Source organism: Tamandua tetradactyla, chromosome 11 (genome assembly GCF_023851605.1).
Source record: "Tamandua tetradactyla isolate mTamTet1 chromosome 11, mTamTet1.pri, whole genome shotgun sequence".
NCBI classification, from domain to species: domain Eukaryota; kingdom Metazoa; phylum Chordata; class Mammalia; order Pilosa; family Myrmecophagidae; genus Tamandua; species Tamandua tetradactyla.
The window spans coordinates 81164824-81302440 of record NC_135337.1 but is presented as its reverse complement, the minus strand read 5'-3'; the positions used below and the strand labels follow the sequence as shown (position 1 = coordinate 81302440).

The 137617-nt window shown below is 57.1% G+C and overlaps 5 protein-coding genes and 1 long non-coding RNA gene across 21 annotated transcripts; 2 read left to right on the top strand and 4 right to left on the bottom strand.

The window, feature by feature from the left end:
* The first annotated feature begins 16088 nt into the window (after window positions 1–16088).
* Window positions 16089–38155, top strand: ONECUT3 (one cut homeobox 3). Its single transcript, XM_077121292.1, has 2 exons — window positions 16089–17271; window positions 37866–38155. Exons 1-2 carry the CDS (start codon window positions 16089–16091, stop codon window positions 38153–38155), a joined length of 1473 nt encoding a protein of 490 aa, XP_076977407.1.
* A 5100-nt stretch (window positions 38156–43255) lies between these two features.
* On the bottom strand, window positions 43256–67331 carry ATP8B3 (ATPase phospholipid transporting 8B3). 5 transcript variants are annotated; one of them, XM_077121286.1, is made up of 29 exons: window positions 67237–67331; window positions 66068–66123; window positions 65367–65458; window positions 64373–64486; window positions 63371–63469; window positions 62264–62325; window positions 61705–61777; window positions 61476–61546; window positions 60995–61077; window positions 59944–60102; window positions 58933–59021; window positions 57998–58188; window positions 57669–57877; window positions 56434–56499; window positions 55847–55881; window positions 55598–55754; window positions 55086–55274; window positions 54872–54984; window positions 53680–53844; window positions 53445–53556; window positions 52417–52492; window positions 52111–52228; window positions 51239–51623; window positions 50739–50962; window positions 46486–46569; window positions 45680–45919; window positions 45312–45450; window positions 44880–45010; window positions 43256–44164 (listed from the first exon to the last, which is right to left on the bottom strand). In XM_077121286.1, exons 2-29 carry the CDS (start codon window positions 66111–66113, stop codon window positions 43355–43357), a joined length of 4332 nt encoding a protein of 1443 aa, XP_076977401.1. In that variant the 5' UTR covers window positions 66114–66123; window positions 67237–67331; the 3' UTR covers window positions 43256–43354. The 5 variants fall into 5 exon arrangements, with proteins under 5 accessions (XP_076977401.1, XP_076977402.1, XP_076977404.1 ...); XM_077121287.1 differs by having other exon boundaries at window positions 67161–67242; XM_077121289.1 differs by lacking the exon at window positions 67237–67331 and adding an exon at window positions 67149–67195.
* A 1177-nt stretch (window positions 67332–68508) lies between these two features.
* On the bottom strand, window positions 68509–94777 carry REXO1 (RNA exonuclease 1 homolog). 3 transcript variants are annotated; one of them, XM_077121283.1, is made up of 16 exons: window positions 94511–94777; window positions 78268–80024; window positions 77570–77674; window positions 76574–76793; window positions 74442–74605; window positions 74093–74224; window positions 73620–73743; window positions 72721–72834; window positions 72378–72515; window positions 72115–72228; window positions 71463–71536; window positions 70871–70981; window positions 70537–70652; window positions 70229–70367; window positions 69840–69960; window positions 68509–69465 (listed from the first exon to the last, which is right to left on the bottom strand). In XM_077121283.1, the coding sequence occupies exons 1-16, from the start codon at window positions 94665–94667 to the stop codon at window positions 69377–69379; spliced, it is 3675 nt and encodes a 1224-aa protein (XP_076977398.1). In that variant the 5' UTR covers window positions 94668–94777; the 3' UTR covers window positions 68509–69376. The 3 variants fall into 3 exon arrangements, with proteins under 3 accessions (XP_076977398.1, XP_076977400.1, XP_076977399.1); XM_077121285.1 differs by lacking the exon at window positions 94511–94777 and adding an exon at window positions 83999–84791 and having other exon boundaries at window positions 72115–72174; XM_077121284.1 differs by lacking the exon at window positions 94511–94777 and adding an exon at window positions 83999–84781.
* LOC143650478 (uncharacterized) lies at window positions 75017–81624 on the top strand. 6 transcript variants are annotated; one of them, XR_013159571.1, is made up of 7 exons: window positions 75017–75159; window positions 76015–76193; window positions 76834–76981; window positions 77540–80221; window positions 80352–80468; window positions 80680–80830; window positions 80949–81620. It is a non-coding gene; the product is annotated as an uncharacterized LOC143650478 (long non-coding RNA). The 6 variants fall into 6 exon arrangements; XR_013159572.1 differs by having other exon boundaries at window positions 76857–76981; window positions 77540–80468; window positions 80949–81624; XR_013159569.1 differs by having other exon boundaries at window positions 77540–80468; window positions 80949–81621.
* A 2335-nt stretch (window positions 94778–97112) lies between the features above and the next one.
* KLF16 (KLF transcription factor 16) lies at window positions 97113–107352 on the bottom strand. The gene is made up of 2 exons (XM_077121282.1): window positions 106896–107352; window positions 97113–99227 (listed from the first exon to the last, which is right to left on the bottom strand). Exons 1-2 carry the CDS (start codon window positions 107350–107352, stop codon window positions 98926–98928), a joined length of 759 nt encoding a protein of 252 aa, XP_076977397.1. The 3' UTR covers window positions 97113–98925.
* Window positions 107353–116843: 9491 nt separating this feature from the next.
* ABHD17A (abhydrolase domain containing 17A, depalmitoylase) lies at window positions 116844–125040 on the bottom strand. 5 transcript variants are annotated; one of them, XM_077121281.1, is made up of 5 exons: window positions 124930–125040; window positions 120776–121318; window positions 119517–119711; window positions 117415–117594; window positions 116844–117282 (listed from the first exon to the last, which is right to left on the bottom strand). In XM_077121281.1, the coding sequence occupies exons 2-5, from the start codon at window positions 121078–121080 to the stop codon at window positions 117057–117059; spliced, it is 906 nt and encodes a 301-aa protein (XP_076977396.1). In that variant the 5' UTR covers window positions 121081–121318; window positions 124930–125040; the 3' UTR covers window positions 116844–117056. The 5 variants fall into 5 exon arrangements, with proteins under 5 accessions (XP_076977396.1, XP_076977391.1, XP_076977393.1 ...); XM_077121276.1 differs by having other exon boundaries at window positions 120749–121318; window positions 124930–125036; XM_077121278.1 differs by lacking the exon at window positions 124930–125040 and adding an exon at window positions 124150–124859 and having other exon boundaries at window positions 120749–121318.
* Window positions 125041–137617: the final 12577 nt, after the last annotated feature.

Genomic DNA, 137617 nt, shown 5'->3' with positions numbered 1-137617 from the left:
AATAATGTCAATGCCCCAGAATAGGACATCTGTTAAGGAACTACCCAGCAGGACCTAAGGGAAACCCTCCTTAAGTAGTGACATGAAAATATTTCTAAGATAGTCCACGAAAAGGCTGGTTGTCCCGATTGAGTTGAAAGAGTGACACCCGTGCAAAAATAACGTAAAATAAAACCTGCACACGAATTTATATTTGTGGCAGCTTTGTTCAGAATTGACTCAATCTGGATGCCACTAGGTGAAGAGATAAACTAACTGTGGTGCATGCATACAATGAAAAAGTATACGGCAAGGAAAATAAATGAGCCCTCAAGCCATGAAAGACAGAGAGAAAGCGTAAATGCGCCCTGCTCAGTGAAAGGAGCTGGTCTGAAAAAGCTGCATGCTGGGTCCTTCCAACCAGGGAGGAAAAGCAAAACTAGAGGGATAGTGAAAAGAGCAGGGGCTGCCAGTACAGGAGGAGAGGGACAGAAGGGGGGGGGGGGCTCATTTTTAGGACAGCAAAACTATTCCATGTGATTCTGTCAAGAGGGACCCAGGAACCCATGCATTTGTCAAAACCCACAGACCTGTGCACCCCCAGACCATGATGGAAATGCCTGACTTGAAATACTAAAAATGTATCAATCCTGGGTCTTCATTCAGAAACGGGTCTCCCAGGCATGCAAGTGATAATTATGGTAGAAACTGTGTCTGGGATGGGGAGACAGGAATTCGCTGTACTTTCTGCACAGTTTTTCTGTAAATCTAAAACTGACCTCAATAGCAAAGTCTATTTTAATGTCAAAGAAAGGCTAAGTCCGCACAATGAGCAAAGAATGCTGACATTTGGGTTTACATGAGGCTATGGGATGTTTAATCATCTTTACAATATGTAAAGAGACCCTGGGAACAGATAATAGTGGCTGCTCTGTGCTAGGGAACAGGGTGGTGGCAGGGAGCAGGGTGAGATGGATGTTGATTTTTCATCGCATAGCTGTTGTTGTTTGGAGCCTCATGCCTATCTTACTTGCTCAAAAACAGATTGACCAAATTAATAGAATACAGGAAAAAAAATCCATGGTCATTTTATTTACTGTAGAAAAATAGCAAATTGAGCATCTCACTGGCCCTGTGGCCCTCTGGAGTCTGGCCCCTCTCCCAACTCCCTTTGGCCCCACTTAACCTCTGATCACCAAGCCTTTGCATATGCTGTTCCCACTGCCTGGAATGCTGTTCCTGCTTCTTAACTTGGTTTACTCCTGCTCCACCTTCAGCTTTCAGCACAAATGTCACCTCCTCAGGGAAGCCTTCCATGCCCCCCAGGACCCCTCTCAGGCTCCCATGACTCCTTCCAACTTCACTCTGTTTCCCAGTTAAGTGTGGTCATTGCCCATGGCCCAGGTCATAGTTTAAAGCCGGTCACTCCTGAACTGAGAGGTCCCCCCGCCTGCCTCAGTCCCTGCTGTGCCCCCTACGCCTGGCTACAGTCCTGGCACACGGCAGGGGCTGGTGGAGGTCTGTTGAGGGGTTGCACGGCAGCGATACAGCTCGTAAAATTAAAATAAATGGAGGCTCTGCAAATGCAGTCACCACTTGAAGGGTTATTAGCAGATGCGGCAGTGCCCCTGGAGCCCCCCAAGGCGTTGGATGGCAGAAGCTCCTTGAAGGGTGCAGCGCCACCTTCTTTTCTCGGCCCGGGCATCCTCCCGCCTGAATGAGGCTCGAGAAGCCCATTAAGTGATTTTTTCCCTCCACTTACAGCTAGCGGCATCGACAAGGAGACTCAATATCTGACGAGGTGCTGGCCTTGGCAGAGAGAGCGCAGCCGCCCCGATAAAATATTCCCTCTTGTCAGCGCCCACCCCTTCCCCCAGCCCGGAGCTCCGTGTTTGATCCCTCCCCTAATGAGCTCTGTTCTCGCCCCTCCGGTGTGGGGGGAGATGCTACACCGCCACCCCCCACACCCCCAGCCTTTCAAGTCCAGTCAGGCTGGGGACCAGGGGAGGGGAGGGAGGGGAGCTGTTTCCACCTCCTGTTCCAGCAGGTGTGAAGGAGCCCCCTCGCAGGGAAGCCCTCCCAGACTTCAGCTCAGGCTTCCTGCACTGGGTGGGGAGTGGCAGGGGCCCGAGGGGGCCCAGGACCTATATGGGGTGGGGTCACCCAGAAGGGTCCACGTGCTGGGCTACCCACCTGCCTATTTGTTCCAAAAAAGAGGAGAGGCGGAGCTGGGCTCAGCTTCTGAGTGGAATTGAGTGGGGGGCACAGGAGGTGTTGGGGGGTGGGAGAGCCCACTTGGGATGCGATGGTGGCAAAATGGAAGGTGGGCTAGGTTCCAAGCAGCCTGCTCGGATTGGGGGTGGGGGGGGATAGGATATGATGACGACAGGGGTTCAGGGCCAGGGGCGCTGGGGGTCGGGGAAGCCTTACTGGTCCAGGAACCCTCAGGTTCTGGCTTCTGTCCCCAGCTCCTCTCTGAAACTCTGGAGGGAGCCCCCCATTTGTCAGAGCACCCAGGACCTGGGACACAGATCCTCTGTGTTGCCCCCTTTTCCTCCCGATTGTGTCTTGGGACCTCCCTGTGCCTCCGTGTCCTCAGTAAAGTGGTAATACTGCCCTGCCCACCGGACATTGGGGCAGGGGTTACAGACTCATGTCAGCACTGCTTGTAAACTGAGTTACCAGCTACCAGCCAGCAATTTTTCTCAGTGTCTAGAACACTGCAAAGTCTGCACTCAAAAGGCACTCAGTAAGTGTGCCAGGGAATGAATGAAGTGCAGATGGATCTGAAATTGTAAAAGCTGAGCCAAATCTCTTGTGCTATAAAAAAGAAAGAAAAGAAAAAAAAAAAAAAAAAAGGAAAGCTGAATCCAGAGAATATGGATTCACCCTGCCCCCAGCCAGATTTTGGAATCTTCTCTCCAGACCTGAGGGTCTGAGGGGAGGGGAGGGCTGCTGCCCACAAAACCCAGCTCTATTCATTATTCAAATCCTGAGCCACCAAGCAGGTTGGTGCTAGGGGTCTGGAGGTGTCCCAGGCTGGGCCAGAGGGAAGAGAGTACATGGAGCAGGGGCACCAGAGTTGGGCTTTGCAGGTAGAATAGGAGTTTCCTGGGGGAGAACAGTGGGGTAGGGGGGATCAGCGAAAACAAAGGCAGAGTTGTGGGAGAGGCTTGGCCCCTTTGGGGAGAGCCAGGTGGCTCTCCTCATAGGGAAGGTGAGGGGCTCAGCTGTTGGCACAAGGTTGGCTGGGGCCCCTGCCAGTTGCTGAAGCAGGTGAAGGCAAGTGAGGGGTGGGCTGGTAGGGAACGGGGAGGAAAGGAGCTGGGCCGGCTCAAAAGGATGCAGGTACCCATGGAGCGGGGAGAATGAAGCCTCACCTCACTCCCCACTCACCAGACATCAAACCCAGCTCTTCCCCTTCAGGTTGTTAATTCTTCAGAGAAGAAAATGCTTTTTGTATTTTTTTTTCCAGGCAAAATATTGATAATGGCCTTAATGTGTCGTCCCTGCTTTTGTGTATAAAGAGGGCTTTTCTGTCCTTGTGGCCAAGGGGGCCCCCCTCCCGCCCTGACAACCCCCCATCGGCAGATCCTGCTTGGCTACGGGGATGAGAGTGGGGGGGGTCACCGCCGAGTAGGTAGGCGCGGCCCCCTCCCCAGCAGACGCTCACCCGCCCCACCTCGGGTCGATGCCCGTGGCAGGGGAGCTGGGCTCTCTCTCCAGCGGCTCCGGGCTGAGCTACATCTCCGAGTTATTGGAGATTTTGTTTCCTTTCTTTCCCGGTGCTCCCAAGCCGGCAGTTTGGTTCATTCATTCGCTGGTTCGCTCACCTCCTGAAGCACCCGCCCCCCACCCCCACCCCACCCCGGGGGGAACTGGGTTCACAGTTACAGATGGAGCAGATTGGGCCCCTGCTTCCTCCTCAGAGACTCACAGGCCAGTGGGAGACAAGGACATTAAGCAAAAAGTGTCGGGGTGGGGGTGGGGGGCGGGACTAGATGTCGTTACAAATAGCAAGAGGGACTCAAATCGGCAAGAGACCGTAAAACAGGGGAGGGGGTCAAGGGGTGTTCCCTGAGGCAGTGATGCCAGCCGAGACCTGAAGCTAAGGAGTGGACAGAGGGGAGCATGTCCAGTCTCTAGGGGAACAGCCTGTGCAAAGGCCCAGAGGCTCAAAATATCAGAATCTACAGCCCAGGAAACTGGAACGGGCATCAGAATTCTCAGGGTGTTAGTGGGGGGGGGTGTGTGTGCTAAAACACAATTGCCAGGCCCTCATATCTGCAGTTCTGGTGGTGGCCTGAGAATTTGCATTTCTAACAAATCCCCAGGTCCTGCTGAGGCTGCTTCAGGGGCCTCACTTTAAAGAGAGAACCCCATAGCTTAGTGAGATGAGGACATGAGCCAAAACCAGACATTAAGGGGCAGGTGAGAAGGGCAGGCTCACTCCAGGCCTCAGTTTCCCCACCTGGAAAACAGGCCTTTTCCTAATCCTGTTTTCCTGCAAGTGATGAGGGATGAATTGACATGACCCAGGTCGAATGCTTCCTGGAGAGCCCGGTATACAGTAGGCACTCAATAAATGTGAGTGCTGGTGGTGACCGTGGGTAGGATGGGTTAAGGAGCAGGAGGCCTTTTCCAAGCTGGTGGCAGATTAAAATGCAGAAAGCCAGGTGCTTCTTAACAAATATCCCAAATTTAGTGGCTCGAAATGACAAACGTTTATTAGCTCACTGATTCCGTAGGCCAGGGTCTCACAGAGCCGCAGAGAAGGGGTTAGCCTGGCTGCCTTCCCTTCTGCAGCTCGGGGTCCCCTTCCAAGCTCATGGGACTGTTGGCAGCATTCGGTTCTTTGTGGCCGTCTCTGGGGCTGTCTGTCAGCTGTTATCCAGGGGCTGTGCTCAGCTCAGAGAGGCTGCGCGATGTCCCCTGCCAAACGGTTCCCTCCACGGACCCTCTAACAATGTGGCAGCTCTCTCACCCCAGTGGGCTAGGATGGAGGCTTATGTAACAATGTAACCGTGGATGTGACATCCCATCACCTTTGCTGTATTCCGGTGCCATAAGCAAGTCACGTCACCATCTTGCACAAGTGCAGGTAGGGGTTGTCACACCATGGGAGGCAGGGGGACTGGGGGGGAACCCTTCGAATTTGTCCAACCACATTCTGCTGAGGCATGTCCAGAAATGCTCACAGGCCACCTTTGAAGGACCACCAAATTGTGCAAGACCACAGACAACGTATATATCACAAGTGTGTCTCTTTTTGCCAATTGTCTGCTGGAGCACTCAGAGCCAAAACGGGGACATACACGTAAGCAAGGGTTTAGAGCCATGTGACATAGATTTTGTCTACTAATTTTTCTTCCAGCTACTTCTTCTCTCTACCTCATTTCTAATTTATTTTCTCCAGATGCCTTGCTTCTTTGCAATAACCCCCCTCCCCAACACACACACACAATCGTTCAGGGCCCCAGACAGGCTGGTGGTGAGAATGGCTTCCACCTGCTTAGAGTTTGGGAACTGCTCTAAGGGTTCTACGTGGAGTCTCTCATTTCCTCGCCTCAGGAGAACCCCACAGTCACCCCCCACCCCCTAGAGCCCAGAGGGGGGGAGCAGTGCCGCACAGAGGGGTTAAAAGAGGGGGGCCCACCCCAGTCTTGGAGTTTGTTCATATGAAACTTAACCCCAAAAAGGATATGTCAAGCCTACTTAAAATTAGGCCTAAGAGTCACCCCCAAGAGAGCCTCTTTTGTTGCTCAGATGTGGCCTCTCTCTCCAGCCAACACAACGAGCAGTCTCACCACCCTCCCCCTGTCTACGTGGGACATGACTCCCAGGGGTGTGGACCTTCCTGGCAACGTGGGACAGAGATCTTGGAATGAGCAGAGACTCAGCATCAAGGGATTGAGAAAAACCCTAGAATGAGCTGAGACTCCACATTAAGGGATTGAGAAAAACCCTAGAATGAGCTGAGAATTAACATCAAGGGATTGAGAGAACCTTCTCAACCAAAAGGGGGAAGAGTGAAATGAGACAAAGTGTCAATGGCTGAGAGATTCCAAACAGAGTCAAGAGGTTATCCTGGAGGTTATTCTTATGCATTAAGTAGGTATCACCTTGTTAGTCAAGCTGTAGTGGAGAGGCTGGAGGGAACTGCCTGAAAATGTAGAGCTGTGTTCCAGTAGCCATGTTTCTTGAGGATGATCGAATAATGATATAGCTTTCACAATGTGACTGTGTGATTGTGAAAACCTAGTGTCTGATGCTCCTTTTATCTACCTTGTCAACAAACGAGTAGAACATATGGAATAAAAATAAGTAATAGGGGGAAAAATGCTAAAAAATTTAGTTTTAAATGCTAGTGATCAATGAAAGCGAGGGGTAAGGGGTATGGTAGGTATAATCTTTTTTTCTTTTCTGTGTTCATTTTATTTCTTTTTCTATTGTCTTTTTCTTTCTTTTTCTGAATTAGTGCAAATGTTCTAAGAAATGATGAATATGCAACTAAGTGATAATATTGTGAATTACAGATTATATATGTTGATGTTTCATTTGGTTTGTTAATTTTTTAAATTAATAAATAAATTTTTTTAAAAAGTAGCCAGAGGCTCGTTACGTTCTAAAATCAAATAACCTACTTCCCAATTTTGCAGAGGGCCCACCTTGGAAATAATTTCTAAATACTTCTTAAATGCTTAAGTTTATCACAGAATACCAGAAAGACAATGCTTCTAAAACACTGTTCAACTGAACCAACCTTGAGAATATATTTGAGATTTATAAGAGGATTTGAAGAATTTAATAAAACAGTTATTTCATTAAAAAAAAAAAAAGAGGGGGGCCCAGGACCCTGGCTAAGCCATGGGGGAACCTGGGATCCACCCGGGTTTCATCCCACACAATCAAGCTGGTGATAGCTGCCGTCCATGCCTTAAATTAAAACCCACACAAAGAGGCACAGAGACAAACCAGCTAGTGAGCGAGTGAAATCCACCAGCAGAGGGGCGGGGGGTGGGGGGCAAGGCACGGGGACTTGCTCTCCTGGTTCCAAGCTTCTCACCAGCATAAATAATCATTTGGAAACCCGCCTCCATCTGCACATTGATCTGTGGGCAGGACTGAAAGTGCTGCTTCCGGGAACCCCTGATCCTCAAGGGGCACCCAGGGACCCGACTTGAATGAGGTCCGCATGCCAGGCCTGCTCAGGGTCCCCCACTCCCTCGCCACCAGCCCGCCCCCCAAAGGGAAGGGTAGGGCCTGGCGAGGGGTGGGGTGCACTGCTCAAAGCCCTCTGCAGGTTACTTAGGCTATTGGCATGGACGTGGCGGCCCCCGGGTACATCCCTACTGGGTGCCTGGGTGCGGCGCTGGGGACACCGGGCCCCCCCCCAAACCCAGTATGTACCTTCCAGGGACCCCAGGCCGGGGAGCCCATAGGGGCCCACCCTGCTTACCTTCCCTCTTTGTAGCTTTTCTCAGCCCCAAATACTCCCCTGCTCTCCTAGCCGCACCCCAAATCTGCGGAGGTGGCCAGGGGAGTGGAACCTTGGACTGTGGGAGTCGCTGCCCTCACCTTGCCCACTTGGCAGGATATGGGGCCAGGGCTACTGAGTCTGCCACTCTGGGGATCCTTAATGACTTTGAATCCCCGCCGCCCCCCAAGTGCCTTTGCCTCAGTACCCCATTCGCCACTATCTTCCAGATCCATCATTTCCCCCTCCCCCCCCATTGAGAGGTGTCAGGAAATAGACCCAGCTCCAGGAAGGTCTAAGGAACAGAAATTCAGGCAGCTGGTGTGCAGAGGCAGATGGTGGGGGAGGGGGTGCTCTGGAAAGAACGCATAAAACCCAGGCCTGCTTAACCCAAGGCCGCCTGTGCTGCCCCTCCCAGACTTAGTGACCCTGGCCTCAGTTTCCCCACCTGTGGGGTCTGGGGAAGCAGCGGGGCCTGATGAGAGGGACAGCCTTGTCCCCCCTTCTCCCTTGTGCCCCCTCCTCCTTCTCCCTCTCCTCTCCTGCCTCTTCCAGGCCCTGCTGGCCCAGAATCCAGGCCACTGATCAACCCAGGCTGGTCTCCTCTGAGATGCCCCCCACACACACATGTTCTAGAAACTTCTGCTTCACTGTCCTCTTAGCCTCAGCTCAGGGCCTCTGAGCCCCTCTTCCCCAGCTCCTTTTGGGGGTGGCGCAAAACCTGGTGGGAGCATTGGCTCCACCATTCCCAGGCCAGGCTTTTCTGAGCATCTTCAGAGCACCCACCAATCTGCCCTGGGTGTGTGTAGGGGAGTAATCACCATTCCACAGATGGGAAACTGAGGCTTGGAAAGGGTCAGTGACTTGGGCAAAGGAGAGCTGGGACTTCATCTGGAATTTACTCTTGACCTCGTGGGATCAAAGCCCAGCACCTCCCCTGCCTGCAGGGCCTCAGTCTCCCCACCTGGAAGATGGGCAGAGGTAGGGCTGCACCCCTACACGCGGTGAGAAGGCCTTGGCACTGCTCTGCAGGGGGCCCACGCTGCCCCCCTCTGTCTTCATTCTGCTCCTGAAACCTGGAGAGCCCTGGCTTTCGGAGGTAGCTGGGGGAAGCAGGGGCCTGGAGCCTGCCTCAGTTTCCCCATCTGCAAAGCAAGCAAAGGGTCAATCAGCTGAGCCTCAGGCCCCTCCAAGGCTCCCCAGGCCCGGCAGCCTTCCCAGGGCCCTTTGCAGGAGGGGCCCTGTCCCTGGGTCTCTGGGCGGAGGGCTGTGGAGGTTCTGCCGCCCAGGGTGGGGGGGTGGGGCAGTGTCTTCTCACCTCCCAGACGTGGCACAGTGAGTTCAATAATCACAGAAATGGCTGGGGGGCAGAAAAAAGCAAGGTGGAGGAAGAGGTAAGCTGAGCGGTTCACACGCAGCCGAGAGCGGATTTATTATCGAGGCAATTACAGAGCGAGGCCATCCAGGGACTGCTTGGAGGGGCCTGGGTGCTTGTTAGGGAGGTGGGCTAAACAGCAATTACAGCTGTTAGCACCGGAGGGGAGGGCAGGGGGGAGGAGGGGTGGGGAGGGAGGGGAGGATGGGGTGGGAGGGGGGGAAGATGGAGAGAGAGACAGGATTGCAAGGAGGGGAGAGGGGAGGAAAGAGGGGGGAGGAGTGAGAAGAGGAGAAGAGGGGGGAGAGGGGAGAGGGGACAGGAGGGGAAGGAAGGAGAGAGGAAGAGGGGAGGAGAGGGGAGAGAGAGGGGAGGGGAAAGGAGAGGAGGGAGGGAGCGGGGGAGGGGGGAGGGAGGGAGGTCCCAGGAGATTCCCAGCTCTGCCATCCCCTTAGCACCAAGTCTGTTTCCTCCACTGCGAGGGGAAACTGAGGTAGAGGGAGAAGTCATAGCTCGGACATCTGGCAACCGGCCCTAGTGGACAACAGGAACCCTGGGGGTCCTCTCCAGGTCCCCCAGCCCCCACCCAGACACCGCAGTGCTGCCCCTGCCCCTTCCGGAACCTGTTGGACCTGTCCCCTCCCTGCTTCTCTAAGGGAGGGCACAGTCGCTGCTGCCCCTGGTCCCCACCCACTCACTCCCCCCCACCCACCCACGCCATCTCCCAGGGCCCCACTTTAGATGCAGGCGGGGCTGCCCCTTCTGGCCTCCTTGCCATGGCCCTCCACCCCCATGGCCCTCCACCCCCATGCCAGGCTGGGAGTCCCAGGGTTGTCGCAGGCCTGGTGGCACTGTGCCATGGAACTGCCATGGGCACTGCTGGCTGTCTGCAGTTTGGGACCCCTCCCCCCGCCCCACACAGTGCCTGGTGAGTGGGGCGCACACGGCTCTCCCGTATTAGGTACAGTGCGAGGCTCCCCCATCCCGCAGACCGGGGGTCAGCTTGCAGGCTGCTGGAAGCTCCTGGAACCTCAGTTTCTTCATCTGAACAGTGGGCGCACCAGAAGCGCTCCATCACTTCCGAGCAAAGTAGGTGCCCGTAAATGGGGGTGGGGAGGATGGGCACACTGGGGCTCTGCTGCGTGCATCAGTCCCCTGGGGAAACTGGGGAAACCCTCAGCCCCCCTCCCCTGGAGTGAGCAATAAGGAGGCTGAGGGCTGAACAAAGGAGAAAACCAGTTTCCTTTCTGTACACAGTGACTCACCTGCCTGGCTCAGGAACAAAGAGGGCCCATTTCCCCCACCCTGGCCCCTCAGTTTCGGGGAGGGGGAGATTGAAGCACTTTGCCCCCACTCATGTCGGTGATGATGCCCATGTATGCAGACCAAGGCTTGGTGGTGGGGTTCCTTCTAAGGCCACCTGGGGCCCTCCCCTGCTGGCTCCCAGCCAGAGAGAAAGCCCAAGCCCCTCTGAGCCCAGCATTGGAGGCCTGACTGTATTCCCTCACAAACCTCCCTCCCCAGCTTTATCACATGGAAGCCTTCAACAAATACTTCCTCAGTGAAGGTCCTGGGGTGCCTTGGCCTGGGCTAATACCAGCCTTCTGTCCCCACCATACTCCCTTCTTCCTCAAATTAGGAGAAGTCTTTTTACCCCTTGCCCTTACCTACTTGACCCGAACTCCTACACATCCTACAAAACCCAACCTCAAATTCCCTTCTTTCAGAAAATTTCCCACCTCCACACACAGTCTTGAGTTCACAGGGATGGGGGTGAATGTGTGGTCTTTATCTCCTCCTTCCCAAGCTTGGGAGCTCCAGAAGGTCCCCTGGCTCTGGGGGTGGGTGGGGGTGTTGCACAGGGAAATTTGTTAAATCAAATGAATGGTCCAGCCACCACCACCCTCAGCCCCCATGCACTGCATGCAGATTCTGGCAGGTGCAGCCATCTCAACACCTCAACGTCCTTGGAAGATTGCTTGGGCCCCCTCTCCCCAAAAGAGTGGGCTGGGGCGTGGTCTGCCTCAAGAGGAAGCTCTGTCCTGGCTCAGGGCTTCCAGGCCCAGCTGAAAGGACAGAGCGCGGGTGTGTCCTGATAAATGGTGCATTAATGGGACTCCAGCCCAGTCCCGGTTGTACTTGGCTTCCCAGCCGGATGCAGCCCCCAGGGGGCCCCTAGGGCGGAGGCTCGTTCAAACCTCCAGGCTACAGCAGAGGTCTGAGGTCTCCACTCCCTGCTGGGGCCTTAGGCCTCGCCAGCCGCAAATGGGCTCCGGCCCAGGCCTGTGCACCGGCTGCTGGCACGCAGGTCCTGGAATCTGGGGAGCCAGGGTGGCACCCCTTGGGGAGGTGGACGCCTAGAGATGGGCTTCCCCTGCCCCGCAGCTTCACTGGGCTCCCCCAGGCTGGGGCCTCTACTAGCAGACGGGGACACACGCGGGGATCTCAGGGTCAGGCGCATTTCTGCAGGGAGAGGTTGGGAGGACATCTACATAGAGAGAGATTTACATTTCTGTCGGAGGGAGCCTCTTTGCTGGGAAGGGCACGCAGGGCGCTGGGGGGGGGTGTTAACCGAGGGTCTGCCCCCACCCCCCCGAGGGAGGCGGGAGTCTCGCTCAGCTGTGACGGGAGGCGGGAATCCCACGGGGTGGGGGGCGGCGGTTGGGGGCCCCTAGGAGAGCCGCGTCCGATGCGGGTTTCGTTGCGTCCGGGAAGCGCGGGCACTCGAGTGGCCCGGCCCCGCGCGGCCGGCGCGAGCGTGCGTGTGTGCCGTGTGTGCGTGTGTGCGCGTGTGAGTGTGTGTGTGTGGCGTCCTCCAGTTCCCCCAACGCGCCCCTTGCACTTCTCCGCCAGGAAGCTGCAGCCCCCGCACCCTGCCTGGCCTCAGTTTCCCTGACTGCCAACTGCCGGGCCGACTCCTACTTTCCTCCTGGGCGCAAGGAGTAGTGGGCGGGAGTGGAGGGGTCCCGACGCGGGAGGCGGTGAGCATTCGTGTCCCCGCTTATCCACGGCGGGCGGCACCCGGGACCCGGAGCCACCGATCGTCTGCTCGTTTTTACGGTCTCGGCGGCCGAGGCTCCCGCCTCCCTGCTGGTCTCCGGAAGCCCCGCGGCCCGGCCGGGCGCAGAAGCAGCGAAAGCAGGCGGAGGGATGGGAGGAGAGTGCACAGACCTCGGGCGTGAGCCCGGGCCTCCCCCACCCCTACCCCCGTTCTCCCTGCTCATCCGTTGCAGCCTCCAGATGGGGAAAATCGCGTTTCCGGCAGGGCGGTCCGTGCGCCCCAGCCCCTGGGGCCACCCACCCCGGAGCTGTCCGGGAAGGAACTCCCCTGGACCCCCTGTTCGAACTCGGAGCTGGCGAAGGGAGGCGGGGGGGGCAGGACCAGGACTGGAGGCCTCAGGGAGGACTCGCCAGCCCCTACCTTCGCTCCCCTCCCGCCGAGGACGCCGGGCCCCGGGTGCCCCCCGCGCAAACAAGCTCGGTGTTTGCGGAGAGCGCGGCGGGCGGCGCGGCCCGGAGCGATGAGGATTCGATGGAGCCGCGCGCGGCTGAGGGGCGCCCGGGCCGGGCCGGGCGCGGGGATCGATAGGGCGCAGCTGTCGCCTGCGCGCCCGCGGGACCGTCCACCCCGCGGGCCAGTGCGGCCCGGGACGCCCGCCAGCCGCTGCCAGAGACCCGGGACGTCCCGCCGGCCGGGGGCCGAAACCCCAACGTCGCGGCGGCCGGGCTTGGCGCCTGGGAGGTCCCCGCGCCCGACGCACCCAGGGGTGGCACCTTCTCCTGCGGCGCGCGCGCCCGCTGGGGACCCCCCTCCCCGTGGGAGAAACTCACCCCCCCCCCCCCGGACCGGTTGTGAAGCAAGTCCCCTGACCCCGCCCGAACGAAGGGCCGGAGAAAGTGGGCGCGGGTCGCGCCTGGGGGTGTCAGAGGGTTTGGGGGCTGTGGGGGAGGGGCCGCAGCGGATTCTCAGGATCCGGCGGGACCGAGGGGACGGTTAATTGGCACCGTTTATTAAAACCCCGTTCCAATAAAAGGGGGGGGTGCAGTGCGCAGCGCCCGGTGTGGTTCATTTCCGCGGAAGACAACTCCAATCAGCCACTTGGCCGCGGCGCAGCGCCCTGGGGAGGCCCGGAAAAGGGGACACTTTGGCTGTCCACAGCCCTCCCCCCCAATATTTTCGGCTGCAACGGGGGAGCCAAAAACAAAGAGGGGAGAACGGAGGCTGGGGCTGGAGGGCTGAGCGACTCCAGCTTTCCGCGGTGGGGAGCATCTGGAGGTTCGCTCGGCGCTAGCGGGGCCTGAGGCCGCCCTTCTTGGCTTCTGCTTTGCCGGGGATGGACACAGAGAGGGTGGGCCTCGGCCCGGGGAGGTCCAGCACTTCGGTAGGAACCCCGAGGTGCGGGCACGCGGCTCCAAAGCTGGGCGCGCCGCCGGGAGGCCCCGTGGGTCAAGTCCCTATTTTCCAAGAGGGCATACTGAGGCCCGAGGGCTTCCGCTTGGTGGGCAAGGTCCCAGCGGGGGGGTGGGGATGGGCGCCCAGCCCCCAGCCAGCTCGCGTCTCCTCCGCCCGCAATTTGCCTAATGAGCCCGGATCGATCCCGGCCCGAGCCGTCGGCCTGCCCCACGCCGGCTCAATTCTACTTTCCTAATTACTAAAAAGCCGCTGGTGGGGAGAAGCCCGTTCTGGGGTCCCAGGGGGCCACGCCTCCCCTCTGGGGGCTGCTACATTTTTGCTCAGTCTCCCAGGCTGAGCGCAGCCTCCGCGGGAAGCGAGATCCCCGTTCCTGGTGGAGTCCAAATCTCAGGGGTGGCAACGCTGCGCATCTAGACATGACGTGTTCAGGCGGGCAGGGGGCCCCTGGCCGACAGCTGGAGCCACTTTCAGGGGATCCTGAGGCAGCAGAGGGGAGGGCAAACCGGGAGCCCCTTCCTCTCTGAATCACTGATCCATCTCTTTTCTTTCAAAATGGATGCTCTCCCCCATTCCAGGAAGCCACATGTGCTTGTTATAAACGTGAAAATGATAATTGAGCAGTAAGAAAGATATAAAAAAGAAGGAAGCAAAAGCTGGCATAATCCTGCCCCCCATGGAACCCCAGTGGCTGCGGAGGTACTTCCCTCCCACAGAGCCTGCTCCCTCCCCACCACCCAGCCTAGCTCCCCAGCCCACCTCCCCAGCCCCCGCCTGGGCGGCATTTTCTTGAGTCCAGGATGCTGTCATTTTATGACCATTGATTGATTTTTAGATCCCATGATTATTTTTAATGATCTGTGATTGTTGGAGGGTGGGAATGGGGAGTCCTGGCCACCCCACCCCCCAGCCTCAGACTCTGCCTCGGGGAAAGTTTCCTAGTTCCCTGGATGTGCCCCCTCCCCTCTGCTTTCCCACCTGGAAGATGGGTGTGATTACATATTATGTACAACCCGCAAACCTTGCAAAAGACATCGAAGGGGAGCGGAAAGGTCTGTGAACCCAGGTGCGGGTGCAGTTAGCGCTAGCAAAGAACATAGGAGGGCGGGTGGACAGCTCTGCCACAATGCTCCCCCCCACACACACACACCCCTTAGACCTGAGGCAGATGGAAAATGGGGGTGTGATTCTCCCCCTCTGAGGCTGGAGGTGGTAAACAGTAGGTGCTTACTAAGTGCTGAGTCCAAAGCACCATGCACTAATAGGGGTCCCCCTGGTCCTATCCCATCCCCGGATGTGAATCAGGCCATTCTACTATCAGAGCCCTAAAGCCGGGGATCATCCAGTGTCCCCCAATGCCCTCCCCACACAGACAGGTCCCCTCCCTCTGCCTCTAAGTGTTCCGTATGGATGCACCTGGTGCCCTGAGTGGGGTGCCCTGACTGGTGCACCCTGGAAGGCACCTGGACCAATCCAGGGCAGCTTACACAGCACAAGAAGGGAAACTGAGGCACAAGAGGAGAAACTGAGGCACAGAGGGCCCTGGAGGCAAATCTCCAAGGCTCACCGAGTCATAAGAGAGATTCCAGGTGGGGGAAGGCTGCCCAAATGGTAGGGGGTGGAGTAGGGGATTAACACTCTGAGTGGGGTCTCCCCTTCCTCCTTGGTTCCTTTTCTGGAAAATGCTGAGGGGCCCCACCTGAGGGCAGAGGTGATGGGGAAGGAGGAAGGGGGTGGGCTGGGTTTTGGGTTTGGCTCTGGCTCCAAGCTGAGGGCCCCTCTGAGGTCTGGCCTGGCAACTCTGATGCCCCCCCATCTATATCTTATCCCACTGGGGGGACATCTCCCCATTTACATCCCAGCTCCCAGCAGTACTTGGGCCTCACCTGTCTCCCGGTGGAGGAGAGAAGGAACACAGACCCCCAGACTCCTCCGCCCCCGTAAAAGCCCCAGGACCGGGGCGAGTTTGTAGCGGCGGCATCTGCAGACGCAAAGGTGGGGGGCCTGCCTGGGCGGGAGGGGGCACAGGGGCTCTTTGAAGGTCACCCCAGGTTCCTGCTGCACTGGGGCTGGAGGGAAGACATTGGTGGGAAAGGCCTTTGGCACTCTGAGGCCAGGCTTTCTGTTCTACAAAGAGGGAAACTGAGGCTCAGGTGCCCACCGGGGAGCCGGAGCCACATACCACGGGCAAATACAGGCCTAGATCCAGTTTTAGGAACCCCATCTCTCTCTCCCACCAAAAAGTGTGCGGGAGGGGCTAAGCCCGCAGAAGGGACCCACCTCTGGGAGTCTGTGTCTGGGGCGTCTGAGGAGGGGTGGGGACGGGGCCACCTTCCCACGCTCTCCCTGGAGATGGGCTCCAGGGCCCCAGGTAGGAAACAGACATTTGTGGCTGGGGAGAGCGACAGACAGAGAGAGACGGAATCACAACCGCAAAGGCGAAGCCCCCAGTCTCAACTCGGCGGGGGGGTTCCGTCCTCGGGGACCCCCGCCCCATTATCCCCGACCGAGGTTGGTGGGCAGAGAGCGGGAGACCTCCGGAAGCCACGAGTCTCGCCGACTCGGGCCAGCCTGACGCTCGAGGGGGCCGGGGCGGGAGCAGAGCGAGGCGGCGGGAGGCGGCGGCGAGGGGGCGGTGGGCGGGGGCGTTGACGTCAGGCCGGGGCCCGGGCGCAGGCGGTCGCTCCCCCGCCACATCCTGGTGGCCGCGCTCGCAGCCGGGCCGCGCCGTGCGCCGCGCAGCCGGGCAGCCTCGCGCGCAGCCAGCGGGGAGCGGGCGGGGGGCCATGCGGCGGCCCTGAGCGCGCCGGGCCGGCGCCGGGGAGCGGGCGGGCGGGCGGCCGAGCATGGAGCTGAGCCTGGAGAGCCTGGGGGGCCTGCACGGCGTGGCCCACGCGCCGGCGGGCGAGCTGCTGAGCCCGGGCCACGCGCGCTCGGCGGCGGCGCAGCACCGCGGCCTGGTGGCGCCCGGGCGCCCGGGCCTGGTGGCGGGCATGGCGAGCCTGCTGGACGGCGGCGGCGGCGGCGGTGCGGGCGCCGGGACCGCGGGCGGCGCGGGCGGCGCGGGCGGCGGTGCCGACTTCCGCGGGGAGCTGGCGGGCCCGCTGCACCCGGCCATGGGCATGGCCTGCGAGGCGCCGGGCCTGGGCGGCACCTACACGACGCTCACGCCCCTGCAGCACCTGCCGCCGCTCGCGGCCGTGGCCGACAAGTTCCACCAGCACGCGGCCGCCGCGGCCGTGGCCGGGGCGCACGGCGGCCACCCCCACGCGCACCCGCATTCGGCGGCTGCGCCGCCCCCGCCGCCCCCACCGCAGCGCCTGGCGGCCAGCGTGAGCGGCAGCTTCACCCTCATGCGCGACGAGCGCGCTGCGCTCGCCTCCGTGGGCCACCTCTATGGGCCCTACGGCAAGGAGCTTCCCGCCATGGGGTCGCCGCTGTCGCCGCTGCCCAACGCGCTGCCCCCGGCGCTGCACGGCGCCCCGCCGCCCCCGCCGCCGCCGCCTCCGCCTCCCCCGCCGCTGGCCGCCTACGGCGCTCCGGGCCACCTGGCCGGGGACAAGCTGCTGCCGCCCGCAGCCTTCGAGCCGCACGCCGCGCTGCTGGGGCGCGCCGAGGACGCGCTGGCCCGCGGGCTTCCCGGAGGCGGCGGGGGTGGCGCGGGCGGCGGGGGCGCCGCGGGGCTGCTGGCGCCGCTGGGCGGGCTGGCAGCGGCCGGGGCGCACGGACCGCACGCTGGCGGCGGTGGCCCCGGCGCGGGAGGAGGCGGCCCCGGCGCGGGCGCGGCGGCCGAGGAAATCAACACCAAGGAGGTGGCGCAGCGCATCACCGCGGAGCTGAAGCGCTACAGCATCCCACAGGCCATCTTCGCGCAGCGCATCCTGTGCCGCTCGCAGGGCACGCTCTCCGACCTGCTGCGCAACCCCAAGCCGTGGAGCAAGCTCAAGTCCGGCCGGGAGACCTTCCGCAGAATGTGGAAGTGGCTGCAGGAGCCCGAGTTCCAGCGCATGTCGGCGCTGCGCCTGGCAGGTAGGAGCTCGGCGCGCACTGCCCACCCCCGGGGGCGCTGGCGCGGGGTTCCCCAGCGCCGAGTACGGCGGTGGCGGTGCGGCCCGGGGCGCCCCTCCACTCTTCCTTCGCGCGCCCGGCGAACCCCGAAGCCTGCTCCGGAGGGGAGAGCGTGACCTGCGTCTCCGCCGGTGCTGGTACCGACGCCAAAAGGGGAGAAGAAGGTTGGGGCCTCTCTCCCCTATGGCTGCCACCCGTGTCGCGCCCGTAAGGGGTCGCGGGTCCCCAGGCCTCTAGATGCTGCTGGGAGGGGCCTGGCCGCTCCACGAAGCAGCCGCCAGGGTAGGCTCATTGTGTGCGTGCTCGCGCGCGCGTTGGGGAGGGGTCGGCTGTGTCCCGGGTCGGGGTGCCACACCCCTCTAAGCTAAAGGCCCTTGGAGAGGGCCCCCCACCCAGACAGCGCCGGGACAGAGCACCGGGAGCCCGCGCGCCGCGGCGGCCCGGGCCAGGCCCGCGCTCAGTCCCCGGCCCGGGCGCGCTTTCTTGTAGCTCGGCCCCCGCGATCGATCGCTGCCTCCTCCCGAGCTCAGGCCGCTGGCAAAGGTCACCCGAGAACGGGCGGGGAAGGGGCGGCCCGGGGGACCCTGGGCTTACAGAGCCCGGAGGCCTTCACACCCGGCGCCTGCCGCCCGCCCCGCGCCTTCGCTCCCTGCCTGGGTGAGCGCGGTCCTGCCGGCTTTTCCGTTTTGTCTTTTTCTCATCTCTACCTCTCTCCTCTCTCTGGCAGGACGAAGTGGAATCTAGCTGTTTTTTTTTTTTTTTTTCCTCTCTTGCTCTCGTTTTACTTGCTGTTTCTCCTCAATTTTTCTCCTTCTCTCTAATCGTTCTTTCTGCTTTTCTCTGCCTCTGTCTCTCTGTCTTTCTCACACGCACAGACACTCCCGCGGCCCCCTGGGGCACCCGCTGCTTCCGCCTCCCAGCTGACAACAGCTGGGCCCTCATGTGCCCACGGCGAGGCCGCCCAGCCAGGCCCCGATTTCCTGGGTGGGTGGGTGAGCATGATATGCAGGACAGCCTGGCCTGGGTGTGTGTGTGGGGGGGGGGGGAGGAGCGGTGTTTGGTTCTTACCCTGGTCGCAATGGGGATGGGACGTGTGCCCCGACCACGGGGACAATAGCCGCGGCGGGCGCCCAATCGATCGCTTCTCTTTGCACAGGGGCGAGCAGAGCGGGGTGGCTGGTGGTGCGCCCCACAAGGCGCACGCCTGGCAGGGAAGTGGGGGAGGGGGTTGGCCGCACCCCAGCCCGCCCAGACAGGCAGGAGGGCCGGGGAAGAAGGGGCACGGGGGAGGTCTGGAAAAGGTTTGCTTATTTGTTCCTCCATGACTGAACCATTTCCGTCACCTGGGCTGGCACCAACTGGACAGCTTGACCCCTACCTATATGTGAGCCTCAGTTTCCCCCTTCTGCAGAGCCTCCTCTGACCTTACATTCTCCACTTCGGGCGCCAGGAAATCAATTCTCTGTCGTATATGGCAGGTGACATGCGTGGAGGGAGGTCATGGTGACATGTTAGAACGGAGTCTGGAAACCGAACGGCTGAGCGCAAGGGGCGACCTGCTCTGTCCTGCTCCTGGTGACACGTGCAAGGACAGGCTTGCGTGGACACACGGATATGTCAGTACACTGCATTATGGGGACCTCTGTTGCCAAAGGGCAGGCCCCTTACACTGCGCCTAAAGACTGTGACCCGGCACGGCTAAGTGACAGGGCAATACCTACCTGCTTTACAATCACCTTACAGGCCACCTTCCGCGTATATTTCGGGGGACATTATGTGTGCCCTGTGTGTACCCCAGATAACACACACCGCTCTCCATTCCTTTCACTCTGACTGGCTGTGCCACTAGCATGTCCAATTAGCGGGGTTGGAAGCGCACATTTCCAGCGGTTGCTACGCAAAAGATCGGCCAGAGCGTGGCCGAAGGGCAAACCAGAGGTGGCCCCATGGTACCCGCCGTTTATGTTCTCTTGGGTCCCCCCAGCGTGTCCCAGCCTCAGCGTTTCCTTTGCCACCGTGGGGGCAGTCACAGAAGCCAAACGTGACTCCCCTCCTCCTGCGCCCGTGGCCAGCACCTTCACCGGTCTGAGCCTCAGTTTCCCTTTTGGGGAAATGGGATTCAGAGTGGGGAAATGGCCTGTCGGGAGCTTGGAGAGCGCAGGGTCTGGCTCGGGGCTCAGCAGGGCACTGGGTGAGGGTGATCCCCGGCTGCGGACGCTAGCAGGGCGCCTCTGGCGTGCTGGGGGCGGCGTCTACACGGGCCGGGGCGGCGTCTACACGGACCGGCTCGGCCTCGAGTGTCAGAGGTGGCAGGGCGGAGGCCGCGGGGTAATTAGGCGCCGGCTGGCCGAGGCCTTTAGTTCCGGTTGCTGCGCAAATGAAAAGTGCTTAAGTGGCGGCAAATCGCCTCGCTTAGGGGGAGGTGGCGCAGCGCGTTCCCACTCGCCAGCACCCCCACCCCCACCCCAGCGGTGACGGTCCAAAGCCCCTCCAGGGACCGGGACCCACTCAGGCTCAGAGAAATGTCCCCACCCAACAGGCTGGGACGCACCGGGCTTCCTTCCCCCCGCCACTCGGCATCCCGGGCCCAGCGAAATCCACGGGCTTCCTGCCGCCGCCCTCCCCCTCCCCCTCCCCCTTCCCCTCCCTGTCCCCCGGCCACTCGCCACCGTGTCCCCAGCGCACTGGCTCTGGTCTCATCCCTCGGCCCACGCCGCTCCGGCCAGCCCCGGGCCTTCTGCGGCATCAAGAGGCAGAGACAGACAGAGGGGTGGCAGAGAGAGACACAGAAACAGAGAGAAACAAAATAGGGAACAGCAGAGAAGGACAGACAGAAAAAGAGAGAGACACTTAGAGGGAAGCACAGAAAGGAGGTGAGAAGAGGAAGGGAAACCAAAGCAGAAAGAAACAGAGAACAAGAAAGACAAGAGGAGAATCAGAGAGACAAAGAGAGGCAGCGAAAGGGAGAGACTGAAAGTGAGGAGTGAGTGGAGAGAGCTCCGGGTTGGGGGACCCCAATCCACCCCCAACCCAGGCCCCCGCCTCCCACCTGCTCCCATCGTCTCCTCCTTTCTGGATCCCAGGGGCAGGGTGGGGGTGGGGGTGCAGGGTGGAAAGGGAGGGGGCCTTTTTTGTTTCTCCGAAGCACAGGAGAAATTGGGGCTGCAAGATATTTGGGTTTCTAGCCCCACCGCCCTGCACCTGCCTGCTCTGTCTGCCTCAGTTTACCCATCTGTAAAATGTGTGTGCGGTGTGTGTGTGTGTGTGTGTGTGTGTGTGTGTGTGTGGAGTGTTAGGGCTCGCTCTTGGGTCTGACATTCAGAGGTTCCGGGCCCACCGGTCCAGTCACCACTGGTCCCCCGCCCCCACCCTCACCCCCACCCCAGGGTCCTCCAAGCCCAACTCCTCCCGGCCTCGTCTCAAACAGTAATTATGGGAGAGGGGCTGGGGGAGGGGCGGGGGCGGTCGATGAATTCGAATTACCGTCTCTAATTCATCACCCACACTCGGTCGATAGCTTTGGCTGTGTTCGAATATTGTTTAAATTGCAACTCCGGAGGAAAAGTATTTTTTGTAACTGATCAGAAAAACATACATATATATGTATATATATAATGACATATAATAAAATATAAGATGCAGGAGGTTGGCTCCTCTTCCCCTTACTGAGGCAGGAGCGAATGGGGAGGACAAAGATGCGGGAAACAGAGACAAGGAGGGATCTGGTGGATGGAACACTTCGCCCTTAAATGGAGCAAATTGGCCCAGAGACAAAAATCTGGGGGTGTTTTGGGAACCCCCAAAGTCATGTCTGACGTCCAGGGTGGCAGCTGGAGGAGGGCAAAGCAGTGGTCGACCAACACCCACCCACCCCTGGCTGACACCCTCCCCCCACCTCTTCCCCTGCTCTGCCACCTCCATCTGGGACAAGAGGAATGGGGGGGAGCCCGCAAGACACCAATTCCGGGGTCTGATACGGAGGGGCAGCCTTCCACCCCATCCCCCCCCACCTCCCTTCTGTAGAGTCCGTACCCCTTCTGGGAAAACCTCCCGCCCACTGCACCAGAGACCCCCACCCCCCACGGACATGCCCAGAGAAGACCCCCCCAGCCCCACCAGGCAGCAGAGAGCTGACATCAGGGGACCCGGAGACCTGAGCCCCACCTGGATCCCATTCTAGCCTCAGTTTCCCCGTCTGAGAAATGGGGAGAATTCAGGGACCCCCTAGTAGGTGCTTTGTAAGATGATTCTTCTTCAGCTTCCCACCCCCACTCCCAGTACAGAGACCCCCGAGTCACGGCCCCCCCACTTCCAGTCCCAGTGACCAGGCTCCCCACTCCCCTGCTGGAGGGGTGTGGTGGGGAGAGGAGAGGGGCAGGCTGTGAGCTGGGGAGGGGGCAGGCAGGGTTCCTCACCGCCCTCCCCTCCTCTCCAACGCCCCCACAGGGAGTGGAATATGGAATCATCCAGAAATGACCTTTTCAGTCGGATGCAGTTATTGCCCCACTTTACAGACCAGCACACTGAGGCCGAGAGAAAGGGAGGTGCTTGCCAGGGCCACAGCCACTTCCGAGAGGAGCCTGGGCTTCGTGGCAGTAAATGGAAGGTGGGAGCGTCTGGGGCCCCCCCTAAGTGGCCGGGTCTGTTGGGGCTGAAGGCCGGGTCTGAGATCCCTAGGCCCCCTGACGTCCTGCAGAGGTGGTGGGGCCCGCCAGGCAGGTGGCACTGCGGAGACCGACGGAGGCTCAGCCAGCGACAGCAGGGCGGCTGCTGGGCAGGAAGTGGTGGGAGGTTCAGGACACTTTCCAGTTTACAGGAGGTTTGGGTGCCCCTCAGTGGGTGGACATTGACCCACTCCAGCTTACAGGAGCAGCGCCTTGTAGGGGCCGGTTCAGTATTATGTGCATATGTGAGCCCCCACCCAGGGGTCACCTAGGACCCCTCAGGGACGGTGGCCAGGCCCCAGCTCCTGCCCCTCCTGCTCAGAGCTGCCTGGGAAGCCCACCTCTCTCCCTGATGTCCACCCACCACCCAGCTCTGCCTGTCATCATATAGGTACCTGAGCGACAGGGATAGTCACCCCTCTTCATGGCTAAGCACGCGGACAAGCCTGGGGACGCCGCTTGCAGGGCAGAGAGCTGGCAGCACATTGGGTCACAACTGGCCCAGCCCTGTGCGTTCTCATCCTGAAATGAACCCCCAGTTTCTGGCATCTCCCCTAGCAGCCATCACTACGCTAATCTGAGCCCCCTGCCCCTGGCTGTCTCCTCCTCTTCCTTTCTGGTCTCCCATCCTGCTACCCTCTGTCCCCACAGCCAGTGCGAGCCTTTTCATGGGGCCACACCGGAGACCACCCCTTCCCTGCGAAGTCCCTGCGGGGCCTCCCAGCCCCCAGCCGTAGGTCCTGAGTCTTGGGCTCCCCTGCGTGGAGGGCAGCTGGGGAACGGCTGGCTGGTGGGAGGCCCCGAGCAGCTCGGAGGACAGGGCCCTGGGGACTGTCCTCATACGTAGCCTCCCCAGTAGCCCGGCTTAACTAGGGGAGCTCATACTGGTTTGCATCTAGTTTTTAATTAAATATGGACCCCGATCAATATGCAAGGCAGGGGTAGAGAGGAAGGGAAGGGGGGAGGCTGGGCGGGGAGCCAGGGGTAGTCTGGGAGACCCACATGACCTTGGCCAGTCTTGAGACCCCTGCTGCCTCGGTTTCCCCTTCGCTTAATCAGTATAGATCCATGGGTGGGGGCCAGGAAGGGGACTCTCCCTCCCGGCCTCCTCGGCTCCGCGCAACCCAGACAATGCTGCCCGATCCCACCCCCAGGTCGTTGGGGGGATTGCTCAAGGGTCGCGCCCGCCTGGAGTGACTGGGGTGGCAGGGAGGGCGGGCCACTTGTCGCCGCGACAGTAGGAGTTCGCGCATCTCCCTTGCGCTCTTGCAGGCGGATTGGAAGCTATCTGTGCCTCAGTTTCCCTTTCCCGGAGAACGCGCCCCTCAGTGCTGGGGAAACTGCAAGGCCAGCCGCTCGGCCTGTGCGTCCTGGCGGATGCGGGTAACCGGTAGAACCTGCCAGCAGCCGGGGCACAGCCGCCTTTCGCAGTCGGGCGGGACGTGGGCGCACGCGGTCCTGAGTCAGGAGACCTCGGCGCCGGGGACCCCCGAGCGGGCTGGACCGGAGAGCGCAGCCCCAACAGGCGCCCGCGGGGCCGCTGCGCCCTCCCGCATCCCCCCACCCCACCCCGCCCGGAATTCCGTCCTTCCCCGCCGTGCGTCCCCGGGACCGCGCCTTTGGAGAACTTAGCTGCGCTTTGCTGCGCTATGCGGGGCGCGTGGGGACGTCGAGATCTCAGCCCCTGGAGTGCGAACGGCCGGGAGTGGATGGGAGGCTCCCGCCCGGTTTCTCCGCCTCCGTCGGGCCGACCCCGGCCGGCGCTTGGGGAAAGGTAGGCGGGCAGCGCAGCACTGGGGGGTCTGCACCGGCGGGCGACTCAGGCTCGAGGGTCCCTGCCAAGTGACTTTGCTTGGACAAGTCCCTCTCCCTTCCACACACCACACCGCACCCACTCTTCCCCCAGATGGCAAAAGCAGACGGGACTCCCCGAGTGGAAACCCCATTTGAAAAAAGGGAAAGAATCCAGCCAGCAGTAGGACCCTACAACAGCATTTTTCTCTTCCTCAATTCCCCTGTTTATTTGCCTTTCCAGTTCTTAAATGATGCACACTTGCCATTTTAATCATTCTTAAGTGTACAATTCAGTGGCATTATTATATTCCCAGTGCTACTGTCACCATCATCTATTACCAAAACCTTTTCATCATTCTAGACAGAAACTCTTGTACGTGACGCAATAACTCTCCATTCCCCACTCCCAGCCACCCCCGGCCCCTGGTAACCTTAAACCATTTTCTATGAATCTGCTTAGTCCCTGGTACTTCCTATAAGTGGAATCATGTTTGTCCTTTGATATCCGGCTTCTTTCATTCAGTACCACTTTTTCGAGGTCTATCCATGTTGTAGACTGTCAGGACTTCATTCCTTTTTTCTGGCTAAATAATATTCGATCTTTTTTTCCAAGTAGGTGACAATTCACTGTAGATCCCAGGTTCAAACAGAACACACCAGTCCCGTCCTTTCTACAAACCGTGTTTTTATTTCTCCTTCTACAGAGAGGCTACACTTGATCCAGTGAATTCAAATTATTTTTCTTTTCCTGTTTCTTTTCTTTTGAATGCAAATGAGAGCCTGCCTCCAATTCACTCTGTTGTGCTTTGGGGAACACCTCGGAGTCAATCCACTCAGTAGAGAGCCCACCGCTGGGTTTTCCACCCTTTTAAACATCATTTCCCTGTTAGTGGACATTTGGGATGTTTCACGTCATTTGCATCCAGTCCCGAGCTGCGCCTGGGTGCACGCATTTTTGCACCTGTGTGAGTTGATCTGTGGATTATTTTCCCGGACTCTGGGTTGAAGCTCCCCACCCCACCCCTCCCCGCACTTCCCTGGAGCGGCCGGGACAGAGAGTCCTTTTTCTTATCACTGGTTCCTTTCCTGTCATCTTTTATCGAACCCACTTCCAACCACCTGCTGCCACCGTGGCTCTTTAACTTGGGTTTTTAAATAAAAGCACCGAGTGGGCGCGCGTGCGCTCCTGTGTTCGCCCTGTCCGGTTTGTCGCTGTGCGGGGTGCCTGAATGGGGTCTCGGTGACATGGGGTCCAGGTGGGTGACTGGTCCCCCACCCCAGGCCCTGGCGAACACCCTCCAGATGGAGTGAGGAGGGAAAGTCACGTGGAAATGCTCATTTCCCTGATAAGTCTTTGAAAGGCTCAGAACTAATTTGAAAATGCGGCCATTAAAATCCCATCAGGGACGCAGAGGCGGGTACAGAGGCCGGAGCTGAGGGTGGGGCGGCCCAGCTGAGGGAGGGGGGGTGGGTAAGGGGCGCCTGTGGGGAGGGTAGGGGACCCAGGGCTCTCCACATCTGCAGCCAGGCCGCTGGTGGCCTGGGGCTGGGGGTCTGCATCACCAAGGAGCCCGTGGCCTCCCCCACCCCCCACCCCTGGCTGGAGCCCTGCGCACTAGTGGATTGTCCTCTCGTGGAGCCCAAGTGAGACCCAGGCACGGGGACAGCCGGGCTCCAGCTTGGTGGCCCGACAGTCCAGCAGGCCAGGGGGGCTCAGCACAGGAGAGACAGACAGACAGACAGAAGATGGTTACGCGGCACTGAATCCCGGGGCCACCCAGCTCTGGTCCTGATGTCATACAGCCGTCGGGCAGCCTCACCCTCCCGGCCTCCGCCGTCGGCTGTCCTGTCCGTCCTCCCGGTCTCACTGACTCCCCCCGGTCCATCTCCACTTCCGTCCCCCCAGATCCTCCACTCTCACGACTCAGGGCCAAGCGAGTCGGCAGCATCTCTCCATTTCACGTTCATCTGCCGACAGCCTCCACTGTCACACCAGCTGTCCCCAGCGCGGCTCCACACTCAGGAGGGGTTGCAGGGTTCTGTCTTGGCATTCATTCATTCATTCATTCACTCATTCACTGCTTCCTTTGTGAAACGCCCCCTCCCACCCGTCCACATGGGGGTGACAGCGTCCTGTGCCTTTGCATCCACCTGGCAGGTGGGGACTCTGCATCCAGAGAGCCTGGGGGGGGCCAGATGGACTCACCTGCCCCCACGCACTCAGCGGCAGCAGCTGGCTCCCACATGCAGCCCTCAGCTGTCATGCTACCCCGAGCCACTCTCCCACTGCATGATGTCCACGTGTGTCCCCTGGGCTCCCCCCACGGTGGCCAGTGCAGAGGGATGTCACGCTGTGGTCTGCTGGCCCCTTGGGTCTTTCCCCAGCGCCCGCTGACACTGCCACGCCCAGTCCGGCGGCCACCCCCGCCCCTTGGCCCCTCGGGGCCTCAGGCCACTGTCTGGGCCGTGCTGACCATGTCATGGTAGGTCTGGCTACATGAGGGTCTCCACGGTCTCCTCAACATGCAGGGATCGTGGATGGCCCAGTGTCCACTTGCTCGGCCACCATCCTGCCACCAGACCCAGGCCACCCGCGGGCGCCACCAGTTACACTCAGGGCGACACACAACCCGGCCACACCAGGGGCCTCTGGGGGAGGGGATGGGAGGAGGGGGAGGGGAAAAGAATAAAAAGGAGCAGGAAGGGGTGGAAGGGGGAAAAGGAGAGGGAGGAGGAAGAGCTGGGAGAGGAGGAGATGGGGAAGGAGGATGAGAACAGGGAGCAGGAGGAGACAGAGTGGGGAGAAGGAAGAGGGTCACATACCCATGTCCCCCCTGTTAGTCACTTGACAAACATTTTGTGCTGGGCCATGGAGGGGTCTCAGGTCCGGGGGTCAGGGCTGCCCCAGGGGAAGGGAAAGCAGCTCGGGCTCCCAGAGGAAGGATCCAGGCTTCTGCTGGGAGCAGAAGTAAGGTCCTCCTGGGGCAGGGCCTTTGCAGCTGGGCCTTGAAGGATGTGTAGGAGCTCTCTGTCTGGGGCCACTCAGCTCCCTCCTCCTGACCTCAGTTTCTCCATCCTTCTCATCTCTCCTGGCTTGGGGGCTCTCCTGAGAGGAGGGACAATTTCACAGTCTGGCAGCAAGTTGAGTCCAAAGCCCGGCTCTTCCCAGGAACCCCCAACTTCCCCAAGCGGTCTCAGGGTTTTCTGGCTAAATCTCTTCCCATGCTCGGCCAGCCAGCCTGGGACATGATTATTTCCATTTTACAGTTGAAGAAACTGAGGTTCAGAGTGGCCAACCACATGCGGTCATCGGCTGGTGGGTGGGACTGACCACCCTCTTGGGGCCCTGGAGGGGTCCTGGTTTGGGGAAGGGGCTGTGTGCAACCCCAGCAATTTTCTAGAAAGGCTGGGAGTAGGAGGGAGAGAAGGTGGGAACTGGGGTTCTGAAGTGAAAGTGCTTTCAATGGAGGCCAAAGTTTCCCCCCAATTCATCTCCCTCCCTCAAAGACCAAAGGGCGCCCTCCCCCTTCTCCCCCCACCCCCTTCCACCTTGAGCATTGCCCCCACTGGGGAGGGGGCACCTGCCCTCTGCCGGACATAGCTGGAACTGCGGGAGAAAGGGGCAGCCCCGCTTCCCTTGAGTGCTTCTTGAGATTCGCCGAACTAGCCCATACCACAGTGAGAGGGAAATTAAATGATCTGCTTTGTTGGTGCTGGAGATTGCAGAACAGGCTGGGGGGCTTCCAGAGGAAGGATTCAGAGCTTTGCTGGGAGCAGGAGGAAGGTCTATCTGGGGCAGGGGCCATTGCCACTGGGCCTTGAAGGATGTGTAGGAGTTCTCTGGCTGGGACAGCTCAATTCCCTCCTCCTGACATCAGTTCAGAGAATTTCTCCATCCCGTATCTGCTGGGCTGCCCTGGGAAGGCTCAGATTTGGGGGTAGACTCTCAGTCTGGCTTCTGGATTTTAGAGGGCTCCTCCTGGGCCCCCTGGGGCCCCAGGAGCCCTGATCCTCTCATCCCTGGAAGGATGGGACCTGGTCGGAGCTGCCTGAGGTGCTGAGATCAGAGCATCACAGGACCATGTGCATTTAGAACCAGGTTCTCAGCCCCAGGGTCAGAGAGGAGAAGAAGGGGCATCTTTATCAGGACCAAACCCACATTCTCTGGGGTCCCTGGGTAGGCTGGGTTAGTTGGTATAAGTGTGTGGAGAAATAAAAACAGAAGGCAGAGGAAGCGGTGGCATTAAGTAAGGCGCTTCAGGGGAAGGAGGGACTTGAGCACAGACCAGAAAGAAGTAAGGGAAGGGGGCTGTGAAGAAAGGAGGGAGGGAGAGCCTTCTGGCAGATGGGACCCAGGAGAGGGGCGAGGGCTTCAGGGTTCACTCTGCAAGAAGTGGGAGCCCTGGGCAAGCCTGAAGGAGGCTTTTATTGTCCCAGTTTTACAGCTGAAGGGACAGAGACTCTGCCTGGGAATGTCCCGCCCGGGCCCCAGGGGCCACTCTGATGACCTTCTTCTGGTGGTCCCACCAACCAGGCCGGCTCTCACGGCAGCCGGGGTTGGCGTGAGTGTCCGAGGGCTCCTGTTGGTGGGGCCCAGGGCTGAGTCCCCTCTGAGGCCACAGCGTCGCTGAACTGGGCCCATGGAAGTGGACTCCATGACGGGATTCAGGGGAGCCAACGAGGGCATCAGGGGAAGGGAGTTTGAGATGAAGGAAACAGGAGGTGGAGGGGGTGAGGAGAGGAGAGGTAGGGGCAGGTGATGAGAACGGGAGGTGATGTTGATGTGGTGATGGACACAAGGGTGATGGAGGTGATGGTGGGAAAGCTGATGGTAGGGGCGGAGGAGGTGATGGTGGTAGAATTGATGCAGGCGATGGAGGCAATGAAAGAGGTGATGGTAGTCAAAATGGTATGGGTGGTGGAGGCAGATGGAGCTAGGTTGGAGGTGATACTGGTAGAAAAAGTGATAAGAAGGAGGTGGAGAAACTTGAGGAGGTAGAAGTGATGTTGATGGAAGAGATGGAGGTGATGGAGGAGGCTTGGTGGAAGGTCTTGGTGGAAGAGGCTGCTGTTGGTGTCTGGGGTAAGTCGAGGCTCCTGCCTGGGCTCCTGCTCTCCAGCTCGGAGCCGGGTCTCTCTGGGCCTCTGTCTTCACTTCCATGAAATGGGCTTGGAACCTGGCCCCGCCTGGGCTGGCCCACTGTACCTGGCGCCCCAGGGGCTGGGAAGGGCGGGGTATGCAGCCTGGGCGGGGCTGGACTGGTGGGGGCTGCCAGCAGCTGTGATTAGATGGAAAGGCCTGGGCTGGCGCGTGGGGAGTGGGGCCCTGGGGCGTGAGGGCATCTTTTTGCTGCGATCGACAAAACACGAAGTAGCCCCCCCCACTCTTGTTCACCCTCCCTCTGCCTCTGCCTCCAGGGCCCTCATTAGTGAGGGGTGGGGAGGCCCTGGATTGGAGAGGGAACTGGGGGGCGACCTTCATCTCCCCTGCCTCCCTGACTCCCTGTTCGCTGTGTGTCATTGGGTGAGTGGCTCAACTTCTCTGAGTAGGTCTCGAGGAGCCCCCCACCCGCTGGAGTTATCCTAAGTGTCACATGACAGGACATGCCAGCGGCTCCTGGCCTGAGGTGCTCTTAGCTTCCTGGGAGGGGGGGAGGTGCGATGGGGGGGAGATTGGGACCCCTAGTTCTGGCATAAGCGAAGGACCTCCCCAGAAAGCACTAAATGATCTTATGTGCTGGAGAGATGGGCAGGCAGGTGATTTAAATTCAAATTCTGTTGGAATTTCGAGGCCTGGTGCAGACGCTTGGGTTTCCTTTTGGGAGAATGGCAGATGCGTCCCCTCCTGTCCTCTCCCCAACCCCCGCAGGGTGACCAGCTGTCCCAGCGGCGGGGGAGGGGGGGAAGCGGACTCTGTCCCCTTCTGGGGTGCTGTAACCGACGACCAGAAACCAGGCCCCTTAAAACAGCAGCCGCCCGTGGCCTCACAGTTCTGGAGCCCAGAAGCTGTCCGTTGAGGTGTCGGCGGGGCGGGGGGTGGGAGGCACCATCCGAAATCTGTAGGGGAGACCCCTCCCTGGCCTCTTCCTGGTCCCCGATGGTGGCTAAATGTCCTGGCTCCTGGATGCATCCCCCCCAGCTCCGCCTGCATCTTCCTGCGTCTCTATCCAAATCCCCCAACCACCTGGACCAGGACCCACCTCAATGAAGTCTTTTAATTCTGCAAAGGTCCTGTTTCCCAAGGGAGACCATGCACACAGGGACTGGGGAATGTGTCTTTTGGGGATACGCAGTTCACCCCAGTTCAGAGGTCGAGGGCTCTCCACGGAGCCTGCCCCCAGCCCGCCCCACCCCCCAGCTCCCCAGTATATTACAAATGCAGCCTTGTGTCTGCATCAAAATAGTCAAGGCTAACATTATGTGTTTGTCAACATCGTCCGCAGTGGAGCCACGTAAGGGACAAGGGCTACATTTCTTCTCTGGTGCAACCCTTTGTCTTGCCAAACACAAATTCCCTTACACACACACACTCCCTGGACAAAATGCAAAGCCAACACCATAGGGTTTTCCTCGCATCCTGCTCTGCCCTCCCCATCCTTTTACCTGGCTGTATAATATTCCACTTGCTATACCACTCAATGGGCCCTTGGGGTTGTTTCCAGCTTTTGGCTGTTGCTAATCAGGCTGCAGTGTTTTCTAGGTGTGTGGTTTTGTCCATGGGATAAATTCCAGCAGAGGGATAGCAGGGCCAAATGGAAAATGCAAATGCAATGTTGCCAGCCTCCCCACAGAGGGGTGGACCATTTTGCCCTCCCAACCGTGGGGGTGGAACCCCCTGAGTGCCCACGGCCTCACCCCAGGGTGCTGTCAGAGGTTTGGGGTTTGGCTGATCTGATGGGTGAGAAATTATCTCTGTGTAGTTTTTCGTTTTCTTTAATTTTCAAGAGCTTCCCTAACTCCTCCATTTCTTTTTCAATTAGAGAATTGTAGGTTTACAGAAAAATTATGCAGAAAATACAGAGTTGCCATTATCCCATGTTGCATTTTTTTCAATTTTCAAAATATTTTTATTGTAAACAACAAACAAACATATAAACATTCTTGACATACAAGCATTCTTAACATGGTTACAATCAATGGCTCACAATATCATCACATAGATGTGTATTCATCACCATGATCATTTTTTTGAACATTTGCATCTCTCCAAAAAAAAGAAAGAAACTCATGCTTGCCATAACCCTTACCCCTCTCTCTCATAGACCACTAGTATTTCAATCTACTCAATTTATTTTAACCTTTCTTCCCCCATTATTTATTTTTTATCCATAGTTTTTACTCATCTGACCATACCATAGATAAAAGGATCATCAGACATAGGGTTTTCACAATCACACAGTCACATTGCAAAGCTATATCATTATACAATCATCTTCAAGAAACGCGGCTACTGGAACACAGCTCTACAGTTTGAGGCACTTCCCTCTAGTCTCTCTAATACACCTTAAACTAAAAAGGGGACAGCTATAAAATGTGTAAGAAAAACCTCCAGGATAACCTCTCGACTCTGTTTGGAATCTCTCAGCCATTGACACTTTGTCTCATTTCTCTCTTCCTCCTTTTGGTTGAGAAGGTTTTCTCAATCCCTTGATGCTGAGTCCCAGCTCATTCTAGGATTTCTGTCCCATGTTGTCAGGGAGGTTTATACCTCTGGGAATCATGTCCCACGAAGAGAGGGGACAGCAGTGAGTTCACTTGCTGTGTCAGCTGAGAGAGAGAGAGGCTACATCTGAGCAAAAACAGAGGTTCTCTGTGGGTGATTCTTAGGCCTTATTTTAAGTAGGCTTACTATCCTTTGCGGAAATAAGTTTCATAGGGGCAACCCCCAAGATTGAGGGCACAGCGTATTGATTTGGTTGTCCCCACTGCTCGCAAGAATGTCAGGAATTCTCTAAATGGGGAAGTTGAATTTCTCCCCCTTTCTCCCTATTCCTCCAAAGAGACTTTGCAAATACTTCTTTAGTCACTGTTCAAATCGCTCAGGGATTTATTGGGGTATTACACTAACCTGGACAAACCAACAAAATCTCATGCCCTATTCAAGGTTCCCAGTAGTTATGGTGTTCCATTAAACTGTCCATATAAATTAGATTAGGAAATGCATTAGTCAAAATATAAATCTTGTACCAAATGAACATTTCTTGCTTTAGTCGCACACAGAAGTTGAAGTTTTAAAATAGGAATGGCCATCTATTTTCCTTTTTTTATTTAATTTATTTTGTATTATCAAACCAAACAACATGCAAACATGAACATTCTTAACATACAAACTTCCATCCCACGTTGCATTTTGTGCAGTGCTTCTGTTACAATGATGAGAGAATAGTATCATAATTGTACTACTAACTACAGTCCATGCTCTCAGCATGATTTTCATTGCATTTCTCTTGTTTTGAGTGAGGTCAGGTATAGTTTTTAACGTGTTACTGTAACGGTCATTTGTATTTCCTTCTCTGTAAAGCTTCACTTAGTGTTCTCTGCCCATTTTTCCATTTGGTGGCTGCAAGTCCTTTTTCTTTATAATGAAAGAAAAACCCAGCGCTCACGATACACCAGCGTGCTGCCACCTTCCCCAGAGGCAAGCCCCCTGCTAGCTGTTTCTTTGAGTATCTGCCTTGGGATTTTTAAACCACACACCTCTACGGCTATTTTAAAAAATACCTTGTAGCGCTCACCTCTTGACTTCCTGCAATGGAAGGAGGAGACTTAGCTGTCACCCAGCCACCCACACTGTCTTTCTCCCTTATCACCTTCTCAGAATAGTTCCAAATGTAGTCTTTGGTGGAAAGCAGTATTCAGGGTTATTGTTATTTTATCAGCGAACATCATCTATAGCTGAGCTATGGACTTCACTTGCATTTCCTTTCTTATCTTTTTCCAGGAGTTGATAGCTGCCAATCACAAATTCTTTCCATGCACCCCAACAAAATGCAAAGCCAACACACATCTTAGGGAACCATCTGGAAGCTCCCTTTTCCCTTTCTTCTTGGTTGGATCGCATTTCCTGGATTTCACCCTGTCCTCTTTTTTTTTTTTTTTACCTCCTTGTTTTGATGGAACACATCCTTCAGTAGCTTTCTGAGAAACAGTGCATGGGAGGTCAATTTGTGGCAATCTCAAATGTCTGACTGTATCTTTTTTTTTTCACTTTTAAAATTGTAATATCTGATTGTATATGTAGAATGGAATGATATCTTAATGTTTTGTTTGTTAATTTTTTTAATTAATAAAAGAAGTCTAAAAAAAATTGTAATATCTAACATGTATACGAAGCAAAGAAAGAAGAAAAGCAATGATTTTCTAAGCACCCTTCAACAAGTAGTTACAAAATAGATCCCAGAGTTTGTCATGGGCTACCGATTCACCATCTCAGATTTTTTCCTACTAGCTGCTCCAAAACACTGGAGGCTAGAAGGAATATTAATATAGTGATTCAGCAGCCATGCTCATCTGTTAAATCCCATTTTCTCTGTTATACCTCCTCCTCCTTTGATCCTTCTCCCAGTCTATGGGGATCTTTGAGCAAAGCCTATTCTGACTTTTCATGTTGAGAAGGGGTGTCCGCACTAACAGATTGGGGGATGTAATTAATTGATCATCTTGGAGAGGCTGGTCCCTCTGAGTTTCAGGATTTAGTTGACCTAGGAATCCTCCGGGAATTATATGTCCCAGGAAGGCAAACCTAGTTCATGAAACCGTTATAGAGTCTCAGTCTGAGCCCTAGGTGTTCTCAAGAATCAACAGAGGAATGCTGACTGGGGTTTAGCAAACCATGGCAATTAGCACTATCCAACCGAAGCTTGCATAAGAGTAGCTTCCAGAACAGCCTCTTGACTCCCATTTGATCTCTCTCAGCCACTGATGCCTTATTTTATTACAGTTCTTTTCCCCCTTCTGGTCAGGAAGGCACTGTTGATCCCATAGTGCCAGGGTCAGACTCATCCCTGGGGGTCACACCCCATGGTGTCAGGGACATTCTCACCCCTGAACGGTTGTGCCACATGGTGGGGAGGGTAACGGTTATCCTTGCAGAGCTGGGCTTAGAGAGAGAGGCCACATCTGCGCGACAAAGAGGCTTCCTGAAAGCAACTCCTAGGACTTGTTATGGGTAGTCCTAGTTTCTCTCCTACAGAAATAAATTTCATACGGGCAAACCTCACACTCCGGGGCTTGACCTATTTTCTTGGGAGTCCCCAGTGGTTGAGAGGGTACCTGGGGTTTCCCAGATGGGAGAGTTTAATAGTTCCATATATATATATACATATTCCACCCCCCCCCCCTTTGGATCCTGAATTGAATGTCTGACTGTATTTTCATTTTATCTTTATGCTTGATGTTTGGCTGGTTATAAATTCCAATTGACTGTAATTTTCCTTCATATTTTTGAAGGTATCGCTTCTCTGTCTTGTAGGGTTTTTTTTAGCAACCTAAAGCCACTCTTTTGCTTGATTTTTCGTATGATTCCTGGATTCCTCTCTGGAAGCCTCTGGCATTTTCTTCTTATTCCTTGTGCTCCGAAGATTCGCAAGGAATTTGGCAAAAGCTGAGAACTTGGTGTGCCCTTTAAAACTGGAAATTCATGTTCTTCAACCCTTGATTTTATTTTTCACTATTTAAAAAAAATAATTTGTCCTTCTTATTTCATCTGTTTTTGGATCACCTCTTGATCAGGTGTCACTTCATTATCATCTTTCTCTCATTTTCCATCTTTGCCTCTACTTAGTTCTATTTTCTGGGATGTCTGCTTAACTTTATCTTCCAGTTCTTACATTGAATTATTTTCTTCCAGATACTATATATTTGTTATGTAATTTAAATTCTAATTTAAGTACATTTAAATTCTATGTTTGTACACTTCGATTTTTCTTTTTTCACAGCATCCTGTTCCTATTTCATGGAAGTGATATCCTTCACTTACCACTCTGAGACTATTAATCAGTCTTTTGGAAGTTTTCTTCTACTCTCTGCTTTGCTTGGGTCTTCTGAGTTCAGTTGCCTCTCTCCACCACTTTCCTCTTTTGTTCCCACTCTTAAATGTTAGAGGCCATCCTAAAATATCTGGGGCTTCTCGGCTATCACTCTTATAAAAATCAGTTATATTGAGATATATATACACACCATACAATTCATCCAAAGGGCACAATCTGTGGCTTTTAGTATACTTACAGAGTTGTCCATTCATCACCACGATGATTTTGGGACAGTTTTGTAACTCCGGACCTCTTAGCATCCCCTCTCAGTCCCTCTGTCCTACATAACTCTCATCTATTTCTGTCTCTGTAGATCTATTTATATTTATATTTCCTGTAAGTGGAATCATACGATATGGAGTACTTTGGGTCTGGCTTCTTTCACTTAGCCTAATGTTTTTTAAAAGTTACTCTTCTTTTTTAACTAGAGAAGGTGTAGGTTTACAGAAAAGTCATGTAAAAAATATAGGGGGCGGGCCACGGTGGCTCAGCAGGTAAGAATGCTTGCCTGCCATGCCCGAGGACCCGGGTTCGATTCCCGGTGCCTGCCCATGTAAAAAAAAAAAAGAAGAAGAAGAAAAAAGAAAAATATAGGGCTCCTATATAACCCCTGACTGTTGACACTTTGTATTAGTGTGGGACCTTTGTTATACTTGATAAAAGGACATTAGAGGAGGACGGTTAAGTCTAGTCCACAGTTTATGTTAGGTATCGTTTTGCCATATAGCACCCTATTTTAACACCTTGCATTTGTGGCGTATATTTGTTACACTTCCTGAGAGAACACTGTTATACTCTTACTGGTCTTACTACTAACCCCAGTCATTCATTCATAACAGGGTTTGCTGTGTTTTACAATCCCATGTTTTAGCTTCTGACTTTCATTCGAATGACATACATGGTCTAAAACTTCCCCTTTCAACCACGCTCACGTCCATAGAAAAAGTTCAGCTCACAATAACGTGCCACCATCCGTTTCCAAACATTTACAGTCAACCTAAATAGAAATTCCGCACAAATGAAGCATCAGTTTCCCATTCCTCACTCCCCCTCTATCTCCTGGTAACCTACATCCTAGTTTCTAACTCTATGGTCTGCTTATTGTAATTAGTCCCTTATCAGTGAAATCATACAGTATCTGTCCATTTGTGCCTGGCTCATTTCATTCGGCATTACGTCCTCCGGGTTCATCCACATTGTTGCACGTATCGGGCCATCATTCCTTTTTACAGCTGAATAATATTCCATTGTGTAGCTTATACACCCCATTTTGTTTATCCATTCCTCAGCTGATGGACACGCGTTGATGCCATCTTTTTTTTTTTTTTTTTGCGATTGTGAAAAATGCTGCTATGAACATTAGTACGCAAAGGTCTGTCCAAGTCCTTGCTTTCAGTTCTTCTGGATTTACTTATTTATTTATTTTTACATGGGCAGGCACCGGGAACCGAACCCGTGTCCTCTGGCATGGCAGGCGAGCACTCTTGCCTGCTGAGCCACCATGGCCCGTTCTTCTGGATTTAATGAGTAATGGGATTGCTGGGTCATATGGTAATTCTATACTTAGCTTCCTGACGAACCACCAAGCTGTCACCCCCAGCACCATTTTACATTCCCACCAGCAATGAATGAGTGTTCCTATTTCTCCACATCCTTGCCAACACTTGTGGGTTTTTTCTCTCTCTCTCTCTCTCTTTTTTTTTTAATAGTAGCTACTTTAGGAGGTGTGAAATATTTCATTGTGGTTTTGACTTGCATTTCCCTCATGGTTAGTGAATGGAGCATCTTTTCCTCTGCTTTTTAGCCATCTGTATATCCTCTTTGGAGAAATGGCTATTCAATTATTTTGCTCATTTTTTGATAATTGAGTTGTTTGTCTTTTAGTTTTTGAGTTGATTTCTTTATATATTCTGGATATTAGGCCCTTAACGGATATGTGATTTCCAAGTGTTTTCTCCCACGGAGTAGGTTGTCTTTTCACTTTGCTGACAAAGTCCTTTGGGGCACAAAGTATTTGCATTTTGAGGAGGTCCCATTTATCTATTTTTCTTTCGTTGCTCCACCGTCACTCTTATTCAAGCATGAAACCTGCAGCCCTCAGAAGCTCCAGGCGCCTCTGACATGGGGGTGGGGTGGGTGCCGGCGTGTCAGCTCACACATTAGCTGTGTCAACCTGCTGTCCCTGAGCAGTGAGTCACAGCACATGAGATTGTCATTTACTCTTGCTGACGTATGAGGACATTGATCTGGTGTGCCACCTCGTTCTGGACTGTTCCAGAACCAAAAAAAAAGCGAGCTCGGGGTGCAGTGCCAGCAGGCTGCCAGGGCTGGCACAGGGGAGGGGTTGGATGGCGGCAGGGGAAAAGTCGCCTGTTCCCTGGGGAAGGGATGGGTGCTCCCTGCACCTTCACCTCCTCCCCCAAGGCCTCTTCCTCAGGCCTTCCCAGGTCCAGAGGGTTCCCCCCGGCTGCTTAGGGTGGGGATGGGGGAGGGCCATTGTACTCCTCCGGGCTGTGGGAGCCTTTTGGGGGCACAGATATGCAACTGGGGGTGCAGGGAGGGTAACTTGGACGGGCGCCCTGAAGAACGGGGTTTGGAGGGGATGGTGAGCCACCTGCCCAGGTGTGCTCACACTGTCCCCTTCTCTATCTCCCACTCCCGCCCCGTCTCACCCTCCACGTGTCTGCCTCTCCACCCCCCTCCCCCACTGACTGCCCTCCCTCTCCTTCCATTTTCTGGTTGTCTCTTCCCCCTTTCTGCTGCCTCCGGGTCCCTCTCCGTGTCCCCCTTCCTATGGCTCTCTCTGTGTTTTCCCGTGTCTGTGTGCCCTGTGCGCCTCGGTCCCTCTGCATTTTTCTGTCCCCTGCTGTCTCTTCTTCCTTCTCTCCGTGTTTCCCTGCGTTTCTGCTCTGCCCGGTACCCGCCCTGGCCTCCCTCTTTCCCGCGCCCCGGTTTCCCGTCCTCTCCGCCTGCCCGCCGCGCATCCCGCCTGTCTCTCCCCGTCCCCACCGCGCGGTGGCGCTGCCTTCCGCTCGCCCGCGCGCGCCGCCCGGCCACTGGCCCGCAGCCTGCAAGCGCAAGGAGCAGGAGCAGCAGAAGGAGCGCGCGCTGCAGCCCAAGAAGCAGCGCCTGGTGTTCACCGACCTGCAGCGGCGCACGCTGATCGCCATCTTCAAGGAGAACAAGCGGCCGTCCAAGGAAATGCAGGTCACCATCTCGCAGCAGCTGGGCCTCGAGCTCAACACCGTCAGCAACTTCTTCATGAACGCGCGGCGCCGCTGCATGAATCGCTGGGCCGAGGAGCCCGGCGCGGCTCCTGGGGGCCCGGCCGCCGCCGCCACCTTCTCCAAGGCCTGAGGCGCCCCAGCCCGGCGTGCCTCGGTGGCCTGGACGGCCTGGACGGCGCTGCCCTCCCGCTCCTCTCCTCCCCCACCCCCACTCCACGGCTCCGAGACCCGCCCCCCAGGGGGCGCTGTCCGGGGAGTCCCCCCACACACACCCAGGGAGGGGACGTGGCACACCCCCCCCCCAGCCCAAGTGCACAAAAAGGGGCCCCCGTCTCTCCTTCTCAACCCCCTCCAGGGCAAGGGAAGCCCTCCCCCCCACCCCCTGCAGAGGGGAGGGTTGACCTAAAGGGGTTTCCTTCCCCAGGCCACTCTCGATTCAGGATGCCCAGCGGTCCTGGAGGAAAACAGGGCTCATTGTTGTTGCCCCCGGAAGTGGGTCAAGAAGCACATTCTGCAATTATAAACCGGGTATTTAAAAAACAAAAAAGGGATTTTAAGGTTAAATAAGCCCTCCTTTGCCAGATCTGCCCCCACCGCCTCCCCCCACCGCTACTCCCATAGAGGGAGGCAGGAAAAAGCTTTCCTTTCCCCTCGTCCCCCTATGTGGGGGGACCCTGGACCCCATCCCCCGAGAACTCAGCCCCTTCCCCAAAGTCGCCAAAACCCTCCTCAAGGTGGATTCTTACAGCGCCCCCCCCCCAACAAAAAAACACAGCCCAGAACTGAGCTGCCCCTTCCAGCGGCCAGGGTTCTTTGTGCCAAGAATTGCCTGCCTTAAAGTCTGGGGAGGGGCCGGCAGAGGCCACCCCACCCCCAGCACCCACAGGCGAGCACCCTTTCTCCCACCCCCATCCCGGACTGGAGGGGACGCGAGCTCAAATACATGCGGGTAAATTCCACACGCCTCCCCCTCCCCGCCGCCCCTCTCTGAGTTCGCTTTTAGCTCACTTTACGTTTCCACGCCTTGACGGATGATGTGCAGGGAAAGCCAAGCCAGGAAACAGAAGAAAAGTCCCGATTCCACGCGGAAAGGAGCCAGAGACAGCACTGCGCCCCCCCCCCCCCCGCTCCCCCACACGTCCTGGGTGCTGGGGCCGCAGAGATCCTGTCTGCTTGGAACCTTCTGGAATTCACCCTGCCCCGGGCCCTTGTGGGGACCCTGAACTGGGCCTGATGGGGACAAAGGGGGGCGGGCCTTGTGTTTGCTACAAGAAGAAAAAGGAAGATGCTGAAGGAAGTGGAATCTGCTTGCTCCATTTTTGCCAAAAAAAGAAAGAAAGAAAAAAAAAAAAGACCAGGGAGAAGGGTCAGAAGTGATGACCAGCCCTTCCCCCGCCCCTCCCCATCCCCCTCCCCCCCGCCCCCATCCCATCTTGTCTGGGTGACCTCCGACTGGCTGGCAGCTGGACCCGAGGGCCCACTTCTCCGGGGCTCAGGACGCGGTGGCTAAAAGGACCTGTCCCCCACCCTGTCCCCCAGGGAGGGGGCCACCCATCCTCCCCCTTTGAGAATGCAAAAGACATTTCCGGTGAAATGCTCCCCCCCCCACCCCCCACCCCCACCCCCAGGTAAAGCCTACCTCACGCAAACGTTCATGTCTGTGATTGGAAAAATCACGCCTGATACCAAAGATTTCCCCCGAGGACTTGTGCTGGATGCCAGAATCCCTTTCCCCCCTCCCCGGAACGGGAGTCTCAGGGGCCCTGCTCCGGACCTGCCCTCTGGGTCCCACCCTCCCCCACCAGAGAGAGAGAGAGAGAGAGAGTGCGAGAGAAAGAGAGAGAGAGAGAGAGAGAGAGGAGATAGTGAGTCGATGAGTGCCTTTTTCTTGAACCAAAGATATGTGTGGAATGTTCTCTTGTCCTTATCGACTCACTATTCCCCAGCTTTCTAAGCAGCTGGATCTGAGTGAACCTTCTAGAACCTTTGGGTGTTGGGGCAGAGCCTGCAACCTGGAAAGCACCCCCTTCTGGATCAATGGCCAACCCCTCCTTCCAGACACACATACGCGCGAATGCATACACACACACACACACACACACACACACACCAGCTCCCGCTTCTTTTTCTGGTGTCTCTGGGTGCTGGGAGTCAATTCCGGGTGGCCTCGGGCTTTTCATCTCACTGCCCGCTAAAGCCTTGGGCCCCTGCCCTTCTCCCTTGAAAATTCTCGGGGCCCCACCTACTGGCCACAGCCCTGGCAGGCAGGGACAGGGCTTCTGGGGCGCCCCCTGCTGGGTGACGGCTGACTGGTCACTGCCCTTTCCTGGCCTTCAAGGCCCCAGGGCGTCCGAGGCCCATGTTTGTCCCCTGTTGGGAGGTCACAGTGGACTGGGTATTGCCCTGTTTATGAAATTGTGGCCAGATTGGGTCGACCCCTAGAACAAGGTCATAGACACATTTCTGGGGCTCCCGGATTCTTTTCAAGCGCCCTCAAAACACACACACAGACACACACAGACACACACACACTCACCAACTCCAGTAGCTCCCCCCCCCCCCCCGCACCCCTGAGAGTTCCCAGACTCCTTTCCCAGGATCTCATCCCAGATCCTTCTCCCTATCCCCTTGGACCCCCAGCACCACACCTGGCCGCCCCCACCCCACCCGTTTCCACCTGACCCCCCCCCACACTCAGCTGGCTGCCACCAACCAAAGACCACCCTCCCCCACCCCCCACCCCACCCCCGCAGGGAAAGTCGCCTCCAGCACAATTCCTTCGAGCCTTTGACAATTTTCTCTGAAATACCTCAAAATATTTAATGTATAGTTTATGTGATAAAAAAAAAAAACCAAAAATGAAACAAAAAATCCTTAGCTAGTTTTTGGAATATGTGACTTGAAGCTTTATACCGTTAAATTATAATTTTGCAGACGATGGCATGTCGTTTCTTTGACGAGTTCATTCGGAGACGTATTGAATGTCACGGCAACGAGAGCTAGGGTGGTCGGAGACAAGAGGCAGAGGGAGCGTGAGCGCGAGAGATTGAGAGCGAGCGAGCGAAAGGACCAGCGGCGTTTACAGATTTCTTATTTAAACGAGTCCTTTAGGAAAGAGAGGGCGAGAGAAAGAGGAATATACCTTTCTGTTCTCTGGCGTATTCTGTTTCTCGTATTTTTTTTTTTTTCTGGAGTCATGTCTAAGAGTATTATTCTATGTGTTCCGTGTTCAGATGTAATTTAAGAAAAAAAAAAGGAAGAAAAATGAAAAAAAAAAAAAAGAACTGGAATTTGACCTGATGCATGACTAATGTACTCTTTTTTGAAGCTGATGTAATAAGTGAGTGGGGTGGGGGTGGGGCGGGGGGCGGGGGCCGCTGGGTCATGGCCCCGGGGTTCCATGTCGCATCCTTGTGTTCCATGCCGAGTTGGTGCTGTTTGGTGGTTTGTGTGCTGCCCACCCCCGCCCCCCACCCCCGTATTTCCCACCCCTCCCCCATTCCGTGGACACGGGTCCAGGCAGCGGGAGATGGATGGAAAGCAAGGAGGCAGGTGGTAAGCTTCCAGGCCCAGGTCTCTTCCACCTCCCGCTGCCCAGATGCTGCCTCCCCGGCGCCAGTCCCCGGTTCCTGGTTCTTGAGCACACGTGTGCAACACCACTGTCTTGGCCCCCCTCCCTAGGTTGGTTTTGCTTTAGCATGAATTCCGAAGTGTCTTGTTCAGAGGAGAGAGAGAGAGAGACAATCAGCCGATTCGAGTCTTGTTGCCCAGAGGGGGTGGAGTGGGGGGGCTGGGAGAAGCCCTAACTTCCACAGATTCAAAGGGCCCTCCTGAGGCTTCCCGGGGTGGGGGGCACCGCACTGCCCTGTCCCACCCCACCCCACCCGGGTACCCTCGTCCTCCTTGGTCTTGGGCTGGGCATGAACTTGCCTCTGTGGCTGGTCCAGGTGGCGGGGGATGCACATGTGTGGGGACCCCCCTCCCAGCTCCCTTGGGGGTCCTAGAGAGCAGACAGGTCCCAAAAATCATGGAACGGGGGTCTGTGACCCCACTTTTGTCATGAAGCCAGCTCTCGAGACCACAACCCCCCAACAGGCCCCTGGAGATGGGAAAGTGGGAGTCTGGCTTGGGATTCCTTATGTTCCTTCTCTGGGAGGCCCAAAGGAGGCAGGTGGTGAGGAGGGGGTAATGAGTAGCCAAATGGGATCTCTCACACTCAGTAGGACAGAAGGCCTGGGTTTGGGGGCCTGGGGCCTGGGGCCAAGGGCTCAACCAATCTGGAAATGAAGGCAAGGGTGGTGGGCACTCCGGGCCCTTCCCTCTTGCCCTGCACCAGCTGGAACTTGGGCCATTTCGTATTCTCCAATGTTGTTTGACTAATACCAGCCAATCACACTCCTGGGACACCTCCATGTGGCCCCATCAGACCTCCAAAGGCTGGTCTTCGGGGGAATTATCTGAGTTGAGGATAAGGGGGTGAGGGGAGCAAGAGGCTGCATGGCCCTTTCTGGAGACCAGAATCTAGGGCTGCTTTTGGGGAGACACTGATCGGGTCATCCAAAAGTCACCCTTCCCCATCCAGTGTTAGAGGGAATGAGAACCCCTCTCTGCCCTTACCCTCAGGCGACAGGCTTAAAATTTTTAAAAATGAAAAAAAAAAATCATCATCATTGTTAAGCATTGCTGTGTTGGGTTTGTTGTTTTGTTTTTCTTCAATAAATTATTTTCTAGTCACTCACCTGAGCGTGTGTGTTGGCCAACTGGGGGCGGGCACAGAGTGGGAGGAAAGGGACTACTCACCCACCGCAAAGGTGGGGAGGGAGGAAGGATACAGAGGGGAGAACAGGGTCTCCCTTTCCCCAGCTCACCCCTCTCTGTTCTCTATTCTGCCCTCTTCTTTGGACCCTGACCCTCTCTAACCACACCTGACCAATCTTTTGAGGGGGCACATTTAAGAATTAGTGAGAAAAGCTCAGTGCCTTTGAGTTAAACAAGACCCAAGATGCAGACCTTGTCAGGACGTGCTCCTGAGAAATATCAGCCAATTACATCCTAGCTACCCCAGGGTGAAGGGGGGGGGAAAGCTTTCCCTGCAATTTTCCCATCTAGCCACTAGAGGCCAGTGTTTTGACCTAATAATAATAATAATAATAATAAGCAGAAAAGAACACTTCAGAGGACATGCCAAAAAGAAATATAGGAAAAGAGTGAAACTGAAGAAGCACTGGGGTCAGGCAGACACTGGTTTATTAGAAAAAGGAAAGAATGTAGAGTCCCCACCTTCAGCAGAAGACCTCCTGCTTGCTTGCTGACTTTTCTTAGCCAGCAGCTATGACTGCCTTTCTGGAGGTGGGGGTGATGGCCCCTCTGGCCCAGGCAGTAGTTGGTCCTCAACGGGTATTGACAACGACCCCACGGGTGGTGGCTGTCCATTTGTGGGTGATTCTTCCTTTGGTGGAGATGCCACTGGTGATGGGTCTGTCTTCTCCTCAGAGATGGGTTCCTTTTGCCAGATGTATGCCCAGCTATTCCAGTGCATGGTCCAGGACTCCCAAAATGAGGGCTTCTCCAGGGACTCTGTTTCGCTCTCCAAAGAGTTTGACTGGCTCAAAGGCAAAGATGTCAGGCTTTGTTTGGGTGTCACTGGCTGCTCTGGAGAAGGTGGCTTCTGTTCAGGCTTCTCCTCCTCTGTTGGCAGCTGCTCCTTGGAAAATCTCAAGGGGAAGCTTGTGGTGGTGGGCAACTTCTTGGAGAGAGAGGATTCATTTTCTGAAAAATAAGTGTTTTGCCTATCCCCACTCAGGGATGAGTTTGCTGAGGGGGTAGGTAGGTGGACCTCCTTGAAGAATACTTTCTCCAGGGGGGGGCGCCTTCTCTTCCCCAGAAATGGCATCTTTCGGGAATGCTGGGATGAGAACTTGAAGTTTGGGGTAAACTCTTCTTTGGATGGAACCGTGTGGTCAGCCAGCAGCTCATCGTTGGTGCCCGGTGTCTTCCGCAGGATTGTGCCCTGAGTAATGAGGTCCGCATAGCCCTCGCGGTGGGAGAAGGCATAGCTGGAGCGCCGGGCACGCGATACTCGGTGAAAATGGGGCATGGGTTCCACTACTGTGATAGCTTCTTCGCTTGGGACCTCCTCCTGCAGAACAAAGAGAGAAAGAGCCATCAGGCTCTGGCACTCTGTTTTGGGGTCACTTGTCCAACCTCGTAGGGGCCCTTCAGAGCCCTTGGTCACCATTAATTGGCCAGGCTCTTCCTTTCCCATGCTGACACCACCTGAATCCTGCCTTGGGACCAGCCAATCAGATTCCTTCCCTGGGACTCAACTCTGGACCAGCCAATCAGAGCCCTTCCCTGGTATTTAACTCAGGACCAGCCAATCAGAGCTTTTCCTTAATTTGGAGTCAGTGCCTGTGTGCCTCGGGTGCCTCTGGTGACAAAGCCAGAAGAGGCAAGCTTGGGGCAGCCATGTGTTCATTCTCGTGGTGGAAGATGGCCAGTAACCACCAGGGAGAAATGGAAAGCAGCAGGCTCGTGCCACGTCCTGGACCACCCAACATTCCAGTCACCTCTGGGGTCCATCTTGGTGGCAAACCTGTCCTCCCATGTTTCAGTGACAAGAACCAATGAGCAGCCCCTTTCCCTTTAATCGTTTCAAGGTCAATTCTGGTCACCTCGACCCTCAAGACTTAGAAGATTCTTGGGCGACATCGCCTGGTGCTGGCATCCGAGCCCAGGCTGACTTTTGGAGGGTTCCCAGCTGTGTGCATCCCCACTGGGGCCCTGAGACCTGGGGGGGGGGGCTGCTGATGGCGTCACAGGAGCACACGGTGAGGACCCCAGGCCTGCCTCACCTTGGGCAGCAGTGGCTTCTTGGTGACTTGGTAGATAAGACGTAGGGCCAGGACAGGCAGGGTGTTTAGGGACATGTTCAGCAAAACCACCAGCAGGGCAGACGGCTGGGACAGCACATTGCGGTCGGCATCTGGGGACAGTGGCAGGGTCACCACAGAGCCTGCTTGGCACTCCCCTCCTCCCAACGCCCCCACCTTCTGGCCCCTCTGCTGGCCCAGGAGGCTACGCGCTCAACAGTCTTTCTAAAAATTCAATAAAGGTGCCTCCGTTTCTCCAGATGTTAAACCCACAAAGCCACAGCGTCAGGAGGCCAGGTGTCTTCCCGCCAGTGGCTGTGGCTCGTCCAGCCCCATCTCGGGGGGCTCCGGCGGCTGGTATCTGCCTCCAGAGCCCACCTGCCCGCCTGCCCCATCTGCTGCCTTGGGGCTTACACAGAAACGAGAAGGTGTGCGGGGAGGTTTGGAAGAGCCACCAGCTTTGGGTGACACTGGTCATGAGGATGTAGAAGCAGAGGCTGAGGACAATGGCCAGCACCGACAAGACCGTCCAGTACTTGATGATCAGGATGACCTGATGGGGGTGGAATTGAGGGGCTGGTAAGTAGCTGGAGGATGGGAAACACCCATGGTAGGGCTGTGGGGCCAGGACACCAAGCTCAAGCCACCACACGCAGGAAGGGCCTCCACCAGCCCCTGTGTGCCAAGCAGGGGGCATGGTGATGTTGTGACAGGGGCACAGTGGGCATGACAGGGCATGGAAGGGGCATGGCAGGGTGCGACATGGCAGGGCAGCCTCTCACCTCCATGGTGATGGACAGCATCCCTGACAGGGCCACGACGACGGAGAAGGACTGGTGGTCGCTGAAGCTGTGGGGCCCGGCTGTGTCATAACAGATCCACAGGCTCACAAAGAAGTTGACCAGGGAGGTGGCCATGCCGTGGACGATGGCTTGGAAGAAGACCCAGTAGTTGAAGAGCTCATCCCTTTGCCCAGCCATGTACAGCTCTGGCATTTTCAGGCTCTTCTCCGCACTCACATCCTGGGGGTGGGGGTGGAGGGTGGGGAGAGAAAAGGGAGTTGCAGCGCCTTGGGACGGGCCCCTAGCAAAGATCTGGACACGCTTCCCCGCCCCTATCCATTTGGTAGCCTCTTGCCACGTGTGACTGTTTACATTTAAATGCATTAAGATGAAATAAAATGTCAGATTCTGGTCCTCAGCAGCACCAGCCACAGTGTGAGGTGGGCAGAGTTGGGGGGTCTTGGTGACCCCTGTACTGGACAGCACAGATGTGGAACACGGTCATCATCAGAGAATGTTCCAGGGGATGGCTTCTGCTCCAGATCAGGGGCCTCTTGGGGCTGGGGGTGGGATGCACGTGGGAGAAACGTCTCTCCCTCCCTTCCTCTCCCCACTGCACGGATGGGCAGACAGTGGGGCTGGGAGTATGGGGGAAGGGAGAACCCACCAAAGGATGCTGGGCAGGAGGGCTACTGACCCCTGGTGTCCTCTCAGAGCCACTCCCACCCCCATATCCCCAGGGTGGATGGAGAAGGGGTATAGAGATGGGAGGTCTGGGGGAGGAGAGGAGGCCTTGACATGCTCACCTGCTCAAAGAGGCCAATGTACAGCACAGGGAGGGTGGTATAGAGCAGGTTGAAGAGAGCCAGAAACCAGCCCTCGTATAGGGGCTGGAGGAGGGGAGAGAAGAGGAGAGATAGTGAGGTTAGCCACTGGATGCCAAATGACCAGCAGCAGAAACTTGTCTCTACTTGCAAAGTAGAGCTAGCTTGGCCCCTGGTGGGGGAGGATTCCTAGTGAGTTAGAAAGTTGCATTCTAATGAAGCCTGGGGCGAAGACCAGGTTTGGGCCGAGTGGGGGCTTGATGTAGGCTAGAGTTAAAGTTGGAGAGAAAAGCATGGAGCTGACTCTTTCAGGCTTAACTCTTTCAAGGCGGCACCTGGGAATATGTTTTTTAATTGGATGACTTTGATAAAGAGCTACAGGAGGAAAAATGTCTAGTGAATGCTCCTTTGGTCACAGGGGCAACTGGTGTGACCCTTCCAGGAGCCAACCCAGATGAAAAAAAAATTAAGTCCATGCTAGGATTGGAGTCAAAGGGCAAAGATATTGTCGATAACAAGAAGCAAGTTTCTCACTGTTGAATTAGGGAGGTGCAAATAACTGAAGGAGAAAGGCTAAAATGAATCTGATGGTGTGGGACTAGAATTGGAGGGAAAAGTAAAAATGGGGGGTTTTGATATGTATGTGGATAGGCACAGCTGAGGAAGTGTGTACGGAGGTGGGTTCATTTCTGTGCATTTCCAAACTATCTCTGCTGAGAGAGTTGTGACACTCCAGCAGCCACGAGCACACACAGAGCTCAGCTCTTGGGTGTCTAAAGCCCATTCTCTCATAAAAGAAACTGGGGTCCCCTGAGGAAGTAGCTGATTCCAGAGCTGGGGCAGGGAACATACAGATGACCCTGGAATTTCTTGGGGTGCAACAAGTAAGGACATGCTTGGAGAGCAGCAGGTACAAGTCAAAAACATTGAAAGCAGGGACTCAAACAGATATCTGCACACCAACGTTCATAGCCACATTATTCACATATTGCCAAAAGATGGCAGCAACTCGTGTCCATCAACCAATAAATGGACAAACAAAATGTGTTCTCTTTCCATAAAAATGGAATATTATTGTGCTGGTTTGAAAGGAAGTATGCCCCCTAGAAAAGCCATGTTTTAATCAAAACTCCATTTCATAAAGGTAGAATAATCCCTATTCAATACTGTATGTTTGAAACTGTAATCATATCATCTCCCTGGATGATGTGATTTAGTCAACAGTGGCTGTTAAACTGGATTAGGTGACGACATGTCTCCACCCATTTGGGTGGCTCTTGATTGGTTTATTGAAGTCCTATAAAAGAGGAAACATTTTGGAGAATGAGAGATTCAGAGAGAGCAGAGAATGCTGCAGCACCATGAAGCAGAGAGTCCACCAGCCAGCGGCCTTTGGAGATGAAGAAAGAAAACGTCATGAAACAGGAAGCCAGGAGAGAAAGCTAGCAGATGACATGGTGTTCGCCATGTGCCCTTCCAGATGAGAGAGGAACCCTGACTGTGTTCACCATGTGCCTTCTCACTTGTGAGAGAAACCCTGAACTTCATCGGCCTTCTTGAACCAAGATATCTTTCCCTGGATGGATGCCTTAGATTGGACATTTCTATAGACTTGTTTTAATTGGGACAATTTCTTGGCCTTAGAACTGTAAACTAGCAACTTATTAAATTCCCCTTTTTAAAAGCCACTCCATTTCTGGTATATCACATTCCAGCAGCTAGCAAACTAGAACAATTATTCAGCCAATAAAATTAAAGGAGTTCTGATCCATGTGATGACACGGATGAATCTCAAAGACCTCATGTCAAGTGAAACAAACCAGATACAAAAGGACAGTGTATGAAATCATCTGAATGAGTAAATCCACAGGGTCAGATCTGGAGCATAGGTCACCAGGGGCCAGGCTGAGGAGTAGGGAATGGGGAGTTAATGCCTGAGTTGTACAGTTTCTATTTGGGGTGACTGTAAAGATTTGGTAATGGATGGTGGTGATGGCTGCATGAATTAGCGCATGTACTTAACAGCACTGAATTAAATATGGGGAAATTTTAGGTTGTATATATGTTACAAGAATAAAAAAAAGGCATAGGGGCTGTCCTGGTCTGAAAATGTTATGTACCCCAGAAAAACCACGTTCTCTTGATCCTCTTTCAATATTGTTTAGGGTGGAACCCTTTGATAGATTGTTACCATGAAGATGTAACCCTGGCAGTTGTGAGTTTGACTTCGTGATTAGATGGAGCAGTGTCGCTTTCATTTAAGGTGTCTCTTGATTAGTTTACTGGAGTCCTTTAAAAGGAGAAACATTTTGGAGGGAGCTCAGAGCAGTCAGAGCCAACATTGGGACCCGAAATTTGGAAATGCAGAGAGAAAACGTTCCTTGGGAAGCCAGAGACCTCAACAGATGCCAGCCACGTGCCTTCCCAGCTGACAGAGGTGTTCTGGACCCATCGGCCTTTCTTGAGTCAAGGTGTCTTTCCCTGGATGCCTTAGTTTGGACATTTTTATAGCCTTAGAACTGTAAACTTGTAGCTTAATAAATTCCCTTTTAAAAAGCCATCCCATGTCTGGTATATTGCATTCTGGCAGCTCTAGCAAACCAAAACAGGCTGACTTGAAAGGAAACCCAGTGGCCAAATATACAACAATCTGGGCAGCATGGTGTAGCCCACAGAATAAAATAAATATCCATGAGTCCAGAAGGACAGAGGTAAGTGGTGGATAAAGAAGTGGAGGTGAAGGGACAGGTCTTCCTAAAGAAGATTCCCAGTTCCTAGCCTAGCAGTCTCCTTCCAAGGCTCAGTTCTCACTTTTGATCATTGTCCTTGGTTACATGATGTTCGCATCAGGGGATGCAGGGTGAGGGGCACTCGGGAACTCTTGGGAACTTTTATGTATGCCTAAATTTATATCAAAATTTAAAATAAAAATAAATCACATCTTAAAATGCTGAGAATATTTAAAATATCACCATTTGCCATCAGTCACCAATGGATGCTCAAATTAGTATGATGAGAAACAGGTTATTTGCCAAATCTCAAATGATTTCCCCTGAAAAGGGAAAAGTCATTTCAAAGGGGCAAATAGTAACTCTACAGTGGAGGAAACTGGCAGCCTCTGCCTGGACCAGCGTTCAGGGTCACCCACCACGGTGAGATAAAGCTGACAGCCCCCATGAGGGGGCCCAGCCCCCCACCCCTCTGCCTGGGGGTTTTCTCTACATGCACTACTTCCAGCTTGTCAGGAGGGGCACCAGACAGGCTCCAAGTGGGGGGCTGCTCCCAACACCTGGCCGGTCCCTTCAAAGGTGACCAGGTTGTGAAAGCAAAGACTGAGGAGCTTGCCCCTCAGGCCAGAGGAACCCAAGGAGACGTTACAGTGAAATGCAATGGGGTGCCCTGGTTGGATTCTGGACCAGAAAAGGGACATTAGTGGGACACCTGGCAGGAGTGGAGTAAGGTGTGGTCAACGGGTAAGTACTGCACCAAAGCAAACTTCCTGCTTTTGATTATCACCCTGCAGTTAAGCAAGATGACAGCAATCTTTAGGAAAGCTGGGCAGGGCTGGAGTGGCAGTGGACGCCAGAATACGGCCACAACTTTGCCAAGCCTGAGATTACTTTCCAATGGAAAATTTAAAAGTAGATAAAGGTAAAGGAGGAAACAAAAGGTATTTCTCAAGGAGCCTCTGTAAGTTCCTTCTCAAAGGCCCATGGATGGGACGGGGAACTCACTCCTTCTCAATGCCATCTCTTTTCAGGCAATTTCCTTCCACGCCGGGGCAGTCAGCCACCCCAGGGCTCTCCCAGGAGAGCACCCCTAAACTTCATCAGGATCCCGTGGAGTCTTGAAGACAGGGCGCGCCAGTCCCCACTGTCCTAAATTCTGGGACTTGATCTAGCTTCCCTCAACTGCTCCCCTGGGAGGCGGGCACTTTTGGAGCATCTGCTCAAGCCAGCTCCCAGGCTCTGATCGCCAGGCCAGAAATACCTGACAGCACCGGTTTATGCAGCAGGGCAGGGGCCGCCCTCTCGCTTTATCTGGCTTCTATACGTCTACACGTCCATTCTCCGCAAAGGCGGTTGCTGTGTGACCTTCAGGCAAGCCCTGTACCCCCTCTGGGCCCCGAGCCACGAGGAGCCCGGCAGCGGGTTAGGGTGCCCCTCCGGGAAGGACGCGGCCGCCCTGCGGTGCCATCCCCCAGTCCCGACGCTGCGGCCGAGGCCGAGGCGCACCTGGGCGGTGAAGCCGCTGTAGAAAGCGAACCAGAGCTGGACCATCATGCTGGCCAGCGTCTTGTAGATGAAGTAGCGCAGGAACTTGCAGACGCGCAGGTAGGACCAGCGCCCGTGCACGAGCAGCAGCCGCTGCAGGAAGCAGAACTGGCCCAGCACGTAGTCGCTGTTCTGCACCGCCTGCATCCCCTCCTGGCCCGTCAGCCCCACGCCGATGTGGGCCGCTGCGGGGCAAGCGCAGCCCGTGAGCCCCACCCACCCCCGGACAGGCTCGCCCCGCCCCGCCCCGGACGGACCCCGCCCCGGCCCCGCCCACCGGAAGGTCCGCCCCGCCCGCCTGGACAGGCCCCGCCCCTCCCCACTCAGGCCCCGCCCCATCCTTCCGCACGGACCCTGCCCTGGCGTCGCCCCGCCCCCGGAAAGCTCCACCCGTGCAGGCCCCGCCCCCGGATGGCCCCTCCCCTGGCCTCGCCCCGCCCCCCGCCCGCCCGCCCGCTCACTTTTAATCATGTTGACGTCGTTGGCGCCGTCCCCGATGGCCAGGGTCACTGCCCCCTGGTATTTCTTGACCAGCGCCACGATCAGCGCCTTCTGCTTGGGCGTCACCCGGCAGCAGATGACGGCCTGGCACTGCGAGGCCAGGTCCACGAAGGCCCGCTCTCGCTGCGCTTCCGGGCTCTCCCTGGGGGTCCTGCGGCAGGCCCTCCAAGCCAGCCTCGTGTCCCTCAGCTGGCCCCCAAAGGACTGCCACGCCCGGGACAGCTGCCCCGACCTCGGGGGCGCCTCCTCCTGCTGCTGGCCCGGCTCCCGCCAGACGTCGTCCTCCATGCGCACGTGGTGGACCAGGGCACGCGGCTCCCTACTCAGGGACAGCAGCAGCTGGTCCTGTCCGCAGGGCGGCAGGGTGGGGTGGGGAGAGGGGCAGGGCAGGGTCAGCAGCCGGCGCCACAAGGGGCCCAGCCCAGGCCCTCCCAGGGCTCCTCAACTCCGGGCCACCTCCTCCCAGGCTCCCCACCTCCAGGCCTCCTCCCAGGCTCCCCACCTCCCGGCCCCCTCCTCCCAGGCTCCCCACCTCCCGGCCCCCTCCTCCCAGGCTCCCCACTTCCCGGCCCCCTCCTCCCAGGCTCCCCACCTCCAGGCCTCCTCCCAGGGCTCCCCACCTCCCAGCTTCTAGGCCCTCGCCGCTTCCTCCAGGACCTCCCGGCCTCCTAACCTGTCCCCTTGCTCCCACCAGCTGAGTCCAACCTCTTGTCACTCCCCCCACCCCCACCTCCACCTCCCTCATCCTCTCCAGCAGCAGCCCCCAGGGCACTCTCTGTCCCCCTCTCCTCCCCGAAGTCCCTCCCATTCTCTCTCCGGCATCCACACTGACCAGGAAGTCCCCATTGATGACCATGGCCATCTTGACGTGCGACAAGAACCGGGACTGCTGTGGGTCCCTCCGGCCGGCCAGGTTGTTGTTGCTCTCCCCGTAGGCCTCCAGGATCCGGCTGGGGAGGGGAGGTGTCACCGGCCTCTGTCTACTGCCTGCTCCGGGCCTCGGTTTCCCCCTCTGTCGAGGAACCTCTGAGACTCGGGCCACGCAGACGCCAAGAGCCTGGGGACTGTGGCTAGGCCAGGGGTGCCCTGGAGCCCTCCCCTGCCCCCACCTCCCTCCGGCTCCCCTACCCCCTCTCACATAATCTCCTTCTCATCCAGAATGAGCATGTCCTCCGACAGCAGGTGACAGGCGAAGCCAATATTCACGGCCGTCTCTGCAAGCCAGCCCTGCTCAGCCAGCTGCTGCCCACCCCAGACCGCACCCATGCCCCCAACTCAGGCCACACCCTCCTTGCCCCTAACCCTCCTGGGAACCGGGACCCTGCCAGTCACGCAGCACACCCACCCCCTGGCTTCTGCAATTGGTGGAGAGAACAGCGTGTCACACAGGCTGGTCAATGAGAGCCAGCCCTGGGACTTTTTCTGGGGCTGGGGCTGGGGCTGGGGCTGGGTCTCAGGGACTCCCAGAGAGGTAGGCCAAGGGTCCATGATACCTTTAGGGACCCACAAAAAAAAGAAAAAAAAAAGCCTTAATTGCTTTTAAAATCAAGAGGGGAAAAAAAGTGAGAATAATGCAGCCTGGATTCAATTCGTCTTTATACCAACACGGCTGCAAAATACCTTTTTTTAAAATTTATTTATTTTCCGTTAGGAGAAAGTTGGAATGCAGCCCTGCTGGTACCCTGCACCTGCCCCAGGATGCTCCCCGACAGCGGGGGGTGTTTCCCCAAGGATCCACAGGGGCTGCATCTCATGATGGGTGAGATAAGGCTCGGGGATCACAGGGTGGGGGGTTCCAAGCCTCACGTTACTCCTAACTTGCTGGGTGCCCCCAGCAAGTGGTTCAAGCTTCCCTAGCCCCACTCTGCTCCCCACCCCCGCCGCAATCCCACAGGGGAAAGATGACATTTTCACCAGAAGCCCAGCACAGCCCCTTGCCCAAGGGGGGCCGTGCACAAAGCCGCGGGCGTGATTCTCATTCATTTCTCCGGTTTCCTTCATCCCCAGGGATGCCATGGAGAGAAATGCTTAACCCACGCAACCCCTCACCCGAAATAAAAAATGGGGCGGGCCGGTGGTGGGAGTCTTGGCAGATCCTCCGAGCCCTTTCCTACACCTCTTCCTTCTCCCGGAGCCCAGAGCCCCCCTACTCCCACCGGAGCCCACCTTGCTTGTCTCCCGTTAGCACCCACACTTTGATGTTTCCTTTCTTGAGACATCTGATGGTGTCGGGGACACCGTCTTGGAGTCTGTCCTCAATGGCTGTGGCTCCCAGCAGCTGCAGGGAGGGATGTGCAGTGGCGGGGGGGGGGGCAGGCAGGAGAGAGACTGAGCCGGGACTCAGCCCCCTGGCAGGCGCCGCCCCGCCCGCCCCACCCCTGCCCCTGGCGTGTCCCCGCACCTGCAGGTTTTGCTCCATCTCTTCATACACCTGGTGCAGGGCCTGCGCCCGGTGCTGCAGCAGGACGCTGGCCTGCAGGTGCCGCTGGCTCCACTCCTCATACGTGGCTCTGTCCACCTCCTTGTAGGCCAGGCACAGCGTCCGCAGGGTCTGCTCAGCAAAGGCCTGAGGCCCGACCACCGGGCGTCACCAGCCACTCCCCCAAGCCACCTCCCCGGGGGGCTTCTCCTTTCAGACTCAGCCCCAGCCTGCAGAAAAGCCCCACCCTCCCTTGGGCTTCCCACCCCCCTGCCACCCCCACCCCTGACCCCGGCTATGGCCGGGTGTCACTGCTTCCTGCCTCCATCGCCACCTTTCCCCCAGCTTTGCAGCCCAAGAGTGGGTGGCCACAGCTGTCACTCTTGACTGGAGGTGGGCAGGGACCCCATAGGCGGCTTCAGACGGGCCTTTGTGCTTCCTCAGTTTACCTATCCGTCCCTCGGGGTGACTCATCCGTGCCAGTCTTGCTGAGCTCCCTGGCTCTGACCTCGGACCATGATTTTGACCTTGATCCCCCAGCTCTGGGTCAGACACTAGACACCTGGCTGCCACCCATCCCCTGGGAGAGCAGGGCCACCCTTCCACATACCCTCTCTGCACGCCCCCAGACTGAGCAAGCTGGAGACACAGCAAAACCCCTAGGGACCCCCCACCATGTCAAGGCCAGGCCAGAATAGAGGGGCTGGGGGCTGGGGAAGTGACAGCCCCACGGGAGGGGAAGAGTAAGGGAGGCTCCCTGGAGATGGGGACATTGCAGGTGAGTAAGCACTGAGGACCACAAGATCTTGAAATTGCAAGCTGGAAATTGGGGACCTGGGCAAGGGCATGGGGACAGCAGTGAAACAAGGAGAACCCAAGCTGGAGAGACCAGCAGGAGGCAGAGCCTGCCTAAATGCTGGGCCTAGGAGTGGGTGGGCAAGACAGGAAAGATGAGAGGCAGGGAGGGCTCAGCTGTCCCGGAATCCAGGCAGGCGGTAGAGGTACCCATGTCTAAATTAGACAAAGTTGCCCTTCCCAGCCCATGTGCATGAAACAGGGGTAGGGGGCACCCTTGTTCAGTGTGCAACCTGCTCAACCATGCACGGCCACCCCGTGCTGCAGCCTGAAGCCGTTTCCCTGCACCCGACCCACCCCTCTCCCCCGAGGGACTCACGGCCAAGGCCTCCTCTGTGGTGAACTCGGCAGCACCTCTCTGGTGCAGGCGCTCAAATATGACGGTGTCCGCGCCCTTGGTGTAGAGGCAGATGGAGCCCTCGGGGGTGCGGACTGTGGGGTGGGGGGCAGAGGCCTGGCTGCTCACACATGCTCCTCTCCCAGCCCCAGTGGCGGACGGGAGCGGGGGGAGCGGGTGCCAGGCGGCGACTCACCCAGCACGGACATCCGCTTGCGCACGCTGTTGAAATCCATCATGGCCAGGACCTGGTAGACCCGCTCCTCCCCCAGCTCTACCACCGTGATGGTGTCCTGCGTGCGCGACAGGAACACGTAGCCGAAGTTGCGGGCGGCCGTGACTAATGCCTCCTCGTCTGGGGACGCCGCCTTGTACAGCAGCTGGTCTGGGAGGCAAGGGGCGCACTAGCTGTCTGCCAGGCCCTCCTGGAGCCACCTCTTGGGCCCCACCATCCAGGCCCACAGGATAGAGGCGGAAACGGGCCCCAAAACAAAACTTGGAGCCCAGGGTCTCAGTGGCCCACCTCTTGCTTTGAATAACAGAGCCCTTAGGCTCAGGCTCCCCAGTTGGACATTGTTTAGGTCTGTTGAGAGTCCACCCCTCCCTCCACATCCCAATCGTGAGCGGTCTTGGCTCCAAAGAGTGGGGCTTGGGTCACGGGCCTGGGCAACCTCTCAGGCGGAGAACAGGGGGTGCCGCCTCACTCACTGTCCTCCTCCTGCACCATCACCGTGTGGCAGAGAGCCAGCAGGCGCCAGAACTCCCGCACCATGGCGTTCTGGTTTTCCCGCACGGCCCGCAGGAGCGCCGCATTGTGGAACAGCAACTTCCCGTCAGCGAACTCGTTCCAGAGGTAAGGGTTCACCTGCATGGTGGGCGGGAAGGGGCACGGGCAGGCTCTGGGGGGTTGCCTACCCGTCCCTGCAGCCCCCAACCTCTCTAGGCCACAGGGCTCACCTTGTGAATCACCTCCATGTCCTCGCTGTCTGGACCTGAGGACAGACCCAGCTTCAGGCCCCTGTGCTCCAGGGTCCCCTAGGGGTCTCCCACGTCCTCCCAAATCCCAGGCTTCCCTGGAGGTCCTCTGGACAAGCCAGGGCCTGGGGCTTCCTGCTGGACTAAAGGGAGAAAGATGCGACCCCCATCTGCTAAGTGTTGCCAAAGGGCAGTTCGGAGTGGATTCGGCCTCCTGGTCACGTTTCTTGTGACCCTCCTTTAGTGCTTTTAAAACTGGGTCTTGGTTACCTACATTTAATAATTGGGGGTTTCACATAAAAATCTCCTGGCAATGTTTGGGGCTGATACCCACTGGCAGCTGCTCCTTTCGATCTGAGCCCAAGCTGTCCAGATTGCCTCAGACCCCACCACTCCCTGTTGCCTACCAGTTAAGGAGGAGGTGGCATTTCCCAGGAGACGTGGGCTCCTATTTTAAGATGGGACCTGCAGTTGCTTCCCATACCCATGGCTCTGCCCTCTGCACCCACTCATGGCCCCATGGGTTTCTGGAAGATTCTGACCTAAGCTGAGCTAGGTCAGCTACCTACCTGACCTAGCCGGCCCAGGCCCCAGGGTCCATGGCCAGTTTTTGTACAGCTCAAGAGCTAAAAACGCTGCGATGTGAACATTTATTACTGGTTGGGGAATCTTCATTTCATTTATAATGAAAAGCTCCAGAATGTGAGCATTCCATGAAGATCACATTTCGGCATCCACCAATAAAATAGTCTGGGCTCGCAGCCACACCCACTCACATTGCACCCCACAAGCGGCCTCTGCAGGAAAAGTTCACCAACCCCGGAACAAGAAGATGTAATTTGGCAGTGGATGTGGGGGTTCAAATTCTGGCGGGGGCGTTAGATGTGAGGCTGAGCAGGAGGGTCTATTGGCCCCGTGTTGGGGTGGGATGGGGTAGGGATGCAGGTTTGCCTGGAGACAGCAGCGGCAGCCCCGTGGGGGCCTATGCAGCTCCGGGGAGCCTTCTCTGGGGCAGGCAATCCCTGGAGAGTCCAGCCCAGGGCTCTGCTGGCTCAGAGCCACCCACCTGCAACTCCCAAAGCCCACGGGGGCCCCTTTCCCCACACCTGGAACCTGGGTTCTCTGGGGGATCTGGCTGGATGGACACGCCGTGGGGGCAGGGCTCCTGTGGGTGATGCCTCCTGGGGGTGGGGCTTCTGGGGGCCCTCCTTTAGGGGTGGGGCTCCAAGAGGTGGAGCTCCCTGGGGGTGGGGCTCTCTGGTTGGGGCTCCCTGGGGGTGGGTCTCCCTGGGTGGGTCTCCCTGGGTATGTCTCTGGGGTGGGGCTCCCTGGGGGTATCTCCCTGGGGGTGGGGCCCCTGAGTGGGGCTCCAGGGCAGGGCTCCCTGGGAGTAGGGCTCCCTGGGTGAGTCTCTCTGGGTGTGTCTCCCTGGGGCTGTGTCTCCGGAGTGGGGCTCTCTGGGGGTGGGGCTCTCTGGGTGAATCTCCCAGGGTGGGGCTCCTTGGGTAGGGCTCCAGGGTAGGGTTCCCTGGGGGTGGGGCTCCCTGGGTGAGTTTCTGTGGGTGTGTCTCCCTGGGGGTGTGTCTCTGGGGTGGGGCTCCCTGGGGATGGCTCCCTGGGTGGGGCTCCCTGGGTGGGGCTCCCAGGGTAGGGCTCCCGGGGTAGGGCTCCCTGGGGGTGGGGTTTCCAGGGTGAGTCTCTGGCTGTATCTCCCTGGGGGCGTATCTCCCTGAGGGTGTGTCTCTCTGGGTGAATCTCCCTGGGGGCGGGGCTCCCTGGGAGCGGGGCTCTGGGAGGGCCTCACCATAGACCAAGCCGCCGATGCAACACTTCTTGAAGGTCATGATGTTCTGGGTGAGCGTGCCGGTCTTGTCGGAGAAGATGTACTCCACCTGGCCCAGCTCATCGTTAAGGCTGGTGCTCCGCGCCTTGGCGGGCACGTCCTGCGGCTCGCAGTACATGTTCAGGTCCCAGTTGATGAAGACGCTGTTGCCCAGGTAGATGAACTCCGCCCTGAGGGGGCGCGCTTGTCACGCCAGCCCGGCGGCCGCAGCCGGCTGCCCCCTCCCCACCCCCATCCCCACCCCCAGCTGGGGCCCTGGGGGCGGGGGGAGGGGCGGCGCCGGGACTCACAGCACGAACATGGCCATGGGCACCATGACACTGAGCAGGATCAGAAAGCCCCAGAAGTTGAAGAAGGTCTCGGTGGCGACGGTGCGCGAGAACCCAGCCGACATGTAGAAGTGGTTCTCCTTGAAGTCCTTCACCATGGACCAGAAGCCCAGGGAAAGCGCCAAGGAGGCCACCACCAGGGACAGGAAGATCTGGGAGGCAGGCGAGAGGCCGTGTGCCGTGTAAAGGGACTTACGTAAAGGATTGTGTGCCCTAGAAAAACCGTGTTTTAATCCTGATTCAATCTTGTGGGGGCAACCCTTTCTTTTAATTTCCATTCAATCATGGAGGTTGGAATCTTGAGATTATCTCCAAGGAGATGCGACTCACCCAACTGTGGGTATTAATTAGAGGGAGATGTGACTCCACCCATTCCAGGTGGGTCTTGATTAGCTTACTGCAATCCTTTAAAAGAGGAAGCCTTTGGGAGACAGCAAGAGAGCCGCAATGGAGCCATGAGAACCATAAGAGCCCGCACAGCCAGAGACCTTCGGAGATGAAGAAGGAAAACGCCCCTGGGGGAGCTTCATGAAACAAGAAGCCTGGAGAGAAAGCTAGCAGACGTCGCCATGTGCCCTTCCAGTTGAGAGAGAAACCCTGAACTTCATCGGCCTTTCTTGAGTGAAGGTCACCGCATGTTGGTGCCTTCATTTGGACATTTTTATAGACTTGCTTTAACTGGAACATTTTCACAGCCTTAGACCTGTAAACTCGCAAGTTAATAAATTCCTCTTTTTAAAAGCTGTTCTGTTTCTGGTCTATCGCCTTCTGCCCCCTGGCAGACTACAACAGGGACAAAACACGGGATGGGGTGGGGCAGGAAGGTGTGGGATTGGGGGACCTGGGAGGGGGGACCTCCAGGGAGGGGGTGGGGCTGGGGGTCCCAATAGCCTCACCATGACTACCAGCTTGTTCATCAAATAGTCCAGCTTGGTCCTCTTCATATAGATCTTGCCACAGTTCTTCATGATCTTTGTGTCAAAACCTGCAGGGCAGGGAGCAGCAGCATGGCCAGGCCTGCAGAGGGCCCCAGTGGAGTCTGGGGATGCCAGGGGCATGGTCTGAGTGTGAGCTGCCTTCTCCCTGAGGCCCAGGGGCTCTGAGAACCTGGTCTGTTTTCACATTTTCCTTCCTTTTTTTTTTCTTTACGGGCATTGTCTAGTGTCCTGGGGACCCCCAGGGGAGAGGGGTACCCCACATGTTCACTTAGGAGGCACAAAGGGGTGGGCAGGAATATTTTACGCTTGTGGAGAGCCAGCCATCTGTCCACCAACCTGTCCATTGTCCATTCATTTGTTCACCTATCTGTCTGTCTGACTGCTCATCCATTCTTCTGTCCATTTGTCCATCCATTCACTCGTTCATCTAGTGAAGCTTCTGCTCATTCATCCTTCCTTCCTTCCATCCTTCTTTCCTTCTTCCATCCACCTATCCATCCAGCCATCCTTCCATCCATCCATCTATCCTTCCTTCCTTCCATCCATCCATTCATCCATCCATCCTTCTATCTTTCCATTCACCTATCCACCCAGCCATCCTTCCAACCATTCATCCATCATCCTTCCATCCATCTATCCTTCCAACCATCCATCTAGCTATCCATCCCTCAGTCCATCCTTCTGTCCATTCACCTGCCCATCTATCCATCATCCCATCTGTCCATCCAGCTTTGCTCTCCACAAAAGCAACCCATTTTCCCTAACCAAAACAAGGGTGCTGGCTGCAGATGCCCCTTCTTATCATTTCAAAACCCAGGGCAAAGGAAAGCCAGGCCAGGAGCCCTATTTCACCCAACAGATCCATGGCAGCCAGACCTTGCTTTGCAGAATCTCACCAACTGCTTTAGGGTCTTACCCACCCCTTTTAACATGACAGCCCAGGCTCCTCAGCCCCCACGGAGGCCATACCAGCATAGATGACCAATCCATAGCAGGTGTCCGTGTTCCGGATCTTGCAACCACGTAGGAGGATGTTGCCACTGTCCAGGGGGTACTTCTTGCCCTTCCATTCCAGACACCCCACAAAATCGTGCATCCGACTGTTGGGCTCCTCGCACACGATCTTGCCTATGGGGGTCAGGCAGTCAGCAGCCTAAGAGCATGGCTGGGCTCAGCCCTTTACCTTAGGCTCCCTGTCACCTTCCTCCAATTGGGTGGGGCAACTCTGGAGAGGAACTTGACCCACTGGCTCCTCCAACCCCCACACACAGCCTCCTCTGAGAGTGTCCAAAACTAGCCTCTTGGGCCTCAGGGCCTTTGCATGTGCTGTTCCCTCTTCCAGGAAGGCTTTCTGCAACTCACACCTCCTCAGGGAAGCCCTCCCTGATCCTGTAACCTGAGCAGTCTCTCCACCCTCCACCCTATAGCTCCCTCCCTTGAATTCTGATCCTGGATGTATCTAGACCCTGATTCGTGTAATGATGCCATTAATATCTGTGAATCTTGTGAGAGCAGGTGCCAGGCTTGACTCGCACATGCTCAGACCCCAGGACACAGCCCAGCAATTGGCACACAGTAGGCATTCAATAAATGTGTGAGATGAAAGAAAAGAAGGGAAGTCCACACACACAGGAGAATCAATACCAGGAAACAGTAGGAGACAAATGCTAAGCCAAGATGTCATCTTCCAGAAGCGGGAGGTGGGGGGAGTGGGGATGGGCACCTAGTGTTTGTTTTAATATCATACTGTTTTTAAAAATAATTGAAAAAAAAAACCTAACCAGGCTACAGCATGTTTTGGGACATCATTACAAAAAATGCCCCAACTTGTAAATGGATATGGGGGACACAAAATAGGCCTGGGATAAGCAGTCCTGCTAAAAACTATCCTGACCCCAAGGGTCGGTAAATGAGCATGAGAACAAGCAATTATTGAGCACTGACTGCATGCCCACCTGGATACCACCCAGCACCTTCCCCTCCAGCCTCCTCCCCCATTACCGTCACCCAAAACTCCCACCCTGGAAGCTCGCCATCCTCTTTATAGTGGTCAGTTCGTGGTGGGTGATGGTCGGGGCCTGTCTGAACTTTAAGTTGGTCTCCCTGGCAATGAGAAGAGCAGGCAGTGGTGGCCGACAGCAACAGGACCAGCAGCCCCAACCCCTACCTCTGGGATCCCTTGAACATTTTCGCCAAGCCCCTACTGCGTGCCAGCTGTCAAGGTGGCACGGAGGCCTCTCCAGAGAGCTGTGGCCCAAGCCCAGGCCTTCTTGCCCTCGGGGCAGCATGGCCTGGTGCACAGTGGGGCCTCCAGAAATGTGGTGCCAAGAAGGCAGATTCCTTCCTGTTTCATTTTTAGGGACTTGCAGGCCGCCCCCTGTAAACGCTCAGGGGGCAGACCCTGGCAAGCGGGGATGGGAGGGGATGCTCTGGGCCTCGTGCCTGCACCCTGCACCTCCCCCCCTTGCACCCCCAGCCCCAGGGGAGACGCGGCTTCTTACCCATCGATGTCAGCTGTCTCCACGTAGCACAGGCTGCTGGGCTCCGAGCTGGCCAGCAGGAGCAGGTCAGCCTGGGAGAACAGGGGCAGCGTGGCAGCAAGGGGCACCCAAGGTGGGAGCAACTTCCCAGCTGGTGGGGGCAGGGGGAGGGGAGGGGAGGCAGCTTCCGCCCCGTGGGGAGCACTTGGGCCAGTCTGGGGGGGTTGAGGGGTGTCTGGGTTGAGCTCACCGGGACAATGCTCTCCTTGTGGAGACACACCACGTCGCCCACGCACAGGTCCTTCCATTTCTTCCACAGGAAGCTGAGGAACGGAGATGGCAAGTGCAGGAGGGGCCTCTCCAGGCCCAGCTCGGGGACCCTGGACTCCCTCCCCAGTACCCCTGGAGGTGCCTTACTGCACAGGGCCCCTACCTGCAGGCCACTGACCCTGGGAAGCTCCCCTGCTGTCCCCCCCACACCCCCAATTTCCCTCCTCCCAGCTATATGCTGGGTCCCAGGTCCAGGACCCCAACTCTGAGTTTGCAGGGGTCAAGGGCCCTGGGCTTCTCTGTTCCCATCCCGGGGCTGACCCCGGGTCTGGAAGACAGCAGGTGCCTAATAAGTGCTGGCCAGGGTCCCCCTGTCAGACTTGACGAGGGCATCTGGACTTTAGACACTGTACCAGGCAACCCCTCCTGCCATTCCGACCCGGGGCGGAGGTGGCGAGCTGGTGTCTCCTCTGCCTGGATAAGACCCCCACCCACTCCTCTCTCCACCCCACCCCTGCTGCCGCTGCCCCCAGCCTTACTTTCTCCCCTGCAGGATCTGGCAGGGCCTGTTGTTGATGGCTTTGTCACTCCTGTGCCGCCCCTGGATCAAGAGGGGGTGTGGTCAGAAAGATGCCTCGCCCATATCCCCAGGCTCGGGGGGTGGGGGGTGGGGGGGGCGGGGGGGGGCCCTGCCTAGGTAACTGCCCAGCGGCAGACCAGCAGTTCCTTCCCACGAGGACACCCAGGAATGCAGGCGTCCTTGTCTACCAAACCCCACCTGCGCTGTGTCTGCCCAGGGAACCCCGGGGCTGAGGGCTGCAGGACCAATGGCCATTGGCAGGAGAAGGAGAGCTGACTGCGCCTACCAGGGCCATCAGAATCATTGGGCTGACGGATGGTGACCAGCTCATCCCCCTCGGGTGGGTGGCTGCCAAAATAAAGCGGCCACCGCAGCCCCTGCTGGACGGTGGGGAGGGGGTGTCTCCGTATTGGGAATGCGATTAATCCCAACCGCCTGCTTGGCAGGTGTTCATGATGGGAAATTTTTTATATATATTTTTATATATGTTTCCACATTTGAAGAAAAGAAAGAGCAACTAAAGAAACCAGGACAATTACACGCAATATTAATTGCACTCCTGGGTGAGACCTCAAGAAAAGGCTGAAAAGGGCGTTGCTGGGACATATGAAAATATGGGACCACAGACTGAAAGTTCTAGACCAATGTTCAATGTCTTGAAATCGTCAACCGCATTTAAGGTGGTTACGAAAGTATTTTTGTTCTTAGGGAATTACACGGAAATAGTCACTGCTCAAGGAGCAGGGTGTATACAAAGCCGAACTCGAATGTTCAGGAAATAGACGACAAGTAGGTAGGCAGGTAGACAGACAGACAGACAGACAGAATGACGCAAGGAAAATATGGCAAAAGGTTAAAATTGGTGGATCTGGACATCTGGGGTAGGGGGAGACGTCGGAGTTCTCTGTATGGGGTTTGGATTATTTTTGCAACCGTCGCGCGGATTGGAAAGTACTTCAAAGCGCAAAAGGTCAAAGCAAAACACGCGCGCATGCGCAGCTAGGGCAGCCTAGGGCTGCTGGGGCATCCGGATCGGCACAGCCAGCTCCTCGCTGGCCCCACTTACAATGTCGTCCACCAGGTCGCGGGAGGCGCGTATGACCAGCAGGCAGACGAGCGGGGCGAAAAGGGTGAACCAGGGCAGCGTGGAGATCTCCGGGATGGTCTGAACAGACGAGAGGGTCACGCGGGACAGCCTGGCCGGACCCCCTGCCCTCCCGCGGCTTGGCATCCTGGCTGCTGTGAGCCACCCACTGACCACCTCGGCCTCGTCCCGCCCTCTCCTCACCCACGGGCTTCGGAACGGCCCCCTCCAGCCCCACTCCCTGCCTGACGCTGCCCGTCCAGGGCCCCCTCTCCCCAGAAAACCCCTCTTCCCGTGCCCTGTCATCTCCTCCAAGGCGCCCCACCCCCCTGGGGCAGGGTGACCCACTCCCATCACTTGGTTTAAGGGCAGGGATCGCTGTCTCTGTCAGGGTCACTGCTGGGTCCCCAGCACCCAGCTTAGGGTGTGTACACAGCCAGTGCTCGATTTGTGCTTATCGAGTTGATAGGGGGAAAGCAGAGTGTCTCACTTTACCCGGAGCAGAAATGAAGATGCTGGGCGGGGGTGAGGGGTGCTTAGAGATAGAGCCCACCTGCTGAGAGGGAGGATAGCAGCCCCACCCTGGCCCAGACTACTCAGGGACCTGGGAAATGGCCCTGGAAGGCTCATTGGTCAGCTTTTATAATTCAGCATGGGTTGAGTGTTTCCTGCTTGCCAGGCCCTGGGTGGGGCAGTGGAGAACCAGCCATGAAGGCCCCACCCTCAGGGCACCTGCAGTCTGGGGGGGAGCCTGATATTTACTCATGAACCTCCCAGATGAATATACAGTGGAGGCACCCCGGCTCTACAAAGTAATGCCAAGAGAGTGGTCCAGGAGGGCTTTCTGGAGGCGGTGGCATATCCATTCTCCAGGATAGGGATTCAACTGGGGAAAGGACGGGCAGATGGAATGGTGTGGGTACAGGCTGTGAACCCTGAGCTGTCCTTCACATGGACCCCAGGGCCGCCCCCACCCTGCCCCACCTGGAGAATGATGACAAGGAGGAAGTAGAGGTTGGACATGCGGTGGAACTGCTCATACAGGTTCAGGGGCAGGAAGGTGAAAATGCTGTACTTGGCTGTGCGAATGGCATTAGTCTAGAACAAGAGACATCCGGCCCAGAAGGTTACCGCGTAGGCCCAGGGGAGCCCCCCACTGCCCATCTATCCCACTTTGGTTTCACCCTACACACCCCCAGGGCTATAATCCCAACGTTTATTGAACATCTACTGAATGCAAGGTCACAAGCCAACATTAAAACTGAACACCTACTGAACTCAAGCCTTTGAGCTAGCATTAATTGAGCACCTACTGAATGCAAGACCTCAAGCCAGCATTGAATGCCAACTGAATATGTGGGCTCAAGAGAGCATTAACCTACTGAATACAAATCTTGATCCAGCATTTAGGGGGTGCCTACTGAATGTAGGTCTCAAGCTAGCATTAACTGAGCACCTATCAAATGCAAGGTCTTGTGCCAGCATTAATTGATTGCCTACTGAATGCATGGCCTCAAGCCAGTATTAATTGAATACCCACTTAACGTAAAGAATCGTGGAACCCTGACTTCGGTATTTCTCCTAAGTGAGACACATACAAGAGGGTTCTGGGTAGGGCTCCGATGGACAGATTGCATTGTAAGGGGCGTGGATTACTTTTTATTTTAATGCAAACTGTGGAGGGGCAAAGCAGAAGCCTATGATCCACACATAAACCTAAGACTCGGTGAGGACGGGGCCCTCAGTGCTTGTGGTTGAAATACACATCGAGCAACTACAAATGCAGACAGAACTTGGAAGCACAAAAAGTAAAACCACGACAGGGGCCATGGAGGGGGGCAACCAAAGTTGATTGATGCTGGCAGCCCCACTGGGGGGGGGGAGGCAGGGGGAGTACCCACTTGGTCAAGGAAGATACAGAGGGTCAAGAAGCTGTGTGCCTGGAGTTGAGCCCGGGACAGGCAGGGACGGCACTCACCTTGTATCTGTTCCTCTGGAAACACAGGAAGACTTTTTCCTTGAACTGCCAGTGGTAGTATCTGTTGTTGGCCTTCACCACCCAGGTGAATGCTGAAGCAGGGCGGATGGATGTCACATGGGACCCAAGACAAACACTATCTAATGATTCCCCTGGGGGAAGACTAATGGCCCCCCAGGGGACCCAGGCACTGAGGATTTCCAGCTTGCGCCAGGGATGTTGGAGTTGGTAAACAAACAGGAGGGGCCGAGGACAAGACTGAGGGCCCGACTTGGCCCCTGCAACCAAGAAGATGCTCGGGAAGCACAAGTGAATCTGAAATCTGGCCCCCTGCCCGTTCCCACCCTGAGCTGTGGGCCTATCCCACGGACCTGGGGAACAGAGACCTACTAACGCCCGTTCTACGGATGGGGTAGAACAGGGGCTACTGACAGGCTCCAAGGTGTCTGAGAACACCCACCCAGCCTGGGCAGTTCAGAGCTTTCTGGGCTTGCAACTTCCAAATCCTGAGGCAAACATTCAGTGTTTGTAGCCAGGTGAGAATCCCATGCTAGACCTGTCATTGCGGGTTCTGGGAGGGGTTCCCATTCCCCCCACTTCTGCCACAGGCCTATAGGCTATTATACTTCACAACGCCCCTTCACCCACCCACCCCCACCTTATCCTCCCTTTAGTCCAGCCCTGGGTCCCATGACATGCACCTGAGTTGTCATCTTCTAGAACTTCCCGGCGGTTGAGGGTGCCCATGATGGTGGTGCTGGTGGGGGGACAAAGGCCACAGGTTATACTCAGGGGCCCAGCCTTTGTCCAAGACTCCAACAACCCCGCTTCCACCAATCCCCCCACCACAGTCCCTCAATACAACCTGCCCCCACCACGGTCCACCCCTCGGCCCTGCCCTTGCCTCCCATCACCTCTGGCTAGGGCAACCATTCCCACCTCCTGCCTGGTACCCCTGCTGCCACACCGGCTCCCTGATGGCACCCAGTGCCCAGTTGAGGGCTCAGCATCAGTTTTAGACACTTGGTAAATGTTTGTTGACCGATTAAATGTGGGCCCAGGGTTATATATTAAATGGTGAATCCTGTACATGAAGCCTGCATGTGATCTTGGGGTGCTTGGGGCAGGATCCCGTCAGCCAGGCACAGCTTCCCTGGGGGGCGTGGGGGGGGGTGCCTGCAAACCCTGATGGAGGAGGCAGAGGGTGGCACCCGGCCACCGGTGGGTGGAATTCGCCCTGGTCTGGCCCCTCCAGGGCTGCTCCCAGAGTGACCCCAGACTACACACCACAGGCATCCAGCATCGCTGATCGCTGCACATCCTCGAGCTGCCCCTCGCCAAGGGGGCCGTGGCCCCGCCCACCCCGCAGCCTCCAGCTCAGCGTCCCTCACCCTTCCTGTCTCAGTCTCAGCTCAGGCGGCCCCCACCCTCCAGGTCGGGTCACGTGCCTCCTCTGGGCGCCCCCTCCGCCTGGGGCATCCCCCGTTGCAGCTCCATGCAATGTCCCGTCTGCCTTCTGCCTCCTGCCCTGCCGGGATTGCCTGCTGAACCCCAAAACCTCTCGGGGCAGGGCCTGCTGGTATCTGAGTCATCTGGGTCCCCAAGGCCTGGGGGCCGGGGGTGGGGGGAGTGGTCCTGGCTGGGATCCAGCTTTGGTGCTATACCGGGAGGGAGGTTCGGGAGGAGGGGCACGATGGGACGCGGAGTCGGGACGAGCCCACTGAGGGGACCGGGCCGGGGCTGCAGGTGGGGGCCGAAGCCCCCCAGGTGTGCCCCGCTCACCGCAACCCCCACCTTTCCCCGCCGCGCCCGCCGCGCAGGCTTGGGATGCGGACGCCCGGGACGCAGGGCAGTGGGAGCCGCCGCTCACCTGCGCGGGCCGGGCCGGGGCGGTCCAGGGCGGCGGTGGCGGGCGACTGTTACCCCGCGCAAGCCGCCTGAAACGGGCAGCGTGGCGCGGGGTGGGGCGCGGCCTTGGGGTAGAGGCAGAGGGCGGGGCCTCGCGTGGGTAGTGGGCGGGGCCTCGGGGCTGGGGAGGTAGCGGGCGGGGCTTCGCGTTGGGGGACAGAGGGCGGAGCCTCGGGGCAGGGACCGACAAAGGGCGGGGCCCGGAGCAAGGAGAGCAGGGGGCGGGGCGTCAGGGAGGAGTGGGACGGGGGGATGGGCGGGGCCTCGAACGAGGGCACACAAGCCGGAGCCTCCAGGCAGCGCGGGCCAGGGGGCGGGATTCGGCGGCGGGATTGGCAGAGGGTGGGGCCTCGTAGAGGCTAGAGATGGGCCGTGGGGGCGTGGCTAGTGCCCGGTAGGCGGGACCAGGGGCGGGGCCTCATCGTGCGGCGCACCAGGCCGGAGAGTGTGTGGCTTGAGCCGGGCAGGGAGGGTGCGTGTCCTGGGATGCTATGTAAGAGTCAGGGGTGGGAGCCCTAGGTGGGGGACCACCTAGGTGGGCAGGGCAGCGGGACAGGGGAGATAGGACCTCTGCCACTCTGAGACTAGGTATGAGGTCTGGGCACGCACCAGCATTCCAGGTACCTGGGTCTGCCTGTCTCCCAACCGCTCCCTCCCTGTGTCCCCTGTCCCCTGTCCCAGGTAGTCCAAGTCCTCTGTCCTTTCAGCTCCAGCCCCCAGGTTCCCAGGGCTGAAGATGCTCCAGCATCTATTCCCTGGATTCTTTTTGGCTTGGCTTTTGTCATTTTAAATAAAAATAGAGTGAGGACCCACACGCCCCTGAGCCTCCCACTCCCCATGAACCAACTCAATTCCATGCGAGGGGCCTGTCCAGCCTGGCTCCCCCCAGCTGTTAGAGGCACCCACCAGCCAGCGAGGCAGACTCACAGTGAGCTCACCCCCTCCCCTCCATTGGGGTAGGGCTGCGTGTGGGGGCCTCCTGAGCATCCTTGACAGGACCCCTGCCCACCCCCATGGTGCACCAAGCCCACCCATTGGCTGGTGGGTCCCTGTCCCCTGCCTCTCACTTGGGCTCCCCAAACCGTGATTCCCCCAGCTCTGGGTCAGAAATACCAGAGGCCCCAAGGGATGGCTCTCCTGAAGACTGCCTTTTGCAACACCCCCCACCAGGCACAGGGACACTGAGCCAGGTGCCCACACAGCTGTCACCCAAACCACCACAAAGCACAAGATCGAAAATCCATACAAACATTTATTTTATCCCTGCCCGGGGGTGGGGAAGGGGCAGGGCAGGGGCAGGGCCTTTGCAGAGGCCCCGGGGAGGGGAGATAGTGTCTGGAGGCCGGCGGGAGGGTCTGGCCTGGTTTTCAGAGGTCACAGGAGTCCAGGTAGGCTGCGGGAGGTGAGGACCCACCCGGGGGCTAAGCCTCTGGCTCCTGAGGCCGGTGGTCCCGAAGGCAGGCTTGGCCGTCTGGAGAGCGGAGGGCAGAGCCCATGTCCTGGCTTCCGCCGAGTCCCTCCGTGCAAGCGGTGGGTCCCAGCAGCATGTGGCTTCGGGGCGCGGGCCGGCCGCTCCCCCTGCTCCCCTGGCCCGGAGGGAAGACAGCACCAGGGTCTAGCCCCCTCCGGGTGGGGGGAGAGAACTGTGCAAGTCATCAGGTTTAAATTAAAAATAATAAAAATAGCAATACAAAATAAAAAAAGACAAGCCCTGTCTCGAACAAACCCGCAGCCACCCTGCCTGTCCACCGCCCCCCCCCCCCATCAAGAGGAACAGCAGTGGGGCGGGGCCAAGGTGGAGACTGAGCTGGAGGGTGGGTGGGGTCAGGCAGGGCCGTCCACTCGAATCGACAGCAGTCTCCAGAAAGGACCGAGCTCTGGGGGGGGTAGGGGGCAGAGGCCCGGGGAGGGTGCAGGAGGCGGCTGCAGGGGGCCTAGGGCTGCGGTCGCTCTTGGCTTGTTCGCTGGGCCGCCGCCGTGTCGTCCCGCGTCTCTCCTGTCCGCTGCCTGGCGCGGTGGATGCACAGGGCTAACTCTCAAGATTTATTGCACTGCTTTGGAAGAGGCGGGGCGAGGGCAGGGCTCGGGGCGGGCGGGAGGCGTCATCGCTTGGTCTTGGCGTCTTCGCGGATCTTCCAGATCATCAGGTGCATGCAGGCGCTGGCATCCTCGCTGGAACTGTGCCCGTCCACTGCGGGGGAGGGTGGGTGCAGGTCACGGATGGCTCAGCACGTCCCCACGGCCCCATGGCACCTGCACCCCCCCCTTGCACGCCACCCACCCCACACCTGCTCCCCCCCCACAGCACCTACACCTCGCCCTGCATGTGCTTCCTACCATGGCACCTGCATCCCCCACCCCCCTACACATGCTGCCCCCCCATGGCATGTGTAACTCCCACAGCACGTGCATGCCACCCACCCCCACACCTGCTCCCCTCCCAGCACCTACACCCCACCCTGCATCTGCCGCCCCCCATGGCACCTGTACCCCCCCACACCTGCTCCCCTCCACGGCACCTGCTCCCCACCATGTGTCACGCTCCCATCTACCCCCGGCCCCTACCGTTGTCCTGGATGATCTGTCTGAGGTAGTCGGCCATGAGATTCCGCAGGGAGCGCTTGTAGGGGAGGCCCAGGCGGTGCGGGAAGAGCACGGACGTGTCCACCACGGTGCGGTGGATGACCTGCAGGGCAGGCGGTGGTGGGAGGAGTGGCTAGGGCCTGGGACCAGCACAGACCACCCCCGCCGGCCTCGGGCCGAGAGCACAGGACTGGGGTGGACCAGGTTCGACCCACAGTGGGGAGCCACCCCAGGACTCGGGGGACCCAGAGCAGCCAGCCCCCTACCCTGGGACCCAGCAGTGGTCTGGGCAGGGACTGGATGGGGATGGGAGCCTGGATGGGGGCCTGGGTGGGGGTCGGGGTGGAGGTGGGCCCAGGTGGGCTGGGTACCTTCAGGGCCAGCAGGTCACTCTCCAGGCTGTGCCCGATGAGAATGGTGCTGGCACTCAGCATGCTGAGCAGCACGGCCTGGACATCGCGCAATGTGATGCTCGTGTCCGCGAGGTCTGCCTCGGTCACACCAGAGAACCTGGAGGGGAGCGTGAGACAGTGGGCCGGGGCCAGCCGGGGCTCTCAGCTGGCAGGGCCAGGGGCAGCAGGGTCTGGCTCGAGGGTCCTGGCTGGCAGCGAGTGGAGGGGATCAGGCCCAGGGGCCCCAGCCACGGGGCACAGGGCAGAGGGCCTGGCTGCGCGCGCACCTGGTATTGTAGTCGACGACCTCGTTGTCGGGCCTGACAAAGGTGTCGTAGACGACACGCATGTCGGTGTCCACCACGGTGACGCGGGTCAGCTCCAGGCCGTAGGTGGTGTAAGACTGCCCGGGCACAGAACAGGGCGGGGTCACACGCGTGTACGGTGACGGGGGTGGTCACACGCACAGGGCGATGGCAGGAGTGTCACACTTGGGAGGGCACAGGGGCTGGTACCCATGGGAGGGATGGGGGGTTCACACTTGGGGGGAGCAAGAAGGGCTTAGTGAATGGGGTCCCAGCCCAGAGCACCCGGGTGAGGCCCGGAACCTTCCAGACTCACCATCTCACAGTCAAGGGCATAGATTCCTGGGTAAGCATCTGCGGAAAGTTCCTTTTCAAAGGTCTTCACAAACCCTTCAAGGTTTTCCTTCCGACCATCCTGCACATGTTGCTGAGGGAGGGGAGAGAAGGAAGATGAGAGGGCAGGCTCAGGAGGGGTGGGGTCTGGAGGGAGAAGCCCAGGAGCATGCCTGCAGCTCTCTAGGCCAGTTCCCTGCAGACCCTCCCGCAGGGCCCCAGCCTGGCCCTGCTCTGCCTGCTCTACCGATAGCCAGGTGCTGCAGGCAGCTCTCCCAGCTAGGCCTGGGGCCCCACGCTCTCTGCCTCAGTTTCCCCAATCTGTCTGTGTGGCTGGATTCAGGGGTGCAAACGGTGGAGTTTGCCTTCACAGGGCAGGAGCAAAGAAGAAAGCCCCACAGACACCAGCACTGATGCTGAGACCACCTGTAAGGCAGGGACATATCCAAGGACAGGCAGATGGCACATGCAGGCCTGGGGAGCACCTATGGTTCAACTGCAGCCTCAGCCCCTCAAGCCCAGGAGTGAGAAGTCAAGAACTGGGGGAGGGTCCCTAGCAGGATGAGGGCACCTACCTTCGCGACTTGGCAGCCGACGGAGCCGATGGCAGCAGAGCAGCACATGTACTGAGTCTCCCAGCCTCCGGCCACTGAAACAGACAGATACCGTGGTCAGGACACAGGCCATCAGGGGGCAGGACAGACATCTTGGCTGAGCTGGACACTACCTTTTAAGCCCCAGCACGGGCCCATCCTGTTGCCACTGGGACTCTGATGGTTTGGTGGCAAGGACGCACTGGGGTGTCGAGCCCTGCCACCCTGAACAGTAGGAACAGCCTTGCTGTGTCCTCCCACAAGGAAACTGGCCAAAGCATGGCCTGTGCAGGGCTGGGGAGGCAGCCCCAGGGTCATGAAGCCAGCTGGCCCAGTGCAGGCCTGGTGTGCTGTTGTCCCCGAACGTGGTGCCAACCCTGAGTGTGCCAAGTGCTCGGACACAGACGGAGGCTGTGGCCAGGTCCCCAGGGAGGGGAGGGAGGGGCTGGAGGGACAACCTTCCTTACACCTACATCCGAGCTTTTACAGGGAAGTACTTGTATTATTTTTATAATAAAATAGAACAAATGGAAACAAAAGGAAAAGGGGTCACGGGCCAGGAGGCCAGCTCAGGCCAGGTGTCTTGGGCAAGGTGGGAAGAGGGTTTCGCTGGGGGCAGGGGTCTGGGTGTCACCTCGATTCCGGCGGAGCCGTCCCCAGTGGTAGTAACACTCTTCGTCCTGGACGCAGCGGCCTGAGGAGGACACGAGATACTCGGTGCCACAGCGGCAGCAGATTCTGCAGGAGGCTGTGGGGGGGGAGGGTGCAGACAGGAAGGGAGGGTGGGTGAGGGTCCAGCGGCCCTACTCTCCCAGAAACAAGAGCCCCCACCCACCCGCTCCAGAATCTTCCTTCTGGCCCTCCCACCCAGGCCTGGGGCGGCAGGTGGTGACTCACGGTCCTTAGGCTTCTTTTCCTCAGCCGTGAAGAGGACGGCCCCCCCAGGCCGCTCGGGGTGTGGGAAGGGGTAGCCGTTTTCCTTGAGCTGGTCCTCAGTGAGCAGGTACCCCTTGAGGCGGCTGTACAGGGCGGCCCCTGCGGACAGGGGAGAGCAGTCAGCCCAGGCCCCACCACTGCAGCCTCCTCTCTCCGGCCGGCATGGTAGGGTCAGGGACGGCTGGGGTGAGGGACTCCGGTGGGCGGGCAGGCTGGGATCGGGGCCCCACCATCTCTGCCCCTGCTGTGTACCCCAGGTGCCTAGGCTGGGGTGCTGGGCCAGAGCTGGAGGAGTAGGGCTCACCTTTCAGGTCTTCGACCCGGGGGCTGTTGGGGCGGCTGAGTGAGAAGCTGGTCTTGGCAGCCAACCTGCCCCCCAGCACCATCTCGTGGGACACGACCCTCCGACTGCTGTTTTCTGGGAGGAGGGCAGGGAGGGAGGGTAAGCCCAGCTGGACCCGATGCCCTCGTCCCCCCCAGATACTTTGGCATCTAGCTCCGCAGCCCCTTGGATTCCCCGCTGGGATGCCTCCACTGCCCATGGGGGACTGTCCCTGGCATGTGGTTAGGCTGTGCCCTGTCCCCACCTTTCGCTGCCTGGGAGCCCCTCTGCCCCACAGTCGGGAAGGGAGCTGCCAGGCGGAAAGGATGGCTGGGAACCACTCAGCACGCAGCTAATGGCCTCGGGGGCTTGGTACTGCCCCTGGGCTGGCTGCGAAGCCGCTGGCCCTGCCAAGAGCTGGCCGCTGAGCTAATGGAGGCGGGGGGCACGGAGGAGAGTCCAGGGAAGAGCTCAATTGATTGCTTAATGCACCCTCTCCAGAGGCAATAATGAAACGCCTTCACCCGCCTTGTTTGCCTCCCCGAAGCTTAATGCACAAAGCAGGGCTCAGCCTCGGCCAGGCACAGCTCTGAAGAGGCTGCAAAGGGCTCCGTTAGCGTTAACGGGTGGCCCCTCTGTACACCCCTGCGGCTCAAGGACGGGGGCTGCTTGGGGGGGAGGGGAGGCTAAGCCGAGGGCACGGGACTACCTCCCTTCTATAGAGCCTGCGGGTATCCCCTGCTGCTTTCCGGGGGGGGCGATGGTCTGAGAATCTTGCTGGGCTCAGGGCCATGGAAAGGCCCAACCAGACCCAGCTGTGTTGACCTCAGAGCTGGTGTGGCAGGGGGAGGTAGGGGACACAGAGGTGCTGAATGACTCACTGTGGAGACCAGGCACAGTGCTGGGGACCAGCCCCCTCAGCTTCTTCAGGGTGTTGACGGCGACACTCAGGTAGATGTTCTTGCTAGGGCTGCGGTCGTAGGCCACCTTCTCCTCGTTCAGTGCCTGGAGGTGGGGACAGGGACGGGGATGGGGACAGGGACAGTGATCAGCCCCAGGGGATAGGGACAGCGCTCAGTCCCACTGCCCGACTGCAGGAGCCCCAGGGCCAGAGCCATGAGAGCACTGGGGAGGGGCACGGCACGGGGCAGGGGGGTCGCAAAACCAGTGGAGTTCGGGGACTGGAGAGGGAACTCAGTTTTCATGGGCAGCTGAGCCCAGGAGCTGTGGAACCCAAGATACCAGAGGGGGGAGGACGGGGCAAGGGGTGGGATGGGGGGCAGCTCACCCTGGGCAGGGAGGTGGACCGCCCCCACCCCCGTGGCTGCCAGGGCACGCACTCCCAGGGGCTTACCTTTTCAATGGCTTCCTGGTCGGAAGAGCAGAACTTCAGACATTCGTCAATAAACAGGTTGAGGTATCGCTGGCGGATGACAGTGGGGACTTTGGCCCCAAACTCTTTTGGAATAATGGGTTTCTTTAGACTCTGTAGATGCAGTAAGTGGACAGAAGGCATGAGGATGGGAGGAGGAGGAGATGGCGCCCTCCTGGGGTGTCGGTGGGGCCTGCAGAGGGCTGGAGGGGGCGCTATCGGGGCAGGGACTTCTCGAAAGCCAGGAGTGGGCCAGGAGGTGATCCTGGAAGGGTGGGAGCTGCAGGAGGGGCAGGAGGTGACCCTGGGGACCCAGCGGGTGGCTGGGTACCTGTAAAGATGGGCTGTGTGCGATCCGTTTGGGGGTGGCAGTGGTGGTGGTCTTGGACGCCATTCCTGCCAGGGTGCGGGTCTTCAGGGGCTGGCAGCCAGGCTCGGGGCCATGCGAAGGCTGGCTGCTGCTGGCAGCAAGGGCCCTCTTGGCGCCTGTGGGGGCTGTGGGGACACAGGGGGCGTGAGAGCAGGAGGAAAGCAAACCCATCACCGAGCTGCGGAGCACCAGGTAGCTGCGGTCGCTGAGCGTGAGCAGGACGTGCATCTCGGTGCCGAGTGGGGCGGGGCGGGGGCTGGTGCAGGGGCTGCGGAACGGCATTAGTCTCTATCTGTTCGCCGACAGGGCCATCGAGAGAAAGGACAGAGGTTGGCGTGAGGGGCCGGATCAGGCGGTGCCCACGGGCTGGGCGGGTGTGCGGTGTGGGGCGCAGCAAGCCTCTGCCACATGTTCCAGCCCCTGACTGCGAGGCATTGGCATTTGCGGGAGGAAAGGCCCTGGCTCCTGGGCAAAGGACCCTAGGGTATGGGGTGGCCGGGGCCCAGTCATTGTGACCTGTGTTCTGTCACTCCCTCTGATGAGGTCACAAACACAATGGGGTCCTGCCTGGGAGGAGGGCCCGCTGGGGGCAGGGGCCTGCCCACACTGGGGCCTCAAGAGGTTGGGGCCAGCTCTGAACCTGGGGCTCTGCGTGACAAAGGGAAACTGAGGCACAGAGGTACAGGAATTTGTCCCCGGTCGCAGGGTCCCAATTCTGCACTGTGCAAAGCTCCCCCTATCCCATCTGGGTTTATGGCCGGCTCCTGAACCCTCAACCACTGGGAGATTCACATGTGTGCCCACCAGTGAAGTGGACAGAATACAGACTGCAGGCCCCATTGTCGGGCACAGCCTGTCCAGGAAGGGGGCATGCGGCTGTGAACCCTGAGCGCTCCCCACTGATGGGAGGAGGCCTCTTAGGCTCCCTCAGATCCAGGCCCTTCCACATCACTAGGAAGCAGGACACACCACCTGGACTTCTGAGCTGCCTACCCTGGACCAGGGTTTTGCATGTGGAGGCGTACTTCCTGTCCCCCGACCTGCAGCCCTGCCCAAGCATGCTGGACTTCCAGCACATGGCCGACAGCGGGTGCCGGGCCAGCAGGGACTGCCTGGAACCACCACATCTGTGCTGGATGGCCCCCACTGCAGGAGAACTCCAGGGCTGTATGGGCACAGGGTGGGGGGGGGTTGGGGAGTGTGAGCCTCATAACTGATACAGCCCAGGGTGCTTTCTATCCCCTGCTGCTAAAGCACTGCAGAAACCACAGGGCCTGTCCTGGCAGGTCAGTTCTGTCAACCAGGCTCTGGCACCCTGGGTGGAGTAGGGACCCATAGGGCCATCTAACAACCAAGCTACAGGAGGCCAGGGAGCTGGTTAGGCCTTCGAGAGGGCCCAGCCTGGTCCTAACCCAGCCCCAAGTGGCAGCAACTGCATTTTAAGTAGCCCCCACGTAGGTGAAGCCCCACCTCCCATCCCATTTCCTGGAATTCCCCATGCCTCCACCCAAGGGCTTTCCTCCCAACTTTTCAGGAACAGAGCCCTGCCTACAGCATGTGGACTGTCCACGCCTATGACCGAGGTGCCACTCAGCTTCCAGCCAGGCGCAGATGGCAGGTGTCCGGCCTGGAGGGAACGCAGCCCCGCCCACACAGCCCTGGACTCAATCAAGGCCGCAGCTGGACATGCCCCCCTCTTTAACACCGCACCTGGTAAAAACCACATCTGGACCCGACTGCCCCGCCCACCCTTAGGCCCATCCCCAGGATAAGCCCCTCCTCCAGCCACCTGCTCTCAGGAGTCCTGGGGCAGACAGAGCCCGGAAGGCTGGGGCAAGAGGGTCTGGGTTTGGGTGGTGGCAGGGAGTAAGCAACCCCAGACTCCCTGGAACCAAACATCCCTACTGACAAGCTAAAGGCCAAAAGGGGTGGAGGACAGGTCCTCCTCTAGCACCCCGCACGGCAGGCAGGTCAGGGGCACTACCTTCACCCCCATATCACAGACAGGCAAACTGAGGGTCCCATGCAGGACCCCACCCTCCAGCATCGAGGAGACCCAGGGCTGTTGCTTTCCCACCTAGCCAGAGACTCACCTGTGGCCACATGGGGGTTGGGGACATGGGCGATTCTCCTCTTCTCGCCGGGAGCTGAGATGCGGAGCGGGGTGGAGAGGGGCTTCTCAAGCGGCCGCTGGGCCACCTGGAGCCAGCTGGCCGACTGCTTCTGCGCCTGCTGGGCCCGCCGGTAGCACACCTCCTGGGCAGTCAGGGGCCGGGCCGGGGGTGCCGCTGGGCCTCGGGCCAGGAGCTCCGCCTGGGCAAGCAGGGGCATTGGGGCTGGACTGCCCTCCCAGAGCACCCACGGCAGGCTGCCCAGGGCTGGGGAGGCTGCCCTTGGGACCACTGTGGGCACGACCACCGGCATCTCTGGAGGATACCCTGATGGGAACCAGCTAAGACCGGAGATCCTGGAGCTCACGTCGCCTTGCTGACAGGCCCGGGGTGTGTGGCCCTGTGTTTGGCTTCTCTGCGTGTGTGTGTATGTTCTCAGGCCGAGCCCCCAGCCCTATATATATACGAGGGCTGTGCCCCTGATGTGATGAGCAGCTGATACAATCAGGCTTGATTTAATCTCCCCTGCCCCCTGCTTCTGGACTGCCCCAGGCCCTGCACCAGGAAGGGGTCTGGGGGATCGAGCAATACAAACATGCAGTGGCTGTGCTTGCTGCTGGCTCCTTGACCCTTCAGCAACCCAAAACCACCACCGTCCCTGTTCTGCATGGGAGGGAACCGAGGCCCAGAGCGGGCAGGAAGCTGGACCCAGGCTGTCTGAGCCTCCAGAGGGCTCGGGACCCCTGCTGCCCTTTCCCACCTCACGGCTCCCTGGATTGTGGTATCCCCCACCCTTCCCCCAAACTGTGAGAGACTTGAGAACAAGAAGTGGACCTGAGCCACTGTTTTCCCAGGGAGCCCAGCCTGTGTGGGTGCCGGGTACAAGACTGCACAGGACGGGGGAGGAGCCGAGCCCTGGGTCATCCTGCCTCCTCCTCCTTCCTCCAGCCTCTACCCAGGAAACAAGTCGGACCTCACCTCCTTGCCCTGCTTGGCGAGATGGGAGATTCTCCTCTTCTGCCCTGGGAACAGAGTGGTCAGGCCCACATGCTCAGTCTCCTCGCGCTTTTCTTCCTTGGGCGCCTGAAACACAGCCACGTGCACTCACAGGACCATTTTGCAACCGGGCTCCCTTATGGGGCTCTGCCCTTCCCTGCCCCTGGGCACGTGGGAAACACATCTTGTGGGGGCCTGGCTGAGGGCAGAGTTGAGTGAATGGGAAGGCGGCAAAGCCGGCTCTCTGATGGGGAGGGAACCTCGGCTCCTGCTGCGTCTGCTTAAAGAGTGCTCCCTCTGGTGGATGATGAGGGGACCGCAGCGGGGGACCTCGGGCGAGGTGGGCCGGGGCAGAGGCTGGCCAGGGAGGGCGAGAGAAGGAGAAAGGGGTGCAGTGAGGGGAGGGGAGAGCTGGGACAGACCTAGACCAGGAGGACCGGTGTGGGGCGGGCAGCCCAGAGCCCTTGGGCCTTCTGTCCTCTTTCGGGACTGGGAAGGGGTCAGCAGGCAGCTGCTGACAGTCCCTGAACTTAAACTAGTGACCAGGCCCCTCACTGAGCAGACAGGAGGAAGGAAGTGGTCCCTGGGGAAGTGGCCTGAGGACGGAGGAGCCCTGGCTGCCCTGGGACCCTGTGGCTATGGTGGGCTTGCAGCCCCCTCCCTGAGCCCGGGGCCCTCACCTGGTGAGCCAGCCGGCCCTTGTGCTCCGTCTTCACGCTCGTGGACTCATTGAAGATCCGCAGGCACTCCTCCATGGGGTCAGAGTCAAAGTCCACCTCCTTCTCCAGGGCCGCGTAGTCCACGTCCCCCGCCTCCGAGGAGGAGGAGGAGGAAGAGGGGGAAGAGGGGGGGGCAGGTTGGGGCGGGGAAGTCTTGAGTCGCTTGGGCGGCCCCTGATCCCCGGGGAGGCTGAGGCTGGAGTCCGAGTCTGAACCCGAGTCGGAGCTCAGGGTGGGGAGGGTGGGGGGCCGGCCCTTGGGCCCCGGCCCTGGGTCCTCGTCCTCGCTCTCATCCCCGAAGAGGTCAGCGTGGCTCAGGGCCCGCTTCTTCAGTTTGGGGGTGTCCTGGGAGCCGCCCTCATCCAGAGAGCGGGCCTTCCGCTCGGCCAGCTTCCCTGACAAGGCCTTCTCTCCCATCCTGCTTGGCGGCTGGTGCTGACCCCCAGGGATCGTGCTGAGCCCTGATGGCTGCGGCTCCTGGGGCCCCGCACCCCCACTTGTGGGGCTCGGCCGCTGCCCTGGCTGGTCAGGTCTCCCTTTCCCTGAGCTGGCCCCCGAAGTGGCCAGAGATGCCTTGTTCTTGGTCCGGTTGGGCCTCTCCTCCTTGTGCCGCGGGCTGGTGGCCTTCGGGCTCCTCTGGTCCGCGGAGAGCTTCTCACCGGGCTTCCCTCGGCCCCGGTCCCTGCCCTTGCCTTTCTTCGGGACACTGTCCTTGTGGCCAGGGGGCAGCGGCTCCCTACGCAGCTGCTTCTTAGATTTGCCCTCCTTGGAGCCACCCTGCCTCTGCTCACCGCCTGCCTGCTCCTGTGAGGCCCGAGCTGGAGAAACTGGCTTGGCTGGGGGCTCCCCGTTCACACTCTTTGGGGGCTGCCCGAGGTCCCCCACGTCACACTGGACGGCCATCTCCTTCGTCTCCCGCAGGTTGCCCTCCTCAAGCCCTGGGCCCTCCCTGGAAGGTGGCTTCCCAGGGGCCTTGCTCTTGGGGCCTGCCCGGGGTTTCAGGGGGTTGGCGGTGGTGGGTCCATCACCCAGAGCTGCAGCATCGTCCTCTGAGTCTGAAAACTGGGCGTCATAGCTGCCGAAGGGGTCACAGTGCTTCTTGAGGGCCGGTGTGTAGGGCTCGCTGCTGCGGGGGGCCCTGGGCCTCTTTGGGGCACGGTCGTCCCTGGGGCTGGCCCGGCTGAGCAGCCTGGCCGAGTAGTTGGAAAGTGGGTCATACTCCAGGTCTGTGGAGGGCTTGGAGTTGTCCACGACGTACTTGCCACTGGGCGTGGGGCGGCCGTACTTCCTGGGGTAGGTTACAGCCTTGGGGATATACTCCAGGCCACCTCCCTTGCTCTGACACCTGTCCAGAGAGGTCAGTGAGTACTTGCTGCCCAATGTGGTGGGAGTGCCCAAGGGGGTGGGCTGGTAGGCCGCTGCCAGGCTGGATGGGCTGCTGCAGCCCCCAGGCACCGGCTCCAAGGACAGCGGGAAGGCGTCCTCCAGTGCCGCGGCGACGGCCGCCTCGCCCGAGCTGTACTCCCTGGCCGTCTGCAGCAGCTCCTGGTAGCGCCTCTGCTCCAGCTCCACCTCGCTGCGCACAGCCTCGATGGCCTGGTTGACCAGCTCCAGCTCCAGGGTGTCCGAGCGGGCCTCTTCCCCACAGCCCAGGATGCCATTCTCCCTCTGCACTGGGGGTTTGGGCAGCTCAGGGTTGTAGGGGTCATAACCAAGCCCTGGGACAGAAAGAAGAGAGACAACCACCCAGTCAGTAGGCCAGCCACATGTACTGGGGCAGATCGGCCTTGCCCCAGGCTTCTGAAATGTACTGTGTGCCAAGTCCGTGCCCAGGCCCCCCCCTGCAGACTCCACAGGGTCCTGCTGTGACCGGCTCCCTGCTGGACACTGGAATGTTCCACAGCACCTTTTCCAGGCAAGGCCCCGGGGAGACTGCACATCAAGGGCTGAGCCTCACCTCAGGTGGGGGGCAGGCACGTGACTGTGACATTGCAGACAAGGTCCTTGTGACAGTGACAGCCACCCCCAGCCCCAGAACTTTCCAGACTCCACAGAGCCTTCCAGACAACTGGGAGAGGGTGGAGCTGTCATTTGCACCAAGTGACAGGCAGAGACCAAGGTGGACACTGAGCCTCATTACCCTGCTTCCTGCAGCCAAGGAGGTCAGGGGGCATGGAGGTCCCGGGACGCCCAGGCAGGGTGGGAGGGCAGAGACCCTCGTGATCCCCACGGCCCCACCCAGCACAGCTGGATGATGGAGCCCATGTCTGAGCTTTAAGGAGGAATCCCATGGTTGTTCCTGCTCCTGGAAAACTTTCACTGGGCCGTGCCCATCCCAGTGAGAAAGAAAATCACTGAAGTGTCCGTCAGCAGGAGGAGTCCTGGGCAGTATACCCAATACCCGCTTTGGTGGTGGCCACACTTAAGCCTCCCAAGACAGCCACAGAGCCAAACACGCACCACTGGTCTAATCCCATTTACGTAAAACCTGGACAGAGCAGCAGCATCTGGCTCAAAGACTGAGGTGTCCGTGGGGTGGGATGGGGGGAGAAGAGGAGAGGCACAACCCACTTTTCTTGTTATAAAAATCTGGGCAATGGTCCCTCAGAGCAGGGGACATAGAATTCCTGTTCTTTCCACAGTTCCAAGCCCCCTGGCCAAGGCTCACCCCACCCCAACAATCCTGTTGGTGAATCAGAGAGCCTCTCACTGGGGGGGAACCAACGCAGGACATCTGGGGGAGATTCTGGCAAATAAAACCCAATGCCCCCTTAGAAAACTATATACTGTGTTTGAATGTTTTACTCTGGGAATTTTCAGACAGTTCGTCATTAGCAGCTCTACTGAAGGTGATTCTGGACTAGCTCTAAAGAAAAAAGATCTGTTGCCTCCCACGCCCCACAGATGTCTGTGTCCCAATCACAAAACTTGTGCATATGTTCCCTGACCTGGCAAAAGGAACCGTGCTGATAGAATTAAAGGCCTTGGGATGGGAGATGCTCCTGGACTATCTGGGGCCTGATGTCATCCCAGGGGAGGCAGGAGGGACGGGGTCAGACAGAAGATGCCCGCTGTTGGCTTTGCAGACGGAGGAGGGGGCCATGGGCCTCTGGACCCTGGAAAAGCCCAGGGAACAGCCTCTCCCCTGGAGCCTCTGGAAGAAAGCAGCCCTGTGACACCTCGACTTTAGCCCAGGGAGCCTCACTGGATACTGGTGCCCAGAACTGCAGTGCATAGATGGATATTTTTTAAGACATCAAGTTTGTAACAATCTGTTAGAGCAGTGAGAGGAGACTCAGACCCTCCCTAAAGCATGTACTTTCACATGGAAACATTTACCATAAAGTCAAAAAACAGAGTGGGGGCGGGGGGGGAGGATGAACACCTGCAACTTGTGTGACAGAAAAGCACATGCTCTGGTTCCAAATAGTGAACTCCCACCGTGGTGACAGACAAACTAGCACAGTGAAAGGACGAAGGAGATGAACAGGTAGCTTGTGGTAGTGACACACCTGGCCTCAGGCAGCCGAGGGGGCACAGAAGAGGACCACAGTGGCCTGAATGTGCAGGCCAGCAGGTGCCAGCAGGGTAACAACGCCCGGGCTCGCCCGCCGGGCCACCGCCTCACTCCTGCGGGCTCTTCTGTGGTGTCACAAATGGGGGCAGTCTTGCAACAAACACAATTTTACTTCCAATTTCTTTCCCTCAGGCTCAGGATTCTGAGGTTCCCCCCTTCTAGATGCACCCGCACAGAGGTAGATGCACACACCTGTCGTGGCAGTGCCAGGGGTGCACTCACAGAAAGCTAGTTGTTTTCCAAAAATAATAAAGATAAAGGAAATGCCCTCAAAAATGCTGTCAGATGGGGTTAAAAGGGACCGGATTAGTCTGTAATGGTCTCTAAGTTATACTGCTATATATGAAAAAAGACAGAAGGGCCAGGGAGGGGAGCCGCCAAGAGTAAGTACTGGATGTTCTTGTTTGTCAAGTCTCGGTCGGGGCTCGGGACGATTTAACTTCATGCTCAGAAAAAAGCTCCAGCCAGGCCACAGCAAACCATCGCTGGGGCCCGCAACTAGGAGGGAGGGCGCTTTCGGACCACGAACATGATTTCCTTATTTCTATTGTGGATGATGCCTGCTTTGCAAAATGGATTCGAAACGCTGACAAAGACCTGTCCAGAACAAGGCTGAGCAAGGGGAAGTGAGACTTGAAACCATGTAACGAAAGGCAAGTTTATCAGTTTATATCCTGATACAGTTTCCGTGCCATGCTGAGATACTGTAGTCTCACCAAGAAACTATAGGACTCCCTGGGCGTGGACTTGGAGTTTGTATTTGTGGGTTGTCTGTGTTTCTTGCGAGCCTTGTTGCCCTCTGGCCCACCAAAATTCTCCTTCTAGGATCCACGGACCCATGTTTCACTGGGGCATTGTCTGAAACAGCAATGATGGGGCTGGCGAGTCCCGGGAGGTTGGAGAAAAGAACTGGCAAGTTTTCCACGCTGCCCTCCCACGACCTACCTATGGTCGGCAGAGCCACGGCTCCTGAAGATGTCCCCAACCTAATCCTGGGGCCTTTGGATAGGTCCTCTCCCACAGACAAGGAATTCTGTAGACAGGATTAAGTAAATGGGAAATGCTCCTGGATTATCAGGGGCTTGATGTCATCAGTGTTCTTAGAGAAGGGAATGGGAGGGGTGGGGTCAGAGAGAAGACGCCCACAGTTGGCTTCGCAGACAGAGGGGGAGAGCCTCCAGGAGCTGGAAAAAGCAAGAAGCAGTTTTCCCCTGGAGCTTCTGGAAGGAGCCAGCCCTGCAACACCTTGACTTTAACTCCCTAAGGCCCGTATCAGATTTCTGGCTTCCAGGACCATCAGAGAATAAGTCTGTGCTGTTTTAGGCCCCATGGTTCGTGGCAGTTTGCTACAGCGGCCATAGGAGACGACATCACAGTGAGATAAGGAAGACGCCTTCCCGGGAGAAAGGCTAGGATGAGCTGATTGTAAACAAGCAGCTTGGGTTTGTGCTGGACCCACATGCATGCTTACCTAGAGGACACTTAGAAAGGAAAGAAGTACACCTCCATGCTTCAACCACAGAACGGCTGTGGGTTCTGACAAAGGCTTCCCACCCCAGGTGGGGCCAACACCACAAAGGAGAGCACAGCACCAGCTGCCAGAGGGGGCTGGGCAGCCTGTGGGTGAGTGGGGAAGCTGGATGGAGCCGTTCTCCCCCTTCAGGAGGGACCATCCCCCTGGAGCAGGCCAGAAGATGCTGGAAGAAATGGGGGGCAAGGGAGGGGGCCTCTTTGAAGATGCCCAAGGGAAGGCTGTAGCAGAGGTGATTGCAGGTTCCAGGACTCCCAACTCCCACCCTGCTCAGTGAGCTCCAGCAGCCCCCTCAACCTCCTATACTCACCCACTGGTCCAGAGATGCCAATTGCAGCACCCATCCCAGCCCGCAGCTCCTAGCTCACACAGGGGGAGAATGGGCCCTGGGCACCCCACCCTATACCCCCAAGCAAATAGAGAGCACTTGGTACCCTCTGCCCCCTATATCCCATTGATCGACCCCACCCTGAGCGAGAGCACCCTGTTCACCTCCTGCCACCCCTACCATCACTGGTGAGGAGAGAAAGCCCCAGAAATACAGACAGCTGAGGGGACAGAGCCAGGGAGCAGGGGACACTCACTGGGCATGTTCACTGAGGGGAGCCTGGTCCCGGCTGTCTTGTGGGGGCCTCCTGCCCAGCCTACTTCACTGGCTTCTGAGGTTCCTGCTGCTGCCTCTCCCCAGCCTGGGCTGGGACAAAGCAAGGCCAGGGGGTGGGAGGACACGCACAGGAGGGCCCAGACCCGGAGGAGGAGTCTGGAAGTGCCTGAGGAATGAATGCAAGGGAGGGCCCTCTACCAGCTTCACACTACTGTACCTTCAGTCTGGGCAGAGAAGACCAGCTCAGCCTGGCCCCTGGGGCCCCACCCAGCAGCCCCAGGCGATATGCAAATCAGCAGGGAGCCGCCCTCCAGGGCTCAGGCCTTCCAATGAAGAAGCAGAGTCCATCTATCACCTCCCCACAGGATGGGAAAGGTTCTTGGGGTCATGGAAGGTCAAGATGGGGAGAGAAGAGCAGACACTAGAAGGGAGGGAGGGATCGGTGGTGATTCCAAGGCCCTGGGGCAGCCTCCCCAGGCTCTGGAGGCATTGAGGGCCCTGGGCTGAGGCTGAGGGGCAATGAGGAGGAAGGCCCTCAGGGACCTTGGTCACAGGGAGTAGGAATGTTTTTCTACCCAGGAGCCCTAGAAGCTCTTTGTTTACTTATTTTAAGGACAAGTAAAATTTGCACATCCCCCTCTAGCTTCCAGGAGAGGGCAGGTGGCTGTTACAGGCTGACCCAGCAGGAAAAGCGGCATAGATTTGGGGGCCGTAGCCACTCAGACTCTGAAAAGCGGTGCAGTTCCTGCCAGCCCAGCCCTGACCAGAGACCACGTGGAGAGCAGGTATGCCACTCCCAGGCCTCTCCCCACCCTGCCCCAGAAATAAAAGGAAGCCACCCTGGGCGGGTCTGGGAAAGTCAATGACCCCTGAAAATCTACCTCCAGGCCCCTCCCTCCTCCAGTTACTGGCAGGACTGGCCCCTTGGAGGCTTCAGTTTCCTGCCCCCCTTGGAGGCCTCAGTTTCCCCACCTTTAACATAAACCCCACTCCCCTCTCTGACCTCCTGCAGACAGGTCTCGCAGTTTTCACACAGGCCCCAGACAGAGCTCAGACCCGCAGCTTCCAGGGCTAGAGACATCAGGCAGAAACCATGAGCCACATGGGCACGGTGTGGATCCCACTGCGGAGCCCCAGGACAGGCGGTGCTTGCCCAAGCCCAGGACTACCCTTTCAAATCCTGTACTTCGCGTGGCGGTCCTCCCCTCCACCTGCTCCCCTAAAACCTGCTTCGTTCCACCCAGAAACCTTTCACCCATTTCAACCCTGCCTGTCCCAGTGCGACCTCCCCTGCCAGGCTGAGGTCCCCTATGTGCCCAGACAGACATTGGCCCTGGGGTCCCCAGCCAAAAGCTTGGAGCCTGGCCCAGCTGCAACTACATGCGGAATGAACGAAGGACAAAAAAGGGATAAGGCGCTGCAGCAGGACATCCTCCTGGCATGGTGTATGCCCCCTCCTGCTTCCAAAGCACCCCCACCCCCATGGGGCCCCTGCACCAGCTCTAGTCAGCCTGTGTGCCAGGAGAGACCGAGTCCCCGCGTGGCTCCTGAGCCCTGGACGGTTGGTGGGAGGCCTGGTCCAACCCATACATGGGTCCTCTCTCCCCCCACCCCAGACGGGTGACCTAGGGGACCTGCCCCAGGCGATCCTGTCCCTGGCTTCCCTGACAAAGTGCCAGTGGGGACCAGCCCACCCAGTCCAGCCAGGATGCCCAGGGCTCAGTGGAGAGAAGCAGGACACCCAGGGCTGGCCCTCTGTCCTCGGGACTCACGCACATGTGGGGCACCAGGCCTTGATGACTGAGAATGGAGAAGTTTTGTGAACATAAGGAGCACGCGGTGGGAGAGCAGGTCAGCAAGGGGCTGAGGAGACAGGGTGGCAGGCAGGGAGCTGGGGCCCCATGGTGGCCTACAGGGTCTGAGCCCCCTGACCCACTTTGGGCTTCTCCAGGAGGTAGGATCTGGCAGATCACACACTCCCAGGTCACCCTAGGAAGGCAGCAGAGTGACCCAGACCTCACAGAGGGCCTCCCATGCCTCAGGCACTGGGTCTCGGCCCCACTCTTCAACCTACAGATGCCCCTGACACTCGGAGGTGAAGGTACCTGGCCCCACATCCACTTAGGATCCGGGGACAGCTTGTGGCTGCCTCAGAGGCGTCAGACAACGCTTGGACTACAGGGAGTCGGGGAGCTGTGGCCCCCAGAGAGGGCTGGTGTGAGTCCAGGAGTGTGGGGTGGGAGGCATCCCACAGTCAGTGATGGGGCGAGTAAGGTGGGCACTCTGAGAACAGAGGTGTGTGTGTTTGGCCACGCGTCTAGAACACACAGAAATGTAAACAATAGCATAAAAACACACAGGAAAGAAGGAGGCCAAATCACCAATGGGGAGTGAGGGCCAGGGTCAGAAGCGGCATTTTCTCCTTTATCCTTCTGTTCTTGCCAAGGACCCTGTGATGGAGACAGCTTTCTTTCACAATCCAAATTTTAAAAATGTTAAATAAAAACCCTCACATTCCTTCTAACCCTCTGCACTAATTTCAGAAAGAAAGTTTCAATGTGTTTCTGGGGGCCTCTTTCCCTTGGTGTGGCTCTGCAGCTCTGAGGGGCCACGGGCTCCTGGGCACTGTCTGGACGTCCCAGGTGAGCAGAAACAGGATGGGGTGGGGGGGCCCCACCAGAGCTTCAAACCTGCCCGGCAGCCCTGAAACCCCGGGCGGTGTTCACAGAGCATGGGGGCAGAGGCGGGGGGCAGCTGGGTACCCTAAGAAAGCACACTGGGGCCACATGAGCATCAGGCATTTTTATTGCTCGACGCCAGGCATGAGTAAGGAGGGGGCAACAGGATGTGCTTCCAAGGCGAACCAACTCCACCACCATCACTGTTCCCAGACGGTTCCCTGCAGGGGCCCAGGGAGCACAGACTCGAAGGCCCAACCCCCACAACCCTGAACCCTTCTTCCCTCTCAGCCCGCCACCCAGGCCCACCTGCTCCAGGCAGCCATTCCAGAGCTTCCTGCCCTCCTGCCTCTTAGGGGCACTAACCCCTTTAGGCGTGGCCTCACAGCTCTCCCAGGAGATAGGAATGCATGCCCTGGCCGCCTGGGGGAGCTCAGTTTCAGATCTGCACCAGAGAACCTGCTTGACCAAGCTGGCTCCCTGCTTCAGTGGTGCTCCCCTACTCTTGTTCTTTCCGGCCCTCTGACCTGAGTAACTGGAGAGGAGACAGAAGCCTCTCTGAGCAAGCAGGCAGCGATGTGTGACATTGGCTAAGCTGGGTAGGATTTAGCTTCTACGAGCAAGAGGGACTTACCGATATACTGCACTGCTGGGATGCAACTGGGGAGATGGTAGTCCCCCCACCTCAAATCCCCCCTCTCTGCACCCCGGGCCTCAGCAGAGCCTGCCTGACCCAGCATTCACAAAGGCTCATGGTGGAGAGGAAGGGCTGGGGTCCTGATCCTGGCTCCCTGAGCCTTGAGCATATCTGTACCCACACCCAGGCCTCTTACTGAGGTGACACAAGCAAGTGACGGTCATGCACCTGCAGGACAGACAACGTCCATGCTACACATGCAGGTTAAATGAGTTCTGAGTGTACTTGTCTCCAGCAGGAAACCCTACCCTTGAGTCTTGACACCCAACGACAGGACTGCAGGGATACTCCTGGCGTCTGTGCCACAGGACAGGTAACAAGCCAGTATTCTCAACAGCCACACCGCCTAGCCCCTGCCTATGAGTTTCCCCCAAATCATGAATCGTGAAAATGCTCCAGGCTGTCACCTTGCCTAGCATCCTGGACTACTCACCCCACAACCCCACTCCCAGCCACTGGGCAGCTTCCTCTTGACACACACTCCCCTGCACCAAGTCCCTTCTGTGTTGCAACCTTTTCCCAGGTCCTGCAGATGTGTTCTGAGTTCAGACAGGCCAAGAGGCCTGCAGAGGTCCCTGAGGCCTAGAATGTGCATAGATGTGTCCAGCCCAAAGCTTCAGCTGTCATATGGCCAAGCTGTACCTCCCAGGGTCCCCTAGCCCTGCAACTTTCTTCCAGTAAACTACAGCAGGAAGTGAGAGGGCAGATGCTCCAGGGAACCCGCCTTAATGGTCGATACTGGCCTCCCACCAGTTTGGACTACAATGGACGAAGGAAGTTCCAGAAACTCGTGGCACCCACTAGGAGCCACCTGAGGTTGGGATGGGCTAGAGCATGCCTGCCTCCTCCAACTGTGCCCACCAAATGCCTCCACGCCCCAGACCCCCAGGGGTCTCCTACCCAGCTCCTGGCTCCTACAAAGCCCTGGCTCTTTCTTCTACTGGGATGTTCTCCTTTGTAGCTTTTGCTTTGGGTTCTGGAATAGATCACACACCTGAGTCTACCCACTGTACATGGACAGCCCCTGCCCTCCAGCCTGCCCCCTGCTCAGCTTACCTGCCACTTGAAAGCATTTGATAAAAGGGAGGATGGCAAAGCAGGGAGAACGTTTGTGTGATGTAGCCTCACCAGAGGGACAGAGCCATCCGCAGAGGGCCTACTATGTGCTTACACAGCATACCTGGCATCTCATACCCTGCCTCACAACCTCACCTGCAGAAGAACCAGCAGAGGCCAAGGGCAGTCAGCAAGGCCCCAGGCTCCAGGAGGGCAGGCTGAGCAGCTGGAAGCCACTTCAGCCTGTCTCAGTCTGGGCTCTTTGTGTGTAATAGAAAGTGAACTCAGAACACCTCTGCTGGAGCGCTGGTCGGCCCGTGGGGGCTGAGGGCCAAGCTGGCAGTACCTGAACCTCTTCTCGGAGTCCCTGGGGGACAGCAAAGTCAACAAGAGGTCAGAGTAGGGGAGCAGAGGGCCACACTCAGGCCTGGGATTAAGAGTTTCCTGGGCTCCTCCCAACTGGTGTGGTGTCCCCACTGACCCCAATGTAGCCCCACTGACCCCCGGCACACCCCATCTCCAGCACAGCGGCTGCCTTGCCTTCTACTTCCCAAGCCCTGCCAACAGGCTTCTGCCTCTTTCCTGCAGGCCTCAGCCAGCTCCTCCATGCCCCCTAAATCAGAGACAGACCAGGTGCGGGCACGCTTGGACAAGCCTCCCCCTCAGCATGGCTGACATCAGGGTTGCTTTCTTTGTGGTGGGGATTGTCCTGGACACTGCAGCCCCAGCTCTCCCTACTCAATGTCATGAGTGCTTGCCCCATCGCATCCCCTAAATTGTGACAACCACAAATGTTTCCAGACACTGCCCATGCCCAGCATCCCTGGGGGCAGGCTCTCCCCAGGTGAGGCCCCTCCCCCCCCACCCCTGTCGGTCACAGGCAAGTCCTTGCTGAGGCCATGCTGTTCTTCTCTGTAAGCATCATTTCCCTGCCCTCTTAGAGCCCGGGTGAACAGGGAGTATCCCGAAGCTCAGGGGATTCAGACTTTGCTGGCACCAGGGAGGGGCATGCCTCCAGAATGTCTGACGACCCTGGTTCTGTGTTTTCTAAGGAATGGGATTAGAGGAAAGGTGCTGTGGGTTTTCAAAGTAATTGTCTATGTCATTAGGAGAGTGACTGAGCAGCAAGGTTTCCAGGTGCAGCCTAACCCTTCCTTCCCTCGCACACGGCCTCGGTGCACCAGGTGCTTTACTTTGCAAAGCACTTTTTTCTGGACTAGGAATAATGTTCAACTTCTAAAAATCAGGAAACACAGATGCGTCAGAAGAGAGATTTTTTTTACAAACACCCAACACTTTGCTGTCTCTTCCCAAGTTCCGTCTTTCTGTAAAAGTTGTGATCAGACTGCAGAGATGAACTTGGAACCAGCTGTTTTCCGAAGCTCTGTCACTCCCTTGCAGGTGGCTGGCCCCAGCTTCCGCCATCTGATGTTCCCTCCAGATGTCTGAGGAGAATTTAAAATCATGGCTTCTTGGCCTAATCCAGGACCTTTGGGGCCAGGCCACTGAAACGATAACAGGATGTGCTGTGTGGGGGCTGTTCTCTGTACCTTGGGGATTTTTGCCTAGCATGGCTCGGCTGTGCGGCAGTGCTCAACCAGGGGTGACTCTGCTCCCCAGAGGACACTTCCCAGTGGCTGGGGACATGTCTGGCTGTCACAACTGGGGGCATGTGTACTGCTATTGGCATCGAGTGGTGGATTCGATGTTTAAGACCCTAGGTGCCCAGGGTAGTCCCCACCACAAAGGAAGATCCAGTCCCAAATGTCAGCAGCGCCGATGGCTCCTCTGAAAGGCTTCATGGTTCCCAGCCCATACCCGAATGGGAGGTCCTGCTAGCCTGACTCGTGGCCGCAGTCGCTGCCAGTAAAGACATCATCCAGGGCTATGCACACTCTGGCCAGGCCATCCCCTTCACTGGGGTTATTCTTGAAGCGGAAGTTCTTTAGAGAGGATGATGCGAGGCCTGACATTTTCAAGGAGAGAGGCTGAAGCCCAGGAAAGCACGTAGTGTGTCTGAAGCAAACTTCAGTGGTGAGAGCCTCAAGTGAGCACCCAGAGGGCAAGGGCGACAGCTGTGTATTCACACCTGGCAGCAACTTCCCTGGGGCTACCTGTTATTGTTGCCAGACGAGACAAAAGGAAAACTGATTTTCTAGCCTCCCTCCCCTGCCTGCTCACAGGATTCCAGACCAGAGAGGGGAAGTCTGGCCCAGGGCCGCTGCAGCTGCCACCCGGATGAAGCTTACTCTGACCCTCGGACCTTCTGCGAGGAGCCAGACCTTCTTTCAGGCCAATCTTTGGGAAGTTCTGGTACCTGGATAGGCACCAACCCAGCAAAAATCTTGTAGATCCGGGTCTTTCCTGGTCTTGCCTGATGCCCTGCAGTGCAGCGTTGAGCCTGAGGCACGGTGGGCACCCAGGGGTTTGTGGCACAGACCTGCAGATGTTTGGCAGGGGTAGTAGTAGGGCGGCAGCATGCTGATTACCTGGATTCAACTTTTTGCCCCCACTTTCTGGCCTTATGGGCACAGGCGAGGAGCTTCCCGTCTCTAGGCTTTAGTTTCCTCATCTGTAAAACGGGGACAGTAATTCCTACTGTTGTATCAAGATTAGAGATAGTCTGTCCTGAGTGTGTGCTGTATAACTGGATGCTACCACGGCCCAGTCTGGAGGTGGACAAGCTGGAGCCATGCAGGGACTGCATTCAAGGCCAGAAGGAACGAGAACCCTCCCCAGCCCCTGCACGGAACTCGGCACTGTTGGAAGGCTCAGGAAGCCATCTGCCCAGGACTGAAGGTGCTGTGCGCACAGTGAGCCCCATCCTACTTGATGGTGGCCCCCATGGAGCCTCTTAGCACCCCACCATCTTAGCACCCTACCCAGCTGCTCAAAAATTACCCCAGGACAAATCTGGCCCATGCCACCCTTGCCAGAGCTCACCTTCCTTTACCACCCTGTTCCCTCAGCCAAGGACACCCCTCCCTCTTCTCTTCACCTGACCAAATCCTATTCTTTCTAGAAAGTACTGCATGGTCAAACATCTCCTCCTGGGAACTATTCTAGAAAATTACACTGCTCTTTACCCAGAGCTCCATTCCAGAGACCTCCTGACCTAGACATTGTTCTTAGAGTCAGCTGGAGCCCTTGTCCGGGCTGCAGCCTCCAGCCCCTCCCGAGACCAAAGGGCCCTCAAGGGCAGGGATGTGTTCTCATGGTTGGGCACAGAGGAATGTTTGGTCCATGGGACACAACTTGGACAGGGCCTGGCACAGACGCACCCTCAAAGCCAGGTCTGCCCCGAGTCCCAACCCATGCAGTTTCTGCCGTAAGGGCTGCTAGGTCAGTCACTCCAACCCACCCTGGCCATCTGCAGCTGGTTCTAACACAACTGAGCAGCCAGAGCACAGCTCTGGGGACCACAGCCCAGGAAAAAACCCAGAGTCCTTCAGCCCTGCTGCTCAAGGCCACCACTGACCTGGGACCTACCAGCACCCTCCCACCTTCCCGTTCAACTCCAGGGGCAACGTGTCCACCAGAGTGGGCACCTTCACCTTCCCTGCCTCCCTGGAGCTAAGCCCTGCCTTGCCTTTGAGTCCTCATCAACTGCCATCTCCTCCTCTGGAAGGTGTTCTCTGCCCTTATCTGCTTTCCCCCAGTGCACAGGAGCCTGGCGGCTCCAGTCCTACCCTGCCGGAGGTCTGCAGTGGGCCTTCCTCACCAACAGCACCATGTTCACACGGTCTTGGGAAAAGATGCCAGGACCTTGATGTGCAAGCTCAGCCTCCAAACATGCCCCCTACAGGTGCTCTTACTCCTGAGGCCTGCAACTGTGTCTTACCTCATCTCCAGAAGGACTTTGTCTATCCCAGAATCCCCTCAAGAATTCAAATGAACATTATTTTTCTCATTGTTTGCTGCAAGGCACAAAGGAAGTCACACAGGTGCTCAGAACAGAGAAAGAAGTCAGAAGGAATTGACTTGTATCAGTAAGAGCAAACCTGGTAGGAAGGGCCACTCTTCCTCTGTTCTTTCAGAATCGAAGTGGATACTGTCTGAGGACTGAGCCAGCCTAGATGGGCAGTGGGTCTGGGAAGCACTGGGAAACCAGCAATCAGGGCTTCAGCTTAATGTTAGGTAGGAAAAGGGGCTTGTAAAAATCCAGAACTGAAGAGGAAGAGGAGGCTGGGGCAAATTCTCCAGGCCCCAGGCTTTCCATTGCCTCCTTGGATGGTGGCCCAATGAGTATGTCACAGAGGAGGAAACAAGCAGAGAGGCCCCATGACAAGAAAGAGGCTGAGATGGGGTTGAAGCCCCCCCGCCCACAAAAGTGTTCTACCAGAAAATGACAAGAGGCTGCCTGACCCCAACAGGGATGCGAAAGGAGGACTGCTATTCTCACCAGGAAAAGGAAAAGGCAGACGTACCAGGATAAGGGAGGCAGGTGCATCTTTCTCCTGGGGGAAAGTGGGGTAGACTATATCCCCAGATGCGCCCCTAAAAATGATCCTCACCTATCTGGGCCCGACTGGCCACTTGTGACATAGAAGGAAAACAAACTACAGGGGTGGAGGTGACTACAGAAATCATTGCTCCAGTGTTCAGAAAATGGAAGGCTACTCTGAAGAAAATCAGAATATCAGTGATTTAAAGGAGGGCTCCTAACCCTGGAAGTAAGCTGAGCTCAAAGTCAGCCACAAATAATAAATAATAAATAAATGAAGCCAAGAAACCGCTTCTAACATAATGCAAATGAACAACCAACCTGAGGAACAACCTCCAGAAGCCTCCCATGCAAACTCCCTTCTCTGCCAATTTCCTGGCTCTGCCAGAGCTGGCTGCCTCCTCCCGGATATCTGAAGGGAAGGCTGTCTTTCCTTCTTGTTGAGGGGTTTCTTAAGAATGCAGGAGAGCTTGTATTTGGGTAGATGCAATCCAAGGAATTTGTGGGGAAAATTTGAGAAAATTATACACTTCTTTCCTGACAAAATGTCATTTAATTCTAACAAGAGTGCTTTTTTGAAGTACAGAGGTTTTGAATGGAGAATCATTTTATGGGGAAAGTGAGACAGGATAGTTGAAACCCAAGTTGAATGAGGAAATCTGGGATATATGAAATCAGGGACTGATGTAATGAGATCCACCCCTGGGAGCCAGAGGTCCTGAGCGGGAATCTGAACTTCTTTAGGAAGAAATGACATCGCATTTAACTCTTCCTCTGAGGGTAACTCTTGCGATGTTCTCTTTCCCTGCAATCCAAATCATCACCGTTTTTAGCACCTCAACTCCAATCCCACACCTCCTAGAAGTCCTGCAGCCCTCACCAAAATCTGCCAGAACACCGATAACCACAGGATGATGTGGTTTGCAGCTACTTAATGTTTTACACCCAAATAAAAGCAGAGGATTCCTTGGAAACCTACCCACTCTCCCTTCACCCCCTCCACCTCCCCCCGCCCCCAGTTAAATGGGTTTTGAGTTACTCCCTTCCTGGTCGCGTTTGACAAACGGCTCGACGCCTAGTCGGTGTTCCTAAGACCCTCTGGATTCAACTAGTGGAGATAATGGTGGCCTAATGCCAGAGGCGGCGCCTGGGGAGAGTCGCGAAGAAATAAACAAGGGCTGCTAAAAAGCACTTGGGGCTAGGGAAGCGGAGGGAATGGATTCCCTACGGAGAAGCAAGCTCGGGCACTAATAAGAGCAAAGCAGTCCTAGACCTGCCAACTAGTGTCAACCACCCTCCTTTCCCAAGCCCCTTCCTCTGTGTCAGGCCTGGTTGTCGGCGCTCTGCCAGCGATATCTCGCTCCACCCTCACTACAGCCCGGGAGGGCAGGTCCTCTCATTGTTTACATTTCACACTTGTGGAAGCTGAGGCTCACAGTGGTCCAGCGGCTTGCACTAGGTCCCCGGGTGGGTGGACCCGGTCCCGGTTGGGGGACACTTCACCCGTGAGGTTCTGGGGCAGGAATCGGGCCAGGAGGAGGGGACCAGGGAGCCTCCAGCGGTGCAATGCAGACCCGGGCCGGGAAGCCGAGCCCGGGACGGACAGGCAGACATTACCTGCTGCGGGGGACGCCGCTCCGCCGCCGCCGGGCGCGCCGGGGACCCTGGCCCCGCGGTGCCGGAAGTGGCAATAGGGCCGCCGGCAGGGCCCCCCGGGAGCCCCAGCCCAATAGGGGCAATCGATAGCCCGGAAGAAGCCAGTGGAGCGCAGCATGGTCCGTCCCGTGGCGGGGCCTCGGCCCGGAGCCGCCCGGGACCCCGGGCCCCTCACTGGTACCGCGGTCGCCTCCGCCTGCGCCTCAGGAACCCCGCCGCCGCCATCTTGCTCCGAGGTCCCCGGAGGCCCCGGGGACGCCGCCGCAAGGGCCCCCGGGAGGGGCTGCCCGCAGCGCGCCTGATTAGAAACCCCTGCTCCCGCAGGACCGAGGCGGGTCGCAGACCCATGGACTGAGCAAAGCGGCCGCAGAAGGACGTATGGGGAGCACGGACTGTCCTGCCTGCTGCCTCTGGGAGCCTCGCCGGTGCTACCAGGCCTTCCGTTACAGCACCCGCGCCATCTTGAGCCCTGGGCCCCGGCGGCGCCGAGGCTGTCCACGGCGCGCCTGATCAAAAATAGTCCCCTGGCGACGGCTATGGCTTATTTGCATTAATTAGCATCGTACCCTAACGCGCCCCCTACTGGCCAAGTTGTGTCCCGCAGGAGGTGTTACCTGAACCCAGCTTAAACCGCGCTGAACCCAGGTTCACACTCTGAAATTCACCCCTGCCGTGATTTGCAGCTGGCTCTCAATAAGTGCTTCATTTCTTCTGGTTAGCAGTCTACCCCCCCAAATCTTTAGGACAGTTTTGCTCCCACCCACAAACTTGTTCACTAAATATTGAGCACCTACTGTATACCACCAGGCTTTGGACTAGACGTTAAGCACTTGCAAAGGCCCAGAGGTGACATCGTGCTTGTTGTATTTGGGTAAGAGCAGGGAAGTCCTTGTGGCGGGAGTGGAGGGAGCGATGGGGAGAGCGGGAGAAAGGGGGGAGAGAGAGGGAACCAGGTAGTCGTGCAGGACCCTGGAGGCCACAGGGAGCGAGTGGGCTTTGACTCCGAGGGAGTTTGGAGCCCTGGAGCGCTGTGTGCAGAAGAGGACTGGCCCTGATTCCGGGATCCGGGCGGAGGCGATTGTGCTGGCTCAGGTGACCGTGATGGGGACCAGCCAGGGTGGCCGCTGTGGAAGTGGGGACAGGTGGCTGACTCTAGATATTTTGAAGTTTGATGCACCCGGAGGTGACGAGATGGATTGAAGTCGAAGAGGACTTCAGGATTTGGGCCTGTACTTGGAAGGCTGACACTGCATTGACTGCGATGGGGCGGGGGTGGGGGTGGGGTGGAGAATTGCGAGTAGGGCAGGATCCAGCAGGGGACGGGGAATGTCAGGGGTCCTCGAGGTTGCAGAAGGAGGGGGCTCCTTGTCGGACCCGGCCAGCCCGAGAACCAAGACGGAACCAGTGAATCTGCCAGCGTCGGGGAGCCGGGGGGATCTGGGTCAGTAGTTTGCGGGCTGCGTGGAATATTAAAAATCCAAAGGGAACGTGTCCACGAGAGACGGAGAGGCTGCGAGTGGAGGCCACGCCTTCCGGGAGTTCAGCGGCAAATGGGCAGGAAAACCGGCAGGAGTTGAAAGGGACGAGGGTAGGCAGACGATGGATCCCACGTCTGTGAGCTAGGAGGGGAGGAGGCCATCCGGTAGAAAGGGAAAAATCGGTGAAGTAGGAGGGAAGCAGTTATCGGGGGAAGGAGAGAGGGTGGAGCCCCGCGCCTAGGTTGGGGGCGACCTTGGCGGTGGGGAGGGGGCGACCGTGAGCAGGAGCTGGAAGTGCAATCCCTGCCGCGGCCGCCAGAGGGCAGGCCTCCCTCCATCTTCCCGGGGGCCGGAATCAGGCGAAGCCCCTGCGGAGGGTGGGTGTGGTGCGGGGGCGTCTGCCCTCCCCCTACCCAAACCCCACGAGCCTTCGGGGCTCCGGGGACCTCTGGAGTGTACTTTTCCTAGGAGGTGTTTCAAAGTGCTCACCAGCCTCTTATGCTCCGGGGGGCGCTACCCCACGCTCTCGGTAGCTTCTCCCCACCCGAAGTGGGGGCTACACGGGGCTGGCATACAGTAGGCGCTCATTACATGGACGGGGTAGGGGCGTGGCTGGGGGAATCCGGGGACCTGCCTGGGAGGAGCCCTATGGAGCCACTGGCCCCCCCAGCCCCTGCCAGCCTGGGAAAAGGGTGGGCGGTAGACGCCCCCGGGCACCGTGTCACTGCGCCTCGGTTGCCGGGTAACGGGGTAACGGGGCGGGGGGAGGTGGGGGCCCTCAGCTGCGCCAGGCGTGGGTGACACTGGGCCGCAGCGCGTGCTGCAGACAGCCCCCTCCCCAGCAGCCTGGCCGCCCAAGGGTTGGTTGCACCGGGGACTGTGGGGGCAGGGGAGGGTGTCATTTGGAGTCCCATCCAGAAGGGAGTTGCGAAGACCACCGCCAAGTCCAGGGATTACCGGCCAACTGATTCAGTTTCCCCAGGAGAAGGCTGACAGCCCACCTGCCCCATCCGCGGGTGGACCGAGGGGCTCAGAGAACCCACCCTCCCGGGGAATGAAAAAAAAGACACTTCAGACGCTGGAAGGAGGGTTTAGAAAAGAGGACGTTTAATTTAAATACAAGTAGGAAGAGGCCTGGCCTGGGGGAGAGAAGGGGAGGAGGAGCCCACCCTTGGAAAGCACAGGTCCCTTGGGGGCCCTCCCTCCTGTCCCCATCTTGAGAGATCCTGGCTAAGTAGCTGGGGCCAGGTCCAAATGCCTGCCCCGGGGGAGGGGGTGGGGGAGGGCAGGCCTCTTAAGTCCCTGGACACTGGGGGAAGGGAGTGGAGAATGCAGAGGGGTCAGGGAGCTTCCTGGGCCCACAGACCACCCAATCCGGTTCACCAGCAGACAGGCCCCAGTGAGGGGCTGGGACCCACCCAAGGGACATCCAGTAAAAGACACAACAGAAAATGGGCCCTGGCCCCCCTCCCCCATAGCCAGGGTTTGAGGACACAGGTGCCAGCCTGCAAGGACCTGCCCAGGAGACCAAGGGCCAGAGGCTGGACGGGGAAGGCCTGAGTCCAGCTCCAAAGGGGCTCCCCTGCCACCCCCATGCCCCCTAGGGACCGGGAACGTGGGATGCCACACAGTCAGGTGCCTGGCAGCACCATCCCAATCCCCTGTCCCCCAACCAATGGTAGGAAAGCTCAGAGGCGAGGGTCCCAGACAGATAACCTCTCACACCCCACGAGGGGGCAGACCCTGAAAGCAGAGTGGGGGTGGAGGCAGGGGACCTGGGCCCCTCTGTCCAAAAACAAATCCCACCGAAGCCACAGCTCCCACACAATGGGACCTGGAGACAACTTCCCACCCCACCCCCAAGTTCAGGCCACAGAAAACCCCCCTCCCCAACACACATACTAACAGCCCCTGAGGACAAGGGACCACCCACTGGGGGGCCCAGAACTTAGGGATTGGCGCCTGAAAAAATATTCTACCCGGTCCAAAAATACGAGCTTTCCCAGGACACTGGGGGCCAGGCAACCACACCGCAAGGGTGCAGGAAGGCAGCCTCAACCAGCCGGCCAAGGGCGCCCCTTCCAGGCACCCAGGGTAGGAGGGGACTGGGGAAGGGTGGGGAGCAGAGTGAAGCCCCAGCCCCGCCACCTGTCAGGCAGGGAAGGCAGGCCCCCCCGCGCAAGGGAAGTGATTGTCACAAGCTGGAAGGCCAAAGTTGGGGACTCTACCTGGGGAGGGTGAGGGGAGGGGGCAGCGAGGCCCCCAGGCCAGCACAGGTAGAGGGAAATAAATAAAGCCATTCGCTCCCGGCACCATCTGCCGGGCCCTCCCCACCCCAAGTCTTAGAAGCAAATCCTCCAGCACCCGAAGGCAGCCCCCTCCCCCAAGCCCATCTCCCTGGGCTGGGATAGCTGGGCTGCACTTACCACGGGCAGGGGGCAGAACCGGGGACACCTGAGATTGAGTACCCGAACAGGAGGCGGCCGGGCCGCACCCCATTTCCCTGAACATCTCCAATGGCTTTCGGTGGGGTGGGGGACCCCTGGGGAGAAGGGTTGGTGGGGGGACAGGTAGGGTCCCAAAGTAACCCCCCTTCATCTATGGCTCTTTACACATTTCATCCCCAGCTCGCAGGGAACGGGCATGGGGGCTGAGTCCGAAGACTGGGTGGGAGGCCTCTCCCCCAGCCCGGGGGAGGGGGGTGGGAGCAGAAGCAGGAAAGTGAGGGGAGGGGGGGTTCTCCCCCACCCCCCGCAGATACAAAAAGAGTTAACGATGGTGGCTTTACAACACACACACCCCTCCCAGGGTCACCTCCGAGGCTGCCCTCAGCAGTTCGGGCCCCATCCTGGGGTCCGCGGCCTCGTCGGGACTCACAGGTGGGGATCGCCCGTGCCCCTACAGGCCTGCGGGGGCTGGGCTGGGGGCTGGGCTGGGGGCGGGGCTGCCGGCCAGGCTGCAGGGCCACGAGTCGCTAGGCGAGGTGCTGCGCGCGCCGGGGCGGCGGAGCAGGTCCGGGTAGAAGCCGGGGTGGCGGCGGGCGTGCTTGGTCAGGTGGTCGCTGCGCGTGAAGCGCTTGGTGCAGAGCGGGCAGGGGAAGCGCTTCTCCCCGGTGTGCGTGCGGTGGTGGCGCGCCAGCTCATCCGAGCGCGCGAACTTCTTGTCGCAGCCTGGCCAATCGCAGGCGAAGGGACGTTCACCTGGAAAGGGGGGCAGAGGACAGACAGACGGCGGTCAGTCGTTACGGGGAGGCCTGGCCCAGCGGCCGCGGGCTCACCCCCCCTCCAGATCTCCAAGGGGCCTGGCTGAATTTGGGCCGTGGGGTTCAACATCCCTCAACGTGCGGAGACGACAACAGTGGATCATCCTGTGACTTTCCCCAATGGTTAAAGGTACCACCTGCACATGAAGTTCAAGTCCCCCCACTTCTACGTCCAGAGCCGCCCCCTGTCGCCACCCTCCCCATGTGCCTGAGTTGGCAATTCGGGGCTTCTGAGTCCTATTTTCCTTTTTAAAAAAATGTATTGTGGTAACATGTCCAACACGAAAAGCTCCATTTTAACCCCTTTCGAACGTCCAGTTGAGCGGTGTCAATTCCACTCACCAGGCCGTGCCACCAACAATCCCTAACCAAAGCCTTTCCATCGCCTAGAGTAGACCTTCTGCACCCCTCAACCACAGCTTCTTTCTGGCATGCACATTCCCCTGCAGGGGCGCTGGGCTTTTGGAGCGGCCCCTGCTTATGCAAATGGACCCTACGTCGCCCCCCCAGGGCTGGGCCAGGGGCCGCGCACACTCGGAGAGGGGAGGAGCGGGGCGCAGCGTGGGGGCGGGGCCTGAGAGGCCACCCACCCACCCCCAGCTGGACAAGGCCCGCCCTCAAGGGGCAGATGGCGCAGGGCATGGGCGGGCCACCACCCGACGACTTCCTCTGCAGACCCCTCCCACCGCCCGGCCCGACCGCGCCCGTCCTATCCCCACCCACCACCGCCATCCCCGCACGCCTCTTGCCCCCACCGCCTGGAGTCCTGGCCTCTGAGCCCCCACTACCGCGTGACACCCGAGCCACCCGGCGAGCCCGATCCGCCCACAAGCCCCTCGCTGGAGGACCCGGCTCTGGCCTTCTCCGGCCACGCCCAGGGCAGAGGGGCAAAGCACCTCCGGGGCCTGGGAGTTTGAAGGGGACCAGTGCGTGTGTGTGTGTGTGGGGGGGGAATCCGGCTTGGACTTGTGGGCTCGGGGCGACCACACACGAGCGTGGAGAAAGGGGAGGATCAGGTCCCCACGGGTAACAAGAACTGGGCCCGACCCCGAGGGAGCCACAGCGGGATCAGATGGCCGTGAAGATGACCTCCTCAGGGGCAATACACGGGGGGTTCCACGACGGGCACAGGGGACCTGCGGTGACCCAGACACACCGCCCCCCCCCAACCCCCGTCTGTCTCATGGAACATGCTAACCGGTGGGAACAGAGATGCGGAGGGAAACAGGACAGGGTCCTTCGGCTGGGGTCAGTGGGAACCCCGGTGAGGAGCTGGGGAGTGAGGGAGGTAAGGGGCAGTTCCCACAGCGATGCGGTGACATCTCTGCTCTAAGCCTCTCCTGGGCTGCGCTGGGCAGGAAGGGGGGAACACCTTCCCCTAGGGATGCCGGGAGGAAATTCCCCTCCCCTCCCCCCATCCCCGGAACATAGAAGACAAGCTCCCCCCCACCCCCCGCCCCGCCCCCTCCAGGTGTCTTACGGGATGACTTCCAGCCACATGCACAGCTAGGGGATGGACTGGCCAGGGAGGGGACTGAACCCACCTCCCCCCTCTCCTGAATTGCAGGAAGCCACCCCCAGGCTGTTGAGGAGACAGCAGATGCTTGGGGCTGCCCGCCCCAATTACCCCCCTCCCCGCGCGCCCCCCCAAGATGATCCAGAAGGCAAGGTCCCCCGCCAGGGAATGGGTTCAGGCTAAAGAGTCCCCGCAGGGAGCCTGTGACCACAGCCACACCCTGGGGCCTCGGCCTGCCTGGAGTTCGTCTGATTATGAGGACCCGGCAGCTGGCTTTGGAGGAGACCCTGGGAGGGACGCTCGTCCGACGGGGCGGGCAGAGCCGTCGCCATCTTGTGGGGCACGGGGCCGGAGGCGGCAGAAGGCTGGGGGGGAGGGGGGGACCCCCCGCTTCTGGTTTGCTCTGCAGTTTGCTCACTTCCCCATTTGGGGCGCCAGGGCCAGCTCCCCGCCCCCCTCTCTTTCCTCTTCCCCAACCTCCACTTCCCAGCGAGCAGGTTGAAAGGCGGGCAGCGGTGCCAGCGCCGGGCCATGCGCAGCCGCCGGGAACACAGCTGCCGCACGTAGGCCGGCGGCGGGGACATCCGCAGACCCAGGCCGCCAGGCTCACGTGGTCACGCTACCCCCCGGGGCCAGGGCCAGGTCGCCCGGCAGCCCCGCCCAGTGCACGGTGCCCCCGAGCGCACGTGCACACAGCAGGGTGGAGGGCGCGGGGTGCGCCGGATTTCCCTCCCCCACCCAACGACAGGCAATCTCCTGCAAAATGTCGGCCCGGCGGCCCCTCTCACAATCCCCACGCTATGGAGTGGGGGAGCGGGGGCGTAACATTTGGGGACACAGAGGGGGGCGATTCAGAGCCAGCAAAGGACTCAGGTGCTGCCACCTGGCTCCAGGCCGTCCGGCTGGAAACCGGGGAGAAGGATGCGGGCGTGGGGTGGGCGGGGTTACAGCAAGGGCACATGTGGGCGGGGCCAGCGTGGACTTGACCCTGGGACTGAGGCGGGGCCGGGTGAGCTCAGGACAGTAAGGGCCACTGCCGTTCACAATGAGCCAGGAAAAAAATGGAGGCCAACAGAGCCGGAAGCTTGAGGGAAGGGGCACAGGTAAGGACGAACTGCCTCACTCCTCCACCGGCTCAGGGAGCTCCCCTGGAGGAGACAGACCATGCACCTAAAGCTTAAATGCTACCTGAGTCCTGGCCACCCCTAAACTCATCCCCATCCTGGTCAACCTCTTGATTTCTCAAACCCAAGGCTTCCCCTCTGCAACAGCGCTGCTGTCCCCAGCAAAGCTTAGGATGACATCTCCCTAGCCCTCTCTCACCCCTTACCTCCCTACATCCTGCCTGCCAGCAAATCCCATCACTACCACTTTCAAAATAACTCCAGTCCCCAGCGATCGCCTGGACAAGTGCTGTAGCACAGCAGCTCTGCCCCTGCCCTGAAGCCTGTCACCCCTACCACCACTTCTGTCCCTATCTGCTCAGCATTGTCACCAACCCCACTGCTCGGCCCCCTCCCCAGCAAATGACACTCCCTTCACTGGCTTTTCTTTCCTTGTGCTGCTCATCCCGGTTTCCAAAATGCTTCCATCTGGGTGCGTTGGGATCTGTGCCCCAGACTGTGAGCTCTCTGAGGCCAGAGGCTTCGCTCACAGCTGGTCTCCAGGGGCTAGCACCGGGCCTGGCATGCAGTCGGTGCATAATCCATAATTGTGGAAACAGATTTGGTAGGCCCGAGCCTCTGATGAGAGCAGAAACAGCTCGGGTGGGCTGTGTACTCTCACTATCCATTCATCATGTCATTTATCCGCCACCCCCCCCAGCTCTATGGCCCTTCTCCTCCAAGAGGGCCAAGGTTGCCAATCCCAGCCCCTACCCAGCTCACCAGTCCCACCCAGACTGGTACCCTCCATGGGGGTATGTGGGGGGGACGGGAGGTCACACAAGGCCCTGCTGTTCTTCCCGGCAGGCGGCCAGCTACCCTGGCTGGTATCGTTCACCAATTCCAGCCCATCTGGGCCACGTTTATCAGGGAGCTTGGGTGGATATAACTGGGGGAGGGGGGACGGTTATCACAACCCCCTCACAATGTTGGGGGGACCAACACCCGTCTGGCTGGAGGGGACAGAAGAACCCGCCCCTCACTCCCTGGGTAGGTCCCAGCTGCTCTCTGGACCCCACTGCTGAGGGAGGGGGCTGGGTAGAGGAGGCCCTGGGAACCAGCCAGAGCTCACACACACCCTGCCCCCTCCCCCAAGAAACTGGTGCCGCCCCACTCTGCCCCCCCCAGATAAGCATAGCCACCCTATACCCACCCTACACAGCTTCTGCTTTGCGGGAGCGTGGGAGGGCCTCAGTTGCTCATTCAGCTCTACAGGGCAGTTACTTTCTGCTCTGTGCCTCAGTTTCCCCATCTGCCTCTCCTCCTGGGACCCTCTTCAGTGAAGGGTACCACGACCCCCCCCCACACACACTACCACTGATCTGTTCAGATTGGAATACAAGGGGTCGTCCAGCCTCCTTCTGCACCCTCACATCCTGGGGCTCCTCCCTCCGACCCAGTTGGGGGATCTGCCCACCTCACTCCCTCTCCTCCCCTCACCCCCTCTTGGGGGCGGGCTCCCGTAATCCCCTCTCCATAAACGGATTTTCCTCCTCTGCAGAGCCGGGTCTGCCTCCCCGCCCTGCCCTGGGATTAAGTGGAGCCCTTCACCGTTACCTGCTCTCCCCCTTCCCCACCACAGCCTGCAAAATCTGCCCCCCAGAGCACTCTGGCCCCTCAGGAAGCCTTGTTACTGGTATGCTGTTCCCTCTCCCTGGGCACACCCTACCCTGCGTCACCTGAGTCCTTCTGCCTCAGGCCTGCCCAAAAGCCTCTTCCACCAGGAAGCCTTCCCTCCTGTCACCAGCATCTCTGTTGCCCCCCACCCCAGCTTCCTGTTTCCTGGGTCTGTTGCAGTCACTGCAGGTTCCCAGGTCCCCGGCATGCACACAGTAGGTGCTGAACCCACATTTTTAGATAAGCCTTGGGGTCTCACGTGGTGGGGAGATTCTGCAACCCCCTGGAGACGGGCAGCATTTGGCAGTGACTGGAGACATTTTTGGTTGCCACAGCTGGGAAATGGGGTGCTGCTGGCATCGAGCTGGGTGAGACCAGGTGTGTCGCTCACCCCTAAAAAGGCACGGGATATCCCCAGCCCAGAGAAGGACCTGGTGCCGAGGGAGACCGTGGGCGAGGAGGTCCCTCCAGCCCTTCCAGGTCTGAGCTCCCCCTGGACTCCAGGAAGGCACGAGGCGGACCATGTGTGGACCACGGGGGCACTAGAGGGGGGTGGTCCAGAGACTGGGGCAGTGGGAGAGAGCACCAAGGAGATAGTTCCTCCTCTGCTGCCCTTGCCGCACTCCTTCCCCCTTACACTCCCTCGGTATCCACGGCAACTACCTCACCATCTCCCACAGCTTCCACAGTCCTTCCTTCCGCCAGGGAGGGGCGTGCAGGGCCAGCCAGACGCTTTAGGCTGGACGGGGTGTGGGGGCGCAGCGAGATGTCAGGTGCAGTTATGCCCTCCGACCGCCGTGACTGGGGGCCCTGCGAAGAGCTGATCATCCCTTCCCTTCTGGTCTCCCAATCCCCTGTGCCAAACTGGGTGGGGACAATGACAGTGCCACATATTCCATGTGCCTGCCCCCCTACCTGTTCCATACCTCAGTTTACTCATTTGTAAAATGGAGCCAGGCCAGGGTTGGGTGCTCCCTTACAGAGCTAGAAACAGCAGTCCCCAGGTGGGGTGTGGGACAGGGCAGGACTCTCCCTCCTAATAGCTCTAGAGCATGGCTTTGCACACAGTAGGTACACTTCGTCATGGCTGCTCACCCATTGAGCCCCAGGCTTGTCCAGGCCTGCAAACAGGAGGTAGCTTGAAGCCCATGGCCACAGTCCAGTGGCACCACCATGACAGACCGGGGACTCCAGGGCAGGCCTGATCCTCCCCACATTTGTCCCCAGCCCCAGCAGCTGGACAAAGCAAAAACACCCTCATTTGAAACAGGCGTTTGTGGTTCTGGGAGCCTGGGGGTCCAGGCCATGAATAAACAGCTGTTTAGCATGCTGGCAACCAAAATGTTCCAGAAACCCAGTTGAGTCAGGAGCTCCTGCCGGCCCCAGGGTCAACATTAGATGGGGAGGGGTACGGGGCAGGGTAGTTTGGAACTGGATGGTGAGAACCTGAGATCTCAATGGTGGGTCCTGCTGGGCGGTAGAACATAGCACCCCCACCCAACCACAGTGGGGAGGCTCCTTGGAGCTCTGGGTGCTCAGTGAGCCAGGGGGGTGGCCGGCCTGACAGAATCCTCCCTTTGCCACAGGGTTAGAGAACACCAAGGAGGTGGAGGATCCAAGGACAGCCTAGGGGTGTGTCCCTTGGGGCCCAAGGTAGGAGGTGGCCTAGTCATCCCATTTACTCAACTCAGGAAATGGGATAGCAGTTGGAAAAACAAAACCCATGAGCTGGGAATCAGAAAGACTCTTGGGGGTTCCTGACCAACCCACGAACAAATAATTACTGGAGGCGGGTGATCGGATGTGGGGGTGGCAATGGGTGAGAAAGATGAGGTCCCTCTGTCCGTGAGCTCCCATGCCACCCCCACATTATTTCAGAAGGACCAGAGTGCAGGTCCATCCCAGGCAACCCAGGGCACCTACCTCTCTGACCACCCCCCACACACTCAAAAGGCCGTTTCCACCTTCAACCCTAAGTTCTGTCCTGGCGCCCCAGCCTATGGCTGCACCCAGAGGTGGGCAGAGCCCCAGGGACTTGGGGAGAGCCAGGAAGAGAGCGGGGGGGGGGGGTAGATGGAGCCCCCATGCCCCCACCCAGACCCAGTGCAGCCTCTCCAGCCTCCAAACAGGATGGGCCTCCCCGGCTCTGCCTTGCAACAACTGACCCTATTCCCACACTGCAAGCCCCTGTTCCACAAGACCACAAAACCTTGCTGAGGGGAGGCAGCACTCTGTCGTTTACCCAGATGAGTGAGGGAGCCCCAAGTGGGGTAAGGAGGGGGATGCGGGGGTGTCATCTGCTGGTCGTGGCAGCATCAGGACCCGAGACCCAGGTATAGCCCTGGACCCCCATCCTGCTCCTGCCAGTACTTGCACACCTCCAATGCACAAACGATGGCGAGGGCACGCACCTCCCACTATCAGATGCAGGACAAGCAGTGGTCCACAGCGGGGAGAGGGGCACAAGAAACCCATGTAGACCCAAAGGAAAAGTGGAGTTAGCCCCGGGGAGAAGAGGCTAGATCAAGAACCAGGATGACAGGAGAGGGTGCCGTACACGGTGGCAGAGGGAGAGGAGCCTCGCTTGAGACCACCCCCGCAGGGCGCTCCTTCCCGGCATGCTCCCCAGGTGGCGGGGCAAGCACGCTGAAAAAGGTGGTGCGCCCCTGACCCGCCCAGGGGTCCCCCTTCAGGTCGCCGTGTCCCCGGACTACGCACCCCACCCCACCCCCGCCGGCACTGCCAGCTCCTCCCTCCGCCCTGGTAAAGCGCAGAAGGAGCCGAAAGCAGCGCGCCCAGCGCCCCCCGCCCTGGCCCCACGCCAGGCGCTCCCCGCCTCTGGGGCGAATCCACGCGGCCACCCGGAGGCGGCGACACGTCTTCTCCCTCTCTGTAGATAAGAAACTGAGGCATGGGAGGGCAAAGGTGGGGGTCTCAGTCGGCGGCGCAATCCGCCGAGCCCACCACCCAAAGGACTGCGCAGAAGAAACAGGCGAGGCCGGCCGGCGAGGCCGGCCGGCGGGGCCCGGGGCCCGTGTTCCCGCAACGGGATCCCGCCTCGAGGCCCCAGCCTGCCCCCACCCGCTCGGTCCGCACCGCCCCCGCCGCCGCCGTCCGCGCGCGCCGGACCGCGTGGCCGCCACGCCCCCCGCGCGCGCCCCACCCACCAAGGCCCCGCTTTCCCGGCCGGCGCGGCGGCGGCCCGGGCGCGCCCCCCTCCCCGCCTCCCGCCTCCCCGCGCGCCACGCAGGATCGGGGTCCGGGGTGGGGGGGGACCCTGGGGAGGACGGGGGTCCCGCGCGCGCCTCACCTGTGTGCGTCCGCAGGTGCGACTTGAGGTGCGAGGACTTGTAGTAGGCTTTGGCGCAGCCCGGGAACGGGCAGCAGTGGCTCTTGGCGGCGGCGGGCGCGGCGCCGGGGGCGCGGCCCGAGGACGGGGACGAGGCGGCCGAGGAGGAGGAGGCGGGCGAGGCGGCCCCTGAGGCGGCGGCGGGCCCGCCGCGCAGGTCGGCCAGGATGCTGGCGGCCAGCAGGTGGGGCGCGGCGGGGGCTCCCGGGCCTGGGCCGGGGGCGGCGGCAGGGGGCGGCGGCGGCGGCCCCGGGGTCCCGGGCGGGGTGGCCTCGCGCCGCGCCGCGCGCACCTCCAGGCCGGCGGCGGGGCCCGCGCCCTCGGGTCCCGGCCGCCCGCGGTGCACCACGGCGCCCGAGGAGATGGCCATGAGCACGTCGGCGGCGAAGTAGTCCACGCACGCCACGGCCGCCGACATGCCGGGCAGGGCGCGCGCGGGGCGGCGGCAGGCGGAGCGGGCGAAGCGGGCGCCCGTCCGGCCGGCGGCGGTGCGGCGAGTGCGGGAGGCGGAGGCGGGCGAGCAGGGGGGGAGGAGGAGGAGGAGGAGGCCGGCGCGCGCCGCCGCCGCCGCCCGCGCTCGGCCCGCCCCGCCCCGCCTGACGCGCCCTGACGCACCGGAGCCCGCGGGGGCGGCCACCGCCTGCCCCGCCCGGAGGACGCCCCCTCGGGGCGCTGCGACCACGCCCCCACCCGGGCGCGCTCCCTGCCGCCCGCCCAAGAGCGCACGCGCCCTCCGGGGGCGGAGCTCATACCCCGGGAGTGCGCCCACTCCTTTGAGGCCGTGCCCCGCCCCCTACCCGGAGGGCGACCCCCACCACGCCGTAGCGCGAGCCTAGCCCGGGACCCCGGCCCTCCGGGCGCTCCCACTCCCTTCTCCTAGAGGACTCCTCCTCCACGCGGGCGTGCCCTCCCCAGGCTCGAGCGCGCGCCCGGCAGGAGCCCGCCCCGCCCCGCCCAGGACGCCCTTCTCCGCCCCTCCCGGCCCAGGAGCGCGCCGCGCCGCGCGCCCCCACCCTTGGTAGGGGGGGAAGGGCTCACTCCCCACGTGGCCGAGGTGGGGGTGCAGAAGCGGCCAGCCCCGCCCCCCGGCCATGTGCGCGCCCCTTCCTCCTCACTCCTGCCGCGACCTCGGGTCCACCCGGCATCGCGCGTCCCCGGACCCCCTCTGCTCTTTCTCTAGGGGTTCCCCCTGACGGTTCTACCCCAGCCCGGGCCTGGGCACGGGAGGGGTGGGGCGCCCCGCTCCGGCGGAAGCCTGTTTTCCTTTTTCTGCACCCCGTTCCGGAGCCGCTCGTGCGTGCGGTTCTGGAGGCGGAGAGGGCCGGGGTCCGCCAGGGTCCGCCGGAGACCGCGGGGGGAGGGAAAGGGGGAGGAGGAGGAGCCGGCCTGGAGCCGACGAGGCAGGGTCGGGCTTGGGACAAGTCGGTGAGGCCGGAGGATCCTCGCCCTGCTGGGACCCGGGGGTCGGTACGTCACCTCCCGGCCTGGACAGGGACCCGGGACTCGGACAAGAAGAGTAAGGCAGCTGGGGGGTCCTCGGCGAGGGCGTCCAGACCCAGTTGTTTGATAGCGGTGGGGACGTGGGTAATCAGGAAACCCCCAAATCCGCCGACCCCCGCCCGCTGGCCCGCGGAAGCGGGTGAGCAGGGGCGGATCTCTCCGTGGTACCACGCCCCCGCCCCTGCCTTGGCCCAGCCGGCGCAGGGAGCCGAGTAGTGGCTGGAGCGGCCTCCAGGGGTCCGAGTTGCTGAGGCCAGAGCGTTCAGCGGGCCCAGGTTCTAAAGTCACCTCTGCTGCCCCCGCAACCCGCCCTGGGTCCCTGACCCCATTCCTGGGTCTCTATCCCCTTTCTCCCCTCCTGCGCCCCCAGCTCCCTGACCTCAGCCTCTCCTGCTGAGACCCCTGGTCCTACAGTGCCCTTGGGCTGGAGTCTCCCGGTCACCGTTCTACTTGGAGGAGTAGGTTGTCTCCACCCGCGGCTAGGGATGGCGTCCTCCGGGTGCCCCAGCAATGCCCAGCACACGTGGACAGAGGTGGGGAGAGGGCCTGAGTGGCCTACTCAAAGGACTCAACATAGAGACCAAAGTGAAGCAGCCGCAGGTGAAAAAAAATCTCATCTCTTGATTCAGCTGCCCTGTGTGCAGCCATTGTGGGCCCTGTGGCTACCTGCGCCCAAGGAGCGTGGGCAATGCAGCCTGTTCTCCAGAGCACCTATGGGTGCATCCGGACTGTGTGGGAAAAGAGGGTGTGCACAAAGCACCCTGTGATGGGGCCTCTTCCGCGGATGTTTACTAGGTCCTGAGCACAAAGCAGCAAGCCTGCCCTGGAGGGGCCCACAGTAAAGGGCAAGCAACTCCTGCCCCCACGGGATGTTCCTATCAGCCCAGGTAGGAGGTGGGGGCGGGGCACCTGACAGGCAAGGGGCCAAGGACAGCTGGAGAAATGGAGTGATGGCCAGGAGGCACCCCTCTGGTACAGCCAAGGCTTCTGCTGGCAGGAGGTTCAGGACCCTAGCCAGGCTGGCCTCCCTTCTGAGTCTCAGGCATCCACCCACTTCCTGGCCATAAAGAGGGTGTCAGCCATGGTCTTTATCCATGGGCCATGCAGGCCACTCCGCAGGCAGGCAGGAGGTCCCTGAGGGAGAGGGGCTTTGCACTCTCCAGCCAGGACAAGGCTATTCTGGGGGTCACAATGCTTTGGCACACAACAAGGGCACCCAGCTGGCCACTTCCCTTGTGGCGAATTCCTTCTTCCTTAACTCTTTTCTCACCAGTGAAGGGAGTCCACCCAGCCCCTCTGTGGCAGCACCCCAGGGGTTTGAGGAAAGCTCTCCCAGACCTCAGCGGGGGGTGAGGGGGGATTGGAAGCTCACCTCCCGCAGGGGCTGCGCACAGGGCAGGGAGACAGTGGGAGGTGCGAACTCTGCAGAGCCAGGCGCCTGCTGCAGCCTGTCCACAGTGTGGGTACCCCGAGGTCCACAGGCCCACAGGCAACATGCCCGAGGCAGGGCAGGTGCAAAAGCAAGGGAGCAGCCCGAGAAAGACATGTTACATGCAGGATCAGCCATGTTGTCACCTTTTATTGAAAGGCCTTCTTTTTTTAATTTTTAAAATTAGTATTTTTAGTTTTTGCTTTATATCTTTCTGTCCTGTTGGCTTTTTTTTTTTTTTTTACCCATGTGTATTTATGACCTTCACTTTCTTTAAATGTCAACAGGTGTCCAGGCAGTGCAATTATGAGCCACTACCCATGCTTTTTTATACATCTCTGTATGAAAAGAATTTTTAAAGTCACCTCAGCCCCCACCACCCGAGTGTGCTGGACTCGGGGACACGCTTCCTAAAAGTAGGGCAAGGAGGGAAAGAGAGTTCGCTGTGGGAAACCCGGCATGTGGTCAACACCTCTGCCAGAGGTCAAGGCCAGATCACAGCAGTGTCATGGGGGTTTCAGGGGCCCCCAGTGGGGCGGGACACAGAGGGTCCCTCACCTCCGTGCATCCCCCCAGGCTAGGAACAAAGGGCAGACAAACCCAGAGGGAAGCCTTCCCAGGGACCGTCGGCCAGACGTCCTCAGCATTCTCAAGGTCACGGGAGGCAAGGAAACACGGAGAGCCCGTTCTTGGGTCACAGGAGGCCACAGAGGTGAGAGACCTGAATGCAGAGTGGGGTCCTGGGGGGGCGGTTCCTGGGGCAGAAAGAGAACACTGGGGGATAAACTAGTGTGGGGGGTTCAGCTAAAAGCAGTGCACTAATGTCAGTTTCTTGGTTTTGACAGCAGGAGGGGCTATTGGGTGAGGGGCAAGTCAGAACACTGTACCATCTTTGTGATTTTTCTGTAAATCATAAATTATTCCAAAATAAAACTTCAAAAAAACATGAGGACGAACGTAGGTGCCATTTAATGACCATAGGTGCAATTTAATAACTGTATCATAATAACCGCAACTCAAATTGCAAGGGCTGGGCCCTGCCTGGAGATTTCCACACCATCTCATCACTTTGGTGATAGCTAGTCACAATTTTAATTTCCAGAAAGACACTAGATGCTAATCCTAAATGGGCAAGTATGAAGCTAGGCATTGCTGCATACTGTGCAGAGGTAAAAAAAAAAAATTGTCAAATGGAAGCGTCCTAAGTGGCGACTGCTGAACTCCAGGTAGCAGGGCGGTTGGGAAGGAGGCAGATCTGTTAGGTCTGGGTGGATAGACCTGGGATCCTGGGTTAGGTAGGAAAAGAGTGCCAGGTAGCCCTGAGTAACACTCTCCTTTTGGGCCCTGTGAACTCTCCGTGTGTTTTTACCTGTGCATGTTGGCTTGGAAAACAGGAAGCCATGCTGCTGACAACAGTTTGCCAGCCTGGACGACAGGAAGACCTCACTTGGGGGAGGCCGGCCATGGACCTAGTGCAGGAGGAGCGAGGGTGTGTCAGGGCGTCAGGAGGTGGCCCCACTTGGTGGGCACCACCTGGCAGGGCACATGGGAGGGGTGTGAGGATAAGCACCGACCTCTGGGCTAGCTCCAAGTCCCTGCCCTCCTACAACCAAAGCACTGGTAGAATGTCACCAGGGCAATTCCCAGACGACTGTCCATCTTGCCTTCTCCTCTTTAACATACCCACGTTGGCATCTGCAGGGACACGTGTTAAGTCGTCATTCACCATCCCCTATGCAGGTCAGCCTGGGCTTGGTGTGGGACCCACAAGCTTAGCTAGGCCGTGGAGAGAGTGGGCCTGTGGCCTGCTCTGAGCCCTGGAGCCTGCCCTCCCAACTCCAGGACGTGCCAGAGAGCCATGGCCATGCCCAGCAGGAACTGCCACTTCAGGGTTGCCACCCACAGGCCAGGTTCCTTCTCTAGGAAGCAGGAGGCAGCAGGACCTGCCCTACGTCCCTCCTTTCACCTGCTAATTCCCTCCTGAGCTCCTTTTTTATCTCTGGCTGGGACAAGGTTCCAGGACAAGGGGTTCTCTGAAAGTCATGGGTCACCAAGGGATTTTGAGCAGGTCTGGCAGCCCAGGGGGCTTTCTGTGCCGGGCTCAGTGAGGATGGTGGCCAGCCTGGCCTGAGGGTCATCCTTTGCAGGTCTATTGCTTCTCTGGGTTTCACTATATTTATTTGAGTAGATGAGAAAACTTTTCAAGATCCTTTCTCCTCTGACATGGGGTGGGTGGCAGCAGGTGCCCCTCTCAGCCATGCAGTAAGGGTAGGGCCTGTCACCTGAGTGCTCCTTGGCAGCACCGTGCTCCGATCTGGGTGAGGGGGAAATGAAGACCCAGTCCGGGGTCCAGCTGCACAGGGCTCCCCTGCCAGCAGGAGCAGGCCTGTATCCTAAGACCATTTTAATTCTGAGCCATTGGTACGGACCTGCTGGGGGCCGGGACCTCCAGCCGAGGTCACAGGGTTGTCTCCGCTGGGGACCCCCAGAAATCCTGAGCTGTGAGAAGGGGGATTAGGCATACGGTGGGACCAAAGCCGTGGGCTGGTCCTGGGCCCCCTGGATGCTTGCGGGGGCACCCCTGTTTGACTTAGAGTGAACCGACAGACAGCACCGCCTTGAGGACCCAACACCCCTTAAATCAGGTGCTGGAGCTGGGTGAGCCAGCCAAGGAGTGACACCTGGGACCTGAGGGACAGGCAGGTGGGGTAGGGGGTGACCATGCCCCCAGAGGCCCCTGGAGGAACAGACCCCCGGTGGGCCATCCCTCCTCCCAAAGCCTTATCCAGACTGGTGGAGGAGAGGACAGAATAACCAGAGGGCGCCATCGTCCCCATCCCCTTCTGGAACCTGAGGTGGCCCCTGATGCCTACAGAGCCAGCTGGTTGGTCCTGCCAGGGTTTAATGCGCTGAGGCTATGGCCTGGGGTGGCCAGAGGAGGGGAGCCAAGTGAGCACAGGACCCCAGGTGCGAAGGACTCATGTGAAAGGCAGTCAGCTCAGAGTGGGGCTTGGGTCCCCCTGGAGAGAAGCCCTGGGGTAAGCGGCATCAGGACTGCGACTCACTAGGAGAACACTGCTTGAGACCAGCACAGCGGCCACTTCCCCCGCACCGTTCCTGCCACCAACTTCCACCCAGGCGGGTCCTGTCCCCTCGAGTCTCAGGACCTGGCAGGCAAGCCACAGATACAGAGCTCCTGGGACTCCATGTGTGAAGGATGCCGGTGAAGGCATCCTGGGCAAGATGGGAGCTTCTGCTGGGGGGTGGGGTGCGTGTGCACGGGTGCCTGCTGGTGACATAAGAATACCAGCCGGGTGTGAACAAATGTGTCCTGGTTAAGTCACAAAATGGAGAACTGGAAGTTGGCCCCTCTCCCAGGCAGGCAGCCTGGCCCAAGGGCCGTACCAAGCAGAGGGGAAAGGGAGCAGAGGGGGGGTGTCTTGGAATGTTCCACTGGCTTCTCCCTGCTCACTGGTTCTGCACAGTCTTCCCATCATGCACTGTAACTACCCATGTCTTGGGGGCAAGGAAGAGTTCCCCATAAGTTGTCAAAAACCTTTCTTTTAAGGTGTCTTGTGGAACATGCCTTCAAGCCATTAACTATTAATTTTAAGATGACAATTTCCTTTCAATTAATCTATAAACCTAAGCAATTCTAATTTTTTCAAAAAAGATCGAGGTGGTGAACACATATGCGCACCTCAAGTTTTCATGAAAATACATATTCAAGAATAATAAAGGTATTAAGTAATTGCGACAGTGGAGTCCCAGCAAACTGGGATAATAGAGTCTAGAAATGGATCCAAACATACACAAGAACTCGACATGTGATAAAGGCAGCACTTTAGTAGGGGAAAGTATGGCTTTTTCAGGAAATAGAACTGTGGCAAACAACTTGGGTAAAAAACAGTTTGGTTCCTTCCTCACTCCTTATCAAAAGCAGCACTTTCTAAAACTAGACGAAAACTCTGAATATTAAAAAATAAATAGATAAAATGAGCACATTCTGGAAGAAATGTGGACTACTTTATAATCCTGGAGTAGAGAGGATTTTTTTTGAGTATGATTCAACAACTGCTGAAGCCATGCATGAGAAAATCTAGCAAGAACTAATAACGATTTTAAATGTCTGCATGGCCAAAAAGAGGAAAGAACACAAAATCAAAGACAAATGGCAAACTTGGAAAAACACTGGGAAAGACAAAGGACTAATGTCCTTCACATGTAAAGTGCTCCTGGGAAACACCAACAACAACCCAATGGAAAACGGGCAGAGAATATGAAATACAAATGACTTTTAAATATCTACATGGTTATAATAAATATTAATGTCCCAGTTTTAAAATCATTATCAGTGGTAGCAGAGTAACAGAAATCTGACAAAACATTAAGGTATTCAACAATATTTATAGGAGATGCCAATGAAGTTACAACAAAATACCATTTTACACCTACCACATCTGCAAGATCCACCACTGACAAGGGTGGGGGGCATGAGCCCCCTCCTAACTTGGTATAACGGTTCTGAAATCAATGACCCCACTTAGAGATCTACGGCTGGTATAAACACTTATGTGTGCAATTTAGCCATTTGCCAACAGAAATATGCTACCCAGGCACAAAGATTTTTGTATGAGGACAGTCAAGGCAGCATTACTTATTGTTACAAAATAACCTAAATTTCTATCCACAGGAAGCAGCATAAACATAATACTATTAGAATACCAAGCAGCCATTAAAATGAAAGTTCAGACCTGTTACATTAAAGTAGAATGCCACATGGAAAGTAAGTAGTCTTTTGTATAAACTAGTCAAGCCAGCACTACTTCTTGTTACAAAACAACCTAAATTTCTACTCACGGCGAACAGGATAAACGTAGTACTAACACAGTAGCGTGCAACCATTACAATGAATGATCAGATCTGCTACATTAAGTTAAAAAGCAACATGGAAAGCGAGTAGCCCTCTGTATAAACGCACTTACATGTACATGCATCGACTTTCCTTGTCGACAAAGAAAAAACTTTTTTCTGTACCTCAGAAGGGGAACCTTGGAGTGAGAAGTGGGAAGGGCTTTGAATTTTCACCCAATACCCTTTCAGACTCTGGGTTGGTTTGTTTTTCAGACTCTGGGGACTTTTTACTACGTGTATCTGAAAAAAATATCTATTCCATCCTGAACAGTTACTTTGAACTTTCTGCGCTCAACGATACAGCAAGAGTCCAGCTGTCGGGGAACTTATATATTTCCCTGGACTCAGGTGGCGACAACAAGCTCTGCAACAAGCAAAGCGCTCAGAGTCCGTGGGAGCACAGCGCCAAGCGGAATCGCATGCAAGGTGGGCAGGGGAGCCTGACTACAGGAGAAGAATGTCTACACGAAGCACCCAGGATAAAGCCAGAGAAGACCAGGGACCACAGATGTTGTCTGCTCTAGTGAGGACACAGCAAGCATCTCCAAATGGCGGGTATCACCAAGAATGACCCTAGACTCCGGACTGTGGGGCTCGGGAAGGGCACAGGGACCAGCGGTTCCACAGCCTGCCGCCAGGCCAGGCCACTGCCTGTGTTAAAGGTCAGCAGGATGGGTGAGGCCAGGGTACGCGACTGCGCAGGCCCGGCGGCCGGCGGCGGAAGGGGCGTCTCTGGCTGGAGACAGCCACCCCCGGCCCCAGATGGGGAAGCCCACTGCGGGTGATGGAACAGCAGCTCCGTTATACGTTCCGCTCCCTGCGTGCTGGCGGACCTCTCTGGGCACTTCTAACGTGCCAGGTCCCATCTGCCTGGCTGCGAGCGTCCCGAAACTCGGCAGAGCCAAGTCGGAGGTTTGGCACAAGCTCTTCCGGCGGCCAAACCCGGCCCGGGCTGGCGCGCAGTGACTCACGGCCACCTGGGCCCCTCAGTGTAACGGTCAGGCGCTGCCCCGACGCCACGGGGTATAGCGCTCGGATGAGGCTAGGACTTCCGCGTGGCCCCCGGGTCCTCAAGGCAGCCCAGGGGACGGGGTGGCACGGGTCCCGCCTTGCCAATGAATTTATCGAGGCCCGAGGGGAGGGTGCGGGCATTGCCCGCCGCGACAGGGGCCGGCCCGGGCGCAGATCCGAGTAGATGAGGCCACCGCCACTTACCCCCGAGGCCTCGGGCCCCTGCTTCTCAACCCGCCGCGCCTGCGCGCGTGACGTCATTTCCGCTTCTGCTCAAGTCTCCAGCCCTGATACCCGACGCGTGCTCCGCGCAGCTACGCCCTCCTCTCATCACAGGCCGAAGCACCGCCCCCTCTTAAAAGAACCGCAGGTTCCTACAGCTTCCGATGGGGTAAAGAGCGGGCAGCTTCGGGTCAGTCCTGGGCTCACACGCCCGGGCGCCTGACGCCGGCTGAGGAGCTACCCGTGCCCAAGACTCACTTTCTCCATCTGTGCAGAGTCAAAGGCCCCGCGGAGTGGAAGGAATGGCCTGGAGCGTGGCGGGAGCGGCGCAATCGTGGCGCGAGGCTAGGTCCCCGCTGCTTAGGCAGGCGCAGCCCGCGTGACCCTGACGTCGGCTCCATTTTCCCGCGGAGACCCCGAGACCCACGGACCTGCCCTTGCGGTCCCCAAACCCTCAGCCTCCGCATTTGCAAAAGAAGCGGATTGACCGTAAGAAGGATACCCTTTCTCGCCTCGCTGAAGTGCCTGAAACGAACAGGTTACCAACCTCCCTTGGAGGCACGCTGTGCGACAAAGCCAGGCAGGATTCCTGAGTTCGAATTCCGTCATCCTACCCACACACACCCTCCCCTGCACTCAACAGCCTGACTCCTCTCTCCCATACCCTCAAGGAGTTACTAAATATCTGCATTTGTCAAACCCAGACAAGGCCGCCTGCTGATTTTTCCGGGGACTTTGGGAGCAAAGCTCCAGGAGCGCTGGCTCCCTCTCCCAGTTCCGAGTCCCGAATAGAGCGCGCGCTAACCATGAACGGGAGAGGAGCCACCCAAAAATTTTAAATCTTTTGTTTTCCCGTTTATTCTTGTTTCCAAAAGGAAAGGTGAGCATAACTCCCTCGTCTCCGGTCCATCGTCCACAGCCCCTGTGCCTGGGGCGGGGCCTGGCCCGGGGCTCCCGCCCGCGACCGCAAGGGGTTCTCCCGCGGCCCGCGACCTGGCGGGGCCAGGCCCTTATTGCTGAGGTCCCGGCCGGCGGCGCGGCGCGGGTTAGGCGCGCTGGCTCGGCAGCTCCTGGGAGATGAAGCGGCGCAGGCGCTCCAGGTACTGGCTGTACAGCTCGATGTCGTTGTGGCCCGCGCCTTCCACCCACAGCGGCTCCACGGCCTTGGGACAGCGCTCGTAGAGCGCCAGCCCGTGCGAGAAGTCGATCACCTCATCCTCCGTGCCGTGGATGATGAGCACGGGCGACGTGATCTTGGACACCTTCTCGATGCTGCGGTCGGGGGGGAGGGGGGAGGGGCGTGTGAGAGCCCCGCCCGTCCTGGGGTCCCGCCCCCTCCTCGCCCCTATCAGGCCTGCCCATGCCCCGACACCCCCACCCCCGTACCCCCCACCCAGCGCTCACTTGGGGAAGGCATCGAAGCAGTAGGTCTTCTTGGTGTCGGGGAAGGCCACGCGCATGCCCGAGGTGAGCGGCGAGTGCAGCACGACGGCGGCACACTCGTAGCGCGAGGCCAGGTCCACGGTGGGCACCGTGCCTATGCTCTGCCCGTACAGGATGATGCTGTCAGGGCTGATGCCGTACCTGCAGGAGGGGGCCGGCCAGGTCACCCGTGAGCACCGCCTGGTGTCAGTTGGCCCCAGCTCCACAAGGTGAGGTACCCTCCCAGCCCAGGCCAGCAGCATGGCAGGGGTGGGTCACCCGGCCCTGCCCCTGGTTTCAAGGCAAGATCACAGAAAGCCTGCACCTGACCAAGCCCAGACAGAGTGGACAAAACTGCCCTGCCCTTCCTCTTTTTAAGCCTTTCCAGATCCCACTTGGGAGTGGGTGGGGTGGAGGGTCCTCAGTCTCACAGGGCTTCCTTCCTCTCAGCGTGGGGGATGGAGGCCCCTGTGTCCAAATGCGTTTCCTCTGGCCCTCCATGCTCAGGAGCTTAGGATGACGCAAGTGAGCTGACTAGTGGGCTCCACCTTCTTCTGGGGACCCCTTCCCCAATGCCTCAGCCCTGGCACCACTGGCCAGTCCAGCTCCCGACACCCCACTGCTCCTAGGAGCCATCCCTCTAGGGATGGACCAACTCCAGAGTATTCGAGGCCTCCCCTCCTCTCAGAGGCATCCTGCACTTTTCCTTCTCTGTCCTGACCCTGGAGACAGCACTCTTCAGGTACATGCCACTGCCCTAGCCAACCCCTCAGTCTCCCTGGACAGGCCCAGAAACCCTTGCCCTTCTCCAGATCACTGAGGGCACTTCTGTGCTGAGCTCCAGGTCCACCCAATTTCTCAGCCCAGGCAGGAGCCCCCAACTGCCACCCAGACCTCTCCACATGGACAAACAGGATGTGTCCTAAATGTGGCTGCTTCTCACTGGCCCAAGACCTCCTGCCTCCCACTGTCACTTGTAGCTTCTGGACCGAAGGGGACATGTTTCTGAAGGACAGGACAGGTAGATGGAGGTTGGAGCCCTCACCCCCGCAGAGGCTGATTGAGCCAGTGTCCCCCACCAGCTAGGCTGAAGCAGGAACCAGAAAAAGCCAGTGTGTACCCCAGGAGGACCTATGCCACCAGGAGGCGCAGGATGGGTTCCTTAGGGCCCCAGGGACCTGTGGCAGGGACTGCCTGGTACACTGCCATGGCAACAAGCCACCCCCTCTCCAGGGCCACAGACTGCCAGCCCTGCCAGCACGCACCTGGTCCCTGCCAAAGCGGGTCAAACAGGTTGGCTGGCCCAGCAATGGGGCAACCCAGGGACAGAATGCAGGGCCAAACCTCCAGAGAATGAGGGTGGCTCTGCTGACCCCGAAATGGTGCTGGACACAGCCAGAAGCTCTGCAAGCTGGTGAGGGGCATGCACACAATGGGTCAGTGCACGAGAATGCAGTAGGGGCTGCCCAGAACCTGGGCGACCAGAGAGAGCATGGTCAGGTGTAGCTGGGGTAGACCATCAGTAGGCATTCTCAGAACAAAGAGTGTGGGCGTGTACTGAGGGGCTCCAGCCCACTCCCCCACCAACCTCCCACAGACCAGCAGAACTGTATGGGTGCCAGGCTACAGACAGGACCTTATTCCTACCTACTCCCCAGCCCCAAGCCATGGATAGGACCCCACTCCTTTCCACTCCCCATACCTCCTAACCACAGGCCCTCAGGCCAACCCCCAGAACCCAGCAGCTCTCACATACCACTTCCTGAGGCTGTGGGTGCACCTTCCCCTGCCCAGGCCCTCCCACCCCTGTACACAACCCCATGCCCAGGTCTGGCCCTACCCAGTTTGGAGCTAGAGAGACAACCCTCCTCTCCCTCCTCCAGGCCTCTTGGAAGGGCCCTGGTCCAGCACTCTATCCCAGAAAGGTCTAAGGATACCCAGCCTGCAGTGTCACCACACTGGGGGGCATGTGGTGTGATCCAACCACCAGGCCCACTGCCTGACCCCACCAGGACCTGGGCACATGGCTCCTCAGCAGACCCCTTACATTGCCACCCTGAAGCTCGGGAAGGCCCAAGGCCCACCTGGTACGCAGAGCCTGCCAGGCAGCGTCGATGTCAGCATAGAGGTTCTTCTCCGAGGGCCGGCCTGAGCTCACACCATATCCCGAGTAATCGTAGGAAAAGATGTTGCAGTTGATGCGGGTGCCCAGGCCGATGTAGAAACTGCTCATCTGGCCCAGGTCCACTGCGTTGCCATGGGAGAAGAGGACCGTGTACCTGGGGGCAGGTACAGGTCAGGGGCCAGCAGGAAGAGGGAGTGAGCCCTGGGCCCCCTGGCTCTGCCCTTGTGGCATCCCCATGGAGAGGTCACGCGGCCTGGGCCCCACAGTGGTAGATCTCCCTCCTACTGGGTGACCAGCTGAGCCCCAGGCCATCTGTGCAAGGCGGTCACAAGGACCATCAGTCCTGTTCTCAGCCCAGGGCCGTGATTCCCACCATCCTCTTCCCTTCTGGCAGTGCCTACTGACGCTCAGGATCATTTCTTGTAGGCAAGTGGCTTTGGCTGTCCCTCAGGAAAGCACACACTGCCTGGGACCTTCCCAGAAAATAAGCCGGCGCCATCCCTGTTGGCAAGGTCATGATTCCCCGCTCAAAAAGTAACCCCTCTGCTCTAGTACACAAGCAGCTCCCATCCCAGCTCGCAGTGTCCGACCACACCTGCTCCTAGGAAACTGAGCCCATTTCTGCCCAAGCCCCAAGGCAGTCTGGAGAGGCCAGCCAAAAATGTAGACCTGCTCCAGGCCACACCCAGTCATAAGACTGGACCCTGCCTGTGGGCTTCCAGCTGATCCCAGCCACATGGCAGTCAGAGTTCACCCACTACACCCAGACCTGGAACCAGAAACCCCACCTGGTCTGGAGAGCCTGGGCAGACCCCCTCTGCGCCTACCCCCACCCTGTAAGCTTGGGGACCCATGGACTTGGGAGAAGCCAGCATGACTGCAGCACTGGGGCCACAGGCCCTGGGTAAAGGGGACCACTATTCACCTAGGACCAAGAGCTTCCCTGGGCAAGGGGAACCCTGAGACCCAGAGCAGGCCTGAACAGTAACCTCCCTAGGCCTCAGTTTCCTCCCATGTGGTTGACCTCAGGGGCCGCAGGCAGACACCTGGCAATAGGGACTCAGAAGGGCTGTGGACTCTTGGCCCCACAACAAGAAGCATTAGGGGACACTGTAGGGCCCCAAGGAGGGTCTTCCCTGGCAGGGCGAGTACCTCTTGACAGGTGACAGGCCCCGCTGCCACGAGGCTCACCTGGCGCCAGGCACGCAGCGCACGTACATGCAGGCGACGCGGTTGCTGCGGCTGCTCTTGGTCAGGAAGGCCTCGATGGTGTCGAGCTCCCGCTGGCTGTACTGGAAGTCGGCGCGCTCTGTCAGGTGCAGCTTCCAGCGCCCAGGACTGCCCGCGGAGGCCCGCAGTGTCCCAGAGGGGGCGGCCCCGGCCCCACCGGGCCCTGGTTCTGGCTCAGGAACCAGCGAATAGGTGGGCTCCGGCGGCAGGAAAGCGAGCTTGGCGGCGATGCGGCCAGGGCAGGGCGGGCAGCAAAAGAGGCAGCAGAGTTCGCTCACTGACAGGCCGTTCATGGCGGGCCCCGGGCCCCGGGCCCCAGGGTGGGCCTCCTCCACGGCCAATGCCACCTGGCCTCGCCGGGCAGGGAGGTGTGTAGGTGCTCCGAGACGCAGGTGGGAGGTAGGACACACCCCCAGCCACTGCCGCAGACAAGAGCCCTGTTAGGAGGCCGCAGCCCAGCCCCACCGTGGTCCAAGCTGAGCCCTCGGGAGCCTTGTAGCCTTGCGTCTCCATGTTGTACAGCAGAGGGCCCTGCAGGGAAACCGAGGCATGGTACTCCCTTCAAGGAACCTGCTCCAGCCTCCTGACCTTCCCCACAGTCCAGCCTCGCCCTCCCTGGCCCCTGCAGAGTCTCCCCACACCAGCCCACCCTCCCAGGAAAGATAGGGCTCAAGGGTGAGCTAAGCAGAATGCAAAGGGTACTGGGCCGCTCATACTGTGTCCAAGCTTGTGATCTCCAATCTTGTCGTTTAAATCCCATCAGACCCCACCCAACCCTGGCCTCCCCCCAACACCCCCTGCAGCCCCAGACTTGTCCTCCTGCTCTTCTACCCCAATAAAGCCTTCAAGGATTCCTCTGTTATCTCGGGATGACACAGAGGCAGCCAACGAAAGGACAGACTTCTGACCGAAGGGACTCAAGAATGCTCCACTCCCCTAGGGCAGCTGGTGCCCAGGTGTGCTAAGAGGGGATGGGGCTGCTGCCAAGAAGGCCAAGGCAGGCGGGGACTTTGATGGCTGGGGACAGGAGCCCAGGCAGAGGAAACACAACAAACAAAGGCTCTGGAGACAAAGGCAGGATACATCGCTAGGCTAGGGAGGCCCCACTGAGCCTGGACAACAGCTCCCATGTGCTGGGGGCCAAAGGCCCGGAGTCAGCTCTAAGAGGTGGGCTGGAGGCCAGCAGGAATGGGGAGAGCCTGGGGTTCCTTCTCCACCTCTGCCACCTAGGGATTCTGGGGCTGGGGTAAGATGCTCAACTCTCTGGGCCTCGGTTTCCTCATCCTTTCCTCACAAGGGAGTGAGATGATAGGCTGAGTGGGGGGCAAGGGACCTGGCTCAAGGTAGAGACCCAAATGCTCTCCCTTTCTCCCATTCCATGCCACATCAAGTAACACTGTCATGTTAAGTTGAAAACAGTTAAACTGCTAAAGCAACTATGAATGTGTAGAGTCCCAACAGAGAGACAGGAAAAAGATCCAGAGATCTGAGAAAAACATCTACACTTCCTGCGCTTTTTCCTACAGATTTGAATGTGGCAGGAAGACAAGCTCAGTTCAACTGTAGCAGAACCGTGTGTGAAACTGCTGGGCTGGAGAAAGACGAAGGTAGAGAGAGACACAGACACATTCACACTTACGGGCCACCAAGACAGTACAAGAGACACAGAAACATCTGCTCCCTCCAGACCTGTGATCTGACCAGCGGCAGTCACCCAGATTTGAGGACATAACAAGGAGGCAGTGGGAGAACTGGAAAAGCCACAGTGGGGACTTGGTCAGTTTCAAGGAGTCCCCCAAATGAGGCAGATTTTATGTCTGAGTGTTTTTAAGGAAGAGGTACATCTATATCTGGGGTTCTCAGACAAAGACAAGTCTATCCCCAGGGAAGTCGTGGTTGTTGCGGCTGCGGGGGGGGAGGGGGGGGCAGGGATGTGCTACTGGCATGGCGAGGAGCAGGCTGGGGACATTGCCCAATGTCCTCTAATGTATAAGATGGCACCACAGGAATTATCCAGGCCCAACTGTCAGCAGTGCCAAGGTTGGGAAACCCTGATCTACAGCTTTCAATATATTCTCAAAGGGGCCAGCAACAAAGAGATAAGCTGCCCTGGTGCCGGGTGCTGCAAACAGAGGCTGGTTTTGAGAAGAAGGCCTGGCTGAAGGCCGGGTGGGCAAGCCAGGGAATGAAGGGGTACATCAGGCAGACAAAGCCCACACAGAAATCTAGGCATTGTCCTTGATACCCCCCTCCACCCCTGCGTCCAATCCTGCAATAGGCCTGCTGGCAACACCTCAGGACTCTCCCCTTTGAAACACCATCTAGTCCATGTAACCCACCATCACCTTCACCTAGACTGCTGCAGAAACCAGCCTCTTTCCTGTTTTCCCTACAGCCAGCATCACCCTACTACCAGCCATCCCAGCCCCTTTGCCAGCAGCCAAAGGATCTCTTTACAACACAAATCTGATCACACTGCCTCCCTTTTGGGGTGGCCCAGTGACCTCCCGCTATTCTTAGGACAAAGGCCAGATACCCGGGCACTGCAGGCTTGCTTTCCACTGGGGCCAACCTCCCCAGCATCACTCACTTAGGAACACACTCCTCTCTCTGCAGACCCACCACACTGACCCTCCTCTCAGAGCCTGAGCCCAAGCTGTTACTCTCTGCAAGACTGCCAACCCCAATCTTGCCAGCTGGTCCCTGCTCCTGTCCAGTCCATCCTTCAGACCTTACTTTTGAGGCCTGGACCTCAGGGGAAGCCTTCTTTGGCCATCCACACCAGGCCACTGGGTCAGAACCCCACCCCCAACCCAATGCTCCACTCTGGTGGTTCAGGATCCCCATCTTCACAGCACTTACGACTGCTTGTATTTCCAAGTTTAACCATACTCCCAGCCCCAACTAGAAACTTCACTATGGCAGGATAGGTATCTGTTTCTACTCAATAACTATTTGCTGGCTGAATGGACAAATGATAAATGGCAAAGAGGCAGGGGAAAGCCAGAAGAGGAAAAGAACCTCCAGGGTCTGCCAAGTTTGACAGGGAAGGGGAAGAGGGAACTGCACACACACGGCCTCACACCCATCATTTATGGGGCGTCAGTGAGCTGGGCCTTGGCTGAACAGGGCACACCTCAATGCCTCATTCACAAGGACACGCCCCTGGCATGCAGAGGCTCATGGCTTCCGTTCTCAAGCATGTACCGGGAACCCTCCTGCCAGGGCCACTGGTGTTATGAGGAAGACCAAAAAGTAACCAGGCAACTTCAATACTATAAGTTGCTCCAAATAAGGGTGAATGTGGTAGCACCTTGCCCAGTCGCTCAGGTTGGGAAAAACCATTTGGAAGAAAGTGCTACCTGCCAGATGCAGAGGAAATGGCCAGGTGACCGGGAATGGGAAAACAGGAAGGGCACGTGCAAAACATCAAAAGTGACAGAGTGCTGCAGGAGCTGCAGATGGCTCATTCTGGCTAAAGCTGAGCCTGGGAGAAAGAAGTGGTGAACAGAGAGGTCCCTGAGAAAGCCAGATCGGGCTGTGCCCTGTGAACCCTGCTGCAGACTTTGGACTCCATCCTGGAGCAAAGTGGGAGTACGGAGGAGTCCCGACCCAGGTCTGACGCCATAGGTGAAGGGCTAGGGAATGTTCTCTGGCTGCGACCAGGAGAACAGACTGCACTGGAGGCCAGGGAGGCCGCCCAGGAGTTCGAGCAGGACAGGAAGACGCCAGCCTGAGAAGAGACCGAGGCTCCTAGGTCATTTAGGAAGCAAGTCTAGCGAATGGCTGGCAGCCGGGGACAAGCGGGTGGAGACTGGCTGTCTGGCTAAGGGACAAGCTCTGGGAGAGGAGTAGAGTCCGCAGCTTCAATGGGCACTCTCCAAAGGCGGGGACCGCATCCCCAAGAGGGTGGTCGCTCATACTCCAAAGGCAGGTAGGATGAGTAGGGGACAGGAGTCTGCCCGGGTCTCCGATCTGTGGGTCCTTCTGGCAGGACCCCAGCCGCCCCAGGGAGTGCTGGGGCTCCGGGGACTGTCCGCAGGGGCTGCCTGGGCCTCGCGGCCCTGCCGGCTCCACAAACGGCCGAGGGCAGCAGGATGGGCCGCCCCGAGCCGCCGCGCCCGCCCCCGCCTGACACTCACCGCCCCGGCCCGCGCCCCTCGGCCCCGAGGCCGCGCTCCATGGCGCCCGGCCGCCCGCCCGTGCGTCCGTCCGTCCCTCCGCGACCCGGCCCGGCCTCCTGCACCGCCGCTCCCCCGCGGGCGGAAGTCAGAGTCCCTCCCGACACCGCCCCGGAAGTGACGCGCAGGAGCGAGCGCGAGCGTGGGCCAGAGGCGACCCGCAACCAGGCAGTGCATGGGCGGGGGCCGAGCGCGTGGGCGGGGCCTGCGCTCGAGGGGCGGGGTCCCCGAGGGGGCGGGGCCCTAGCTCCAGGTTCCGGCCGGGCTACTCTGGAGCTGGCTCATTCATTCGTTCTTTCTCTCATTCGTTCTTTCTCTCATACCAGCTCCGGGACTCTAGAACGAGGCGAATGCGCAAAACTTACTCGGTAGTCAAAACAGACTAGGCAATCAAGGAAAAAAGTATTTTAATGCCCTATTAAAAAAAATTGGCAAACGAGAACTCACAAGCTCTCTGTTTGTTTGTTTTTTAATTGTTTGCTTTTGGGCTATCACATTTTCATTTTAAGCATTTTATTTTTTGATAATTAAAAAAATTTACAGGACAGTTGCAAAAACTAATACCAACCCATTCCTGAAAGCTATAATATACCCCCCACCCAGATACGTAGATCCACAAACTTTAACTTTTGCCATGTATGTCATATAATTTAATCTTTCTGTCATCTAGTGTTCTAGTTTGCTAGCTGCCGGAATGCAACACACCAGAGACGGATTGGCTTTTAATAAAAGGGGATTTATTTTGTTGGTTCCTCAGAGGAAAGGCAGCTAACTTTCCACTGAGGCTCTTTTCTTACGTGGAAGGCACAGGATGGTCTCTGCTGGTCTTCTCTCCAGGCCCCTGGGTTCCAACAACTTTCCCCGGGGTGATTTCTTTCTCCACCTCCAAGGGCCCGGGCTGAGCTGCAAGTGCTGAGATGAGGAATGCCAAGCTGCTAGACTGTGCTACATTGCGTTCTCTCATTTAAGCACAAGCCAATTAAGTTAAACGTCACTCATTGCAGCAGACACGCCTCCTAGCCGACTGCGGATGTAATTAGCAACAGATGAGATTCACCTACCATTGGCTCATGTCCACAGCAACAGAACTAGGTGCTTTCACCTGGCCAAGTTGACAACTGAATCTAACTACCACATCTAGTTATCTTTATTTCTAGTTTTCTATTTTTGGCAGTTTTTTTTCCTTTATTAGAAGAGTTGCGGGGTTGACAGAAGAATCATGATAAAATAGCACACTTTTTAATTGTACTATAACTATAGTCCATCTGTAGTGTAATTCCATCGATTTATTTAAGCATTTTTTATTGTGAGATATATACAAAGAAAAGTGATAAATGTCAAAGTACAGTTTAACAAGTAATTATAGAACAAATTTCAAAGTATAGTATGGGGTACAGTTTCATAATTTCAGGTATCCTTCTGGCTATTCTAATACACTAGAAACTAAAAAGTAATATCTATATAATGATTCAGTAGTTATAAGTCCTAACCTCTCCGTTACGCCTCCTCCCACCCATTTGGTCCGCCTCTCAATCTTCAGTGGTATCTGTGCAATGACCATTCTCACTTCTTCATGCTGAAAAGGAATGCTGACTTTATGGAGTGTGTGTGGGGGGAACAATCTGCTTTTGTAAATAAAGTTTTATTGGAACCAGGGTCTGAGACAATTGAGGTAAAGTAATGCAAGCGCAGCTTTCTGACCCTGCCTTCATTTAAAAGGTTGATATTTTGTACACCATGGATTCTTTTATTTTAAAAATCCATTCCATTGACACAGACATTTGCACACCGATGTTCACAGCAGTACTATTCACAATCGCCAAAAGATGGAAACAATCCATGTGTCCATCAACAGACAAGCGGATAAACAAAATGTGTTCTATACACGGGATGGAATATTATGCAGCAGTAAGACAAAATGAGGTTCTGAAGCATATGACAATGTGGATGAAACTTTAGGACATAATGCTAAGTGAAATAAGTTAGATACAAAAGGATAGATACCGTATAATTTCACTATTATAATGCTGGTAAAGGTAATCTCAAAGATTATACTATAGAAGATCGCAGACTATATATTGGGAGGCTACCCAATGAGGTCGAACTTAAATGCAAGAGAACAGATAGAAGTGATGGTAACTTCATGGATGATTAAAAAACAAAGCAGATCTCAGAGTAATTAACTTTTCATGTGGAAAAATATTATCTGCCATCATTATATATTAGAACATTTATTATGAATTTGAAAAGTATGGAAGACTAGAATGCATAAAGCAAAACTTTAAAATAATATTAGAATTTTACAAGAGAATGTCTTTAAAATCTTGAGGAGAAGGAATTTCTAAAATATATTCCTGAATACCCAGAATGTTGACTTTTTGAGTATATGTACACAAACCCAAGAAACTGACACATATACCCAGAGAGCCTTGTTCATTGCAGCATAAATTGTAGGAGTCACAAATTGGATATAAATGTCTGTCACTTGTGTAAAAAATTAAAAAAAAAAGTGATGGTAACTAATTAGTGGGGTTATAAGTAAAATTGCCATAGTGAAAGTAAATATGATTGAAAAGGAATGTATAGTGCCATGTATTCCACTGATCAACTCTATAATTATAAATAAATAATCACATGAAGTCCTTCAAAGGATTGATCTTGCATAAAGAGTCAACAGCAGAGGGTTACGGAGGTGGGGGAAAGCTAACATTGCATGCTATGGCCAATAGTTAACAGGAAGACATCAGCAGTACCACAGCGGTACCAGGGGTAGATGATTGGGGGAGGGGAGAAAGATAAAAGATTAGGGGAGGTTTTGATTTGATATTTGGTGAGGCTGTGTTTATCAGTTCTTTGTCTCTATGGACCAATGAAAATTGTCTAAAATTGAAGTGCTGCTGATTGTACAACCAAATGAGGACACTGTAAGACATGTTTGTTTGTTTGGAGCATTGTCCATGATGCCCAGTGGGTGGAGGAGGCCAAAGGGTCCAATGACTGAGAAGCTGAAAGGCAAACATGTATATATACATGAGGGAATACTGTGCAGCTCCAAAAAGGAAGGATGGTCCTGAGGCATGCAGCGAACTGAATGAACCAGGGGGACAATGTGTTGTGCAAAATAAATCAGAAACAAAAGAACAAATATGCTAAGGTCTCTTTCAAAAAAATATTTATAAGAAAATTGGAGCCTAGATTCGTAAGCTTTTGTAGCAGCCACACTTAGTCTGAAGTTGTAAGTGTATTTTTAGATGCTGAGACACTGAGCTATTTGTGTATCAGCTGGTATTTCTCTGGAACCTTGGGTACTGCTGTGAACCTAAGACTGAGAGCTGGAACTCTGCAACTCTGAAAGGCAGCATCGCTACATACAACGACAATTAAAGTAACCAAAAAAGAGATCAGTCTTCAATTAGATATAAGAATAAAACCAGTCTGGTTGGGACTCAGGTAAATCAGAATACAGGGCAAAACATGATAGTGTGTGTATTCTAGCACCTCACCTACTGTGTGGACCAAAGGCAGAGAGGTTTACTGTGTCTAGAGCCTAAATTTTCTGTAACATACAAGCTAATCAACCTGTCTGGATAGATCAGTTAAACAGCCCAAACTCCTGGAGTCCAGAACAGAACAGGAATAAGGGTTTGTAATTCTGTATAGCTTAATGTAATATCTGGAGATATACCAGAGTATAGTGGGTTGAGAATTAAAAAGTATTGGTAGAGGGTGGGCCACAGTGGCTCAGCAGGCAAGAATGCTTGCCTGCCATGCCAGAGGACCCGGGTTCGATTCCCGGTGCCTGCCCATGTGAAAAAAAAAAAAAAAAAAAGTAAGAATCCCTTGAGCAGCTGGAGAAAAAATATGGAACTATTAAACTTTCCCATCTGGAAAAACCCCAGCTACTCTCCCAAACATTGGGGACTCCCAAGAAAATAGGCCAAGCCCTTGATTTTGAGGCTTGCCCTTATGAAACTTATCTGTGTAATGGAGAAGCTAAGACTACCTAAAATTATGCCTAAGAGTTGCTTCCAGAAAACCTCTTTTATTGCTCAGATGTGGCGTCTCCCTCTCTCTCTCTCTCTCTCTCTCTCTAAGCCCAACTCTGCAAGGAAAATCATTACCCTCCCCCATACATAGGACATGATATTCAGGGGTGAAAGTTTCCCTGGCAACGTGGGACATGACTCCCAGGGATAAGCCTGCCACTGGCACCATGGGATCAACCATGCCTTCCAAACGAAAAGGGGGAAAAGAGTTGTAACAGAACAAGATATCAGTGGCTAAGAAAGTTCAAATAGAGTTGAGAGGCTATTCTAGAGGCTACTCTTATGCAAGCTTCAGCTAGATATTGCTAATTGCCACAGTTTCCTAAACGCCAACCAACATCACTCCTGTTAATCCAAAAAACACCTAGGGCTCTAACTGAGACTCTATAAAAGTTTCATGCACTAAGTTTAGTTTCCTAAAACCTAAAACCTCCACTGGGTTCCTAGGCCAGATAAGTCCTGAAACCCAGCAGGGCCAGCCTCTCCAAGAACATCAACCAGTTCCATCCCCCATCCCATATTATCAACAGTCCTTTCCAACCTGAAAATGTTAGAATGGGCCTAGCCCAAATACCCCTAAAGATATGGGGAAAGATCAAAAGAGAAGGAGGAACTGTAACAGAGAAGATAGGATTTAATAAATGAGTATGACTTCTGAATCATTATATTGATATTTCTTTTAGCCTCCAGTGTTTTGGAGCAGCTAGAAGCAAAAACTGGAAACTGTGGTGGAATGCTAGCCCATGCCAAACTGTGACATTTGTTCAGTAGCTGCTTGGTGAAGTGTACTTTGAAAATTATTGCTTTTTCTTTCTTTTCCTTTTTTACTTTTTGTATATATGTTATATTTCACAATAAAAATGTTTAAAAGACAACAACAACAACAACACACACAACAAAAACGTTAGAATATTTTCTATCTTGGGGGCTGGATTGTTTTGGAGACCCTTCAATTTTGCACCCGAGGCAGATGCCTCACTCTCCTTACCCTAGACCTGGCTCAGGCACGGTGGAGCCCTACAGGAGAGTTGGGGGAAGGATGTTGTTTGGGAATGTATGGGGAGTGGCAAGGGATGACCTGGGGCACCTCTTTGAGAGGGTGGCTGGGGTCTGAGGAGGTGAGGGCTGCAGAAGCCAGCAGGAGGAAGCAGGGCCACGGGGGTAAAGACTCAAGCTTCCAGGCCCAGGCACTCTGCCAGGGCCCCAGCTCCTGCCTGAGTCCTTGTCCTTCTTGGGACAGCCAGCTGGCGCTCCTCTCCCACCTCAGGCAGCCCCAGCTCCCCCTTCCTCGCCGTGGGCTGTGATATTCAGCTGCATTTTAGAGATGAAGCGGAGACTGAGTTCCCTGGCACCTTCCCCCAGGGCCCCAGCCCTGTGAAGGCAGGACAGAGCTGCGGGCTGGGGACTGAAAACTGCCACAAGAGAGCAGTTTCCGGCCCATTTTCCGGTTTCCCAGAGTGTTGGGGAAGCTCAGGCCCAATCTCCACACACACACACACACCCCAGGCCAGACTCAGTGTCTACCTCCCCCAATTCATTGGGGGGGGGGGGGCTGCCTGCCGAGGGACACCCCTCCCCCCTCCGAGACTCCTCCGCTGCCCCCCCCCCCACCAGGCCCTCCTGCCCTGCAGTTCTGCTGAGGTCCAAAGGGCAAAGGCAGACTGACTCCTTCCCGTTTCCTTCTGTCTCCTGAGAGTGTGAACTGGAACAGGCCCCCCCACCCCCACCCCCTGCCTCCGCCCTGCACCAACAGGACCCCTGGGGACACAGGCATGAAGAGGGGTGTAGATGAGCCCAGGGATGGGGGTGAGGCCTGGTTCCCTACCCAAAGGCGCTGGGTCCTGCCCCCTCACAGAAGTCCACCCACTGGCCTTTGAAAAGATAAAGGCACTTGTGGTGGGCCTTTGAATGTTTCAGGACAGTCATCTCTTTCTCCCTACCAGGGCCATGAGTGATTTGACACCCCCGTCCCTACCCACCCCTCTCCCCCCTCCCTTGCCTATTCCTCTCCCCCTTCCCTGACTACCCCTCCCCCTTCCCTGACCCCCCTCCCCCTGACCACCCCTCCCCCTTCCCTGACCACCCCCTCCCCCCTCCCTGACCACCCCCTTCTCCCTTCCCTGACCATCCCCCTCCCCCTTACTCTGCCCTGGACACACCAGTTTTGTGAGGTGACTCCCTCCCCAGGCCTTTTGCACCTGCTGTGCATTTTCCTGGCCTGCCCACCCCCCTGGCTCCCCCTCTTCCCAGGCCTCCATTCAAACATCACCTCTTCAGCCCACCCCTAAAAAGCCCCACCCCATCCTCAGCCTCACAACCCTATTTATTTCCATCACAGCCCTTACCACTCCCTGATCATTTTATCAAGGTGTTTCCTCATTTACTGCATCACCCTTCAGACAGTAAAGCTCTCTTGTACACCGCCCGCCCCATATTGTACACTTCTCTACTTCCCCCCCCAAAAAAGACATGTTGACTTCCTAACCCTCAGTACCTGTGAATGTGAATTTACTTGGAAATAGGGTCAATGCAGACAGAATCAGTTAAGTTAAAATGAGGTCACACTGGAGTAGGGTGTGGGCCCTTTATCCAAGGGACACGAGATAGGCACTGGCTAGACCCCGTGTGATGACAGAGGCAGAGATGGGATGGAAGGCCACCTCCAGATGCTGGGACAGGCAGGGACAGCCCCTCCCCAAGAGCCTTCAAGGGAGCCCAGCCCTGGCCACACCTCAATTTCAGACTTCTGCTCTCCAGCACTGAGACAGGGCACTTCTGGGTTTTATTATTATCGTTATTTATTTTTATTGCAATATTTTCAGGCACTATATAGTCCATGCAAAATATGCAATCAACAGCTCACAATATCATCACATAGTTGTGTATTATTTCTGTTGTTTTAAGCCTCCCAATTTGTGGGCTTCATTCGTCAGCTCTGGGACAAGACAGTATCCAGCAGTTTCTTGTGTCTCATGCTGGGAAATCCATATGCCAGAAAGCAGGTGAAGACAGATCCTCTCCACTTTTTTTCTTTCTTTCTTTCTTTCTTTTTTTTTTTTTTAATATAAATACTATCCTTTCCCAAACAGTGCAGGGTTCTTCCTGTTTTCTGTTTTTCTGCCTTGGTCTGTCACAACCCTTTCCTCTTGCACAGAGAGCAAATCCCAAGGGCTGGCCCCTGGCCTCCTTACCCTATCCCCCCCCACCCCCACCCCAGGACGGACATTTATATTGCTTGTGTTTTGGGCTTGAGGAAAACTGGCACATGAGACAGGCGTGGCGGGAGGAAAGCAGGCCTCCTCCGTGGGTGAAGGAGGTGATGCTGGGTGATGCCATGCAAAATGATTTTTTTTCTTTTGAATTGGGCTTTGTTTAGCTTTACGGGATGTGCTTCACAGTTATGATCGACCAGGTGTTAAAACCAGATCTCCAAGAGGAGTAATGCATGCAAAGACACCGTGGGGGCTTCCATGCCTCTCGTTCCGTGAAAGGAGCCAGTCAGAAAAGGCTGCGTCCTGTGTGATTCCAATTCTACGCCATTCTGGAAAAGGCGGAGCTAAGAGACGGTAAAAAGGTTAAGGGTTGGGGGGAGACTGGTGATCAGAAGCTGGAGTAGGGGCTCTGGGGATCAGTCCCTTCCTAGGACAGCTGTGGAACTGCCAGGAGCTATCTGAATCAGCTCTTTTGGAACTCTGGTGTCCAGTGGAACACGGCGCAGTGACCAGCGAGGAGCTGGAGGAAGAGGCTGGAAAATTGTGTAAAATATTGGTAAATCTCATCCTTGATGCAGGGCCCCCCCCTCCACACCCCCACCCCCAGGGCAGGGGGCCGACAGCTGCAGGACCTGCAGCCCAGGCTCCGGTGCAATGTGCTGGGGCCAGGGTGGGCCGTGAGGCTCGAGGCGTCCAAACGCAGGGGTGTGTGGTCTCAGCACCCATCACTCCTCTGATCGGCTCCTAAAGACAGCGGGGCTGAGTCCGAGGACGCCACTGTCCAACCCCACTCAGGAAAGCGGCAAAGGAGGCTCAGACAGCCAGAACTTTCTTTTCTTCTTCTTCTTCTTTTTAATCCTCTTTCCATCCCTCATTTGGGAGCAAAACTGTTAGAAAAGTCTCGCAGATTGATGTCTTCAGCACCCAATAAAGACAGCAAAAACACTCCTGGCAATCCCAGGGGAGTAGAAAAATCTAGGTTTCGAGGTATATCAACGTAATACTCAGAATGTCCAGTTTGTGACCAAAATTTACAAAACACATGAAGGAACAGGAAAGTAGGTCCCATTCACAGGGGGAAAAAAAAAGAATTTTCTAGAAACCATCCCTGAGGAAACTTGTACACTGGAATGATTAGTCAAAACCTTAAATCGTTAGGTGGTAGAATGCTGGCTTGCCATGCGGGAGACCCGAGTTCGATTCCTGCCAAATGCATACCCCTGTCCCCCAAAAAACCCACCTTAAATCAACCACTTTAAAAAACAAAAATACTTAGAAATGACAAAAACATTAAAAACATTAAAAAATAAAAAACAATAGTCAGCCACAATAAAATAAAGATTTTTTATTTAAAAAATAAAAAAACAATAATCAGTTTGAACACAAACAATAATCTTTGTTCAACAGCTAAAGGGATCCATATACAAAGACCTAAAGGAAATGAGGAAAATGGCATCTGTGCTGGTTTGAAAGGAAGTATGCGCCCTAAAAAAAGCCATGTTTTAATCAAATTCCCATTTCATAAAGGTAGAATAATCTCTATTCAATACTGTATGTTTGAAACTATAATGAGATCATCTCCCTGGGTGATGTGATTTAGTCAAGAGTGGTTGTTAAACTGTACTAAGGGATGACATGTCTCCACCCATTTGGGTGGGTCTTGATTGGTTTATTGGAGTCCTATAAAAGAGGAAATATTTTGGAGAATGTGAGATTCAGAGAGAGCAACACTATGAAGCAGAGTCCACCAGCCAGCGACCTTTGGAGGTGAAGAAGGAAAATGCCTCCTGGGGAGCTTCATGAAACCGGAAACCAGGAGAGAAAGCTAGCAGATGACGCTGTATTCACCATGTCCCCTTCCAGCTGAGAGAGAAGCCCTGACTGTGTTCGCCATGTTCCTTCTCACTTGGGAGAGAAACCCTGAACTTCATCAGCCTTCTTGAACCAAGATATCTTTCCTTGGATGCCTTTGATTGGACATTTCTATAGACTTGTAATTGGGACATTTTCTTGGCCTTACAACTGTAAACTAGCAACTCATTAAATTCCCCTTTTTAAAAGCCATTCCATTTATGGTATATTACATTCCGGCAGCTAGCAAACTAGAACAGCATCTGAACAAAATTAAGAAGAATAAATTACCAAAAAGAACTAAACAGAAACTTGGGTGCAAAGTACAATGGTTAAAATGAAAAACTCACTAGACAGGTTCAAGGGCAGATTTGAACAGGGAGAAGACAAGACAATTGGAATTACCCAATGGGAGGAGTGGAATGAAGAAAGAATAAAGAGAAAAGGACAGAGCCTGAGGGACCTGTGGACCCCATCCATAAATCAAGACATGCACCATTGGAGCCCCAGAAGGAAGAGAGAGAGAAAGGAGCAGAAAAAGCATTTGAAGAAATGATGACTGAAAGAAATCCCCAATCTGATGAAAGAGATGAAATAAAAAATTCAAGAATCTCAACAAACTCCAAGCAGACTTGATTTTGCTAGATCTACCAAGACACGTTAATAGCGAAATAGAAAGAAGATTCTGAAAGCAGCAGGGGAGAAGCAACTTGTCCCCATACAATCATCTCCAATGAGATTAAAAGTGGGTTACTCACTAGAAACCTAGGAAGCCAGAAGCAACTGGATGGTGTATTCAAAGTCTTGAGAGAATAAAACTGTCAACTAAGAATTCAATATTCAGAAAAATGATCTTTCAAAGACAAAGGAGAAATTAAGACGTTTACAAAAAAACACAAAATCTGAGAGCACATTACCAGAAGATCAGCCCCACAAGAAATGCTAAATCCTTCCAGTTGAAAAGAAAGGACTCTAGACAGTAACTTGAAGATGTAAGAAGAAATAAAGGCATTGTTAAATTAACCAGGTAATTATAAATCCTGTGTTATTGTAGTTTTGGTTTATAACTGCTTCCCCCCATATGACTTAACAGGCATATGTGTAATATAATATTTTATATCCACATTAATGGGCCTACAATATATAAAGATGTAATCTGAACCAATAACATAAAGGAGAGAACAGAGATACTTAGGAGCGTTCATATATGACTGAAACTAGGTTAGTACTAGTTTAAAACCATATATCTGATAAGAGTTTATTATGCAGAATATATAAAGGACTGCTACAAAGCAACAACAAAAAAGTCAAACAACCCAATTTTTAAAATGAGCCAAGGATTTGAATAGGTATTTCACCAAAGAAGATACTCAAACTGACAGGTACGTGAAAATATGACCAATGTCAATCATTACGCATTAATGAAATGCAGATTATAACTACAAGGAGATACCACTTTACATCCTCTAGGATGGCTGTTATTGATAAATAAATAACACCGAAAATGACACGTGTTGTTGAGGATGTGGAGATACAGGCAACTTTGTACACTGTTGGTAGGAATATGAAATGGGGAAGCTGCTTTGGAAGATGTTTCTGTGGTTCCTCAGAAAGTTAAACCTAGAATTACCAGGTGACTTGGCAATCCCTCTCCTAGATATAGATGCAAGAGAATTAGAAGCAGGGATTCAGACAGGAATTTGGCCACCGATGTTCATCTCAGTATTAGTCACAGTAGCCAGAAGGTGGGAACTATCCAAGCACCCATCAACAGATGAATGGAGAAGCAAAAATGTTCTTCTCCAGACAATGGAATATTAAGTGGCCGTGAAAACGAAGAAGGAAAGGCTGCTCCATGCTCCTACAGAGATGAACCCTGAAGGCATCAGAAAGAAACCAGACACAAAAGGACAAACACTTTGCCAGGTGGGGAGAAGGGGGAATGGGAAGTGGTTGCTAAACGAGTGTGAGTTTTGCTTTGAGACGATGACATTTATCTGGAACAGACACTGGTGAAAGTTCTACAGTCTTGTCAACGAACTATATGTCCACTTAAAGTGGCTAAAATGATTTTTATGTTATGTACATTTTACCCCATTTAATAATAAGTAAATTGATTATAAAAATAAAAAAAAAAATCCTTGGCGTTGCCAGGGCTTGGAAAGGGAGAAGGATGAGCAGGCAGATTTTCAGGGTGGTGAAATTCTTCTATATGGCGCTGTAATGGTGGCTGTAGGACATTATGCATTTGTCAAAAGCCATAGAACCTACACACAAAGAATGAATCTTCCAGAGACCCGGGTTTGATTCCTGGTGTCTGCTCATGCAAAAAAAAAAAAAAAAAAAAAAAAAAAAGAATGAATCTTAAAGGACTCTGTGCCAGTCTGAATCTGTGGTGGACCCCAGAAAAGCCATGTCCTTTAATCCTCATTCAGTATTGCTGGGTGGGAGCATCTTGATTGTTCCCATGGAGATGTGACCCACCCAATTGTGGGTGGTAACTTCTAATTAGATGATTTCCATGGAGGTGTGTCTCCACCCACTGAAGGTGGAGTTGCTTACTGGGATCCTTTAAGAGAGGAAACATTTTGGAGAATGAAGGAGAGGCAGAGACAGCAGAGGAGAACAACATAGCCACGAGAAGCAGAGAGCCCTCAAGCCAGGGACCTTTGGAGGTGAAGAAGGAAAATGTCTCCCGGGGAGCTTCATGAAATAGGAAGCCAGGAGAGAAAGCTGGCAGATGATGCCTTGCTCGCCATCTGCCCTTCCAGCTGAGAGAAACCCTGTGTTTGCCATGTGCCTTCTCACTTGAGAGAGAAACCCTGAACTTCATCGGCCTTCTCGAATCAAGGTATCTTTTCCTGGATGAATGCCTTTGATTGGATATTTCTGTAGACTTGCTTGACTGGGACACTTCCTCGGCCTTGAAACTGTAAACAAGCATCTGATTAAATTCCCCTTTTTAAAAGCCATTCTGTTTCTGGTATATTGTGTTCTGGCAGCCAGCAAACTAGAACAGACTCTTATTTTTTAAAACATTTTTATTGTAAAAATTTAACATACAAACATATATCATTGACATGAAAATATTCCATACATGGTGTACAATTAATGGCTCACTATGTGATGATATTGTCATTTTTTTAGAACATTTGCATCACTCCAGCAAAAGAAATAAAAAGAAAAAAGAAAAAACTCGTACATACCATACCGCTCACCCCACCCTCTCATGACCACCAGTGTTTCCATTTACACAATTTATTTTACCCTTTACCCCCCTGTTATTTATTATTTATTTGTATCCATATTTTTTTACTCATCTATCCATACCCTGCATATAAGGAGCATCAGACACCAGGTTCTCACAATCACACAGTCACATTTTAAATGTTGTCTTAGTTTGCTAGCTGCCGGAATGCAATATACCAGAAACAGAATGGCTTTTAAAAAGGGGAATTTAATCAGATGCTAGTTTACAGTTCCAAGGCTGAGAAAATGTCCCAATTAAAACAAGTCTATAGAAATGTCCAGTCAAAGGCA

What these genes read in the sequence shown, in the direction of transcription:
- ATP8B3 (XM_077121286.1), bottom strand. Translation starts at nt 66,113, where the DNA reads ATGGGCACCCTCAACCGCCGGGAAGTTCTAGAAGATGACAACTCAG. An exon ending in CAAGCGGATGTCCGTGCTGG is followed by an intron (nt 54,985 to 55,085) that starts GTGAGTCGCCGC and finishes CCCACCCCACAG; the next exon opens with TCCGCACCCCCGAGGGCTCC. An exon ending in ACAGCGGCTTCACCGCCCAG is followed by an intron (nt 46,570 to 50,738) that starts GTGCGCCTCGGC and finishes CCCCTCCTCCAG; the next exon opens with CCCCTATACGAGGGCTGGTT.
- KLF16 (XM_077121282.1), bottom strand. Translation starts at nt 107,352, where the DNA reads ATGTCGGCGGCCGTGGCGTGCGTGGACTACTTCGCCGCCGACGTGCTC. An exon ending in GCACCTGCGGACGCACACAG is followed by an intron (nt 99,228 to 106,895) that starts GTGAGGCGCGCG and finishes CCCCCTTTCCAG; the next exon opens with GTGAACGTCCCTTCGCCTGC.
- ABHD17A (XM_077121276.1), bottom strand. Translation starts at nt 121,080, where the DNA reads ATGAACGGCCTGTCAGTGAGCGAACTCTGCTGCCTCTTTTGCTGCCCG. An exon ending in TGGCAGGCTCTGCGTACCAG is followed by an intron (nt 117,595 to 119,516) that starts GTGGGCCTTGGG and finishes CCCCTCCTGCAG; the next exon opens with GTACGGCATCAGCCCTGACA. An exon ending in TGCTTCGATGCCTTCCCCAA is followed by an intron (nt 117,283 to 117,414) that starts GTGAGCGCTGGG and finishes CCCCGACCGCAG; the next exon opens with CATCGAGAAGGTGTCCAAGA.
- REXO1 (XM_077121283.1), bottom strand. Translation starts at nt 94,667, where the DNA reads ATGCTGCGCTCCACTGGCTTCTTCCGGGCTATCGATTGCCCCTATTGG. An exon ending in CACACAGCCCATCTTTACAG is followed by an intron (nt 74,225 to 74,441) that starts GTACCCAGCCAC and finishes CTGCATCTACAG; the next exon opens with AGTCTAAAGAAACCCATTAT. An exon ending in ATGCCCTTGACTGTGAGATG is followed by an intron (nt 70,653 to 70,870) that starts GTGAGTCTGGAA and finishes GTGCCCGGGCAG; the next exon opens with TCTTACACCACCTACGGCCT.
- ONECUT3 (XM_077121292.1), top strand. Translation starts at nt 16,089, where the DNA reads ATGGAGCTGAGCCTGGAGAGCCTGGGGGGCCTGCACGGCGTGGCCCAC. An exon ending in GTCGGCGCTGCGCCTGGCAG is followed by an intron (nt 17,272 to 37,865) that starts GTAGGAGCTCGG and finishes ACTGGCCCGCAG; the next exon opens with CCTGCAAGCGCAAGGAGCAG.